This window comes from Dama dama, chromosome 18 (assembly GCF_033118175.1).
Source record: "Dama dama isolate Ldn47 chromosome 18, ASM3311817v1, whole genome shotgun sequence".
NCBI lineage: Eukaryota > Metazoa > Chordata > Mammalia > Artiodactyla > Cervidae > Dama > Dama dama.
The window spans coordinates 65,738,799-65,877,367 of record NC_083698.1 but is presented as its reverse complement, the minus strand read 5'-3'; the positions used below and the strand labels follow the sequence as shown (position 1 = coordinate 65,877,367).

Genomic DNA, 138,569 nt, shown 5'->3' with positions numbered 1-138,569 from the left:
TTACTGAGGGGAGGGAGAATTGGGGAGTTGTTGTGTAGGTATAGAGTCTCTGTTTTGCTAGATGAAAAGTTCTGGAAATCTGCTATACAATGTGAATACACATAATACTATTGAACTGTACACTTAAAAATAGTTAAAATGGTAAATCTATGTTACCAGTTTTTAACCACAATTTTTAAAAGCATAATTAGATGAAAATTGATATGTGTATGAGGGTATATCAGAATAAAATACCAAATTGTTAGCAAGAGTTTTCCCTTAGTAGTAGGGAAAGGGGATGATCAGGAGGGAACTTTTACTTTAAATATTTCTTTGTAATTTGAATATTTTCAGTCAGCCAATACTACTTTTACATCTGTTTTTTCTTAATTTGGGGTAAAACCTAAATCCATTTGTGGTTTCTTGATCCTAATTGCTATAACTTTCAATGATAGAGTAATGAGCTAAATCACTTGTATCCAGTTTAGCAGTCAATAGAAGCATGCAGCCTGCAGATCAAAGCAAGACTGGGAAACATTTAAATACATGTATTATTTCCCTCAGAAGTTATCTGAACTTTTACACCAACTTTCCAAAGTATTGCATAAAGAAATGATTACAGTACTTAAGGGATAGAATGGAATAAAAGAAAGATATAAAAACTACTGGACTTAATATCCAACATATATAAATATGTTGGATATTTACATCAAAGTAAGTCAATATCAACCTACATGATTCAAAAATGGGCAGAAGAACTGAATAGACATTTTTCAAAAGAAGAAATGCTGATGGCATTTTAAATATTTCCTGGGCACCACCTATGTAGTTAGCACTGTGCTAAGCATGGTGGCAATTATTACAGAGGAATGTGGAAAGGCCACTATTACCTCCATACAATTTGTTTTTAAAATAGAACTTTAAAATTAGAAGGAGTATCAAAGCAGTCATTTCTTACTTTTTCGGGGTGTGTGTGCTTAGTCATTCAGTCGTGTTTGACTCTTTGTAACCCCATGGACTACAGCCCACTAGGCTCCTCTTTCCATGGGGATTCTCCAGGCAAGAATACTGCAGTGGGTTGCCATGCTCTCCTCCAGGGGATCTTCCCAACCCAGGGATCGAACCCAGGTCTCTCTCATTGCAGGGAGATTCTTTACTGACTGAGCAACCAGGGAAGCCCAAGAATACTCCAGTATTCCTTCCCCAGGGGATCTTCTGGACCCAGGAAGCAAACCGGCATCTCCTGCATTGCAGGCAGATTCTTAACCAGCTAAGCTACAACAATATTTAATGAACTGATGATTCTATTAGATGGTATTTATTTTCCTTAAAGCCTTGGTTAGGAAAATAACACATTTGAGACCATATGAGTTTTCTTATTTTAAACTTTTACAAGTGTATGAAATCAAAAAGTTTAGAAATAATTGTCCTAAAGGTAATCTAGAGAAAAGTATATGTTTAATTCCATAAGCAACTGGAATGGTCTGTAAGTAACAGAATGGTAAGACTGGAGCAGTATAATTGTGACAGATTAGAGGCTCATTATTTGTTGACAACTCCTTACTGGATTTTAGCAAAGGCAATTTAGTGAAATGTAAAAAGCTAAAAATATACAAAAAGGAGAACCTATTGCATAGAAAAATTTAAAACAGAAAACATGGAAGACAAATAGAATGACTAGAATATGTTTCAACGTTTCAAATCATTTCCAAACACACCCACATGCACTCACACTCTCATATTCAGTGGCAATATTGACATTTCAAAATCAACTCAATACATTACGTATATACCCTGTTTAACAGTGCTGCTCTTTTTTTTGTGTATGGTGTTAGAAAGTGTTCTAGTTTCATTCTTTTACAAGTGGTTGACCAGTTTTCCCAGCACCACTTGTTAAAGAGGTTGTCTTTTTTCCATTGTATACCCTTGCCTCCTTTGTCAAAGATAAGGTGTCCATAGGTTCGTGGATTAATCTCTGGGCTTTCTATTCTGTTCCATTGATCTATATTTCTGTCTTTGTGCCAGTACCATACTGTCTTGATGACTGTGGCTTTGTAGTAGAGTCTGAAGTCAGGCAGGTTGATTCCTCCAGTTCCATTCTTCTTTCTCAAGATTACTTTGGCTATTCGAGGTTTTTTGTATTTCCATACAAATTGTGAAATTCTTTGGTCTAGTTCTGTGAAAAATACCGTTGGTAGCTTGATAGGGATTGCATTGAATCTATAGATTGCTTTGGGTAGAATAGCCATTTTGACAATATTGACTCTTCCAATCCATGAACACGGTATGTTTCTCCATCTGTTTGTGTCCTCTTTGATTTCTTTCATCAGTGTTTTATAGTTTTCTATGTATAGGTCTTTTGTTTCTTTAGGTAGATATACTCCTAAGTATTTTATTCTTTTTGTTGCAATGGTGAATGGTATTGTTTCCTTAATTTCTCTTTCTGTTTTTTCATTGTTAGTATATAGGAATGCATGGGATTTCTGTGTGTTAATTTTATATCCTGCAACTTTACTAATAAACTCAGAATGGATTAAAGATCTAAATGTCAGACCAGAAACTATAAAACTCCTAGAGGAGAACATAGGCAAAACACTCTCTGACATAAATCACAGCAAGATCCTCTATGACCCACCTCCCAGAATATTGGAAATAAAAGCAAAACTAAACAAATGGGACCTAATGAAACTTAAAAGTTTTGCACTACAAAGGAAACTATAAGTAAGGTGAAAAGACAGCCCTCAGACTGGGAGAAAATAATAGCAAATGAAGAAACAGACAAAGGATTAATCTCAAAAATATACAAGCAACTCCTGCAGCTCAATTCCAGAAAAATAAATGACCCAATCAAAAAATGGGCCAAAGAACTAAACAGACATTTCTCCAAAGAAGACATACAGATGGCTAACAAACACATGAAAAGATGCTCAACATCACTCATTATTAGAGAAATGCAAATCAAAACCTCAATGAGGTACCATTACACGCCAGTCAGGATGGCTGCTATCCAAAAGTCTACAAGCAATAAATGCTGGAGAGGGTGTGGAGAAAAGGGAACCCTCTTACACTGTTGGTGGGAATGCAAACTAGTACAGCCACTATGGAAAACAGTGTGGAGATTCCTTAAAAAACTGTAAATAGAACTGCCATATGACCCAGCAATCCCACTCTGGGCATACACACTGAGGAAACCAGATCTGAAAGAGACACGTGCACCCCAATGTTCATCGCAGCACTGTTTATAATAGCCAGGACATGGAAGCAACCTAGATGCCCATCAGCAGATGAATGGATAAGGAAGCTGTGGTACATATACACCATGGAATATTACTCAGCCGTTAAAAAGAATTCATTTGAATCAGTCCTAATGAGATGGATGAAGCTGGAGCCCATTATACAGAGTGAAGTAAGCCAGAAAGATAAAGAACATTACAGCATACTAACACATATATATGGAATTTAGAAAGGTGGTAACGATAACCCTATATGCAAAACAGAAAAAGAGACACAGAAATACAGAACAGACTTTTGAACTTTGTGGGAGAAGGTGAGGGTGGGATGTTTCAAAAGAACAGCATGTATACTGTCTATGGTGAAACAGATCACCAGCCCAGGTGGGATGCATGAGACAAGTGCTCTGGCCTGGTGCACTGGGAAGACCCAGAGGAATCGGGTGGAGAGGGAGGTGGGAGGGGGGATAGGGATGGGGAATACGTGTAAATCTATGGCTGATTCATATCAATGTATGACAAAACCCACTGAAATGTTGTGAAGTAATTAGCCTCCAACTAATAAAAAAATTAAAAAAAAAAAAGAAAAGGGAAAAAAAAAAACAAATACAGTGCTGCTCACTAAGCCTAAGGAAAACAGTAAGTCTTGAGATGTTGCCTCTAGTTTTTTCAAGTCAGTGAGATATTATTTGTTTAATATTTTTGTAGTAGTAGTTAGTAGTGCCCCAATTTTAATTTTTGATGATGACACTGACCCAAATATAATTTGTCACTGCCTTGGCTTTCTCAGAATAGGCAGTAAGAGAAAAAAGGAAGACTGATAAACTCTCTTACTTATTTTGGATGAATGTACCAGGAGCAGTCCTACAAATAATGGGATGAATCACTGGATTGCAGAAGACAGCATCTGCCAAAGTTCCATTTTAAAAAGTTAATATTTCTATAGCTCCCTTTGTTCTTCCTTTGCTGTAGGGCAGATGTCTCACACTATTTGGAACATCAAATAGTGGCTGAACATCAGGACTCAATAATTTGACTGTCAAATTGACAGCTTCATTTTTATTTCTCTTCTAAAACATGTACGTTACCTTTGATTTTCTTCTTGCATCACTTTTCTATTGAAAAGCTGCTCTTTTAATTTTTTTCTCTTTACACAAGACTCATCAAGCTATATGCTCTGGGCTTTGTGATTATACCCTAAACACATCTGTTTATAAACACGAACTTCTAGATATTATATTAATATAAACTATTTGATTCTAGCCTTGATCTTCAAGGAAACTTTCCAGGACTTGTGATTTCTTGTGTGAACCTGCCTGGAAACTACCAACATTTGCCCACTGGAGCCAAGCCTTTGTCCTCAGTAGTAGTTCATAATCTTGATGGCATTAGAATCACCCATGTGGCTACTTTGGAGGAGGAAATGGCAACCTACTCCAGTACAGTACTCTTGCCTGGAGAATTCCATGGACAGAGGAGGAGCCTGGAGGGCTACAGTCCATGGAGTCACAAAAAGTTGAACACAATTGAGTGACTGAGCATTTATGCTCAGTCTTAAACACATGGCTTCTTAAACACATGGAGCCCAACTTCAACCCAGTTCCATTAAGATGAGAAATTCTGGCGATGGCACCCAGGCATATGGATTAACAGTTTCTAACTTTCTCTACTTTGCCTGAACTGAGAAACACTAAAAAAAAAAAAAAAAAAAAAAGGTAGAAATTAACTAGTATTTCCAAAGTTATCTCATTGACTTGTCATTATTTCTTTGTATGTCTGTCTCTGTTAGAGTTTGAATCCCTTGAAGATAGTATTTGGTATAGCAGATTTTCAATAATTTAATTTAAAAAAAAAATCCAAACTCTTTACCATGGCCTACAGGGCCTGATGTGATCTGCTTCCTGACTGTCCACCTCATAACCGCCACCCTCACCCCTGAGTTGCTTGTAAACATTCCAAATTTATTCTTACTTCCTGGCCTTTGCATTTACTACCCACTGCCCAACCCCAACCAGAAACACTCTTCTCCCAGTCCTTTATTTATATGGCTCTATTTCATCATAAAGGTCTCTGATTTGTCTTTAGGAAGTCCTTTCCTGACCAACCTATACAAAATAACCACTCTCCCCACAGTTTCTATAATCTCTCACCCTTATTTCCTTCATGTTACTCACCTCTAAAAAAATTAACATTCTTATTTATTATGTTCTTATTTACTATTTCTACACACTCATTCCATTCACCCCCATACTGGATTCCAAATTTTCTAAGAGTCAGAACTTTGACTTCTTTGCCATTAAAACCCCAGAACTTACTTACTGGGCTTGGATTGGATAATAAAATAATAAATATTTTTGAATGAACACTGAATAAGCATGGAAGTGTGTAGGGCCACCCAAGACAGACAGGTCATGGTGGAGAGTTCTGAGAAAACATGGTCCACTGGAGAATGGAATGGCAAACCACTTTGGTATTCTTGCCTTGAGAATCCCATGAACAGTATGAAAATGCAAAAAGGCAGGACACTGAAAGATGAATTCCCCAGGTCAGTAGGTGCCCAATATGCTACTGGAGATCAGTGGAGAACTAATTCCAGAAAGAAGAGATGGAGCCAAAGCAAAAACAACACCCAGTTGTGAATGTGATTGGTGATGGAAGTAAAGTCAGATACTGTAAAGAATAATATTGCATAGGAACCTAGAATGTTAGGTCCATGAATCAAGGCAAATTGGAAGTACTCAAACAGGAGATGGCAAGAGTGAACATTGACATTTTAGGAATCAGCGAACTAAAATGGACTGGAATGGGTGAATTTAACTCAGATGACCATTATATCTACTACTGTGGGCAAGAATCCCTTAGAAGAAGTGGAATAGCCATCATAGTCAACAAAAGAGTCTGAAATGCAGTACTTGGATGCAATCTCAAAAACAACAGAATGATCTCTATCCGTTTCCAAGGCAAACCATTCAATATCACAGTAATCCAACTCTATGCCCTGATTTGTAATGCTGAAGAAGCGGAAGGTCAATGGTTCTATGAAGACCTACAAGACCTCTAGAACTAACACCCCAAACAGATGTCCTTTTCATTATAGGGGACTGGAATGCAAAAGTAGGAAGTCAAGAAACACCTGGAGTAACAGGCAAATTTGGCCTTGGAGTACAGAATGAAGCAGGGCAAAGGCTAACAGTTTTGCCAAGAAAACACACTGGTCATAGCAAACATCCTCTTCTAACAACACAAGAGAAGACTCTACACATGGATATTACAAGATAGTAAATACTGAAATCAGATTGATTATATTCTTTGCAGCCAAAGATGAATAATCTCTATACAGTCAGCAAAAACAAGACCGGGAGCTGACTGTGGCTCAAATCATGAACTCCTTATTGCCAAATTCAGACCTAAATTGAAGAAAGTAGGGAAAACCGCTAGACCATTCAGGTATGACCTAAATCAAATCCCTTATGATTATTTAGTGGAAGTGACAAATAGATTCAAGGGATTAGATCTGTTTAGACAGAGTGCCTGAAGAACTATGAATGGAGGTTTGTGACATTTTACAGCAGGCAGTGATCAAGACCATCCCTAAGAAAAAGAAATGCAAAAAGGCAAAATGGTTGTCTGAGGAGGCCTTACAAATAGCTGTGAAAAGAAGAGAAGTGAAAGGCAAAGGAGAAAAGGAAAGATATACCTATTTGAGTGCAGAGTTCCAAAGAATAGCAAGGAGAGATAAGAAAGAATTCCTCAATGATCAATCCAAAGAAATAGAGGAAAACAATAGAATGGGAAAGACTAGAGATCTCTCCAAGAAAATTAGAGATAACAAGGGAACATTTCATGCAAAGATGGGCACAATAAAGTACAGAAATGTGGAGAAGGAAATAGCAACCCACTCCAGTATTCTTGCCTGGAAAAGTCCACGGACAGAGGAGCCTGGCCCAGGCTGCAGTCCATGGGGTTACATCACTGAGCATGTGTGCATGAAGGTGGAGGGAGTTGGGTTGGTAGCAATCAACTGGTAGAACTAAATAAATAAATAAAGGACAGAAATGGTATGGACCTAACAGAAGCAGAAGATATTAAGAAGAGGTGGCAAGAATACACAGAAGAACTATACAAAAGAGATCTTCTATCAATGTATGACAAAACCCACTGGAAAAAAAATAATAATAATAATAAAAAAAAAAAAAAGAGATCTTCATGACCCAGATAACCATGATGGTGCGATCACCCACCTAGAGCCAGACATCCTGGAATGTGAAGTCAAGTGGGCCTTAGTTAGGAAGCTTCACGACAAACAAAGCCAGTGGAGGTGATGGAATTCCAGTTGAGCTATTTCAAATCCTGAAAGATGATGCTGTTAAAGTGTAGGGCTTAACATGCCAGCAAATTTCAAAAACTCAGCAGTGGCCACAGGACTGGAAAAGCTCAGTTTTCACTCCAATCCCAAAGAAAGGCAATGCCAAAGAATGTTCAAACTACTGCACAATTGCACTCATCTCACACATTAGCAAAGTAATGTTCAAAATTCTCCAAGCCAGGCTTCAACAGTACGTGAACCGTGAACTTCCAGATGTTCAGGCTGGATTTAGAAAAGGCAGAGGAACCAGAGATCAAATTGCTAACATTCTTTGGATCATCGAAAAAGCAAGAGTTCCAGAAAAACACCTACTTCTGCTTTATTGACTATGCCAAAGCCTTTGACTATGTGAATCACAACAAACTGTTAAAAATTCTTCAAGATATGGGAAACCAGACCACCTGACCTGCCTGCTAAGAAATGTGTATGCAGGTCAAGAAGCAACAGTTAGAACTGGACATGGAATAAAAGACTGGTTCCAAATCATGAAAGAAGTACATCAAGGCTATATAGTGTCATCACCCTGCTTATTTAACTTATATGCAGAGTACATCATGAGAAATGTTGGACTAGATGAAGCACAAGCTGGAATCAAGATTGCTGGGAAAAATATCAATAACCTCAGATATGCAGATGACACCACCCTTATGGCTGAAAGCAAAGAACTGAAGAGCCTCTTGATGAAAGTGAAAGAGGAGAGTGAAAAAGTTGGCTTAAAACTCAACATTCAGAAAACTAAGATCATGGCATCCAGTCCCATCCCTTCATGGTAAATAGATGGGGAAACAGGGGAAACAGTGAGAGATTTTATTTTGGGGGGCTCCAAAATCACTGCAGATGGTGACTGCAGCCATGAAATTAAAAGATGCTTGCTCCTTGGAAGAAAAGTTATGACCAACCTAGACAGCATATTAAAAAGCAAAGACATTACTTCGCCAACAAAGGTCTGTCTAGTCAAAGCTATGGTTTTTCCATTAGTCACATATGGATGTGAGAGTTGGGCTATAAAGAAATCTGAGCACCGAAGAATTGATGCTTTTGAAATGTGGTGTTGAAGAAGACTCTTGAGAGTCCCCTGGATGTCAAGGAGATCCAACCAGTCCATCCTAAAGGAAATCAATCCTGAATATTCATTGGAAGGACTGATGTTGAAGCTGAAACTCCAACACTTTGGCCACCTGATGCGAAGAACTGACTCATTTGAAAAGACCCTGATGCTGGGAAAGATTGAAGGCAGGAGGAGAAGGGGACGACAGAGGACGAGATGGTTGGATGGTATCACCGACTCAATGGACATGAGTTTGAGTAAACTCCAGGAGTTGGTGATGTATAGGGAGGTCTGGCGTGCTGCAGTCCATGGGGTAGCAGAGTCAGACACGACTGAGCTACTGAACTGAACTGAACTGAATAAGCATTTGAATGAATGAAAGCATCAACCCAGCAGACTGTTCAAAAGTCATGACTTCTTGCCCTATGTTTTAGTAATATCTTTTTGATGTTATTTTCTTATCACTCTGTTTCCCTTAGAAAAAGTGTCAATAAATGTTATTATTCCACTTATAAACATTCTTTATTTTAAATCATTGCATTAGATTTTTCTGTAACTTCCTCCCTTTTTTGCCCAGATTAACTTCTGTTTCCTGAAGTCATCAAGAAACACAATATGGAAAACCACATGCCATCCTGATGTACATTAGTGAGATCTGGAGGCTGATTAATTATTAAGATTATTTTTCTGCTGTACTATAGTCAATCAAGTCATCGGCATCTTTCTAGAATTACCTTTATTTCATTGTCTTAAAAATAGAAATAATCCTAACTTATTTAAATTTATATATTAAGTATACATAAATGTACATATTAAACTTGAATTAAATTATTATATTTTCATTTCCCTTCAACAGACAATGTTTGAAAGTTAAAATTTCAAATCTTAAAGACAACAGTGCTTTCAGAAGGATCAATTTCTAATTCTATAGTGAGATTTGGTATGGAAAGCACTTAAAATGTAAAAATTCACTTTATAGAGGAAATAATTCATTTTTTCCATAAAGCAAACTTTAGCTAAATAGCTCATGTAAGAAACAAGATAGGAAAAAATATTAACAAACTATAGTCAGAGTAAATGTATCATCATGTGGTATCTATTACTATTTACTATTCTGTAACATAATACTCTGGAGAAGGCAATGACACCCCACTCCAGTACCCTTGCCTGGAAAATCCCATGGATGGAGGAGCCTGGTAGGCTGCAGTCCATGGGGTCACACAGAGTCGGACACAACTGAGTGACTTCACTTTCCCTTTTCACTTTCATGCATTGGAGAAGGAAATGGCAACCCACTCCAGTGTTCTTGCCTGGAGAATCCCAGGGAGGGGGGAACCTGATGGGCTGATGTCTATGGGGTTGCACAGAGTCGGACATGACTGAAATGACTTAGAAGCAGCAGCAACGTAATACTCAACTATTTTTTTGCAGTTGCTTATATTTTTGATCACACACATCAACCCTGATCAAATGATCATGGAGGACCTTTTAAACAATGGTAACAAAGTTCAAATTTTATTTTAAGAGCAATGCAGTGCCATTGAGGGGTTGGTTCTTAAGCAAGGAGAATATCATCAGGTTGGTGTCTTAGAAATTTCACTCCACTGGATGGTGAATGGAATAGAAGAGATCAGAACTAAAGACAGGAAGAACTATTGATCTAGAATTTGATAGTGACAACATGTGTGTGTGTGAAAGTTGCTCAGTCGTGTCCAACTCTTTGTATCCCCTATGTACCATATAGTCCACGGAATTCTCCAGTCTATAATACTGGAATAGGTACCCTTTCTCTTCTCCACGGGATCTTCCCAACCCAGGGATCGAACCCAGGTGTCCCACACTGCAGGGTGATTCTCTACCAGCTAAGCCACAAGGGAAGCCCAACAGTGACAATAAACATGAGGAAAAACAAACAGATTCAAGACAGACTTAAGGAGATAAAACAGAAATTAATCATTGCCATTTACTATATCATGTCCCTTTTATTTATACTTTTTGTGTATTTTACATAAGGGGAGGGTGTTCAAAGTTTGTGAATTAAAGTTATTTTACATTAAAGACTGATGGAAGCAATATCTTATCTTGCTCCCTGTTCATCCCCAAATCTTGGAAGAGTTACAGAAGCAAAGCTATAACTGATTCACAGGATATTGACCAGATAAAGCATCAGAATATCTGACATGTAATTTCTTTTGTTCTTTTTACAATGTCCTTGTTACGAATTTTACATAAGTTATTTTTCTAGGAATTTCTAGAAAAGAAAACAATCATGTCAAAACCTTGAAAAAGAAAACTTAAATCCCATAATAAAAAGACTGAAAATGATCAGACCCACACATGTGGCAGCTATGGTATAAGTTGTACCTAATACATAAGTAACATATAAGACACAAGTTGACAAACAGCAATACCCTTGTTTGTCTGTACAACCAAAGGACCATGGCAGGAGCCTCCCTAGGCTCCACTGTAAAAGATAAAAGGTTCATAATGGTCTTCAGGCCCTTTATTTTCTTTCCTGCCCAAGACTGCCTGACCAAATCCAAAATATACCCCCAGCTCATTTTAAATGCCATCTCTCCGCCCTGCAGCTGTCTCAGATCCCAGAATCTGTAAGTAACAAATCTTTTCCCCTACAGCATTCCCATACTTGTTTTATGACACTTCATGTACTACTTTGTGTAAAGCTCTTTTCTAATGTAGACTATAAGCTACCTGTAACCAGGGTCTTTACCATCTCTCCTATGCCAGGTACTTAGCATAGTGCCTGGCATGTAACAAAATCTCCATACATATTTGTCAAATGAATAAATCAATAGCTATTTCCAGCTGCTCTTTCCACTGTTGCCTTGTTTCACCTAGATCAATAGCAATGGAAATGTTGCCAGAGATCAAAGCCTCATGGGATCTTCTGAATTATAGGTTCAGCGAACAAGGTTCACTGGCAACTTTGTACAAACTATATCGGCTATTTCACTTAAAAAGATGCTGCTAAACCACCTCTAAACTTTTATTTATAGTCTCTCAGACAACAATCCCAATCGAATATTTTAGCATAAAAATTTTAACCACAAGTTTCTCTTCTCTGGTGGCTCAGACTGTAAAGAATCTGCCTGCAGTGCAGGAGACCAGGGTTTAATCCCTGGGTTGGGAAGACCCCCCTGGAGAAGGAAATGGCAAGCCTCTCCAGTATTCTTGCCTGGAGAATCCCATGGACAGAGAAGCCTGGCGGGCTACAGTCCATGGGATTGCAAAGAGTTGGGCATAACTGAGCAACTAATACTTTCTACTTTCTTTCAATTCCCACATATCAAACTATACATAAGAAAATAGCTCAAGATAACCAGACTGGGGTGTCTGTATTGAAACCCAAGTGACTATTAACATTAAAATAAACTTTGAGCTTCACATTTACTTTATAAGTGGTTTCCTAAGGAAAGCAATTTCTAGAAAGGAAAACAGTCACATCAAAACCTCAAAAAAGAAAACTTCCATCCTATAATAAAAAGAATGAAGATGATGATACCCACACATGTGGCAGCTATGGTATCTTTCAGATGCCTAGCCTGCTTCAACAGGAAGCTGGCCAAAGTCCTGCCCATGTAGGCCTAGAACATACCTATTTTTAAGATTCCTTTCTTATTGTATGGAATGCTGCAATCTTTCAGTATTATGAATATTCTGTAGGCCTGGTACTGAGTTAGAGGTGTATTTGGCTTCTGTGGTTTTAGGAGAAAGGAGTTTAAGATCCTTAAACCCCAGAATACTTGGGTTTATAGCTGAATCATTTCTATTTGTATTAAATAACAATAACAAAACAAGGCTATTAAAGAGGGGGCATTTGATACTGAAGTATTTAGGGATAAAGTGGCATGAATTCAGGATCTCCTTTAAAATATTTCAGCAAAGGGGAAAAGGAGATAATAGATGAAGAAAATGACAAAATCTAGATGGTGATTTAATTTGGGTAGTGAGTTTACAGGGATTCATAACACCACCTTTCTACATGTGTGTATGTTTGAATTTTTAAGTATTACATTATTGTAAAAACAATTTTAAATTAAAAATTAAAATCCAGACAAATTGTGCCCAGAGTCCTAAATCATCCTTGAGAACTGCAGGGTGTGTTGCATTATGGGTCACCTCAATTTGATTCTAGACTCATGTCTCTAAAACTGACTCTCAGCTTTGATATCATTTGTTTCATGGGGAAAAAGAGAAAAATAAAGTGCTTTCAGAGAGCCAATTGGACCTGTGGCCCAGAACACTGAAACATAGCTGGAATTTCAGGATGGTTCTTGACTTCATATCTCCCCCTAGATAACTGGGAGTCTCTGTGACATGCAGGATGGGGCTAGAGGAATAGGAGTAGACATTTTCTTAAGATTTCCTCTGGCGTGTGACCCTAGAACAAGGAAGATAATTTCCAGAAAGAAAGCTGACACCAAGCAACACAATCCCACCAAAGCAATAAATTGAGGGGGACGGGCACAGAGTGAGACAAAAACAAATGGGAGCTGATGGAGAAATCAGGAGCAACTGGGTTGGAACAGAAGATGGAAGATGGAAAGCCTCCGAGACCCAGGTTTTCACACCTGGAGAAGGACTATGAAGGTACTAAGCTGTCTCAGATGAACGGTAAGAAAAATATCGTAGAATCATCATTATTCTAACTATGCTAGTGAAAAAACGTTCATTTGTCAAAATGAAAATCAATTGACATCAGAAAGAGAAAAAGATCACGTGGATCCTGTTACACCTTTTTTGCTTCTTCAGACCATGAGGTGAAAAAGGTGGATTAGCAATCAACATCTACCCCAGTTCCCCTCTAGTGTGCCTTCCAGTTGTGCAGAGACTAGAAAACTCAAAAGCATATCTCCCTACATTCCCTTGTAGCAAGAGTTCTGGAATCAGGACCCACCAAACAGATGCAACTGCATGAGATTTGGAAGGTGGAGGGAGATGAGAGCAATCAGTCTGCTCTTGCTTTGCTAGCTGCTGACAAATAGGATTGGGGGGTGGGAGGGTGGTCATAGGGGGGACATGTTGGGTTTTTCTGCAGCGTAATCCCAGTGTGCAGTCACAAGATCTGTGAAGCTGTTATGGGGTGTTCTTGAATTCCACAGTTCCATACTGATTCCCCATCTTCCTGATCAAACAGCAGCTAAAATTTCACGCCAGTTCAGCAGTTCTGGGAGTCACTCCTGCAGGCCCAGCAATGTGCTCACAACTCCAAACTTAAAAGAACAAAATACCTTATATTTAAATCTCTCCTTAAAAGAGCAAAATGGTTTCTGTTTCCTGAAATTGAACCATGAAATAGTCTACTTCTTAAAGCATTACAGGTTTGTGATGATAAACAAGTCAAGCCAAATATGAATCCCATTTATCGGGAGGGGTCATTTGGACACAAATGATAATACCCATAAAAGAAAAAGCACTGGGGTGTATGCAAATGAGCAAAGCAGCAAAACATACATATCTCTGCAGCAGCTGATAGGGTCTTACTCTTCTATCTTTGTCCTCAAGTAGAAGGGTTTCCATGAGGCAAACTTCCCTAATGCCAAGCCATCCGTTTAGAAGTGTTAGCCAAGTTAATGAGGTTACTGGTCCTCACTTGTCATTTCCCCATTGTAGGCACTTAGACCCAATGTGGAATGTTAATAAATTGAATAGGTTACCAAATACACTGGTCTCTTCAAGATGGAGCTGTTTGTAAAAGGTTATGAATCAGATTAAAATCCTCATTTGTCACAGAGCCAGGGAGGTAATACTCTTCCCTTAGCCACAGGTCCCGCCACACTTTTCAGAAAACTAATTATATAAACCCAGATTACAATATTATTAGAAAACATTGCCAGTTGGAGTATGCAGATCACTACCTGTTTCTCTCATTAAGAGCACAGCAGGGAATAATAACCATGAAATATCCTGGGAAAAGCACAGGCTTGAAAGTAAATACAGCAGTTGAATTTGGAGTCCTGTCACGGCCCTGGAGGGAAAGTAATTCAGCTAAAACTTGGTATTTGTGAAGATCTGACTCAAAATCTGAACCATTTTTCAGCACTGCAAGTAGGACACAGAGGGGTTTTTTCTTTTTTCCAGTGGAATCAGATGGGAGCTCCAGCTCTGTCCTGTGTTTAGCACTGCCTCAGAGTCAAGGACCTCTAGAAGACCTGGGAGTCCAGTCCCTACAGTGCTGCTGCAGTGGAACTTTCAAAGTGACTCTGGCAAATTTTAAAAGCAGGGTCAATTTGTGAGCTGCGTGGTCTTTGAAAAGCTAAAAATGAGAGAAATTTCAGAGAAACAGAGAATTTTTATGATTATTTTTTGTGTGTGACTAGGGCTTCCCTCACAGCTCAGTCGCTAAAGAATCTGCCTGCAATGCAGGAGACCCAGTTTCAGCTCCTGGGTCAGGAAGATCCCCTGGAGAGGGAAACAGCAACCCACTCCAGTATTCTTGCCTAGAGAATCCCATGGACAGAGGATCCTGGCAGGTTACAGTCCTTGGGGTCGCAAGAGTTGGACACGACTTAGCGACTAAACCATCGCCACAATTTTTTGTGAATAATTGTTAAGTGCATTTTACACCTGGAAGAGATTGTACATATATGATATTTGTATTTTTACCAATTGATTGTAAACATTTTAGTAATTACACATATGCTAATAATTTATCTTTTTTTAAGGTGTTGTTGCTGTTCAGTGGCTATGTCGTGTCCCACTCTTTGCAACCCCATGGATTGCAGCACACCAGGCTTCCCTGTCCTTCACTATCTCATGGAGTTTGCTCAAACTCATGTCCATTGAGTTGGTATAATGCCATCCAATCTTCTCATCTCATTTTTTAAGGTGAGTGTATCTATTTTTCATGCATGAGAATCTGAGGGGAAAAGTGTTACAAGAGAAAACAACAGAAAACTCTCCACTTTAGTCATTGAAAGCTAATGCAGTAACCTACATTTCTGTTGCTTAGCTCCTCCAAATGTCTATCCTCTTACTAACAATTGTGCTTTATGAAAATAACTGTTTCACATGGCATTTCTATAGCAGGGGAGCATGACCGTCAAGCTTAAATCCATATTCTGCAGTCCTTGGTATGCTTGCTGTGCTTCCCCTAAACTATCATTTTTAACCAGGCTATAAAGATTTAAGCAAGAAATTTAAAATGCAAGCAACTTCGAGGGATAAAGAGCTACCAAAAACAAAACAAAGGCTAAATTTTACCATAAAATGCCATTTGTAATTTTAAGCACCTTAGAATATGTTGTTCCACCACTGTAAAATTAACTCTTGATATATGTATGTGTAAAACATATACACACTCAAGTACAAGTATTTGAAGACATGGTTAAATTAGAATATTTTAAATACACTAAAAACTTATTAATTTTTCCTCTATGAACCTTAACTTAACAAAGCAGGGAGCATCTAAAGTCAACATTAAACCCTCAGAAATTTATTTCATGGAGTTGGCATGGAGTTGGCATCCTTATCACCTATGTGTATATCAGGCCTTGCAAGTGATTCTGCAGTTGCCTCACAATAGGGCCCTCCAAGTCTGTTAGATATCTGATTCCTGTGCTCTGAGACATATCTAACTCCTGCATCCAGCAGAGCTCAGGGTCATTCTTAGGTCACAGTGGTTAAAGATGGCTGTCAATTCACTGCATGGGCAGCGTTCCAAGTCTCCGTTATCTCTGTCGTATTGATGATTCCTAGTGATATCTTGGGAACTTAACCACACCATCAATATGCATCTTAATGGTGTGTTTTGTAGCACCAAAGTGAGTGTATTTAAAGCATAGTGTGCTGTATTTGAGCCTGTTACCCTTTGAAAGCTAAGAACTGGAACAAACACACACTTTTGTCTGAATAAACCGTATGGTTCTATGCTGCCTTGCAAATTTTTTAAAGGGGGGGGGTTGTAATAAAACAAGTTGAAACTAGCTGATTTTGCCTTTTCTCAGTACAAAAGTAATTATTATTCAGTCAAAAAATATGCAGTGAAAAGAATAATTGCATAAGAGGACCTTGTGTTTTTATTTTGATGAATACCCTTTTGGGTCCTTAGGCCTGCACAACTTAATGGTTGTCACAATTCTCTATGACTAAGGAGAAAGATGAGCTTTAATTGTAAATTTGCACATGCTTTATTGCCAATGCAATGGCATGAACACATTTAATACGATTGTCATTCCATTTAATTACTCCAATTTTGACATGGACCTACCACAGATAAAATTGATGGCATGGGTTATGAGCACCATAAAAAATCACTGCTTTCTCCTCAAGGGGAGAGTATTAAGGTGTTCTTCCATATTTTTTACAGCTATCTGCATTAAGAGAAGGGAAAATAAAGCATGGTAATAGGATACCCATCCTCAAACTTCTTCCTTCCAAACTGAGCTGTGACTGTGACATGACAATGATGCCTGGGTAAGGTCTGTGACAGACATAGAAAAATAGATAAATAAAGGCTCAATGGACAAAACTGGAAAAAAGTTTTCTGCCAAATGAATCCTATGCTTAATTTCTGACATATTTGCTATTCCTCAGCTTTTTTGCAACAATATTTAATGATACTCATTATACTTTTGCCTGAAAAAGTGAATAAATATCTCAGGAACTAGGCACTGAGCTTAAGATGTGTACAGATGAACAGGAGGTGTGACATGGCTATGGTAACAGTCATCGCCATAAATTTTAAACTGACAACAAGAGGACATCAGCAGCTCTATTCAAGAGAGAGTGGTGGTGAGGCGCCTGGCATCTTGGCACATGTAGCCAAGTGGAAAGGTGCCAGATACTGGCTGGAAGAGCATAAAGGGAAGGGCTTTAGCAGCAAAACATCAATGTTTTATTTGGCCACATTAAACTGTCTGCTACTTGAGTTCATTTTCCACATTCTAGTTTATGGCTCACTAAAAATGTCTTAAAATGTCTCCACAAGCCTCCTTCCTCAGCCCACGGAGAAAATCTAAGTTTCTAAGTAAATCTATAAATCGATTACTCAAATAGATGATGAATCAAAGCATTTTTTTGGTCTTTCAAACTTGAAACTGTCATTGAAAATAAGCTCATATTTATTTGGCTATTGATCAAGTAGAAATCTTCAATAAAAATATTCTGCCATTTGGTTTCATCCCAAGCTTCCTTTGTCTTTCAATTAAGAAATGGTTTTATGCTACATCCATAGAATGAGATATTCAGAGAATTAAATCAATAGACTATAAATTATATGTAAAAGAAAACATCAGGTCATTGCCCTGACACAACAGATTTATTATTAAAGTAGGCAACTCCATGGCAATTCACTACATTAGTTTTTATAAAGTAAGAGACAGGGAGAGATCAATGATATCTCTGGCTTACTGTTGCTTTTAATGGTTCATTTATAATAGCTACTTATCTCCTATTATTTTAGCTTGCTATAATAATGTCAAGCCATGAAAAAAAAAGATAATCACCATTATGGGAATATATATTTAATTCACATCTGACTGACTATTCCTTAATCTGATTCATGTATTTGTAGAGTAGCCAGAAATACACTAAAATGCATAGTGATTTTTAGGTACACACAAAAACTCCATTATACCAGTTACATTAGGTATAGAGTACAAAAAATCAGGCAGTTTTGGGTGTACTTTCATAGGTGTGTTATTAGATGAACAATCACATTGCAAGGCCCACCCACAGCCCACAGGCTCAAATCTGCCGTGCTAGCAATATCAAGAATAATAGCTGATGGGGACTTACCTGGTGGTCCAGTGGTTAAGAATCTGCATTCCAATGCAGGGGATGTGGGTTCAATCCCTGCTCAGGGAACTAAGATCCCACATGCAGCAGGGCAACTAAGTCAGCATGCTGCAACTAAGTCACATGCTGCAACTAAGTCACATGCTGCAACTAAGTCAGCATGCTGCAACTACAGAGGCTACATGTCGCAACTAGAGAGAAGACTGCATACCCACAACGAAGACCCAATGCAGCCAAAAATAAACAAATAAATACAAAACTTTTTAAAAAAAGAGTAACTGCTGAATCCTAAAAGGACCCTTCAGCTTCACTATGTTTCTTGGAAAACTATTGTCATTGACAATATAAAGCAAATTTTTGCTGCAGACATGCATATGGACCCATACTCCATTTGTGGATTCTCTACGTTTGCTTTGCCATTCTTGAATAATTATTACTCTGATTTCAGTGGAGGTTTGATACAGGCTTCTAAAGACCATCTCAAATGAAGGAGGAATAAACTCATCTATTTCTTTTGATAAGGCTGAAAGAAGGGGATCCCTAGTAACCAACTGCCCAGATATTTTCCCCCAGGGAAAATGGGATTAAATAAATATTAAAAGGGATGAAGTATGATTGAATCAGGGAGGCAAGGCTCACTACCACCACTTTTACTTCTTAGTGACACAAAAATGATAAAAAAAAAAAAAAAAACCCTCAGGTCTTCTCGGCACACATGGTAGCTTCACCATGGCTTACCCTTGCTGGTTGTCTTACTACTGATCACTCCAGATTCTCCACATGTCTGAATTGCACTACTGGTGTTGCACATGCAATTTAACTCTATTTAAAAGTAATTGTAACTAATATCCAGATTATAGAGACTTGCTAAAACTCAACAATGAAAGACAATTCAAAAATGAGCAAAGGACTTGGCACACATTTCTACAAAGAAGATATACAAATTACCAATAAGTACATGAAAAGATGCTCAATATCACTAATCATCAGGGAAATTCAAATCAAAACTACAATGATGGAAGCAACCAAGATGTCCATCAATAGATGAATGGATAAGAAAGCTGTGGTACATATACATAATGGAATATTACCCAACTATTAAAAAGAACACATTTGAATCAGTTCTAATGAGGTGGATGAAACTGGAGCCTATTATACAGAGTGAAGTAAGTCAGAAAGAAAAGCACCAATATAGTATATTAATGCATATATATGGAATTTAGAAAGATGGTAACAATGACCCTATATACAAGACAGCAAAAGAGACACAGATATAAAGAACAGACTTTTGGACTCTGTGGGAGAAGGCGAGGGTGGGATAATTTAAGAGAATAGCATTGAAACATGTATATTACCATATGTGAAACAGATCACCAGTCCAAGTTCAATGCATGAAACAGGGCATTCAAAGCCAGTGCACTGGGACAATCCTGAGGGATGGGATGGGGAGGGAGGTGGGAGGGGGGTCCAGGATGGGGGACCTATGTACACCCATGGCTGATTCATGTCAATGTATGGCAAAAACCACAACAATATTATAAAGTAATTAGCCTCCAATTTAAATAAATTAATTAATTTAAAAAAATTACAATGAGATACCACCTCACACTCATTAGTATGACTACTATTTAAAAGTCCCAGAAAACAAGTATTGACAGGGATATGGAAAAATTAGAAATCTTGTGCACTGTTGGTGGGAATGTAAAATGGGCCTTCGTGGAAAATAGTATGGCGGTTCCTCAAAAACATTAAAAACAGAATTATCATATAATCCAGCAATTCCATTTCTGAGTATATACTCAAAGGAAGTGAAAGCAAGGACTCAAAGGAAGTGAAAGCAAGGTCTCAAAGAGATATCTGTATGTCCATGTTTATTTTTAGCAGTATTGCTCATAAAAGCTAAAACATAGAAGTAACACAAGTGTCCAATGATAAATGAATTAATAAGCAAAATATGCTAAATACATATAATAAATACGACTTAGCCCTAAAAAAGAAGATGCATGGGTGAAACTTGAGGACATTATGCAAGTAAAATAAGCCAATCATAAAAAAACAAAGACTGTATGACCTCATTTATATGAGAACAGTCAAAATTATAGGGACGGAAAGGAGCATGGTGGTTGCCAGGAGCTGGAGAGAAGAGAGGAATGGGAGTTACTGTTCAGTGGGCATAGAGTTTCAGTTTTATAAGATGAAAAGTTTTAGAGATGGATGGTGGTGATGGTAGCACAACATTATGAATGTATTAAAACCACAGAACTTTATACTCAAAACTTGTTAAGACAGTAAATTCTATGTTATGTGTATTTTGACACAATATAAAAATTGGGGAAAAAAAGGGTAGTGGTACTCTAATCTACAACTCTGTATAAAGGCTAAAGCATAACTGACAATTCCAAGTGTTGGCAAGAATGTGGAGTAATTATACTCTCATACATTGATGATGAGAGTGTAAATTGGTACAACCACTTTAGAAAAGTATTTGGCAACATACATTAAAGCTAAGTATATGCCTAGCCCATGATCCAGCAATTCCACTCTTAAGAAAATATCAAAGCGAGATGAGTGTACATTTTCACAAAAGACATCAGCAAGAATGTTCAACTTTCCTCAAATTAGCCAAATGTTAGAAACAACCCAAATGCCATCACAGTAGGATGGATGAATGAAATGTGGTATACAATGGAATACTATACAGTGATTTTTTAAATAAAAAACTATTATTATTAGTTATAACATGAGGGAATCTTATAAGTATTACATTAGGCAAAAAAAAAAAAAAGCCACTATACTACTGTATAATTCCATTTATATTAAATACAAGACAGATAAAATTAATACATTGGTAGAAGTCAGAATAGTGAGAGGAGGGTACTGACTGGAAAAGCACAGGAGAGAAGCCTTTGGGGTGCTGAGACGGTATTAGATCTTGATCTAGGTGGCAACTATACAAGTATGTGATGAATCTTAGAAGCATTATGGAAGGAGGTAACTGACTTGCAAAGGGACACAAAGGAACTTTTGGGGTTGATGGAAATAGCCTATATCTTGACAATGGTGGTGCTACATGATGGAATACAGCTATCAAATTTCATCAAACTATGTATTTTAAAAGGTTGAATCTTCTTATAGCTGCTGAAATAACTTTCTAGGTCCAAGATGGAGCCACTCCTGCCTGGATGCTGTGTCAGCAAATCAGAACTTAGATAACTTTTGTGTCCGTGTGACTGCTCCACTTGACCAGAAGCTTAGCATACCCAGTCAGCCAACTCCCAAGGGCCAAGCCAACTCTTGGGCTTTTCATCCCAAACAAGGTTGACTACGTGGTCCCAGCCAATCATATAATTTCTATTTGTCTCTTCCTTGTTCTTAATTCTTTACCCTGTTAAAGGGTCCATTTTGCAGTTCCCCAAAAGGAGAATATTCACTTCTTGAACTGTTAAATAAGTTTATTTGTATAACTTGAGTTGTCTTTTTAAATTATTTTCTAACATAACTAAATTATAATTCAATACCTACTTTAAAAATATTGAACAATCTGTACACTTCAGATTAGTGCAACTTATACACTTACGATACTAAGTATATTTTATATTTCAATAAAAAATAGAAAATTAAAAAAAATTTTAAGTAGAGGTTAAGTGGATCCTAAGACCTATGCTCCAGTTCAAACTCTGATACCAGTTTGCTGTGTCAAACACTCTAGTTGTTGCAACTGAGTAGAAACAGAATTATGTATGAAATGAGCCCTGAGATTCACACAGGCTCACATCACCCCAGAGAGGAGAAGTGACCTGGGGTATGCCACCCAGCTACTTCTGGAGCCAGAAACTAAAAACCAAGACATCTGACTCTCAAACTGATACTCCAGTTCAATTCCAGTTAAACGGAGATTTTAAAAAGAAAAGAAAGAAAAGTCAAACTGATTATCTGGCACTGCATAAGCTGCACATTTTCAACCAATTGTACAGCACTGGGTCTCTGTTGGCACATATTTGCGCTCCACTTCCAAAGATACTAAGAGAAGCAATCAGAAGTTTGCAAAGTGCCTTGAGCTATTTAAGCAGCTCTACCTGAATCATCTGAGGTATCAGAGATCCTTTGATAACAGCAATTTACCATAAAAATGTACAGGATGGCAGTCCCCATTTAGGGAGCTTCAACTCAAAATCCAGTCTTGGCATATCCCCTACGTGTCCAGGGCCATCTCCAAAACCGCTCAGTCAGTCACGCAAAGTACACAAACTGCTCTACTCCTCAGAGAGTTATTTTAGGGTATAATCTAGGTTGTATGACCCTTTATCAACTCCTATGAAAATGTAATTCCTCTGCAACAAAGTCAACTTGTTTACATACACACATGCATACACATACAGATCTTAACAAATCTTAGAAAGCAGTGTTCACGTACCCCATAGGGTCCAACACTGTCCCAACAAAAGCACAAACATGCGTGGCCATGCCATGCTTCTCTCTAAAGCTGAGACATTAAGGAAGTGTTCAGTCAGTGACCCCTAGTTCCGCTTTCTGTGCTCTGCTTCTACCTAGATGACCCTTTGACCTCCCACCCTTTCCTGCCACCTCTAAGGCCAGAGCACCAGCTTCTAACTTCCACTCCACCCCCCCCACCTTCCTCACCCCCCCAATCCCTGTCAAAACAGAAAAGGCTCTAGTATCAGTTATTTACACTTTTTGACTGATTGGTTACACTTTAGCTTCAATAAGTTTTGGGGAGTAGGTTAATTCAAGCAGCATTTACACTTAAACCATTTTACATTTCATTGCATAATGAAGCATGAAAGTATTCTGAACTTCTATTTAACTGTAGTAAGCAAGTAAGAAAATACTTTGGAAGCATGGAAGAACTTGAGATCACACTCTGTGGACTCAGCCTTGGTAAGCCATGAGCCACATTAGAATAGATGAGAGGCTATAAAAAGAACCCAAAGAATTTTTCCCTCACCCACTCACTCATTCACCCATTCATGCATTCAGCAAATATTTATCAAGTGTCTACCGTGTGCCAGGGATTGTACAAGGCAGAGAGAATGATTAATAAGATATGGTCTTTATCTTGCAGTAATTTACAGAGAAGAGTAACAGACTGGTTAGAAGAATTTAATGCCCAAAAGAAAGAAGTGCTCTAACAAATAAAATGCTGAAGGAGGATGATTCACTCTTCCTGGGGCAGGTTTCACAGAAGACAGACCTATGAGTTCAGTTGGAAGGAGTCTGACAGGTCACAAAGCAGAAAGGGGGTAAAATGGGTTCCCTAAATCTTTTAGCCAAATATATTGGGGAGATGGGAGGGGAATGGTAACCTTTCTTTGTGCAAGGAGCATTGAAGGCAGGAAGGGTCTCCTGCAGCCACAAACAAAGAGGACTTGGGCTGTGGCAGCAGCTGGGCCCCTTCCTTTAATCTCTAGTCACCTGACCAGGCCAGTTGATGATAAGCCAAGATGCCTTGAGTCACTCAAAGTGAAGGACAGGTGCAAGGACTGTCATACAGCTCCACACTCAAGCCACACTTGTAAAAATGTGATTTCTCTATCAGGACACATCATTGAAACATAAATTTTATCCATATTCTTTAAAATAATTACTATTTTGGGGCTTCCCTGGTGGCTCAGTGGTAAAGAATGCACATGCCAATGCAAGAGACATGGGTTTGATCCCTGATCCAGGAAGATCCCACATGAAATTAACAGAGCAACTAAGCCTACACGCCACAACTATTGAGCCTGTACTCAGAGCCTGGAAGCCCCAACTACTGAGCCCACAAGCCTACAACCCATGCTCCCCAACAAGAGAAGCCACCACAGTGAGAAGCCTGCACACTACAACTAAAGAGCAGCCACCACTAATGAAGACCCAAACAGTCAAAACAAATAAAATCATTTTAAAAAATAGTTGCTGTTTTGTTTTGCTCTATTTTGGTCCTTAGAAATTGAAAGCCTTTGTTAGAGTCAAGTCTAAGTTAACAAAGAGAAAAAGTTGGTAATCAAGTAATGCCCTTGCTTCCAACTACTTCCTTTCTGATCAGGGAGTGTTAGTCACTCAGTCGTGTTTGACCCTTTGTGACCCCATGGACTGTAGCCCACCAGCCTCCTCCATCCATGGAATTCTCCAGGCAAGAATACCGGAGAAGGTTGCCATTCCCTTCTCCAGGGGATCTTCCCAATCCAGGGATTGAACCCAGGTCTCCTACACTGCAGGAGGATTCTTTTACTGTCTGAGCCACAGGGAAGCTCCCTTCTGGTCCCTAACAATAGCAGCTAAAAGTGTTTCTTGCTGAAGACAGAGAATCCATCCCCCAACTGGAACAAAGTCAGGTGCACACCCACGATACCCAGAGCTACCCATGCTCTCTCTGCTCGATTTCTTGGCCTGAACAAATTTCTTAGACCTTTAAACTCCCTTGTTCCAAAATTTGCAGGTGAATAGGTTGTGTCATGAAACCTATTTGCTGTTATCTTAGTCTGTATCTAATGTTTTTGCATCACAAATATTTTTCTAGAGTTCTAAAATATAGCCCTCAGACCCTTATGTTATTCCAACTCTGATAATGTAAGAATGAATATTCATTCTTTCAACATTTAGCCAACAGTGATGCAAATGATTAGTTATCCCCCCAATACCCATTCTCTTTTTCTTCCATTTTGGATGGCTATGGGCACCACCCAAAGACAGCATTTTCCAGTATCCTTTGCAGCTAGGTGTGGCCCTGTGACTAAGTTCATCACAATAAAATGTGCTACTTACAAGTCACTTGTGAGTGACTTGAAATTATGTATGCCACTTAAAGTCACTTACTTCGTAAGAAATTGCTTGTCTTCCCCTTTCCCTCTATTACTCTTGCTAAAAACTGAAATGTGAAGGTAACACAGCTTCAACCATGCAGGAAAGACCTAAGGAATGTAGGAACAGCACAGCGGAGGAAACCCAGCTTGTGAATGGCTTCATGAAACTAAAGCACGCCAGCAGTCTGAGCTCTTACATTTTTCTGAAAATTTACACGCAACAGAATTAAATTTAGCCACGTTTAAACCACTGTATTTTTAGATTTTTTTTGTTTGGTAACAGCAACTTAGCTAGACCATAGTTGATATAAACTTTCAATGTCCATTGAGCATTTACTATATGACAAGAACAGTATGCTGAGGAATATAAAGTAATGAATGGATAGAAAAGCTCTCTGTGCATAGGTCACCATGGTCTCGAAGAAGAGACATGTGTGTGTGTGTGTCCATGGGGTTGCAAAGAGTTAAATATGACTAACACTAATTAAATATATATATTTAGTTATATATATAAATATATTTTTATTTTATTTAGATGGGCTTCCCTGGTGGCTCAGACAGTAAAGAATCTGCCTGCAATGCAGAAGACCTGGGTTCGATCCCTGGGTCAGGAAGACTCTCTGGAGAAGGGAATGGCAACCCACTCCAGTGGGCAGAGGAGCCTGCTGGGCTACAGCTCCTGGGATCGCAAAGAGTCAGACACACCTGAGTGCCTAACACTTTCACTTTCATATTTATTAAAATAAATATATTTTTATTTATATGTTTATTTTGTTACATATATATTTTTAGCTAAGGCCTCAAGATCTTAGGAAAAAATGGGACAACCTTGATTCCAGGTTGCAAGTCCCTGAGACAAGAAAGAGATTGGCTCTTTGCACAGAATTCAAGGCAAGTGAACAATGTGAGTAGTGTGGCATCAGAAGGAAAGGTTTTCCTAAAGAGATACCCACATATATGTATTGCTGCATAGACATATTAAATTATCTTGCTTTTAGAGTTGTTCCTAACTCTATGTTCTTTTTTTAAAGCAGGTTTTTTTTTTAAACTTCCTCTAGTCACTCACATATTTCAGCACTGGATCACCTTGAAACCACAAGAATCCTGTCTTACTCGGTAGCATCCCTAGATTCTATCTATAGAATCTTCCCCAAATTAAATCCTCTTTTTCCTAAGCACACAACTTCACCAGGATCAGTTCCATCTATCTCATCCTCCATTTTCATCCTTTCTAACTCACAAAACCCTAAAAACCCCAAGTTTATACAACTCTGACCCTCTCCTCTTCCCATTCTCTTGGTTGTCACAGTCAAATAGGGGGCATGAAGCTTATGTTGACATTTCCCCAACATCTTGTCTTCTCCGGCAAAGGTCATCATAAAACCTTAGCATTTGACCCAAATGACATGTTGATCACAGTCCCAACCAGAATTAAAGGCTTACTCTCAAGTTACACATTTTGGGGAGAAAAGAATGTCACCAGCTATTACTCTATGAGACTTTTACAATAAAATCTTAAAAGTTTAAATGTATAACTAAATTCTAATAAAAATGTTAATTTAAAATGTTATATAACATAAATCAGGTTATACACTTCATTATGATTTGTAAACTCTTTGAAAGGAGATGGCATCTTCTCTCTGTAAACTTTTGCATCATCTCTGAATAAACATTTTAATTAATGAAGGAGCAGACTCATAAGACAGGATTCAAATAGAAGGCAGCAAGAAAGAAACCAGATGACAAGAGAGCAGAAGTTCCACGTGGGGGGAGGGATGGAGGTCAGGAAGAGGTGAAGCCAGAGGAATTCCTGGAGCCAGGAGAGCAAAACCAGAGGTATTCTCAAGAGCACCTGAAACTCATAGGTACTGAATCACTCACCTCCCACAATTATAGATGCTCAGTTAGAAACTGCATAGGATGCCTGTGTGTCATTCTCAAATAAGAAAGAAAAAATTAGAGGATGAGAAAGAGGAAAAGTAAGAAAAAGAACAATTGGATGAGTCAAGCAAGTCAGGAGAAATAGTATATACAATGTTATTAAGAATGAATCCTCAGGAATCAGACTGCAAAGTTGAAAAATAAGTGCTATTCGATTTTCTAGCTGGGTGACCCCTCCTCTTAGTTTTTCCTTCCTTAAAACAGGATGGGGTCTAGTATCTACATCCCATAATGTGGACTGGAGTTTAGGGAGACAATCCAGGTAAACTGCTTAGCCCAGTGCCTAGCAAAACGTGAGCTATCAATACGTGTCAGCTACTCTCCTACATATAGGTTCAGCCTCAGAATAACCACTCGAGGTGATAAGATAGGAAAGCTGCAAAATAAAATAGGAAATAAGTTCTGTTCTACAACTCAATTAGGTAAATTTCTGTTTTCTTGGTGCACAAACAAAGGGCCAACTTTGGCTCTTTTCGTGTACTTGTTCAGATTTCATAAGGTGAAAAGGAAGTGTGAAAAGAGTCCAAAGCTGGGGAAGGAGAGAAAATGGGATTAAAAGAAGTTGCCATCTGGCCATCTTACATAGATACTCTCTAAACCATATAGTCCACTTCCCTCCCACAATCCCAGGCCATAGGTCACAATCTCTAAAAAAAATTCAAAGCACCATTATTTGCTATGTCACATGGCACATTATCAGGATTCTTCTTTATAAGCAACAGAAACTAACTATTGATTATTTAATTGGAAAAGGGACACATGGATACCTCAGAAAATTGCTAGGAAGACTGGAAATCAAACTTCAAAAATGGAATATTTGGCAGCCAGAGCCAGAGCTAAACATCCACACAACCAGTCTGGTGAGGAGACAACTACCCTCACCATAAACTCTGATGCCTGACTGCTGCTGGATACAATCTCCTGCACCTTCACCATGGCTATGTTGGAAATAGGAGAGGAAATGGAGAAAGTAAGAATACGGCCTTTTCTGGCTCATAGTGAAAAATTCCCTAAACATAAAAGGTTCACAAGCTTGGCCAATCCTACTCAAAAAAAAAAAAAAAAAAGGGAGGAGAGGGAGGAAGGAAAAGAAAGAAAAATATCTTATATAATAAGTAATGATACTTCCATTGTTTTACCTAAACATCAAATAAAAATTATACTGCATAAACACAGATGTTTATGATATAACATAAGAGAGGAAAAGTGGGCTTCCCTGATAGCTCAGTTGGTGAAGAATCTGCCTGCAATGCAGGAGACCTGGGTTCGATCCCTGGGTTGGGAAGATCCCCTGGAGAAGGGAATACCCACTCCAGTATTCTGGCCTGGAGAATTCCATGGGGTTGCAAAGAGTCGGACATGGCTGAGCGACTTTTACTTTACTTCACTTCAAGAGGGGAAAAAGCAGAATTCAAAATTGTGACACAAAATAATTGTCTTTAAGTATGTGCCACGCTTAATTGCTCAGTCATGTCCAGCTCTTTGCGGCCCTGTGGACTGTAACCCACCAGGCTCCTCTATCCATGGGGATTCTTCAGGCAAGAATACTGGAGTGGGTTGCCATGCCCTCCTCCAGAGGATCTTCCCAACCCAGGGATCAAACTCAGGTCTCCTGCATTGCAGGTGGATCCTTTACTGTCTGAGCACCAGGGTAGCCCAAGTAAAGTATGGGATAAGGTCAAACACCAAACTATAGAAAAAAGCTATATTTGGAGGAATGTGATGGTAACTGGGTTGTTTTCTTTATTAACAATTGTATCTGTATGCTATTATAGAACCATGCTATTTCTTTACTAGGCTATGAGTATTACAAGCAAATCATTGTTATTCTGACAGCTTTAATTCTATCAGGAATAAAACCCCAAATAGAAAAATTAACTGTTCTCTGTGCATGTGCATAATTATATATTTTTAACAGAAGATCATTCATAGTATACATATAGACTTATAACAATCTGACACTAGTCTTCTAAAATATAAACATCTTATATCTGAAATTAATTTCAAGGTTAGCCTTTTTTTTTTCCAAGGTTAGTCTTAATTACATTATTACAGTCACATATGAGAGTAATATGAGGCTTCAACATGTGAGAATTAAATACATGGGCTGTAAATTTCAGCTTTACTGACCACTCACTATGTAATGGAGAGAAACTTAGAGAACTTCTCTAAGCTTCAGTTTCTTGATCTGTGTGTGTGTTAGTCACTTGGTCATGTCCCACTCTTTGCAACGCCATGACTATAGCCTGACAGGCTCCTCTGTCCATGGAATTCTCCAGGCAAGGATATGGGAGTGGGTTGCCATTGCCTTCTCCAGCGGATTTTCCCAACCCAAGGACTGAACCCTGGTGTCCTATATTGCAGACAAATTCTTTACCATCTGAGCAACCAGGAAAGCCTGTTCTCTATCTGTAAACGGGCATAATAAAATGGATATCATGACGGCCAATAAAGACATGAAAGGATGCTCAACAAAGAGAAAGATGATAATCATAGAAAAATGTAGATCAAAACTACAAAGAAAAAAAAACACAAAAAGAAAAAAAAAAGAGGGAAAAAAAAACTACAAAGAAGTATCACCTCACACCAGTCAGAATAGCCATCATATATATATATATATATATATATATACCTACAAACAATAAATGCTGAAGAGGATGTGTACAAAAGGTAACCCTCTTGCACTGATGGTGGGAATGTAAATTGATACAGCCACTATGGAGAACAGTATAGTGATTCCTTTAAAAACTAGGAATAAAACTACCACATGACCCAGCAATCGCACTACTGGGCATATACCCTGAAAAAAGCATAATTGAAAAAGGAATATATACCCCAATGTTTATAGCAGCACTATTTACAATAGCTAAGACATGGAAGAAACCTAGATATTCATCAACAGATAAATATATAAAGAAGATACAGTACATATATACAGTAGAATATTACTCAGCTATAAAAAAGAACAAAAATTTGTCAGTCCTAGTGAGGTAGAGCCTTTTATACAGACTGAAGTCAGAAAGGGAAAAACAAATACAGTATATTAATGCATATATATGGAATCTAGAAAAATGGTATTGATGAACATATTTACAAGGAAGGAATGGAGATGCAGATATAGAGAATGGATTTGTGGACACAGTGAGCGAAGTCAAGAGTGGGACAAATGAAGAAAGTAGCATTGACATATATATCATGTGTAAAACAGATAGCTGGTGAGAAGTTGCTATATAACACAGGGAGCCCAGCCTGGCTCTCCATGATGACCTAGAGGGGTGGGGTGGAGGGAGGAGATGGAGGGAAGGGAGGCTCGAGAGAGAGGGAATATATGCATAATTACTGCTGATTTGCATTGTTGTACAGCAGAAACCAATACAACATTGTAAAGCAATTTTTCTTCAATTAAAAAGAAATTTTAGAAACCCACATCACAAGGCTGTTATGAAGACTAACTTAGATATAATAAAAATAAAATTCTTAGCTCAGCATCTGGTACTAAGAAAATGGATAATAAATATTAACATAAAAAGAATAAGTTCTCACAACTTGCTAAAGTCTGGATCTCTCTCATAGAAGGACTGTATATGTATTAATAAGATAATGAATTGCAGATGACGTCCTTATGGTTCATAGGAACCAGAATGCACTCAACTTCCATGGTGCCTGAATCAGGGAACAACCAAGGAGTTAATGCGCCATCTGAGTGGCTTGGGCAGGGCAATTCGAAGCCTGATCTTTTCTTGATTTTGTCTCTGTTTCAATAAAAAAATTTCTGAAATGGAAAAAATAAAATGGATCAGCCAGTTCTTTATCCGTGGGATAGGAAGAATCTAAGCAGTCACCTTTTCTGTAGGATTCTAGGAAGTAAGTAGGAAGGAAGAAACCCTCTGGCCATATATCTAGTTATCCAAAACTACTTATTCTTAACAACTTTTGGATCTTTAGCATTTTGAAATTAATTACTATAATTATAGTACTTAACATAGTAATTATTAATGTTATTAATATATCTAGCTTGAGATTAACTTTTGCCTGCCAGTTTTAATACCCACTTAAGTACATATTAAAGATATATACATATATATATATATATATATATATATTTTTTTTTTTTTTTCTTACCACTAGAGCTGCTAGCACCTTTCTGGGCCTTGGGTTCTTCACCTGCAAAGTGGAGAAATCAAGTTAGGTAGCAACCCACTCCAGTACTCTTGCCTGGAAAATCCCATGGACAGAGGAGCCTGGTAGGCTACAGTCCATGGGGTCACAAAAAGTCGGACACGACTGAGCGACTTTACTCACTTCACTTAATGTCGCTTCTTACCTTATATTCTATGATTCAAAACTAAATAACATCAGTAACATTGTAATGTTTGTAATTATATGCCAAGTCCTTGTTCACTTATGGAAGTGAGAAAAGTAAGAGGAAGTAAATTATAGCAAATGTAGCACTTTTCTACCTACAACTCAGCCTGACTTCATGCAAAATTGAGTTCTGAGAATAACTGGCTTCTAAAGATTGGCTCTCTTTAGGCAGCGGCCACAGGACTGGAAAAGGTCAGTTTTCATTCCAATCCCAAAGAAAGGCAATACCAAAGAATGCTCAAACTACCACACAATTGCACTCATCTCACATGCTAATAAAGTAATGCTCAAAATTCTCCAAGCCCGGCATCAGCAATACATGAACGGTGAACTTTCAGATGTTCAAGCTGGTTTCAGAAAAGGCAGAGGAACCAGAGATCAAATTGCCAACATCCTCTGGATCATCAAAAAAAGCAAGAGAGTTCCAGAAAAGCATCTATTTCTGCTTTATTGACTATGCCAAAGTCTTTGACTGTGTGGATCACAATAAACAGTGGAAAATTCTGAAAGAGATGGGAATACCAGACCACCTGACCTGCCTCTTGATAAACCTATATGCAGGTCAGGAAGCAACAGTTAGAACTGGACATGGAACAACAGACTGGTTCCAAATAGGAAAAGGAGTACGTCAAGGCTGTATATTGTCACCCTGCTTATTTAACTTGTGTGCAGAGTACATCATGAGAAATGCTGGGCTGGAGGAAGCACAAGCTGGAATCAAGATTGCCGGGAGAAATATCAATAACCTCAGATATGCAGATGACACCACCCTTATGGCAGAAAGTGAAGAGGAACTAAAAAGCCTCTTGATGAAAGTGAAAGAGGCGAGTGAAAAGTTAGCTTAAAGCTCAACATTCAGAAAACTAAGATCATGGCATCTGGTCCCATCACCTCATGGGAAATAGATGGGAAAACAGTGGAAACAGTGGCTGACTTTATTTCTTTGGGATCCAAAATCACTGCAGATGGTGATTGCAGCCATGAAATTAAAAGATGCTTACTCCTTGGAAGGAAAGTTATGACCAATCTAGATAGCGTATTAAAAAGAAGAAACATTACTTTGCCAACAAAGGTCCATCTAGTCAAGGCTATGGTTTTTCCAGTAGCCATGTATGGATGTGAGTGTTGGACTGTGAAGAAAGCCGAGTGCCGAAGAATTGATGCTTTTGAACTGTGGTGTTGGAGAAGACTCTTGAGAGTCCCTTGGACTGCAAGGAGATCCAACCAGTCCATCCTAAAGGAGATCAGTCCTGGTTGTTCACTGGAAGGACTGATGCTGAAGCTGAAACTCCAATGCTTTGGCCACCTCATGTGAAGAGTTGACAGTGGAAAAGACCCTGATGCTGGGAGGGATTGGGGGCAGGAGGAGAAGGGGACGACAGAGGATGAGATGGCTGGATGGCATCACTGACTCGATGGACATGAGTTTGGGTAAACTCTGGGAGTTGGTGATGGACAGGGAGGCCTGGCATGCTGAGATTGATGGGGTTGCAAAGAGTCGGACACAACTGAGCAACTGAACTGAACTGAACTGAGCTGAGGCTTCATAACATATGCCTCTAAGTTCCTGTTGAATCTGGTTCCTCTTGTTATTCTCAGTCAGCAAGTGTTAAGTGGTAAAATAACAGGAGTAACCCCTATGGGTGAGGATGAATTTTTCTTTTCCTTTTTTTCTTTAGTGCAAACTGTGACTGGATTTTCGGTATATAAAATAAACAAATGCAAACTGGGGTGTGGGACATCATGCATTCAAATGTTTCCAGCTGTATGGATGCTAGCTTTCATAGAGAAACCACATCTATAATTTACATTAAATATTTCAAATTTTGTCCACATGTTAGGCATGCCACAGACATAATTTGTGAATATGAGTGGTATCTTTCCTTTCCTTGCAAATAATTACTTTAACCAATTACTGTAAGATATGAAAAAAAATCTTTTATTCTTAAATCAATCCTCTCACTGACTGAATTGTTAAATTTGACCTCTCTTTAGCTTTGCTTTCATTCAAATATTTGCCATTTGCTAACTTTCCCAAGAATGTACAGCCACAGCTTGCATATACATCTGATATTAGTTTCCCAACTCTCTAATTCTTTACCAGTGAGCAATCATCCATGCTAGTACCTGTATCAAACACTGATAGTCTGATAACTCTTTGCAGAGGACTTATGTGGTTAGCTATCTGGAGAAGCACTACAAAAAAATGGATAAGAATTTAGGCTCTGGATTCAGTGGACAAGTCACTTAACATCTTAGAATTCTCCATTTCCTTATCTGAAAATCAAAATAACAAAATACTTCCTTCTCAGGCCTGATTAAATGAATTACTGTCTGTAAAGTATCTGACATAGGACCTGGCTCAGGATAACCATAAATAAACACCAGATTTACAAAACTCTGAAAAACCGCATAAATTTTAGAGACTAACTTAAAAGTCAACAAAAACATACATCTTATTTTATAATTTAAGAATCTCAAAGCACAGAAACATTAAGTATCCTACCTAAGCCTATACTGTGAAGGAGAAAAGAGTAAACACAGGTGTCTTGAATTCCAGTCCAGAGCACTTTCCGAAGAGACTATTTCATCATTATTAAACGTCAAGAGCCCTGCCCTCAGGAAGCATAAGATCTCTTAGGGGGAGTCAAAACTAACATACAACTCCTGTTAGTTGTTCTATAACAAAAGATGGAGTACTAAGGTACTCGGCAGAAAGAGTGGGAAGTAGTCCAGGGAACCTTCTAGAGAGGAATGAGACCAGAAGCAAGGCGAAATTTGACCCTACAACTGAATGAGAAGACGACATTTGAGAACCAAGGATGTTTCCCTGAGCAGAGAAGTACTCGTCCCTCTAGGAACATTCACTATTGAAGAACTGCTTAGAAACTCACCACACCTGCAAACCCCCACCTCTACCCTCAAAGCGTCTGAGTTGAACCAGAAGGGGAATTAACATATTACTCAATTAAAAACACTTTGAAAATCTGGGAAGAGGAGACAGGCCGGGCGTAAAGCCTCCCTCCGCTTTCAAATAAAAAAGGTGAAGTCCTAGACCTGGGTTTCTTCTCCTCGGGGAGAATGTCCTGTCCAGCACCCAGGTGGGTTCGCGGGCGGGACACAAGGCCCTCACCTAGGCCGCGAGGAGTTAGGCGGCCGCCCGCGGCATCGGCATCGTAGGCCGCAGCTCAGCCCCTGGGACTCGCTCCCAGGAGCCCAGACGCAGGGGTGCTGGCTGGGAAAGAAGGCGGAGACGGGAGGCGAGTGTCCCTAGAGGCACTGCGGGACGCGCCCCGACTCCCGCGGCGTTCACTGTCAACCCCGCGGGCGCTCGGCCGGGATCGGCAGCTCCCCGCAAACCCCGGAGACCCGGCTGCTGCCGCCTCCTGATCCGTGTGGGTCCCGCGAGGACGCGAAAGGCAGCCGCCGCGTTCGCTCCAGATGTCAGAGCGAAAAGGCAGGGAAGCCCAGGGGGAAAAGTAGTAGTAGCCGTGACGGTCTGGGCTCTCTCCACCCCCGCAGGCCCGCGGAGACCGGACGGCACCCCTACCCCCCGCCTCCCCGGCTTCCGCCAACCCGGTCCCCGGAGGCCAGGTCTCCGCGCCCGCGATGCGCTCCCCGAGGTTCAGGCAGCTGCTCCCCGTGAGCCTTGAAGCAAGGACCCATTTGCTCCTCAGAATGGAAAATTCCTGTCCAAGAACATTGCTGATATTGGGTGGGGGCGGGGGAACGATCCCTACCATCTTAAGTCATTGCTTTCTGCCTTTACGTTATGGGTCTGGGCGATTTTTCTTTTAAAAGGCAGCAGGTCGTAATTTGTGAAATGTCCAGCACGGTTAAAATGTTTCCCGACTTAAAAAGAAAAAAGCCATTCAATAGTTTTTCCTTTGTTTTCTGTTGCAAACAGTTGCTTAATGCTTAAAAAAGAAAAAAGAAAAAACACCTAAAAACCAAATAACCACCCAAACCTAAAAGGAAAACGTAAAACAATATGATTTCTATTGATTAGCCCTGTGACTAGACGTTTTACAAACACATTTTTAACAAGAAAAATATAATGGGATGTTTTAAAATGGAGACATTTTAGATGTGTCTGGAAATGTTGAAAAAATTGGCCTTTTCATTTATTTGAAATAAGCTAAAAACACAGCCTTTCTAGACTATTTTGCATGGTATAACTGAGATTTGGGATGGGGTGGGGGCGGACCATAGGCTAGAGTCTACTGAGCAGCTTTGCTTGATTGATACTTGGTTTTCAGTTCTGCAGCGGGAAAGGCAGCTATATTGGATAATTGGTTTTATTTAAAATAAGGCTCTAAAACGCTAGGGATTCTAGTTCAGTCCTTCAAACACTGACAGGCATAGATGTTTCTTTGGGCAGCAAGTTCTGCTGAGATCAGAAGGACCCCACTGAGGAAGGAAAGCGAGGCATGTTGTGATGCAAGGAAACCTGATGTTAATTGTTTGGGCTTAGAGTGTGTGCGTGTGTATCTGTATCTGTGTCTGAGTCTTAGGTTCATGAGTGAGTCCTGGAGAAAATAAAGAAGTTTGGACCAGAACCATTTAGGAGTATATGCTGTGCCACAAAACAAACAGAAACAAACAAGTACACACACAAAAAAATGAGTCAGGATTAAGACATCCCCTGGAATGTTCCTGCATCTCCAAGCCCTTTCTGAGTGATACCTCTTGCAATTTAAGGGAGGTTGAACTTGGGTTCAGGCAACTCCTTTTTCATTTACTCTTCCCTAGTATAGATTTAAAAACAACAAAAATATATGTATGTTGAACATTGCCTGCTCTACCTCTATCTTTATATTTTAAGAACACATGTATTTAACAGCAAGTAGCTCAACATTTTGGTGTTCAAACAAGATGGCGAAAACATTCCATCTGCCATACTGGGAGATTTGTTTCAAAGATTCTGTTATCCTGATGGCCTCAAAATCAAAAACTTAACTGAGTGTGTGGTTAGTAAGCCAGAAGTAAAAAAATTTAAACAATATCCAGCCTGAAACTAATCATATTGAATAAAATAGGAAGAAACAAAATAAAATTAGGAATTTAGAATTCAGAGCACTGACCTCAGGTGCTAAGCCACTCTAGTTTTCATTTAGGAAGTAAGAATATTGATATTATGGGCTCTGTGGCAAATCAATACACCGTTGGGTGACTTATCTCTCTGATTCATAAAATGGGAGTTTGGGTAGATGGATTTCTTTCTGTTCTGGTCACCTAGGTACAAGAATTCCTAAGACAGAACTTCTAGGTGTTCTCAGAAATGCAGGCAAAAAGGTGATTATTTACAGCAGAGGGTCACCAAAGTTAGCCGTCTAGTGAGTAGCTTATCTGATAGAGGCATGCTAACTCATGTTCTTGTGTGTATTGAAAAACCATAGCATTTCTGAGAGAGGTATTGTTCAGTCCCAACCAATATAAACAAAGATACTGTTCATGTACCAATTTCAAAATTTTAAAACAGAAGTGTTGCCCGTCATTCAAAATAGTAAATTAAAGACTCAGACTCCTACTCAGACTTCAACTGCAAGGATGATTATTCTTCAGGAAGAAACACAATCTGCAGTGACCGTTTTTCTTCACAGACGTGCTCAGCCATTAGAAAAGCTTAATAAACCCCTATTTAGTATGCATTTATGCAGTGATTACATGAACTTCGACCTCTGAAGAGCTGTAGCAATTAGCTTCAGTGTCCAGCATCTTCTCCCACCATTCCCCACTGGCTTCCTTGGGTCTTCCTTTCTCATTTCAGCAGTTTGTGTGCCAGGAAACAAACAGTTTTAAAGTTGACTTTCCACCTGAGTTATTTGCTTCTGCACAAGTCACTTCCCTCTCTGCTCCCCCCACTCCTGTCTAAACAGCCATCTCAGATGGATATTGGGGCTCTGATCGTTGATATTACTCAAACGCAAATGGATTCCAATTCAATCTTGCCCGGTACTTTCGCAAAGAAGATAAACTCTAATGGCCCAAAGAGTTTCATTTCATAGCTCGTGGCATCTGAAATAAATCGGATCTCTTCTGTCAGGCTAATTTAACATTTTTTAAATATTCAGTGTAATTTATTTTAAGTCAAATGAAACCTAGTGGCTTGGCAGAAAGCTAGAGGAGGTGGCAGGAGGGCCGCTGAAAAGCCCGTCTCCATGCGCTCCATCCCCCACCCCGCCACCCCCCGCCAAAAGAAAAGCCAGGAAGGCAGAGGAAAGTGTTTTAAGTTTCTAGTAAACACCGTTTAGCAAAAGAATAATAGGAAAGTTATCCCTTTCTCAAAGAGGGATGGAACTATAATTGTTGCCTTTAGCGGAGAGCTCAGATAAACCGCTGGGACTCATTCTACAGTGACCCATCACTGCATTCATCTCTTCTTGAACTTTCGGTGAACCTGAGATTAAACAGGGGTGAGCAGCTAAGCAGTTTGTTGTTAGCAGCCTTTTCAACAACCCTTTCAGACTGAGTAAATATTGATCGGTTTGAATCTGATTGCCCCAGAGGAAAACACCAGGGCATCTGAATAGCCTCCAAAAGTAAACTTTCAAAGGTGAATCCGAGAACAGACTTCAGATTCACAGCACAATTTCAACTCAGTCTCATTTGAGGACACCCTGAATTTCTGGGGTACTTTGAATGAAGGTGAGAGAAGAGAGGAAAAGCATTTGAAAAGTGGAATTTTATACTGTGATTAGCCCAAGTCCTTAATTGAGACTCTTGTCCTTTTAAAATTTATCATTAAAATGTTATTTTCTATTTTCCATCCTCTGTCATTTCAGTTACCATGGCTGTCATTTTTTTAAGGAGCTAACTGTGCTCTTCAGAGACCTAAACAGAAAAAGAGAGACCTTGAAATAAGATGTGTTAAGCGCCTTTGATTTAATCAATAGGGACAACTAAAAAGATACAAATGTTTTCCTCGTTGAAAGGTATATTAATGCTTCCTAAATGCATTGCTTGCTAACTGATTTATTCCATGACCTAGAGAAGGCTTGGGATGTTTTACCATAATTCATTGTTCTCCTCTCAACTACGTTAAAACAAACCAGCACCTTGAAGATTGGAATCTCTGGGATTCCAGTGGGTCGGCTCTGCTTTTAGATATTGAAATCTCAGCAGCGGCATGCAAATGACACTTTAACACATTAAAGTATTTCAAAACCAGCCATCTGTTTTGCTGTGTGGTCTTATACTAATAAACAAAAGATACTGTATATGGCCAGGCGGGAAATGAAAGAAAGAGTTGACTGACTTTGAAGTTCTCTTCCATCCACTTGAGTCTTTTAGAAGCAACCCCAAAACCCAGGAGCTGGGGGTGGGGGGGGGGGGATGCCGCTGGGTATCGGGTGCTCTTGATATGGCCGCAGCAACTGCGCCTGCAGAGTCCAGGCTTGCTCCCTTTGACAGAGAACTACAGGAAATCTCAAGGATGCTCTAGGAGGCCTGCATATTATAAGCTTCTGTAGGATTTCTCCCCTCCCACCCAGAAACCCAGCCCATCCTTTGTAAAACACCCTTCAGAAAGGAAGGAAGTCATATGTCTGTATTTGTTTGTGATGCTGTAAAATTTCTGCTCTGCTCTTGGGGCTAAATTACAGCCTCCAAAAATGTGTGAAAGTAAAGGGAACATGGTAACAGGTCTGGGAGGAGGGTCACTTAGAACTCTTTGCTTTGCTGGCTTCCTCTCTTTGAGAGCAGCAGAAACAAGTGTTGGTCAGAAGCAACTTGAATATTGACCAACTTCAGGGAAGCTTCCACAAGTTCACCTGGAAGAACCTGTTGAACCTAGAGAAAATTAATTTTTTTTGTCTGGGTTATATGGCATGAAATTAGAGCGGTAGACCCTTTAGAGCCATGAGGGCTGTGAAATCAAAGCTGAATCTGATGGGAATGAGATGTGTAACCCAGAAGGAATTGGGAGCAGGGGTTTAAAAAGTGACAGAAAGGGGTGGATATTGACAGGAGGAATTGGAGGAGGGATGCGGGGTTTACTCAGTACAGATCACACTGAGTTTAAACAGTGGAATATTTTGGCATACTGACAACCCAGAAAGAAGAGGGGTGGGGTGGGGACCTCATCCTCAAACAGCTTTATACGGGAGCTAATTAAATGTGAATCTCTTGGTTCACTGATGTGAGGAAAGACTGACTGAAGAGTTTCGCTTTTGAAGGAGATTCTGTTTATATATATGTCAACATTGAGTTGGAGGTGAAAAGGTTAGTACTTGACCCAGGAAGTATCCATGTTTGTTTCAAAAATAGATCTGCTTCATAAATTTCTTCACCATTCATTTTTTTTTCCATGATGAACTTTGATTATAATATAACAACTGCTGCTCTTTTAGAGAAAACCAACCTATTTCACAGACAGTGTTAGGTGCAATTACACTCATAGGGGAAGTTTCAGCTACATGACGAAAAGCTTTTACTTTTTTTTCCTCAAGAAAAGGCCCACCTCTTTGAAAATACAAGCCTTCTCCCCTTACCCAGGTGAAATGAGCCAACTTTGGAGAAACCAGCAAATTGTAGCCATGCTGAAGCATGTCTGAAACTTGAATATATTTATTACAGACATCTTAAGACCCGTAAACTCTGCTCTGGATCACACCACCCCCAGGATCCCAGAGCTGTTAATGATTGTACAGGAAATGGGAAATATCACAAAAGGATAACTGATAGAATTCAGTGTGGTACTTCAGGGACACCAAAACATTGTGCGACATGCAAAAGACTATTCACGAATCACACAAAATATACATTCATTGTGCCATCCATCACATTAATAGTTGAGCTGAAAATACATCACATCCAGCTAAGATAACTGTGGAAGGAAGAAGCTGGTTTGAATAATACTTTTAGGTCCCAGATAATCCAGCACAAATTTTAAATAGAGTGTGGCCAGAGAAACAAGAAAGGGGTGGGGATGGGGAGAGATTTAGCCCAGGAAGCAAGGTTTCTGACCCTTGTATTCTGCAGGCCTTCTTAACTCACTGAAAGAACAAACTGAGGCTACCCTCTGAGGCATCTGATTGATTTTAAGTGAGAACTTTTATTCTTTAACCTATAATCACATACAAAGTTGTACCAGCTTTGAGAGTTTGCCCACCCTGTTTTAATCTAAACATTTCTAGAAAATCTGTATAAAGATAAATCTTTCAGGACAAAGTATTTACAACCAGCAAACTCACGCACATGGAATTAAATTAAATTAAGGGATGAATTAATTGTGTAAACACGCTCATAGAGAACCTCTTCTTCATGAGCTCTTGGACTCTCTTCTCTCTCTCCAGCCTACTTTCAGGGCAAAGTAGGAGAGAACTGTAAATATACAGATAGATAAAGGATGAGAGGCCTTCCTCTGATATATTTCTGCTGGCAAAGGAGACCATTTTCCAAAGAGCATCTGAAAGGAGCAGTAGGTTCAATCGAAATCTCCTAAAAGTAGGGGTGTTAGGGGCCATCAGAAAATTGATGCTGGCACTCCAGCTGCCTTAGGGAGCTAACACCCCTCCCCCCCCCCCATCAAGTCTCTCATCCAGAATTCTCTGGAAACACATTATCCCCAGCCAGGAGTTCCCCAGATAGGATCAGAAAGGAAGAGAGAGATTGTAAATGGAAAGGAAGATAAGCTAATGTGCTTTGGGTAAGAAGTCCCAGCCTGAGGAGTAGCCCAGGCTGCTGAGTGGGGCTGGGGCAGCCTCAGTGGGAGGTAGGTAGAGTGTCTGAGGTAGAAGAACCCGGGGAAGGAACGCAGGGCGAGGAGCTGGACTTCTCTGAGGATTCTTCAGCCTTCTCCTCGCTTCCCGTCGGAGTGGCTGGAGAAATGGGCAAGAGACCCTCCTTCTCCCGTTTCTTCTGCTTCATTCGGCGGTTCTGGAACCAGATCTTCACCTGGGTCTCATTGAGCTGCAGGGACGCAGCAATTTCCACCCTGCGGGCGCGTGTCAAGTACTTGTTGAAGTGAAACTCCTTCTCCAGCTCCGTGAGCTGCTTGGTGGTGAAGTTGGTGCGCACCGCATTGGGCTGACCCACGTAGCCATACTCTCCAATTTTCCCTGGGGGCAATGAGAGGAAAAGGTAAAAATGTTTATAATCATATCAGATTCCCTACACGCTTCAGAGCAACCTTCAGGTAAAGAGGGGAATCAAGACTTTCTCAACCTAATCCGGGCTTGGGAGGATGAGTGATGAGGTGTAAAGTGTTGATCTGAAGTCAACCATTAGCATGATCAGCCCGTGATTAATGGAGCCTGGAAATATTAACAGAATGCCCTCCACACACACACACACACACACACACACACACACACCCCTACACACACACCCCCCTACCCACTTCCTACTTCCTAAATCTCTAAAATTCAGCCCCTTTGGAAACACAACAGTACCAGATGCTCCTTTGCCCTCAAAGCACCTGGGCAATCTCTCCACACCCTAGAACAGAAGTGGGAAGCAAGAGCTTTTCTTAAGGGGAAAAAAATAAAAAGGTCAATTTTCCTTGGAAACCAAGCATACCAGCTCCTTCCAGAATCATAAAGGAGCATTCATGGAATGGCAAGACTGACCTGTTTTGGGAGGGTTTCTTTTCACTTTCATCCAGTCAAAGGTCTGTGCTGGAGAAGAGGTCTCTGATGGAGGGGAGCGACAGGCTTCTTGGTGGCTGGCGTGGAGAGGGGACAAGGAGTTATTATACGTGGCCAGGGCCAGGCTCTGGTGCTCTTGTCCATATGAGTGGTGAATGTACTGAGGCGAGCCCACCGCGCCCCCGGCATAACCCTGGTGGTGGTGGTGATGCTGGACCATGGGAGATGAGAGGTTTCCAGAGTAAACAGCGGGAGCGCACGAGGGGTACCCACCACTTACTTCTGCTTCCTGATTTAACGCGTAGGGGCTGTAAGGCGCGCCGAAGTTCTGCGCGCTGTAGCTTGGACCACAACTCGAGTGGGAGTAGGACACTCCCAGGTTCCCAGAAGTCTGATAGGTGGTCGGCTGGGGGTGGTGATGGTGGTGGTGGTGGTGGGGCGGGCTGATCTGCACACCCCTGCCCACTAGGAAGCGGTCGTCGCTGCCACAGCTGTTGGCACTGACCGCGCACGACTGGAAAGTTGTAATTCCGTGGTCGGAGGGGTAGGCTCGCGCTGAGCAGGTCCCCGAGTCGCCACCGCTGAGGATGGGGTATTCCAGGAAGGAGCTCATTCTTGCATTGTCCATCTGTCACTGAGTGACCGGGTCCTGCGAAGTCCTGGGTGACCGTGCCAACTTTCTCACTTCCTCCATGGGGCCCGAGAAGAAAAATGATATGAATGTACAGTGCGCAAGGGGGGGCGGGGGGCGGGAGGGCGGAGGGCGCTACGGGAGGGGCACGTGATTCTATCAGCCAATGGCGGAGCCTCCTGAGAAAGTTTGTTGGCTCCTGCGGTGATGGATCACCGTTTCAGTGGCATTTAAATCCCCGGCGCTCCTCAGTCTAGGTGACGCGCAGTCGCCCCCCCAGGCAGCCTGGGCGGCAGCAGCAGCTGCTGCGGCCGCAAGGGCAGAAGCGGAGCGCTAAGGCGAAGGGGAGCAGAGGCCGCTTTCTGCGCGCGCCGACTCCGATCGCCCTCCCCCCTCCGGGAGGTGGGGGCTGGAAGGCATCCCCCGTCACCGCCCCCCTCCCCACCGCGCACAAAAGATGAATTGGCAAAAGGTGAGAAGCACGAAGGGCTCCGCGATCTCTCGGGCTGGGAATCAGTGGGGAGGAGGAGCTCGCTGGGCCGCCACTAGCACACTGGCCGAGCCCGGAAAGCCAGGAACTGAAAGGGTCGCTTTCCGGGCTCTTTCCCTTCCGTCCCTTCTATGGTGCCTTGAGGAGGGCCGAGAATGGTGGCGTAGGACGCGGTTAGGACACCAGGTCTCTAAAGTCGGGATGGAGAGGGAAGTACGCAGAGGGCTGGCTGGGAGGAACCCGAGTGGGCGTGGAGGGTACGAGGGCAAGAAAGGAAACTTCCCTTCCTCAAGGAGGGTCCTGAAGCCTCCTTCCTCCCAACCCCCCCCCCCCCGCATCCTCCCCACCCTCTGGCTATTAGTGTGGCCACCGGGAGCTTCTGTAATTCGACGCCCGGGAGAGGGGGTCCGAGCCTTTGGAGCTAGGCTCGCTGGCCGAGGCTGGGGGTGGCCCGGCTCTTCGCCCTCCCTCGCTCCTCGCTCTCCGCCCCTTTCTCCTCCCCACTCAGCTTTGCTTCGGGAGCCCTACGAGATCCGGAGTAACTACACGGCTGGATTTTGAGGGGTAGGAGGAGGGGGAGAGAGATGACGATAGCGGACGTGGCCAGCGTGGGGGCCGGGCCCTGCGCTGCAGGCCATCTGCCGGCTCCCTAAGAACCAGGGGCCTGCAGGCTCCCACCCGGGCCTCAAAGGGTGAGACCACAGCTCCGGCGAAGTACGATGAACTCTTCCTTCCCACCCCCACCCACCCCCGCAAGGTTTCTTGTTTTCTGGAGGGGGACGTTAGAAGTGGTAGAGCCTCTTTTACCTACACTCCCCCCCCCCCCCAATTCTACTGCACAGCTTATGTGGGGGTGTGAGCTGGCAGGTGGGAGGGGCGGGGGACAGATGGCTGATGGTGGACGGGACATTCTCTTCTTCCCCAGCAACACCGCCTCCCTTTTGTAACTGACTGTGTAGTCCCTTCTGTAAACCTGCAAGTCTACCCCTAGAGAGACACTTGCAAATCTGAGCGTCATCCCAGGACAGCGTTCCTGTTCTCCATCACTTTCCTCTTACCCCGATGCCCACGGGGTCGTTAATTGCTCTTTACTATTAGGCCTCGTGTCAGCCTTTGACTTGTACAGAGAAAAGGCCAAACAGAGGCCAGGAATTGATGCATTCTTAGGTAAAAGAAGTCCAGACATCATACGAGAATTTCGCAGCCAATGTTGTACAGATTTTACTGTGACCATGTTCACCACATGGGGATCCAACGGATCAAATTTATCTGATGATTGTGTGTGGCTTTGGGGTTCCCACTCCCCTCCAGCTTTCCCTCCCCGGGTAAAAGAAGGAAGTTTTGCTTGAGGTAGGCACATTTCAGAGGTGTTAGCCTTTCAGGTTTCTGTGTTCTGTTCTCCACCTATACCAGTTCCATCCTAACCTGTGTCCCCAAGAGGGAAAACGGACGGACGTTTAACTGTGGATTCCCTCAGAAGCAAAGGCACATTTCCCCCTACACATTTCCTTTTGAAAGGTATTTTCCTGTGACCTGTGACCTATCCCCAATCATAGTTGAGAGGGAGGCCCGGAAAGGTCACTCCTGCCCCCCAATTTCAGCACCTGGAGAACCTCACCCTGGAGAAGGGAAAAGGCAAGGAGGCCCTCCTGGAGGTGGCTTCCTTGGGAGTGCCAGGCGTCCAGCCAGGGGGAGAGAAGGGGCTCTTGCGGGGGAGGAGACAGGACATTAGGGGTCCCGGCTGGCTTTGCGGACGACCTGCTCCTCCAGCCGAAGCTCGTCGGTAGGTTCTGGCCCTTGCCTCACTCCGGTCCCTTTGTTGGCTTTCTCGGCCCGGGTCTGCACGGCCCCCTCCGCCGCAGGGCTCGCACCACGGAGTCACCCCAGTCTGCAACCTCTCTCCTTCCTCTACTAGTTCTGGGCCTCTGAGCTCCTCTCCCTCCACCTCTCTTCCTCCCTCCGGGCTTGTTTTCCCGGCCTTCGTGGGTGGAATGTTTTTCTTGGGATCACACATAAGCTTGCGCTCGCACATAAGGCCGCTGTACAGCGGCGGGCGACCGACCCGCCTCCGCGCACCGCTCCCGGCAGGCAGGCTCCCGCGGCCGAGCCGACTCCGCCCAGGCTGGTCGCCCAGAGCGCCGCTCTCCCCGTGCGGCTCACAAAGGCAGCCTCCTCTGGCTTCGAGCCCGGGGGCTTCCGTAGCGCGGTTCCTTCCCCACCCCCACGAAATCCCAGGGCTCATTCCGCCGGGTAGGAGACCCGAGGTCCGTGGGGGCAAGTAGGCCAGCGCCCCACGACCCGAGCCAAAATCTCTTAAACCGCCCGTGAAGACTGGATGAAAGGCGAGCCCGGTCACTTGCAAGCCGCTTGTTGGGCTCAAAGCGCCTCTTTCATGGCTCTACTAGAAAGGGAAGGAGCGAGGAAGAGACAAAACGCCGCCGAGGCCCGGAGCTGTTCATGGCATCCGCAGCTCAGCCAAGCTGCTGTTGTTTTAAAAGAGCAATAAAAATGAATTATGACTAAACGCCTTCTAACTTAATGCTTTCGGACGGGGATCCCCGGCAAATACGTAAGAGGATTTTTATTTGTGCATGTGTTCCTGCAATTGATCTCTTTGATGACATTCTCATTCATAGAAAGCGTTTGATTTATGAGTGGAGGATGAATCGCAAACAGCAGCGGCTTAGCCCTGGCCGCGGCCCTGCCGCTTGCCCCGCTCCGCGCCGCGCCGAGGGCAGGAGACCTGCCCGGGTCCTCACTCGCCTCCGCCGCTGCCAGGATTTAGGGGGCAAAAGGGTTGGGGAGGTAGGCAGTAAACCCGTGGAGAAAGATCGCGATTTCCTCATAACTTCCAATCCTTTGCTATTAAGAGCCGGGTTCTTAAATCAACCCACCCCCCACACATGTTGCTTACACTCTGCGTTTTCTCACGGTAAGTAGCCATCAGAACAGAGCTCAGTAAGGGAAAAATAAACATGGGGAGACATAAGAAGGGAGGAAAAAAAAAAAACAAAAAACAGAACAACCCAGCAACATCCCTAGATCACATTTTATTGATATTTCATTTAAAGTGCTTTCTCTCTTTCTCTAGAAACTGGGTTAATCTATAACCTGGGGTGTAGAAACACTCCACTTTAAATCTCATCTTGCTAACCTGACTTCAAAGCTTTAATGATCCATTATTTGCCATGTAAACAGATTTAAGAATGAAATATTGATTTTTCTGACCCTGGGGGGGAAAAACAAAGAATCCTAGAATGACTGAACCAGAGGATTGGAAAGAACCCTTTCTGAAGTGCATTTTCCAGCTAGTAACCATTGTTTTGTTTTATTTTTGTTTTTCTGTTTTAGACCTGTTTGCCTGGACCCATCAACAGCTGGGAGACTAATCAACCACACTGAAAATGTTTGGGGATTTGTGGGGGAGGGGGTTGGAATGTAGATATTTGAAACAAACATGTATAAATAAATGAACTGTTGTATACTTAGTTATTGACCTGGAGACTGGTAGCTTGTTAAAGAAACTCCATGTTCCTCCTTCCTGGAGTTGGAGGTTTCTGTAGGCACTTTATTTCTCCACTTTCAAAAGCTTGGGCTTGGCCCAACTCTGAGGCTGCCCAATCCTGTTTCTATTACCAATTTAAATCTATGGCTTGAACCTCTATGTTGAAAACCTAATCCATTCCCTTAAAAAAACAAAAAACAAAACACACTTCTCAGAAGCCCTAACACTTTTCTGGCTTTCCTTTTTGTTGCTGTTTCTATTGAAGACTTTGAACATGCCCATTCAATAAATATATTAAAATTGGAAAAGAAAGTGGATTGTGACCAGAATTTTATTTACCAAGTTAGACTAAAAGAGGAAAAAGAAGCTGTTATGAGCCTTGAGAAAGAGGGGGAGGAAAAAAATAAGCTACTTATAGCAAAGGAGAATTTATTCTACCAAAAATACGCATGACAATGCACCCTAACGTAATACAAAAATAAAAAGAAAGTGAAGATACAATAATATATGATCACTTTCTTGCAGGCCTCATATATTGCTTTAAGGAAATCACATAGAGGGTTGTTGGATTAGATTTAAAACAACTAAAACTCCAAAATAGTCTGGAGAAAAGATGACTCTGAAACTGGGTCAAGGGAATCACTAAACAGAAAAATCTTCCAACATTTAAAAGAGGGAGAGGGTAAGTCAAGAAGAAAATAAAATAAAAATTAGAATAAAGGAAAGCAAAACCACCTGGTCAAAGGGGTTTTTTTTTTTTTTTTTTGTGATGCTTTGTTTTGCTTTAATGTTTTTAGTAATTCAGATGCTGCAAGTCGATTGTGGTGAGTGTGTCTGTAAAAAAGTCAAAGCTGTCAGCTGAAATATCTACTGGACTGTCGAGGGAACCCGGCAAACTGGGCGAGACTGCATCTGAAAGCTGCAGGCAGGAATCTGTGGAAAAAACGTTAAAGTCCTGCAAAGAGGGGACCTCGAGGGCCTCGGGACTGTCATTGTTTAGGCCAGAGCCACAGTTCTGGCCCATTGTTGACAAGCAGTTAGGAACAGTGGGTGACTGGTGCTGAAAATGTTTCAGATTTTTCTCATTGCTGGTTAAAGGCGAAACTGGGAAACTTTGGGAGTCACCATTGTGTCCATTGGAAGCCTGCTGCTGAGAGAGGGCATTTTGCTGAAAAGTGTAACCTTCCCTCTCCAGAAGGGCCCCAGAGACGCTGAGGGCTTGCTCAAAGAGCGACTTCTCTTCCTCGTCCTCGTCCACTTTCTCAGAGTCTTCCAGGCTTTTAAATTTTCCTTCGCTGTTTTGGTTCTCCTTGCACTGGGTCTGCCTCTTGTGCTTCATCCTCCGGTTCTGAAACCACACTTTCACTTGTCTCTCAGTCAAGTCCAGCAGCGCTGCAATTTCCACCCTTCGGGGTCTGCAAAGGTACTTGTTGAAATGAAATTCTTTTTCCAGCTCTAAAAGCTGCGTGTTGGTGTAAGCAGTTCTCAGGCGCCGAGAGCCCCCGCCGCTGCCATCGGCGATTTCCAGGGATTCTGAGGAAAGGGAAACCAACAAGAGACACGCGCACAGTTGGAGGTGGAGGGGTCCGAGCGGGGTTATTCCACTGGAGAATAAATATAGCAGAAAAGATCAACTGCAACAAAATGGCCGCCCCTGGATGCAGTAAAGCTATTGTGCTGCCCTTCCTGGGAGCCTAGCCTGGGGAGACCCCATCTCTTCCACCTCCATCAGATTCCTGCCTGTAGCTCCCCCCAACCTCTCCATCCGGGAGCAAACTTTATATTAGCCACACCACAATTTATAATTAATGCATCAGCTGCTTAGCTGAGCAAGAGCGATCTATCACTCTTCATTACTGTCAAAAAGCCAAACTCTAGGACAACTAGACAAGAGGAGGTCAGTTCCAACTCAAATAAATCATCCCACATTACACAAGTTAGGGAAAGTTCCCCCACCCCCTTCTTAAAAATATATATATGTCTCATTGTGGATCCCTTGTCTCCACATCAAACCCACTCCTGAGCCCACAGGGGAAGGGAAAGCAGCCAAGCATCTCTCCCTCTCCCCCTTCTCTCCCAACCCACTCTCCCTTCCCCCATAACCGCTCTCGGGGCAGCCCAGAAGGTGAAGAGGGTCCCAGGACCTGGGGCCAGGTCTTTGGACTGACCTTTGTGGCTGAGGCAGGCAGGGCCGGTGGCGGCGGCGGCCGAGGCAGGCGGCAGCACGGTTTTCTTGGCCGCCTTCTTCTCCTTCATCCAGGGGTACTCGGGCGGCTGCAGGGCGCCGGCGGGCACTGGGCTGCCGCGGCTGCCCGCGGGGCTCGGCTTGGGGCGGCCGCCAGCGCCGTGGCGAGGGTGACTGCCCGGGTTCAGGCTGGGAATGGTCTGCTCAAAAGGAGGAGGAATCAGTGTCGAGTGTGAAAGCGTCGAGGTCTTGATTGATGAACTTTGAAATGTATCAGCGACAGGGGGAAAAGATGTCAGGCACTCAGCGAGCGACGGCTGGCTATTGATAAAACCAATCTCTCGCTCAAATTCGTAATTCATGGCCTTCTCCTTGGAGCCCCCTCGGAGAAAAAGTTCCCTCTTCTGGAGGGGTTTGGGGGGGCAAGGCCCAGGAAAAAGGCGAGCGCGGAGGGGAAAAAAAAATCTATCATAGAAGATCGCTGCTGGGGTGTTTTTTTTCTAATTCACTGATTACAGCCGTATGGGGACCGCGCTACTATTAAACTATTGAATTCATGGAGACAAGGTTGAAATTGGACCGAATTGGCTGTCACATGATTGCTTCTGCCCAATGACAATTTGGGCTTTAATCAAAAGAAGCCACTGTCTGTTTGATTGATCCAAAAAAGTCGGGAAGGAACGCCTCATTGGGGGCCAGCGGGGCTTTATTTACACTTTTTTCAGGGCAAAAATACATATATGTGGGTGTGGGTTGGGGATGCGTGGCAATGCGTGAGGGCGAGGTTGCCTGCCTGCCTCCTGATCCACACGGAGGTGGTGTGTGCGCCTGGGAGTGTGTGTGAGTGTGTGAGTGCGTGCGAGTGCTTAGCCCTGCTGCCGGTCCCGCCGGCGGCCGCCCTCTGCCTCCCCCGCACACTCCGCGCATTGTTTGGGACGTCGGGAAGACGCCTCGCACCTCACAAATCATTTAAGCACCTCAGTCTGACGCCTGCAGTCATTAACAAAGTAATCCATTAATCTTCAAAGTTTTGACACCCGAGGGCCACGCATCCCAGCCACATAAGTTCTGCTAAAGCAGGAAGAAGAAGCAGAGGGAGAGGGGAGATGAGACAGAGTAAGGGGGGTCGGGGACAGAAAAAGAAGGATTATTTAGGGGGCTCCCCCTTTTTATTTCCCTTTTCCTCCTCCGCTTTTTCCAAAACCAGTTCCTGGATCTCAGAACTGATCTGCCTCTGATTTCCTTCCCGTCTTTCCCTCTTTCCCTTTTTTTCCCCTCTTCTTCTGTCTTCCTCCTCCCTCTCCCCTCTGTCCACCTCTCCTCCCCCCACTTCCCTCAGGCCCTCACCCCCCTCCCCAAAGCCCAGCTCGGAGTCCGCGCCCCCCGGACCCCGGACCGGGGTCCATTGTTAGCCGGCTTTTCCACGACAGCTTCGCATCTGGCTCCAGCGGGAAGCGGAAAACGGGAGGCGGCTCTCCAGGCTTCCCGACCCTCCTGCGCCATCAACTTTTCAGGAGTGGCTCGAGAAAGATAGAGGCATGTGCCAAGCGAGACAACAACCCCAGATCCATGTGCCCAAATCCCTGTAGCCAGGGCGGCGGCCAGCCAAAGAAATGCCGCCCCGAGCAGGCGCGTGCGGCTCCTGGCATTCTGGGTTTCATACCCGTAGGGCTCGGGTGCGGTAAGTATTTCTGATTTCCAGGAAGTCTGTTGGAAGTTAGCAGCACGGAGGGAGAAGGTGCTTGCTTGTTCTTTCTTTTTCTTCTCCTTCCCTTCTTCTCATCCTGGTCGCTCTGATGGGGCTTGTTGATTCAGATGCAGTGAGTGCTCCTTGGCAGCCAGAATCGTCTCCTGAACTGTCCCGCTTCTTGGCCACCAGGGATGTTTGCACTCGGGGTCTGTTGTGGGAAACAGCACCGCGGGTGAGAAAGGGCGACCCAAGGAGGAATTATAAAGGTTCTGTTTCTCTGTTCACTCCTTTTTTCCAACTCGGAGACTTGAGACTGAGCGCATCTTGGACTGTGCTGGAGGGTTCAAAAGATGACACCTTTAGATACCAAACAATAACTCTGCAAAAATCCACCAAGCCAGAAAAAGGGAAGGAGGCTGAGAGAGCAATCTGAAGGTATCTCTTTTCCCCCACACCGAGGATGATGATTCGCTTTTGCTTCCTTTGAAATGGACCAAGTGATCAGACTCCCCCTGGCCGGCAGGCATCGGTGGCAGGAAAATAAATCATTCTGATGGCTAGGGAGAGAAAGATTGTTGGGGGAGAAAAATCTACGTAGAAAACAAGAAAGGCTGAGCAAGCCACAAGGACAGGACTCCATCTCTGAGGCTGGCATCAAAGGGGCTTGGGTTGGAAATTAGAAAGTGGCCTCCGTCATTGACTAGCCCAGAGCAATGCCTTACAGATAGAGATGCTATTTTGGAAAATGTGAGGTTTTTTTTTTCAGTTTTCTTGCTTTTATTCCAAACAAAGCTCTGAAGGAAGTCTGGGTGCGATCAATCTTGCTCACCAAAAGCCTTGACAGCTTCTGGCCCTTAAGAACACATTTCAGCTTCGAGCTCTTTCCAAGATCAAATGTGGTTGAGCAAAGAGGAGAGCAGGAAACCAAGGAAACAAGGAAAACTAGTCTCTTTAAAGATATTTTTGGCAGCAGAGTTCGAGGGCTGCTTTTAGGAAAGGTGCTTTGCGGACTCTGGGATGGTGGCTTTTGGCATTTGCTTTTACCAGAAAATATTGAGGGGTTAAGGGGAGGAGGAGTGTGGAAAGGAAGCAACGCTGCCCCCATATCGCTGAGGCTTTGTCAGGGGCTGCGTGGGTGAGAGCTTTCTGCTCGCCTCAGCGGCCTTAATTCAAATACCATCTGGAAGAACCCCCCCCCCCTTTTTTTTTAAACCACTCAACACTGAAATCTTCCCCAAATCTATTACTTTAACTCAGGAGATATTTTAATACAGATTTCTGTTTAATATCTAGAAAATGGAGGTTGAGATTGATATTTTTTTTCTCTGAAAGTCAAAATGAACATCTTGACTGGCAAGATAAGGGAAATCATATTGGAATCTCACTTTAAAAATCTGCCCTGAGGGAAGGTGGACGCCTCCAAACCAGTTCTTCCTCAGCTAAAGGGCAGATTTTAGAAACTACAAATAGTGGTATCCCTGAAAGATTTTTTTTCTCTCTGGATGGGTAGCTTTCTCTCTCTCTGCCTTCTCTTTCTCCCCTCCCCCTACTGCCCAGGTAATTTTACACACTCCTCTAAAATTATTACTTAACAGAAGCCTCCCTTGTCTGCTCAGCCTACTGTGTTCATATCTGAACAAGCAAAAGGGTGGAAGCTCCAGTCCTCACTGGAGAAAACACTGGTTTTCCAACTCTGCATTTCTGGGTTGCGCCATATTTCAGCAGGGATGTAGGAGTGGGGTAGAGAGCAAAATCTACTTCTTCTACATCCTAAACTCTTTTGAAAAGGAAAAAAAAAAAAAAAAAATGTAGCAGGAGCTCCAGGACAGATTTAGGGGAAGCACCTCTAGCAGTGAAACACCCAGCTCTTTACAGCTGCCTGACTTTGCATCTTCCCAGTCTTTTTCTCTTTTTTTTTTTTGAGACTTCAGGAGGTTCCCTAAAAGCAGCTCCTCCAGGCCCAGTAGGTACCCCTAAAATGGCTCCTATTGCCTGTTTTGAAAGCTCATATTCCGGAGTTTCTCAGGGGAAAGATAGTGGCCATGATGATGTATATTTTGGATTGCAAACAAAATGGCGACATTTCCCATCTCTGCCTCTGAAAGATACAATCCGGGGAGATGGGGGATACATTTCTCACATCAGATGCTCCTGATACCCAGACACAGGTGGTTCCTCACTTTCTGCTTTGGAGGGGGGGAGTTGCTGATGGGGATGCAGTTCCGAGGTTTGCACTTTCTGATTTTGGTTTCTTCTCTGAGCAATTCTTTAATCTGAACATGAAAATATTTTCCTTTCCTGTGCCTGCCTTTGCCTCTGCCAGCCAGTCAGTAGTCAGCCCTCTTAAATCCAGCAGTAGAAATATAATGTTTAGCTCCTGTAGCATTAAATAAAAGAAGTACTTTAAAACTGCATTTTTATTAGAAAGATACCGATCTCCTCTCTCTCCCCCTCCCCCTGGGCCATAAAAGGAAAGCAGGGAGGGAAGAAGGAGAGGAAATAAATCCAGAGAACGCCAAATCCTATATTCCGGGAAGAAGCCAATGCTAGGACTCAGTCTATGGAAGGACTTGAGCAGGCTCCTCGGAGTTCAGCCGTTCTTTTGCTGGAGTCGTGGGTCTCTTCGGAACCTCCCCACTCCCAGGGGCGATTTTAGCTGTGATTCCTGTGGTTCCTCTTGGTGCGGTAAGGAACAGCGAAGCATCCGCGGAGCATTCGGTTGCTCCTAGAAAATGCATCCTCAGCGCGGCCGGCGATTCCCCGTGGTAAGGCGTTGGCTGGCCCGCTTTGATCCAAAAAAGATAGTGGAGAAGACAGCCCTACCTTACTCCCTGGCGGGGCTGCCGGGTCACCTGTGCACCCCCCGCCGCGTCTCAGCCGGGCCGCCTTTGTTCCTTCCGCACTCAGCACTCCGCCGCCGCCCCTTCGCCCGCGGCTGGCCACGGTGGCAGCTGGGAACCGGGCAGCCCAGCGAGCTGCCAGCTCGGTGTTTCCAGAGCGGCCGCCGCCAGAAGCTCCGACTGCCTTCCCCGAGAATTCGCCGCGCTCCCAGGCGAGCCGCCTGGCCAGGCCTCACGCTGGAGCTGGAGGGCTGCCGCGGCCTGCTCCGCCAATTCACCTCCGCCTGGACTCCATGCAGACCCTTCTCTTCGGCCAAAGACTCTCTTTTGAACACGGATATTATTCAGAATAAAAACTTTATTTTATTTTTTGTTTTGTTTCTCAGAATGTGAGCAGCAAGGAATGTAGAACTCTCAAAACAAATCTAGCATTTTTCGCGTTTACAGATTTTTTTTTTCCCAGTTTCGCCGGATGTTACAAACCTAGATCACTGTTTTCAAAAGCTGGATCCTCTCTGGTATTATTGCATCATTACCATCTTTATAAAGGAATTATACTTCCCTTTCGAATAAACTTTTTTTTCCTATGTACGCCAATACACCATTGAACAAAAGGCCCAAGAAACCTTCTGAACAATCAGGGTACAGAATTTCTTTAATATAAATACAGACGGATGGGGATAAATAATATTTAAAACTTAGATTATTCAATGCTTGCAAAAAAAATATAAATAAATCTGACTTCACCAGCATACACACACGGAAAGACGTACACTTAGTCATCCTTGTACAGGGAGCCCCTGTCTCAAAGCGCCTTTGATTTTTTCTCGCTCTTTACAAGAAGTGCAATAAAAAAAAAAACAACTAAAAATTAAAAGTAATTGCTTCCCCTCGGGAGCCATAATGTACGAACAAATTCACATTGAAGAACTTGGCTAGAAAATTTGTTCATATACCCTGTTTCTGATCAAAGAGTAGAGAAGGTAAAGGGTGCAAGGCCAGCGGCCCAGCGAGGGGCGGGAGCAGATACATATCACTACTGATACCGACAGCCATTCCAGCAACCAAGATTGCTACGTCACATAAACCATAAAAACGTGTTACCAAAGAAAACAAAACGGGTCGGGGGAGAGCGGGGCGGGGGGGGGGGGGCTGGAGAAGAGAGGAAAGGGAGGTGCAAAAAGAACCTTAAAACAAAAAAAGCAAATGAAGAAAGATGGTGGGGTGGGGTGGGGTGGGGGGACTCTCCTGGCGCGCAGCCCCAAGCCCACCATCACAGATGAGTGAGCTTGGGGGCTTCCTGAATTCTTCCCTGAGAAGGATGGTGGGCGGTAAGGTCCGTGTAGGTTGGATGCGGTTCCCCTGGCCCGGGCCCGTGATGGTGACCGCTACCCAGTGGCCCAGCGCCCCCGTAGTCCATGGCAGCCGAGGCGGCGTGGGGCAGGTGAGTTAGGCCAAAGAGGGGCGGGCCAGAGTTGCTCATGGGCTCCACATAGCTGCCCCCCACGAAGACGGGGCTTCCCTGTAAGTGTGGAGTCCCATAGCTGCCGTTGCCCTGCAGGCCATGCGCGTGTGGATCATAGTCGGGTGTGCCCCCCGCGGCCGCCCCTGCCGCCGTGTAGCGCTTCTGTGGAGGCGGCGGCGGTGCGCAGCTGGGCAGGGGTGCGGGGTAGGAGGCAGGGGGCAACCCATAGGCGCCCTGAGAGGGCTTGGAGAAAGGCGGGGGCGACTGGGGCTCGTATGGGACGCTGTTAACCAGCGAATGCATAGAGTTCAGATAACCGCCAGGGCCGGGGGGCACGGGACTGCGACTTGGGGACTGACCCCCTGATGACGTCAGCATGCCCTTGCCCTTCTGATCCTTCTTGTACTTCATGCGTCGATTCTGGAACCAGATCTTGATCTGGCGCTCAGTGAGGTTCAGCAGGTTGGCCATCTCCACCCTGCGCGGCCGGCACAGGTAGCGGTTGAAGTGAAATTCCTTCTCTAGTTCCACCAGCTGCGCGCTTGTGTAGGCCGTGCGCGCCCTCTTGGATGATGCCTGCCCAGGTGGGCTCTTGTCACCTGCACAGCTCTCCCCTGCGAGATCAGAGGAGAGAGGAAGAGTGGCATCAGGGGCTGCCCTGCCCAGGCCCTGACCTAGCCAGGCCCCTCCTTCCTCCAGGCCCCAAAGACCCCTCCATCTATCAGGGCCCAGAAAGAGGAAGAAGGACGTAGGTACTATTTTCTGTCCTGGTGGGGAAAGTGTCAGCAGTTTCTCACTGACTAAAGCTGCAAGTCATAAGCCTCTCCAAGGGGGCAAGGAACAGAAAAGTAGAACGCCCTGTTTTCATTCCTAGTCTGTTTCTCTTCTGGAGCTATTCAGTTTCTGATTTCCTGATCCTTTGCCCTATCAGACTACAAGCTCTGCATGGGCAGGTCTCATCCTGTTTATTCCCTTCACAGTAACTGGAATGTGGGGCACCTAATACACACTCAATAAACCTTCCTTCCATCACTATCTCACTGAAGAATTGGACAGTTGCCTCCACTGGCCTCTTATTTAATCTGTCCAGTAAAGAGGACGGGAGTGGAAGCTCCACTCTGGAAGACTTTCTCTGGCCAAAGAAGGAGATCCCATTGAAAAGAGATCCCGTTTCTGGTGGGGAGGCCCAAGCATCTGGTGCTGGATGCCATTAATTAGGGTTCTTCATGTCACCAAGCAGCATGCCCCAGCTATGCCCACTAATCCTGACCCTCCTTTTCCCTCCTTTTCTCCCTGCTCCCCACCTCCCCCTGCCCCCATTCCTGGCTCCAGAAGGCTCCAGATGCTCAGGTTCAGAATAGAGCACCAGCAACTGGAGAAGGCAGTGGCGTAGGAAACCAAGATGCTGGGAAGCACAAGGCCCAGAGCCTGTCCTGGAATCTGGTTCCAGAAGGCCCATGTGGTTCCCATTAGGATGACAAGTCTGAATCTCCTCCCCCAGGAAATCCCTGGCGACCTTCATTGTACTAAGTCTGAGTAGGGCCTTCCCAGAGGTAAGGCAGCCACTCCATCTGCTGGAGCAAAAATTAAAAATAGGCTCTGATTATAGGCAGACCATTAAGTCTGACTTGGAGGCCTGCTTTTATTCTGCCACATTTCCTTGTGGAGTAGGTACCACTGTTTTGTTAGAAATGAGGAGCTGTGCTAAAAAGAGAAACAGTGGTGCCCATGTCTGTTCTGCCCAAAGGTCCTAACTCTACAAGGAGGTATTCCAAAGTCACTAGGGCCCACTTGCTCTTAGAGAGATCCAGAAGACTCCCATCAAGTCTCCTTCTAGGGTTTCCCAGGCACAGAGTCCAATCCTTTCCCTAGTAGCAAAGACTCTGGAAACCTTTGAGGGTTGGGGGGAGGAGGAGCAGTGAATTCTGGAAATATTCCAGCACTCCCAGACCCTGCTGGCTGTGGCTGGAGGCGGCTTGGGGGGCTGGAAGCCAGGACGGAGGGACCTCTTGCGGAAGGCACCTCTTTACCTGAGCTGGAGCCGCTGGTTTTCTGCTTTGTGTTTTGCCGAGACTCTTTCATCCAGGGGAAGATTTGTTTGGCCACGGTGGGCGAGTTGAGTAGGGGGCTCTTGGCTGCACTGGCGGGGGTGGGGTTGCTGCTGCCATTCTGAGGTGGGGAGACTGAAGAGGGGGGCGGGGGCGCGGCAGGGGTGGGTGCAGGGGGCTGAGGCGGAGCTGGAGGCTGCGGTGGGGCAGGGGGCGCAGCCTGGGGTGGCGGTGGGGCCAGGGGCGGCTCGCCGAGAACCGGAGGCTGGCTGGCCGGACCGCTCAGGGTGCGCAGACAGGCCTCGCTCAGCTCGTGCGCCTTGGGGTGGCTCCCAGCATTTGCAGGCGACTGGAGTGAACAGGCGGGTCGGTGGTACTCGCCATCGGCGCCCAACGCTGTGGATGCCGGGTACGGCTGCTGATTGGCATTATAACCGAACCCGTTGGCTGCCTGGTAAGGGTAGCCACCGTAGATCGCCGAACTGTCGTAGTAGGTCGCTTTTTGCATCGCGTTGTTTCACGATCTTGATCGCACACTCTGACAGGGGCTTGACACCCGTGAGGGCGCACATTGGCACGCCCCCGCGGTCACGTGACGCTCCGCAGCCAATGGCCGCCCCGCGCAGACCTGGGGGGCGAGAATCGCAGCGCCGTGAGGGCTCCGCGCAAATCCATCTTACTCTCAATAGCTAAGTGACATGAAAGCCATAAAAGAAAAAGTGGTCAGCAATATTTAGCAGCACGACTTGGCCCCGGGCGCAGAGAGCCGCGCTATAAAAAGCCGCTGGAATTTACTGGCAGCTACAAATATTTGCTTAACTTGCGTCTGGAGTTGGGGGGTTTTCCAGGGAGAGAGGAGGAGAGAGAGAGGTCGGGAAGCCGGGGCTGGAGTTCAAAAGGAGAAAGGCCTGATGGGCTAGAAAGGAACAGCATCCGAATCCCTTACTTTCCAGGGAAGAAGAAACTTGGGGTCTCCGCTCCTTGCATTCCTCCCTTCTGGAGATCATGGGGAGGGGCAAAGGAGAGTTTGGGTCGCCAACTTTTCCTCCAGTATTCTCGTTAGGACTAATATTTGCCAAAAGAACCATGACGCGGGGTGACTTCCCATCCAGGCCCTTCTTGGACTTTCCAGCACCCAAGAGAGGTACGCACAAAATCTTTTCAGGCAATAGCCCTACTGGACCCTTGTTGATTTCAGAAGCTGAGCTTGTTTGACAATTAATCTACCCTTGTGTAAGGATATGACCCACCTCCTCCTAATGAGACCTCTGTGGTCAAAAAGGGGAGAGAAAACGCTGGATGGAACATTCTGGGTGGGAAGAGACAGACAAGACCCACTCCAGAAAGTCAAACTCAAATCTTGGAACAGTTCTATACTCCTCCCTCTATTTCTCAGGCAGGTCCTAGCAGGCCACTCCCACCTCTTTCCCCCTGTTACAGAAGTCCCCAGAGCCTCCTGCCTTGGACTTTCTGAGGTCCTGTTATTCAGGACAACTATCAAATTCTACCTGTTAAAACATGATGGATTAGAGAGAAGAAAAAAAAAAAAAAACCATCAGGAACCTGAAAAACCAGCGTCATCTCCATGACCACCGCTTGAACTTTCCTTCCAACTTAACGATAATAGGTTCTGTCTTAGAAACTGCTATGTAATTTGATGTATGGGGGTCATTTGGCTCCGGACGAGGGATAGAAGCACAAGCCATAAAATCCTGCCAGAGTTTTCTGATCTTTGTGTGATGTTGTTGTTGTTGTTATGTGCTACTTGCCCTATTTACCTGCTTCAGAAATACAAAGTAAAGGACAAACCTGGAAATCTAAAAGCAACTGAAAGCCTTCTCAATCCCTTTTCATTTAGAAAGCATGTTGTAAAAGTGAAATCTATGTTTTATGTTTTCACCTTTGTATGGTCAACCTCTGGCTCTCAGCTCAGAAAACTTTCATGTGAGTTCATATAGTCACCCTCCCACCACGCAATCAGAATGTTAGTCTCTCTGACCATTTAAGAAAAGTACAATAATAAATTCATGAAGAGAAGGGTTTACACTTCATACCTCAACTATGTGTATTTGTGCCCTGAAGTTATTCAAGATTTCCAGAAATAGCAGACCCTTTGTTAACTAGAAAAAAATTAGTGTAATAAACATCTACCAGTGAATGATTATAATTTTGGTTTTAATAATAGACTCTTTTGGATTTCATTATTAAACCAACCCTAACTAATCTGACCAACATCTGGAAAACAGGCACAATTAATTTTCCAGAACCACAATTAAAAATTACAGCATCCCTTATCCGGAGTTATTGTATGTGATCTTGAGCCTGTACGGTTTCTCTTTTGGAAATAGATAGGAAGCTACAGATCCCATGATCAAAAGTAAAGAAAGGATAAAATAAAATTTAAAACAGAATAGCAGTTTAATGTCTCTGTTTCCTGTTCTTTCACTGAAAATAGTTCCAATTACATTTGGCAGTGTTAATGTCTGCCATTATAAATTTTTAAGATACTGGGCTTGTATCTCTTTGTAAAATAAAACGTCAGGTTAAGAAAATTACTCCAGACACTTGAACAGCAAGATATTAGATAAAACAAAATTAAGCTGATCTTGAACATGCAATATTTCAAGTGACTTGCTAATCCATTATCAAAGGCTACACCCGCCTGCGGCTTACTTAAGTCTTTTCATCAAGTTATGCATTGCCTTGTAAAATAATTTAAAATACCTTTAAACCTCTAAGAGCAAACAACAAACTCCATAATCTTAAAATGTGAACTCACCCACCAAAGCCCTTCCTATTGTTTGAGGTCAGCAGATAACCACGGTGGGGCCCACACAATCCACAAACCTCCTCTCTACCCCAACCCAGCCCCCAAAGTTTGCAACCTGGTAAAGAAGTTGGAGATTTGCCAGCTAGGAAACTTTGCTTTGCACCCCCAAGCAAAGGTTGGGGATGGGAGGAGATTCCTCTGAAAAGCTCCGTTTCTGGAGAATAACCCCCAGGTGCACGAACTGAAAGAGTTGAGGAGGCTAAACTGACTGCAGGAAGCAAGCCCTATTGTCTCTCTGGAAGATCTGCCCAAATTCAACCTCCTTCCTTCAGACACCGCTTTCTTTTTCCACTCCCGCCCCTTCCTCGGCCTGCCCTCACCCCGAGTTCAAGCGGGAACGGCGGGCAAGAGACCCCGCGCCCCCTCGCCCACCCCTTCCTCTCCTTCCTAACCCCGAAAAGTTGAGGCTGGGCTAGCGAGAGGGAAGAGGTGGGGGCGGGGATGGGAAAGCGGCCTGAACTCGAAGTGTAAGGGTATCAGTCACTGCCGGGAAGGAAGCTCCGGCTTGTGAACTCTTCTTGAACCGAGATTTAAGTCTGCAGCCATAAATCACCGAGACGTAAACTCCACCATTCAGCGCTGAGCGCCGCCGGTTGGAGCCCTGCTTACCTTAACTTCTGACGAGCTCGGGCTCGGGCGCAGGCTCGGGCTCCGGCCCCCGGCCCGGCTCGGCGGCCCGGCCGGGTCCCCTCCGCGCGGGATGGGCACCGACCCTCAGCATCGGCCGAGACGGCTGGCGGGAGGGAGACCCCGAGGCCCGGACGTCGCGGTGCAGAGCGTGGCCGCCTCGCTGCTCCGGCACGGCTAGCCCAGGGCGGACTGGGGCGGCTCGGACCCCCCCTCCCACCCACCCCACCCACCCTCCCCTCCCCCACACCCCCGCCCCCTGCCCTTCCCGAGGGCAGCAGCCGCGGCCCGGAGATAAGCGCTAGCGCGGCGCGGGGCTCTGCCTGGGCTAGTGGCACCGACTTGGGTATGTTTCTTATGAATATTACACGCGGAGCAGCGTCTGGTCGGGGGGTGCGGTGGGGGTGCTGGGGGCGGGCGGGAAGGGAGGCCGAGGCGGCCGGGTAGGGGGGGACGCCACCGGCGTGGGGGATGGGGCGGAGGCGAGCGAGAGGGGGAGCTCGGCGGCGGCGGGGGGGGGGGAGGGCAGTCTCCCCCCAACGCCCTCCCTCTCCCCGCTCCTAAGCGTCACTAAAGTCCAGGAAAATTATGCTAATGAGGACAAACGGCTCTCACAAAGGGGCTCTCTTGCTGGGCTCTATTTCTTAGGAATCCGTTTGAGAAACTACCTTACCCCGTGCCCTGAACATTTGCAGTTGCGGGGCAAAGGGAAGAGAACCAGGAGAACAGAGTTCCCCAGACTTTGGGCAGTTTACCTTACCTGCCACCCCCGAGCTGAGAACCTCAAAGCCAGTCTCTAGAGGCTGGGACAGGGCCTCCTCTCTTGGGAGTCCTCCCCCAGAGCCAACTGGGCTCTCTTTGGTTGTATTTTTTTAGGTGGAAATCCTTGAAATCCTGGCAGCCGGGAGGGAGGTAGCCTGGGGGAGATACGGTTTGTCCAGGCAGTGAAACGGGCCGCTCTGGGTTCAGGTACACACAAAGGTGTTAGAATTCTAGGTGTCCAACCCTTCTGTACCCATCTCACAGTACAAACACGCGGCTCACTCTCGGGCTAAGACAGATAGCTCCCACCGCAATAGGAAACCCCGTCTATATTTTTTGCCCTAATTAGTGGCAGATAGGGACGCTGAGCAGAGGAAAGGCCCAATATGCCCAGCAATATTGCCAAAACTTTAAGGAGGATAGTCTTTCTCCCTCCTAATGCCTCCCTCAACTTCCCAGATTCGGAAGTGAACTCTGTAAGGATATGTGTGTGGCAAAAGAGAGAAATAGCGCATTCGTGCAATTAATTCCAAGGTGTCAACGGCCGGTCCTTCTCAAAAGAAGGTGTTAAAAATATAAGTAGTATGTTTAAACTGTCAGGGAGCCAAAGTGTCACCTTAGAGCAAAAACAAAGCCAAGGGAAAGGGAGAAATCAAAAAGCACTCCGGGCCAGGGTGGCCTCATGCATACCAATGGTTTTTGTCATTTATGGCTGGGCAAGATTTATGACTTGGCGCCCCAAAGCTGTAAACAGAGCACAAAACAGCAAACACTTGCTCCTTATGGCATACTGCTGCAGCGCGACTTGAAAGGGGGAGCGAGGCAGCGTAGGAGGCAAGAGCCTGCCGCAAAAATCCGCTCGGCGGCATTTTCTCTTCAAACCGGCTGGGTCGGATGTAGCATTTGAAGAAAGAAGGCGTGGGTCAATAATCAACCCGCACTTTCTCCTACAAACTGCTGACGCGACTCACCGCCTTCTCAGCTAAGCCAGCTGCCGGGAAGGCCCGCTCTCCGTGAGAACCTGCCAGGGGAGGGGACGGCCCGGGGCGCCGAGGTGAGGGCTGGGGCACCCAGGACGCATACCTTTCCGCCGGCGCCCAGAGGGGCCGGGAGCCGCTGAGCAGGGAGCCCAGGGAAAGACAGGGCGGGAGCTTGGGCCAGGACCTCTGGGCAGCGGGCAGAAGTGGGGCTCGGACCTCAAGACTAGGGTCTGGAGACCTGGCACGCAGATTGCCCGGGCCCAGGCCTCTCTGCTAAAATCCAAAGGACTGACCTTTGGAACCAGGAGGGCGAGTTGACTAAAAATAATAATGTATAATAGCTGAAGGATTTTTGTTTGTTACTGCTTTTTAAAAGGAAAATATCGCCTGTCGATTTCCGCCCCTACTCAAGCGCCCTAAGTAAATTGCGCAGCCATTCACCCGCCTCCGCCAAAACCACTGCGGTTCCCTCTGGGGAGAGGACCCCTTGGCTCCCCCAGTGCTCTTACGCCCTGTTCCCTGCCCCCACCTCTCACCCATGAAGACTAGAAGAAAACATGTTTTCAGCACTAGAAGAGCGTCTGGGACATCAGAAGTGCCTGGTGCCTTCCTATCCTTTCCAGGAGTATCTTTATGAACTTATCTGTGAGAGCCTGTGGGTGGCTGAGCAGCCAGGGAGGAAGGTGGGGAGTAACTGTTGGCTAGAAGAGGCACAGAAATCCCAGACTGGGGAAGATATCAATGAGGAAATAAGCTTGCTTCTGAGGGTGAGGTTGGCACTTTGAGGGTAAAGGGGGAGACTAGCCTTGATTTTTTTAATGGCTGTAGGTTAGCTATGATGGAGAGGCTTTGGCTCTTTCCATAGGGGAAAAAACCAACCAGTTCTCTATAAACACCTCTGTTGGCTTCTGTCTGTGTGCACTTTTATACAGAACCAGCTTGGGAGTCCATCCTTAGATATTTATTCTGTTTGCTGGCACTGAAGCGACAATAAAAAGATGCGTTTATCAAACCTCTATTCCTTCTCTCATTCTTTCTAGTGAAACTATATTATTTATGAGTCTTTAACTGGGTCAAAAATGCGCCAGAACTGGGTCATAAATCATATGAAATGCTGACAAGTAATTGAACAGCAATTAAAGCTTACATTTTATTTCCAAGGGGTGTTTTAGAGCACTTGAAACGGCCTCAGTTAAACATGGTTAGTGCCTGGGCCAGTAGCAGGGAGGGCTGAAGCAGCCCTTCTGTCTGGGGAAGTAAATCTCACTCAAGTAGGGGAAATCTGATTTGATTTCTTTTTCCCCCCCAGTGCAGAAAGAAGTTTTTTTGTTTGTTTGCTTTTTTAAGTCAGGAGTCAGATCCGATTCCCAGCTGCTTTGTAGGCATCCCTTTTCTCTGCTCTAAGAACTTCAAGAGCAGAGGAAAGTGAAGTTTCCCTCACCTTTTTAGGGAGTTTCCATCCTTCCTATGGGGTCCCTAAAGCCCAATTAGCTCAGGCCTTCCCAGTAATTTGGAAGCATACTATTTAACTCTCATCTGCCCCCATTCTGACTACAGCACCGCTCCTGGGACTCTGAAGATGTCTGCCTCTGCTTTCTGCAGACTTTGCTTTCAGACTTCCCTCCAGCCCAGGGCACACCGGCCAGTTCTCCAACTCTCCTAGCCAGCTGGGGGTGAAACAGGGGGCGCCCCAGCCTTGTGTCTTACGAAGCTCAGCTAGCTCCAGCTCCCTCCTTTCTCTGTCTCCTGAATGTTAGAATAACAGAGCTCCTGGGCATTCAGCATGCTTGCCCCCAGCCCAAGCCTCTCCTAGATTTGATCTGTCCTTCTCCACCCCTGCTCAGGCAGAGGGTACTCAGGCAAACAATGGCTAGTCCTCAGGGTCTGGCTCCTTCAGTCTGGCAAGTGGGGAAGCGCGTGCAACCACCTAGCACTGAACAAAGTGGCCTGAAGCATCATCAATAAAATGGCAGCGCATCTAGACACTCATTGATTTCTCTCTCCCAGCTGCTCTGGCTGTCCAGGTCAGCCTTCACCCTCCATCCTAGCCAGCAAACACGGCTAAACAGGGAGCAATTCCCCTTCTCCTTCACTCAGCCCCCACCCTCTCCAGGCAGTTCCATCCAGCAAGCTGTGAACTGCGCTCAGGCCACCTTGGCTGGAGCCGGCAGTGCTCCAGGACTCGCGTCCGCCAGGGGCTCAGCTTCTGGGACTCAATTCCCGCTGCAGTGGACAAAGCCACTCGAGTGTTGGAGGCCACCGGGCCCACCCAGTAGCCCCCAAATGCCCTTTCCTTTACACCCCCCAACACTTGCCAGGGAATTAAATTCAGTCTGAGGCGCCACTGGGGACCTTTCAAATGCTTTCGATTCTAAGGGAGAAACAAAGGAAGAGAGGCGCTGAGGGTCCTGTCCATGAACCAGGGTCTCCTCGCCTGACCTTTGTCTCTCTCACAGCCATAACTCACTCTAGATATGAACAATCAACAGAAATACCTTAAAATAAATGCCATTCTCCCGGTGTGGCCTGGAGTCCCATCGGCTAGCTCGCCCAGAACCGCTCCATGAGCGCTGAAAACTGCAACCCGCTAGAAGAGCGCTCTCCGGAGAAGGGGAAGAAGGAGGAGGTGGGTGCGTGGGGGTGGGGGGAAAGCTCTCGCTCTGTAGAGAATCTAGAAAACGTAATCACAGGCAAAGCCCGTCTGGGTCTCCGCTCCAAATGCCACAATAATGCGCTGTATTATGTGCTCACGTGGTCATACGTCAACTTAAATCCTTTTATTTGAAATAGGGAATCACTGAAGGAACTAGGTTTCCAATCAGAACATTTAGCTTTCAGGGAGGTGAACTGGGGGACCTTGGCCAGCAATGGGGAAGTTTTATCCAGGACAGTAGGACACTGGGGGCATCCCCCCCCCCATCCCAACATGCGTTACACAAGGTCACTTAGCACTATTTACATTTCTACACACAAGTCAACACAAGGGAACAGCAGTTCTGTTCCCATTCTCATAGTCCGCAAAACTTTCCTTACAGTCTCCCACTCACACACAAGCTGAACCCAAAATGCCCAAGCACTCCAGTCTCCCCTGGCCAACTGGCCAGTACATCAAAAGGCAAAAGGTGCTGGCCCTGTTTTCAGAAGAAAACCCAGTACTGACTGGCCTAGTCAGTGGACTCCCTAATGGCCTGCCATTGTATGGAGTTTGCTAACACCCACACCATACACCACAGCCACTGGAGAAACCCAAAAGGCCCATAATTACCTGACAAAAGGCCGAAGCACCTCCTCCAAGTCCAGCTGGTTTTGTTTGTGGGATCCCCCTACAAGAGAGATGCTTGGCTCTAGAGTGGTGGGTCAGGGTTTGCAAAATCTGGAGGGACCAAGTGTCCTGGCCAAATCTGCACTTACACATTTCCTTAGTGCATAGCTGAGTGATACATGAAATTATAGGCTTCTAATGATGAAAAATGTAAGGGGAAATGATCTAATTGTCTCTGCAAGGGAGGGAAAAAAAAAAAAAGAACCAATGTTTGCTGGCATCCCTTGAATTAACCTACAAGACAATCTAAGACCCTCTCTGCAGATAAGTGTGTCCACTCTCCTCCAAGATAACTCTGTGTCCATCATGAGAAACTGAACAGGACCAACTCTGCTCACGAGGAACCTGGCATTCCCCCTCCTCATCCCACTCCAACTCTTGCCTTCTGCTTGGGGACTCTGTCCACTGACTTCAACACTTCATGTTCTCAGAAGCCATCGAAAAACTCCCTCTTTTCAGGTCTTTGTTTCGAAGCTGGGGGAATGCTCTGAGGTGGTAAGATCCTCATGCCATATTCTTTTGTTCCTTGAGAGTGGGTCTTCAGCTGGCTTTGACTCTCTAAGCATAAGGGCTCACTTGTAGCAGCTGTAGAAAGCTGTGCATGGTTCCTTCCCTCCCCTTCTCCCCTGCAGAGGGACAGAAGGGGCCTGGTGAGAAAATAAGGCCCTCAGCAGAGGCCTGGTCATGGGGGTGTCCAAATGAGAAGGGCAATAAAAGAGGAGGAGACCTAATTCCTTGGATAAGTCCCGGCCTAAGCTGGATAAGGTTCTGTCTACCGAATAGCTGGGAGAGAACCTCTATGTGAACCTTCCCAGCTCTGACCTAAGTCACAGGCTACAAAGTGAGAACCCAAAGTGAAAACCAGCTTTTCTCAGGTTTGGGGGGTAGGGGACAGGACCAAAGGCTGTTTTCAAAAGCACTCTCTGGTTTCCCAAGGACTCAGACAACTAATACACTGTCCTCTGCTCCCCTTACTCCATCCATCCATATAATTTCACCCCGAGCTCTCCAGATAGCCTGGCAAACTCCCTTGCTTGCCAACTAAAGTTTCTGCAGAGGCTTCAACTCAAAAATGAGAAGAGGCCCCCTTTAGAACTCTCAGAGCAGTCTGGAGCAAACCGAAACTCCCGAGGCCATAAATCAATGGGAGAAGTCTTTGGTCCTGCTTCAGAGAAATGCCTTAACGCCAGCAAGGCCCAGCAGCATCTCAGCTTCAGCTAGGAGCCTCTATACCTCTATTAACAACCCAGTTAATGCTTCAACTGCTGTTTAACAATTAACATTAACGACTTGGGGTGGGATGGGGTGACTGGGTGGGATGTGAAGGGAAAAATCTGAACAAGTCAAAGGAAGTGTAACTTTTGAAGCGAAAATGGCTTCCTTAAGAGAGATCTTGGTCTGGGCAAGCCCCCAGGGAACCAGCAGCTGAGAGTCCTCCTTCACCACTCTGAAACCCACTTTCCTGTAGCAAGGCTATGGGCCTTTTATGGTTCGGTTTTGTTCCAGAGAACAAGAATAGAGATGCTCAAGTATCTAGGCCCAAGTTGGGCAACCCAGCTGCCAATTCCCCCTTTACTGACTCCTCCACTCAACCTGGCCAGGGCTCGGACACATGCCCTAGATCCATGCAGTGGAGCCAAAATAGCACAAAGTTGTCTTAGAAGGAGCAAGTGACCAAGGATACAGAGCTTTAGTCAATATTTGCAAGGCTGTTGGCAGATTAGCTATATCTGTATTCAAACACTGTAATCTGATTTCTCTGTCAAAAATACACTTAACATTTTTCTCCCTTTACTTAACTGTAGTGGTTTTTTCTATTCAGTGTCAGGTAAGGCCCTTAGCCCACTGTGTGTGTGGGGGCGGGGGGGCGGGGGGGAGGTTATAGATCATTATTTAACATGAGATATTTCCTGTGGGTGCAACTACAGTACAAATGGGCTCCAAGTTCTCTTGGATGTGTATATCATTTTATACACATGGCCACAGACCTCTGCAACTATTTACACATGCAGTGGTTCTGTTATGTTCCGAAATGCAAATCCTAAGTACACCTGAGTTACAAATTCCTGAAATGCTCAATCTATACTTGGGATAAATAAGCATACAGTAGCTGAGAAAGTACCAGCTTTACTATTACCCTATTTACTTCCTATCTGATAAAGTAATAATTGTATCCAGAACACCTTATCAGCCCCAGAGCATCACTGAATAGTGTTTCAATTAATTAACAACCTGATATCTATTGTAGGAGCAGATTTTAGGGAAGACTGAGGCCTAGAGAATAGAAGATTAAAAAAAAAAACCTCAGAAAACTTTTTAAAATAAATAATTCCTGAAAGAACAAAGCAAATCCATTCCTTCATCCCACGCTTTTGAAAGCTATTCCAGCGGCCCCTCCCCCAAATAGGCACGAAATTTATGGATCTTTTACAAGGTAATAAACCACAGTAATTACCTCCCTGCATCCCAAACTAAGAGAACAAATTAAGCCAGAACTTGGAAAGAATTTTAAAGAGTTTTCTCTTGTTCTAAATAGGAAAAGAAAACGCCGAGACACAGAAAACCCGTGCTTTTCCCACAGGAAGATCAGTGGATCAGTCCGCTAAAGAAACCAAGAAGCCCAGCTGCCAACGATGGTCTACACATTTGAAATACTGCAACTTCCCTCTTGCCAAGGAAAGGCAAAACGATAGGAGAAACTGCAAGGCGGCGAGGTACGTTTTCTGCGCACAGAGCTGAGGCTGACCACAACGGCAGAACTCCCAGGCTCCGCAGGCGCCGCGAACAGTCCACAAGGAGAGCGGCCCACGCGGCGGCCACCGCGCCCGTGGCCTCTACTGGCTTTGGCCCTGCTGTTCCGTGGAGCGTTTCGGTTCGTCTGAGGCATGCCCGAAGGAAAACACACACCCTTCTGAGCCCCCAACCTGCCCCCGCCCCCCAGGAACACACAGTTTTGGTTTCTGCAACCGCCCCTCCGGCGCGAAGCCGGTCTGGGGCAGAGCTTTGCCGCCGAAGCCCTCGCTGGCGGGGCGCGCAGCTGAGGGGAACTCCTCCGAAGTTATATATTGACCAGCACCTCTTTCAATACTGACCAGCTGCAAGGGGTGGCAGCTGCCAGGGAAAGTAAACTCCTTCATCGGTGCGAGGGCTGGCGCGGTGAAGAGTTGGGACGCAGCGCTTACCTCGAAAGATGTCCAAGGCTGAAGCCGAGAGTGTCTCCAGCTCCGGGCGCTCAGGGACTCCCCGTTTCCGGCATCCGGTGGCTCTGCGGACAAACAAACAGCAGAGGGTGAACGGCGGCCGCGGAAGAAGGGAGTTGGAGGAGCAGAGTTGGAGGCGCCGGCACGGCCGGTGCGGGTGCCGGGGTGGCCCCCGGGGTGACGCGGACACGGAGGAGTCGCCAGGACACTCGTCCATGTGGCGCACTCATTGCTCAAAAGGTTCCGGTCTACAAATGGCCTGAAGATGGTGATTTATTTTTGTAAAATAAATACATACTCCATCTCCGCACCCACACTCTTTTTTTTTTTCTTTCTTTCTTTTTATGGGGGGGGGGGTAAGGGGGTGGACCAGGCGGAGGAAGAAGGGAAGGTGAAAGAGGCTTTCTGTTGGTGCCCTCACTAGCTGCTCTCGCACCTCAACTTGGGAGTGTGAATGCACGCTTTATTTTCTTCTGCTAACAAAGGGAAGCCTTGCCTGGGAGCATTCAATCACGGGCTCTCCTGAAACCTCACTAATAGTGTTCATTTCTGTTTGGCGCGAAATCAGACTCCGGCTCAGTCCATGAGCCAGGGGCAGTGTTGGAAGGTTTTGTCTTCTGGTTCATTCAAGCCCTGGGGCGCCCTCTCAGTCCCAGTGGGCTGGCGGGATTACCACAGCGCCCAGTCCCTCTGAGTAGGCTAGCTATGGTTGCTGAAAGTGGGGAAACTTGGGGAGGACGCAGGTATTAGCCAATAAATACCCCATCTGGGGACCCTATCCAGCCTCCCTTTGCACAGCAGCGGCCAGTCCCTCCAGGCCCTAACTCTGCTGCTGCCGCCTCCCTCCAGATATTTGCAGCTCTCTCTTGCTCTCTAACTGGCAAAGACGACACTGAGGAGGGGCAAAGAATCCTCCTTGGGTGCTGGGTCCCTGGCGTAGAGAAGTTCTCTGCTGGGCTGGAATTCTGAGGTCCAGTTGCTTCCATAGCCCTGTTCCTGCCCCACTATCCTTTCACCCCCGTCATGGCAGCCTCCTCCTCACACTCCAGCCTGCCCAAATCAGCCCCAGTGGCTGTCCTGCATCCATGCAATCCTGCTAAGGGTGCCAAAAGGGGCTACCAAATAGCCGACAAGTCCCGTGACCCTCAGGTTTCATGGATCCCTAATAAACTGAACAAGTGGCTGCACACCAGCCCCTAGCTGCTCTCTGCCACCACCTCGACCTGCAGCCCCCAGTGTCCATCAAGCACCTGGAACTCCGAATCCAGGCTGGGCCCCTTTCCTCTATTCAAACTTGTTCTCTGTGTCCCCACAGGGAGTGCCCCCTGGCCTTGGGGACGGTGGCCTGACCCTAAGCAAGGTGGGGCTTAGCTACCCTGCAGTTGCCACTCAACAGAGTCCCAGAAAGATCCACTCTGCCGCCATCCACCGCCACCCACCCACTCACCCCCTGACTCTGAGGAGCACTGTAATTATTATGGTTATTATTATTGCTGCTGCTTCCTTATCCCCAAGTCAAATATTCACGGCTGCTGTCCCACCATAAATCGTTCAGACTAATGAGTCACAAAGAGACGCTGCCCAGGTCTCTCCCCTGCAATGGCTGCCACTGCCGCCGCCGCCGCGGCCTCTCTCTCCGGCGTTTTTGGCGCTCGCTTGCTCCCTCGCTCGCCGGGCGCGGGTGATTTATGAACACCGGGAAAATTGAACAAAGCCGCGCGCCCGTCCTGTGGTATCTCTGCAGCCTTCCCCAGTGTGAATCAGAACATTACCAACTGTCTGAGCATCAGTCCCACTTCATCACAAAAGCCAAGATGTGACCGCAGAAATCCCGAACCCGAACTCACGTTTCCCCGGTAGCGCCGCGCTCCCCAGACTCGCAGAAACCCTACGGGAAAAGCCCACGACCCAGCGTGGGTCGGCCAGCTCCGGGTCCTGCCCGCTGACGGGCTCTCTCCACCCCTCCTGAAGTAGTTAAAAAGCTTTTGGATATAAATCTGACGGTGTGTGTTTTTAAAAATCAAATAGGAAGTTGGGGGGACTCACTTCTGAGATTCATTCCTAGTGAGGCCCTGACGACTCCGATCCACATTAATTATTTAATGAGCCACGTGACCACAAAGATTACAATTTCAATATCTCCCTGGAACAGGCGCTACACCTTTATCTGCTGCAACCAGGGTCCTTGTTTGGCTTTTTCAGTTCCTAAGCCTCCAGAACCCAGACGCCCTTGACGGGCTCCGAGGCAGCACCACCTACAGAAATCTCAGGGCTAGCATACTAGAAATAGTCATTCCAGGACTAGGAGAATTGTGGACAGTCAGATGCCCTGACATCCGTTCCCTCCTGAGTCCAGAGGTCAACCCACCTGTCTTAGCACACTGGCTACAGCAGTTTGGTTACATAATTTCCCCAACTGCTTTTATGGCTCATCAGGCAAGAAGCCACCCTTCTTCCCTGGCCCCTGGACACCTGAGGCCCTCCCCTCAGTTTCAAGTGAAGCCCAGATGCACATGCCCATTCCAGGCAGAAGAGGCTTCTGCAGAGACAAGATGTCTGTACACTCACCCCATCCAAGATGAGACCAAAGACTCTATTCAAGCTACATGCGGATTAACATAAAGAACATAAAAGGGAAGCATTCAGCTGCCTCAGTTTCCTTATTGGTAAACTGAGAAGACTGAACCAAAATGGCATCCAGATCTCTTTCACCTTGGACATTCTTTCAATCAAGGAATCTCTTATAACCCCAGGAATCAATCAGAGAGAGAGGAGGGCTGGCCTGAAAGTGGGGGTAGGGAGAGTGGTTATTCCTGGAGTTTGGAGCCTCCGGAAGAAGAGATGCCAGAGTTCCAAGACTGAAGTTTCAGGCTAAAACGCTTTACAGCAGCCCCTGCAGCCTCCCTGCTACTGTCAAGGAGTCAGAACACGCTCTCTTCCTCCTCCTTCCCAGCCCATACTCTGTGAGAAAGGAAGAAGAATTATTCTCAGGCTGGTGTATAGTACATAGAAGGGGCAACAGGAGCAGCTGCTGGAAAAGGTGAAACTGAGTTCTTCCATACCTGACGGCAGCTGGGGATGCAGAGACTAAGGAAGTACAAAGAACAGCCTATTGCCCCACAAAACCAACTCATCCACACCGGAAGTCCCAGGTTTCTGTTTGCTACATAGATTCTTTGGGGTTTTCTTTCTTTCCATTTCAAAGAGCCTGTTTCTATGTTGAAAGGGTGGTAGGACAGGCAGTGGTGAGAAAAGCAGCACACTTTGGAAGCTCAGGGAATGGAAAGGGATAGAGGGAGAGTGATACCCACTCCAAGGGGAGGAAGCTGAGAGGTGGGGGGAATGTGGGCATCCTGGGACAGCTGAATATAAAGTCAGAGATGCTGTCTGGAGGGCCCACTCACCATATATCTAGGTAATCTTCCCAGGAGCTCCATCCTGGGTATTAAGTACTCTACTATGCCTGTCACAGTTGAATTCCTGCTGTAATAAAACACCGGGTATATCGTAGATTTCAGCAAAACCAGGAAAGAGAGCCTGCAAAGTGCCATTTTTCTTCAGGGGGGATAGTGTTAAGTACTTAATTCAAACTGTGACCATTAAAGTGTCTCCAATCCGATTTAGGTTGATTTCAGATGTTGACAAAACTTTTATCTCAGGAGTCATGCACAGTGTGGCTCTGTGACTAAAACTGATGAGTGTTAGAGTGTTAGAGGGAAGGAGGGGGAAAGAGAAAAAGAAGAAGGGAGCATGTTTAAGGGTCATTTTGGTACGAGACTTACAGAGCTTACACAAAATACTGTCTTTAAAGGTCAAGGGTTTGTGGGGCCCATAGGGTTCACTTAAAAAAAAACAACAACAATTAATGAGATAGAAAATTTGTCCTCTGGGTGAACTCTTATGGTTGCCCTAGCAAGGGGCAGACAATGCAGGATTTTGAAACACAAAGTGGGATTTTCTAAGCTGTTATAACAAGCTCCCTTAAAGACCAAATCTGAAGCAGGTAAATCATTTGAAGAAATGACATAATCATTGTGGGTAATTTTGGCTTTGTAAACCTTACCAATACCTTAATAATCAAGACAGCTTGGGCAAAAACTGACATTCGGTCAGGGAGGATTAGAAAAACAATCTTGATCTTCTCTCTTTTCTTGGATAGATTAAGAAAATCTCCTTCCACCCCCAAACAAGTGCCTCCATATGAAGTTAATGAATGCCCCCGTATCCCTCCTTTCCTACCAAGGAGAAATATAAGAATTTACCTTAAATGATGATAATCTGCCAATTGAGGTTTTGCAGCTCGACACTCAATTTCCACCAAGAGTCTAGGCATTTTTTGAGCAGACAGCCAAGATGCTGAGTCTTTGCCCGAGACCACATTATTTGCAAGAAGATCCCTCGCTTCTCCACAGACTTTTCCCAGAGAATGCCTTTCAGAATTGCTGTTGAATTACAAAGAAGTATTTATTGTATGAGGTGATTAATGATTCCTGGGAAAATTGCTATTTTCAGCATGATTTAATTTCGTTTTACAAGTGCATGTAGTAGGGGGAGGGTTAATAAGTTTTAGCGGTAGTTGCAGGGCTTCCAGAGCTCCCTGGCACCCGTTCACTGTTCACACCTTATAAAATGCACTTTATGCCAGGTTTGGCCTGACTTGGGAAGGAATGTATTTGTTTGCTCCTGAATTTTCCTGGGGAGAGAAGGAGGCCCCTCAGAGACTGGTGTCCACTTTCCTCTAAGATCTGGTTTGTTCCCAGGTAGAAAATGGATCACCCTTGCCTGTGGCGCACAGACCAGTTGAGGAGGAAGGTCTAACAGCACTGACCACTGGCTAAGGGTAGTCAGCCTCTGATGGGAAAATGTGACTAAAACCCCTTTGATACTGCAGAGGTGGGTGAGACCCCTTTCCCATCTCTGCTAAAATTATTACATGAACTAAAAATCATATTCATTCAAGGTCAGGTGATAGTTCTAATATTCTGGGACTAGGGGCTGTTGGTTTTCTCTATCTTGTTGGAGAGTACTCCCTTCAGTGACAATCAAGTCTAAATCCTCTTTACAAATTTGTAAATCAGTAAGCAGATACTGGGCTATAAAGATTGAGAAGTGGGGTTTGATTTCAGCCTTTTGAATCTAGATCTCTAGGTTACAGTGAGATCTGGGAGTACTTAAGGAAGATGTCCCTAGTTCAGAGTTTGGCTTTCTTCCAACACTTAATACTCCCAGATCTACCTTGCTTAAGGTGTCATTATTCTTTCCTCCAAAAAAACTTTGGAGGATGTACCAGAAAAATTCAGTTTATTTTTAAAGGTCTTGCTTGGAAAAAAAAAAGAAATGAAAAAACAAACAAAAATCCCAAGTTGCAGTTAGTGAAGAGAACCTTAAAAACATCCAAGAGACAAAAAGCAATCTCAACTCTTTGTACAAACTATTTTTTATCTCCAGGGAAACAGGCAGATTAAGTGTGAAGGTGCAATAAATACCAAAGGGACCACTTCTTTCCAAGTGTGCTCAGAGTTCAGCATGTAGAACAGCTGCAGAAACTCGTGGGCCCGCAGCACTGCGCGGTTTCACCTTTCATTGCAGAGAAGGACACGTTTCTATGCCTTACAGAGACTTGAAGCTTGAAAGCCTGGCCAAGTTTGGGAAGAAGAGGAGCCCTCTCAGAGCTCAAGAGCTTTCCTGCTCTTTGGAACTTTTCCCACAGTGGGTCAAACTTGACAAGAGTTCAGCTCAAGTTGAACAAATTATGTGAGCAGTCAGTCCAAGTGAATGCAACCCAAACCATCTACAGGATTTTTACACGAAAGGTCAACCATTTCAATTCAGAGAACTTTTCTTTAATTAAAAGTAGGAAACACACAAATATGTCTTAGAACTTTGTTTTTTTAAACAGAGTTTATTCTTAGCACATGGCTTTCTACAGAGCAACACCACAATTTGTACAGCTGCATGTGGGACTAAATGCACTCTCCCTTCCAAGATTGTGCCTCAGAATAAGACAATATCTCCATAACAATATTTTAAATAAATGAAAGGAAGGGAAACTAACATGTGTCACATCTACCATCAAGGTCTATACATTTTTGAGAATTAAATAATCTTGTGAGGTCCACAGTGGCTACTCATTTATTCAGTTCAGTACAAGCTTTTATGAGCTGCCTTAAGGAGGGAGGGGAAGGTAAGGAAGGTAGGAAAAGGGTCTGTTTTCTTCTGCTTGCAACAAATGTACATGTCCCCAATCAACATGAGTTGTGCGACTGGCTTCAGCCATCTCAAAAGTATTTGATGCCAAGTGGTCCTTCTCGGGTATCCAAAGCTGACAGCCTTGTCCAGGCCAGCAGGTTGTCCCACCAGCCAGCATCCTGGTCATTGCCTTCTCTTCTGTGGCAACCAGTTCACACGCTTTCTTACCCGCAAAACAGCTTCTTTTTATTATCCTTTTCACCAAATTGAGTTTTGTTTGGGGGTCAGTCGTAGTCCAGATGGGGACGGGTGGATGGGAAAAGGGGCAGAAGAGAGGAGAAAAGCAGGTGAGGGACAGAACTGGTCTAGAGCTCTGGAAGATTACATAGAGGAAGGAGTGAGTGCGGAGGAGCCCTGGTGGGGGTGAGGATGCGGATGCGGGCTCTGAGTTTGTGGTTTTCCTGGCGGGCCTGCTGAAGCCGAGCTGGAGTTGGAGGATCGCATCTTAGTGTTGGGCAGTTTATGATCTTTCTTCCACTTCATCCTTCGGTTCTGAAACCAGATCTTGACCTGGCGCTCAGACAAGCAGAGCGTGTGGGCGATCTCGATGCGGCGACGCCGGGTCAGGTAGCGGTTAAAGTGGAACTCTTTCTCCAGCTCCAAGACCTGCTGCCGGGTGTAGGCGGTTCGGGAGCGCTTGGGCTCCCCTCCATTATAACTGGGGTTGACTGAAAGCCCATAACCCCGAAGGAGAAAGCCAAGGAGGAGGGAGTGGAGGAGAGGGAAAGGAGGAGGAAAGAGAAGGTGGGGTGGGGAAGAGCAATTGGACATCATCATTATATAATAACCTGACACCAAGTTCACGCAAGATACATAAAACGGCAAAGAAAATGTTTCACAGGCTATTGACAACGGGAAACACCCGAGAGCCATAAAGAATAGTGCTGGGCATTGGGGCTGAAGAAAAGCTTCAAAGACACATGGCCTGAAGCCTCTGCCAGGGCAATTAAATTTATGGGGGCTATAATTACTGCCCTAACAGTTTGTCGTCTCGTAAATCTCCAGATAAAGGGACCCCGGGTACAAAAGGGTTCTCACATTGGAATCAGGCGGCTGGCTGGCGCTCACACACCCACATCCCACTGTAGCTTGGGCCAGTTCGGTGCTCCCCTCCCGAGGCCCTCTTCCCCTAAGGGGCCTCTCTCCCTGACCCCCGCCCCGGCCCTGGAACCCGGCTCGGCCCCAGCCCACCATTCCGCGCCTCCCCAGCGGCGCCACGTACCGGCGCTGACATGGATCTTCTTCATCCAGGGGTACACCACGGGCTCCTTGCCCTTCAGGCCCGGCGGGCTCTTGTCTGCCAGGAGCAGCGGGCACGCGGGGGCGCTGCCCCCTGACGGGACGCCCGGGGTGGCAGGAGCCGCCTCGCAGCGCCGCGGGGGCGCGGGGGCCGCCGCACGATGCTGCGGGGGAGGAGGCGGCAGGACGTGGCTCGCGTGCAGGCCGTGCGCAGGAGCCTTGGCGTGCGCCGGGGGCTGCTCGGGCTGCGGCGGCTGCCCCGGACTGGCGCCACCGCGGTAGCCATAGGGGTAGGCGGTGTCGGCCGCCCCGTGCGCGGGGTAGAGCGCGGCCGCGGGATAGGAGGACTCGCGGGCGGCCCGAGGCGCGTAGTAGGAGGCTGGGGGCTCGCGACTGCCGCCCGCGTGGGAGAGCTGGGGCTGCTGCTGCGGCGGCGGCAGGTGCTGGGCCGCGGGCGCTGGGGGCTGCTGATAGCCGGGGCCCCCGCCCGGGCCGCCGTCTCCGCCGCCCGGGCCGCTGTGCTGCGCGTACTCCTCGAAGGGAGGGAACTTGGGCTCGATGTAGTTGGAGTTTATCAAAAACGAGCTCATGGTCATTAATTTGTGAAGTGCAAAAATACTAATTTTTCTCGCGTTGTCGTTTTTCTGGGCTCGCCGAGGCCCCTCCCCCTCCTGCCTCGTTTCCCATCCCCCCTTCCTCCGGTCTCTTCCCCTCCCCCGCTGTCAAGCGCCCACCCCTCCCCCTCCCTCCGCCGCCTGCGCCACCGAAGTTCGCGCCGCTCCTCCCCCCCGCGCGCGCGCGCGCCCTCTGTCCCGACCAGCGCGCGTCCCGGCCGGCGCGCATCCCGCCCCGTACCTCCACGTGACCCGCCCCCGCCAATGTGCGCGCCGCGCGCGCGGACCCGGATCAGGAAGCGCGCGGACGGGTGATGGATGCTGCTGTCCCACTTCAGCCGAAGGGAGGGAGCTCGCGCTTTGGTCCTCCAATCCCCCAACTTTGAGTCCCGCTGGCAATTCGGGGACCGCAGGCTTCTGGTTCTCTCGCATGCCGGGACCGAGCCCTACGCGTGCCCTGGCCTAGGCCTCGGGGCAGCCAGGCGGCCGCGGCCAAGCGCTGACCTCGGGCCCCAGCCTAGCTTGGCTTGGAGTCCTCCAGAGTTCGAGGCCGCCTAGGGGAGGGAATGGCGTCGGGACCAAGACGAGATGGGGTGGTATTCCGTTTTTCATCCTGGCCCCGGAATAAAACGAATGGGGCCAACAGACCAGTTTTCTCACCAACTGATTCCTTCCCCACATCGTGCTCACCGCATCCTCGCCCGTTGTACCTTGTTTGAGAAGTCAAGCAGGAGCCAAAAAGGGTGGGTGGGTCAGCAGCTGAGGGAAATAGGCCCCTAGATTTGAAACAAGACTATTCCAATAGAAGCGGATGAGCTTTTTTTTTTTTTCCTTTTAGAAGCAGAATTGATTTGGTTATTTCCCTAAGAAAAACCAGAATTTCCTAATAGCGTCTCATTTGATGGAAGTGTCGATTTAGAATTAAATATGCTTGAATGTAGTAGGTGCGATTGTGAGAAAGAAAGTGGCCCAAGGGTGGGGATAGATAGAAGCTTCGATGCCTTCACCAAATCCACCATTGAGAACAACAATTCCCTACTTCAGAACAATCTCAAAGCAAAAACAAGCTAAGGATAGCATAGGCATTGTGTCGACGGGTCTTTTCCCGCTAAGAATTTTGTTTTGTCTTCGGGTGTTGCTTTTTCAGGCTGTATCTGACGTTAAAGTTATATTTAAAGATGATCTATAATTTCTGAATTGCTGAAAATTAGCATATTAACGATGTCAGTAGCTTTGGAAAGGAGAGAGAGGACTGTTGCCTGCCATTTGGTAATTGAAATTTGATGAGTAAACTAATTACGCCATTATTAACAAATAAATTACTTATTAATTCCACCTAATGTTGATGTTTGAAGTAAATACTGATGCCTTCCTCACAGTGTGTATTTTCCCTTTCCTTTTCTGAGTAATAGACACACCTAGATCCTCTTTTCAGCCTAGATTAAAGCAGTGCAAAGTACCATAGTCACCATTCTAAAAATACTTTCATATTGGCATGCAAAGCAAGTATTTTTCAGCTGGTGCACCTTAGTTGATTTTTCAAAGAGCAATATAAACAGCCTTCTCACAACAGTCTGGAACGCAGACAAGGAAAGTTACAGCCTAAGCCTGGAGACACTTCAAAAGGAATGTCAATTCTATCTTCATTTATATGGGTTACTCATATGAGTTACGAAATGCTGGAATATATCCATTTGATGGATAGTCTTTAATGCCTAGCCACATAAAGCCTATTATATGGGACTAATCTTTAAACTAATTTAGGAAAAGAGGTTAAAAAAGGGATCATGTTAGCTTTCTAGCTGCAGTCATCCTGAAGTGGTACAAAGAGGTTTTCCATATTTGAAGAGAGATGTCCATCGACATGGGGCATCCTAAAAATTTTTACAAATGAAACCTAAGCCACAGACAGAAATCAACACTGAGTGTAATCTTTAGACATCCTCTTTAGACTCAAGGGAAATATCTAGCCTGTGATAGAACTGCCTAAACCAATATCACTGTACCGCAAGGAAAAATAACATATACATATGTATACTATATAACATGAATAATATATACATTCATAAAGTAATTAGCAAAACTGCTCACTGAGCTTCAGGGAAGAAAAAACCTGACAAGGAAATGTTGCCTCCCTCCTCGTGCCATCAGACGAGGGTTTAACCATGTCTGTTCAATATTATTTACAGACACTAAAAAACAAAATTCGTGTTGTTTAGCCTCAGAACCTTCCACCCAGTTTCTATTTAAAAGTATTAAGGAGGCTCAGGCACTGTTTTGTATATGGTTAACCTAAACGAGTTAACTGCGCCTGTGATTCGTGTGGCTCTATTCCTTTAGGAAGATGGGCTTACACAGAATCCCCCCAAGGCCTGTAACTTGTCTTTGTGGTTCCTATCATAAACACAAACGGAGCCAGGACCACCAAGTGTTATCTCCCACACCGACATTTTGACATTTTACTGCAAGATTTATGGCTGTAATAAACAATCTCAGTATCTTTTTTGATCCTTCCACAATCTCTCTTTGCAAGCCATAGCATCATTCCACTGAATTAAATAATCTTTTGAAAAAACAAACAAACAAACAAAAAAACCTCTTGCCTTCACATGAGATTCAAGACACCAACGTAAAGCCAGGAAGAAACTAACTCAATTAATAAATAAACTGAAGTTTACCGGCAGAATCTTGCCCGAAAAAAGATGAGATGCCCTGAAATCAAGCAGAGTGGGAACATGCTAATCTTCACACACCAACTGGCTCCAGTCCCAAGCACGGTGAAAGCGTTATCCTTTTCTTGGGAAACTGGTAAGCATATTTCCTCATTTCCATGTGCAGGGATAATATATATTCCTAACCAAAGCGTTCTTAAAATCCCATTAAGTGAAATAACTTTTCGTCATGTCCTCAAATCCCAACTGGAGAAGGAAAGCAAAGGGAGTCCGAGGGAGAGAGAGGGTGAGAGGGAGGCAGTGTTTTGCAGCCTAGTTTGAATTTGATTTGAATTATTTTGAATATATTTGGAACAGCCTTCCCTCTTGAATGCAACCCTGTCCCAAGTTTCAAAGTGACCGAACAGTGACACCGTGTGCATTTTGTTTCTTATTAATCTTACACATTGACAGTCTTTGTTAAATCACAAGGCGCGCCCTTCACCAGCCGACATTTTCATATTTGTTAGACGCGCTGACCTGAAGTTCACCTCGGCCTTGGACTTTGCGCTTCTAAAAGGTCTATACAGTGCCTTTTAGAGAGCAGGATGCTTTGCCCAGGTCACTCCTTCTCAGGGAAAATCAAGGCAAGGGCGGGGGTGGGGGGAAGCAAAGGAAATGTAAACGTTATGGAATGTATTGACTGTATTTGTCCTTTGTTCTCTAGAGCTAGAGTCCCTCAGACTGACTGTTCGCTATCTGAAGCACGTCTCTGGAGCGCTCAAGACAGGGACTGAATTTCAGAATGCCTGATAGTGGCATTTGAGGGCTTCCCCCTTACCTATACTCGACAGGATTTTGGAGAAGCAATACTTTATCAGCCATTTGATCAATCAGTTGTCTTGGGGTAATTTCCTTAACAGTAGTTTATACTAATGAACACAACCCAGGCGTAAGGCATATGAAACTCATATTCAGATTAGATATAAATTTTAACCAGGGTTGTGTCAGAGGCCTAAAGATTAAAATCCTCCAAATTAAAAAAAATGTAAGCACTCTAAAAGTGATAACTTCTGCAGGTACCTTTTCTTTGACTTGAAAAACTAGCTAAGAGGTGTCTGTGGTTAGCGAAGCTGACATGTTCCTAAGGTGTGGCACGTTTTTAACCAATAACAAGGTTTTCTTGAAGAGACACATACTTGTCTTAGTGAGGAATACAGGGAGTTTCCGCTTTCTTCATCTCACTGGCCCAGATGTGGTGAAGGGTTCGTTGCTGTAATAGCAGTCACCACAGTTGTTCCCTTTCCTCTCATCTGGCACACCCCCATTTGGCTTCAAGCTCTTGGCCAGAGTAAAAACTTTACACATTGCACAGTGGAAACAATCTGACTACTTCCAGGGAGGCAGTGTTTGGGAAATATTTGCTTTATACCACTGAAGGTACCTGGCACCAGCAAACCCAATCAACCAGATTATAGTGGGATAATCTTAAATGTCCCTGCAAAGGTCTATATTCTGAGTAGCTGAATTAGCTTATCTCCAAAGTTAAAAGGAAAACCTAGGGAAAAAATTTCATTTTTCTCTTCTGTTTCTCTTCATAGATTACTTTGAAGATCAATACGTAGAAAAGGAAACCATGTCCCCCAGAAAATAGATGCTAATGGCACCAGCACTTAAGGTTAATATAGGTGCATGAAAAATAAAATATTGTTTAGCTCTCCAGCTGCAACGCACACACGAGGCATGGTTCCAGTTGGCTTCCCTCACACACTATTCCCTTTCTTTCCTATTCTCCCGCCCTCCCTCCTTAGCTTGCTTCCCCTCTCCTTAGCTTTTATTCCAAATGTATTTTTAAGGAGTATTTTCTGGAGAATAGAAGTCTGTCACAGTGGTCTCATGAAGTGATCTGGCATTTGTGGATTCCACCTTCCAAATGGCATATTATTTACAGTTTATTCACCCATAAATTGTAGCATTTCTCTCCCATTCAGTGTAGGGTTAACAATAAGCATAAAGAAAAACGTTTGACAACAGGAGTATTTTCCTGGTACCAATAAGCATTTTCTCATTGGTGGGAAGGTAGAGGGTTTCCACTTCCTTCCTGCCCTTCCGGGCTCTCAGCATTTAGTGAGTGGAAGTTTCAGAAAAAAAGTATTCTGTGCTTGACAATGGCAAATGATACATTTTGCAAGCAGTGCCTGTGTCTGCCCTTGTTTTCACACACTTTAGGGATCATTATAGGTACTAAAAAGGAAAAAAAAATTAGCCCATCAACATCACAGTTTTCAAAGAGAGGAAGTTTCCTTCTCCACTCTTTTCCCTTTGAAGGTATGATGAAACATTGGCAACTTCCTACATAATTTTTTTAAAGGTCTACTAATGAGTTTTCAGTTTTTTTTTATTTTGAGACAAACCCACAGATTCCTAGATTCTCCAGCATCTAAGTGTTGGTGTTTCAATAATCTATGCCTATTTACCTGCTGCTATTCCCTTAGGATGGGAGTGATCATTCAAGATGAAATACAGCATGTATTACTCTTGAAAAGAGGAATTTTCTATCCTTCCCTTCGTAATTGAGGTCATTCAACCACTAGGGTTCACCTGGAGTCCACGCCGTGATACACGCGTCACTCCGAGCCATTTTATCTTTTGTACTGATAGTCAAGATCGCAGCTCTAACATTGACATCAAACTCTGTCTGGGCAGCTGACTAAGAGTGCCGCACGATGTAAACTTTTGACCCTCAACTTTCTGACCTGCAGTTACAGCCACAAAGATACACAACTCTGTGCCTCTTCTCTCCAGGGGAAGGGCCCCCCACCACCGGAGCAGCTCAGGGACGCCCTGCTTCTGCCACCGCCTTTTGGAATAAGAGGGCGAATTGGAGATTTCTGTGTGTTTTTAACTGTATTTCCCATTGAATCGGCCTCCTGCCTCCTTTTGTCATCACTTAAATAGGAATGAGACGATTTTAAAATCACTCATCATTACATTTACTAGGAAAATTTGGAGCAGAAGACTTTTTCGAGAGGACCCTCGCACAAAGTGAAAGAAAAAAGATGGGGGAGAAAACAGGCAATGGAAGCTGGAGACTTTTCCTTTATTTAAAAATAAAGACGCAGCCCTAATTGTTGGGAGGGAGAGCTGGCCCAGGCAGGAGAGTTGACTGTGAACTTGTACTAAAGCGTGCTCTGCTGGCGATTCCTAGGGTGTGCAGATTTATCTTCTCTGCATTTACTTAACCCGGCAGTGAACTGCACGGGCGTCATTTGTTAGGCGATGACAGACTTCACCTCCAGCAAGGGCTGCTTCACAAAATCGCAATAATTACCCAATAACCTTCATAACAAATATTATTATTGAAAAGACCAGTTTGTGGGGAGGGGAACTGATGGGGGAAAGGCAGCTTTCTTTGCAGGAAAAACACGAAATAAAACAGACCTAGGCAGACCTTCTAGTCCTGGGGTTTAGAATGGCTAGGACTGTGGCTCCCCTCTCCAATGTGGGTGGGAGCCTAGGCAGACCCCCTCAGCCCAGTCTGGAAGCCCCGTGTATAGTTTTGTCATTGTCTAGAAAGACATGCCTTAGAAGCCAAAGGGATGGCGCCCACAACGTTCTGCACTCTCCATGGTGGGCAAACCTCAGACAGACTCCAGAGTGAAGATGGGAGAGAGGCTTTGAAGGGCATCTTTTAAGCTAAAAGAAGAATTGTTTTCCTCTTTAATAGCCTATCTTTCAGGATGTAATTTGCTCTCCCCTCATTAATTGTTTGGATATAATATTCTTCACATCTCAACAACTGAACATGACTCCGTTTCTAGTAGAAATTTCTGTGTTGTTCTCTCAGAATGCCAACAATGAAGCAGGGGGAAAGAGTGGTGGTGGGGGGAAGGAATCTTGGCATAATGTTGTGAAATTAGACCATGGAAACCCTAACAAACCCCTAAGTAAGTGTGACCAGAAGCTTCCTATTATATTTATAGTTCAGGAAATATTGTCTCTTCAGCCTGTAGAAACAAATGGGCCCCGGCACATTTCAGATGCCTTCTCCTTTTACAAGGCTAGGATCACAGACAGACTCTGCAGCCATCGGCTGAGGCTAGATGTCTTCATAAAGCCCTCAGGGTGACAGAGATTTTTTTTTTCCTAGGTAAGTTCCTCTGCAAAAACAACCCCAAAAGAATGCACAAGAAAAAAACAACTTTATCTACAAAACAAGCAGATAACCAGTCATCCTCTTTATGATGCTTCCTATGAAAATAGGAAGAAAAAAAATTCCTCCAATACCGCTCACATAGGTCTGCCTGGATGCTGTATTTTTTAAAGTCGTTTAACCCCATGTGCGTTGGCCTGCTCTCTTAAACTCTAAAGTTTTATGATAATTACAATAGACAGAAATAAGCAAGCTGACAATATTTATAGCCCATATATTTTTTTAATGCATGGGAAAGATTCCCCCATATTGTGTGATACTGGTCCAGAGACTTTCTGCCCATTCCCACACCCCAGGGTGGGATGCGATCACGGAAGTGGTATGGACACTTCCTCCAGGCAAGTTACCTAAATGAACCTGTCAGGAGCCCTATCCCTCTTTTTTCTGCCACTAATTTTAGTCACCAAGAAATCACTCATGCAGGATCACCAAATGAGTAACTAAAGTAAAACCCTTAACCCAGTGTTTTCCATTAAAGAACCTGAAACTCAGAGCAGCAGAACAAAGACTCCAGAATTCTCACTAACACATAATAAAAGAGAACCCAAATAAAGTTAATATTCTGGTTCTGACTAAGATACAGACCCAGCTTCCTAAGTGCTGAACTATCAATGCTCACTTTAATAGGTTACATGAAAGGACTTCAGAGATTCGCCTTCCCACTACTCAACAGGAGTGGGACTTGTGGGAGGGTTTCAATTTTTCAAAAAACTTCTGAGGTTTTGCTTTCTGGACCTCTGAGTTTGGGGATATCTGTTGGACTTAGGTTGAGTGAAAGTGGCCTCTGCACAATGAAATTTGTGGAAATTCCAAATTACACATTAAATGTTTCCACTTGAAGGACTTTACTTTACAGTCAGCACTTGCAGAAAATTTCCCTAAGGAGAAAAGCATTTGGAGACATAAGATCCCAATTTCTGTTTCACTTCTGGATTGGGGGAGTTGGCTTAGTTCTTCATCCAGGATGGGGAAAATCTGCGAAATCCCTTGTGGGTACCCATTCAGGGAAAGGACCCAGGATAGGCTGCAGGGTCCCCAGTCATGGCTTTGCCACTGAAGAATGTAGGGGGTTGGGGCCAGAAAGGGTGGCTGAAACCAAGCTGCAACTGTACCCAGGAAAAATTTATCTCACCCATTGGTGCAATATTGGGAACTGTTTTGGAAATCATAGATTATGTAAATTTCCTGGGATCAAACAGAAAGAGCAGCTAACAAAAGAAAGGCGGAAATCTACTGACAAACGACCAATTTCTCCCCTAAACTACCCTTTATGATGTGTGAGGAAAAACAACCTAATGGCTCTGGGGGCTTTTAAGTTGGGCATTGAAGACACTTCGATTTCCCCTCAAACTTCAGGGCACAGTTTGCAACAGAGACTTTGCCTGTATATTGAGGGGGAATAAATTTCTCTAATCTTACATGTTATCTAGGGAGATGGCTAAGTTGCCTTTTGAGGGTCCTGTGCCTGGATGGTTTAATTCTGCAAAGGAGGAGAGGAAAAGGAGAGAAGAGAGGGCGAAGAAAGGCAAGGCGGAAGAAAAGAAAGCGCTGTAACTCCTTTCATTTAGACTGGGGATTCAAAGACTAAAGTTAAATCCGGCCATAAAATTTATTGCTTCAGACTCACAGGCGGGTGAGAACAATCTCCCCGAAATAAAAAGAACGTGCAGGCAAACAAGGTTCAGGGCCTCATCCCGGGTGGGGGCGGGGAGGGGGTGCTGAGCCCTCCCCCCAGGTGGGGACCTGCGGTCCCCTGCGCCCCGCGGGTGCCCGCGGCCTGGCCTCGGCCTGGCAACCCTGGGGCCCAGCCCGGAGGTGTGCCCCGCCGGCCCCTGCCACCCTCGGGCTCCACCGAGCCGGCCTGCGACCCGGCCCCGAAGGCCGTCGCCTCGATTCAATGCTGCCAAATGACCCCGGCCCGCGAAGACGTATTGCCACAGCCCCGTAAGGAATCCCGCCAGAGTCCTCCTCGGCCCTGCTCGGGCCTTTCTTTCAAACTCCCCAGCGCGCCCGGGCGCAGCGCGGCCTCGGCGCCCGCGGCCCGCGCCCCCCGGGGCTCCCAGCCCCCACCCAGGGCTCCGCAGACCCCGCAGAGCCCGGCCCGCCAGTCCCGGGATGGGGGCGACCCTGCGCAGTCTCCGCATGCAGGCCCACTCACACACAAAAATCATCTTTTTGCACGCCGGCGAGAGCAGCGGAAGTCATTAACATCCGCGCTGGTGCAGCAATTAAAGTTAGGCCTGGGGATGCGGCGCGGCCACTGGCGCCTTGCACCGTGATGCCTCCGAAGCTAGCTCCTGGCGCTGCTCCTTTGAGCCGAGGGAAAGTCTGCTCTCCCCTTTGGAATTCTGAGGCAACCCCAGAGTTACTGAACCAGAGAGAGAAAGAAAGATGGAGAAAGAAAGTTTTCAGAGTACAAATAAACTTGAAAGCGCTCAGGGGGCGAGCTTACCTTAACTCGGAGGTAGCCATTTTTCAGACAGTTTTGAGAACTTGTGGTTTGGACACTTCTGGACCTAAAATTGACAATTTGAATGACCAGGCGGCACACGTAGCCTGCAAAAGAGTCAAATGGAGTCCAGCGTCAGTGAGATTATATGTTATGTGGTATATAATGTTGGATGTCAACTCCCCAAAACCATAAAACTTACTTTAATGGCCCCACGTGACGTTTTATAGCCAGTGAGCCGATCTGTCTGTGCTATGGATGATTTTACGATCTAATTCATAGACAAAACCCTATTCATTTGGCACCCAAATGTCATATAGCCGGAACTGGGGCTTATAAAGTTTACTGTTTTATAACTTTTAAAAGGAAAGACGGCATCAGTGTAAGCAGTCGGTAAATGTGCAAATCTCTAGTTGCTGCTTTAGCTGCTCTGAGGAGTTTCCCACTCAAGCTAGGATGGGGTAAGTACCTTCCATTTGTAGCAAATTAATTGTAGCAAAAGAAGCCAGCTGGGTTCAGGAGGGCGAGGAGTGGGAAAGAGTGCCTGGGTGGGTTAGGGGTAGAGGGTCTGGGGGCCACAGCTTGACACAGTAGCCTTTTCAGCAAGTGGAGGCCTAGGATGGCCTTCAGAGAGAAGCAGCAACTGTGTGGGCCCCTGAGGGCCGCTAACAAAGCCCTGGGCTTTTTCTCCTTTTTCTTTTTTTTTTTTTTGGTACCCAGCCAGTTAACTTGGTTTCCTCAGAAACAGGCAGGTTAAACTCAGGCTTTACAAGCACCTAAGGCTTTTCTACCTCCTGCCCTGAACTCTCTGCTGGGTCAGAGTTAGGGAGGCCGCGGGTCAGGCTGCTGGTTTGAGGTCCCCTTGCACAAGCAGGCTGCTCAGGTAGCCACAGACTCACTGCCTCCCCGCATCAGACAGACAGACAGAAGAGCAGAAAGAGCCGCTTGCTATTTGGCACAAACCAGACCAAGAGAACTTACAATAGAAAGTTTATTTTTTGTTTCCAGTCAGTATTTTTTCCTTAAAAACAAATACCAAAAAAAAAAAAAAAAAAAAAGCTGATCACAGTTTGCTTAAACAGCCAGACTTGGACAATATTTGTAACTTTGTTCACAAAAACATACATCACTGAAGCTGCGCTTATAAGAGCCACTTCCAGAGTTCGTGCAAAGGGTCCTACAAAGGCACGCAGGGACACACCGCTCAGAGTCACAGTTTTCTCACAGAGTCACTAGTCACTACACGTCGAACAAGTTAAGTTGTGTCTCAGCAAGTCACCTCTACAACAGCATTAATTACACAAGGAATATAGGTAGTTTGAATAAAAATATCTTTAACAGCTTGGAGCTATTGAGACAGGGACACTTCCACTCACATGCACAGTTAAACAACTGGAGTGCAACACACAACATTGGCACTAAACGAGGTCGAAGGGGGGCTTTTTGTGTGTTTTTTTCTCTTTTCTTTTTTGTTATAGTTACTTCAAGTAACACAGCTTGCTTCATATAAATAAGTTAAAACATCTATTTTTTTTTTTCAAGACAAAGCCATTCAGGACAAAGAGATGAACAGAAAGCATATCTACTTATACAGGCGCTATAATGGCAATAAACAGGCTCATGATTAAAAGATGAATTAGAGCAACGAGAACAGGGCTTCTTCACAGAAGGAACACAAGGGAATTTCAGAAAGTCACCTTAGTACTGACACTACGCGGGATCCGCTAATACTGCTCAGTACTTTAAACGCTCAAATACTCAGGGGCGGAAGGCCCCTCCCGCCGCCGCCATGCTCATGCTTTTCAGCTTATTATCTTTTTTCCACTTCATTCTCCGGTTTTGGAACCAGATTTTAATTTGTCTCTCCGAGAGGCAAAGAGCATGTGCTATTTCAATCCTTCTTCGGCGGGTCAGGTAGCGGTTGAAGTGGAACTCCTTCTCCAGCTCCAGGGTCTGGTAGCGCGTGTAGGCCGTTCGGGCCCTTTTGCCTTCCGGGCCGCCTATGTTGTCTGCAACAGAAAAGTCAGCGGTTTAGCCACCCACTCCTCAGCCTGTGGCTACCAAAAAGTCCACCAGCTGGAACTGCCAGGGTCCTGGACAGGGAACAGGGGAAAAAAGCTCAACAAGTCCTCCCTCCTCTTCCGCCCACCCACCCACCCCTCCAGAATTTCCTTCCCTCTTCCTTCCTAGAGAGAAAACAATACAGTTTGGACTCTGGGAACAATCGGCCCATCCGAGGTTGAAGCCGCGTCCCCGGAGGATCACCCGGCTTTCCCCCGTCCCTCTCTTGCCCTTTGGACCTGCCTCTGGAGTCCCGAGGCAGGGCACAGCCCTCTCAGGCTGCCCGACACTCAGACACCCACCAAAGCAAGGCCCGTTTCTGTGCGCCCAAGTGGCCTCCAGGTCACCCTCAAAGTTCCAGCCCCGCGAGGCGCCTCCTGTTCCAGCCTGCACGCTTGGGGCGCCTGCTTTCTTTTTTTTCCCTCCCCCTTCTTCTTCCCTTTCCTGCTCTTCCTCCTGCGCCCAAACTTCAGAATCTCGCCAGCTCTCGCCTCGATGATTCCCCCCCAAGCCCCTTTTCGGGGACTCTAATTAGTAACGCTGTTTCCCCAGCGTAGCCCTCCTCATAAATTATCCGCCCTGACAAGCCCGATTCACGGCCCCTACTGCCATCCTCTACCCCTCTGCTCCCTGCTCGACTGGCCTGACCCGTCAGCGCGTTCCGAGGCGCTGGGGTTCGATATGTTTTTGTTTTTCCTTTCCCCCCTCATTCAACGTCTAAACTTGCCTGACCAACGGCCCCTTCCCCCGCAACCCCCCATTTGTGAGAGCCCAGCGCTGCAAAGAGGAGGAAGAAGGAAGGCAGGGGAAGGAGAACGGCGGGGAGAGGCTCCACCGGGCTGGGAGAGGGGAAACCAGGAGAGACCGGGAGAGAGAGGGCGGTAAAGGAGATGGGAGGGGGACCGAGAGTCGCACCCCCGCGGCTGGATTTAGGAAAAGGCTGGCTTTACCATGACTTATGTGCAGCTTGCGCATCCAGGGGTAGATCTGGGGTTGGGCGGGCGGCGCCGGGCTCGGCTCGCTCTGCGCGCTCGCCTGCTCGCTGCTGGCGGGGGCGTCCTCCTCGGCTCCGGACGCCGTGCCAACCCCCTCTCTGCTGCTGATGTGGGTGCTGCCGGCGTTGGCCGAGGCGCCGCTGGAGTTGCCCAGGGAGTTTTTCCCGCCGTGGTGGCTCTCGCTGCCGGGCGAAGGGGCCACGGCGGAGCAGGGAAGCGGGTCGGGCGGAGGCGAGTGCGTGGACGTGGCCGGCTGGCTGTACCTGGGCTCGGCGGGCGCCGCGCTGGCGCCGGCCGCGTAGCTGCGGGCGCGCTCCCCGGAGCCAAAGTGGCCGGAGCCCGAGCGGCCGACGCTGAGATCCATGCCATTGTAGCCGTAGCCGTACCTGCCGGAGTGCATGCTCGCCGAGTCCCTGAATTGCTCGCTCACGGAACTATGATCTCCATAATTATGCAACTGGTAGTCCGGGCCATTTGGATAGCGACCGCAAAATGAGTTTACAAAATAAGAGCTCATTTGTTTTTTGATATGTGTGCTTGATTTGTGGCTCGCGGTCGTTTGTGCGTCTATAGCACCCTTGCACAATTTATGATGAATTATGGAAATGACTGGGACATGTACTTGGTTCCCTCCTACGTAGGCACCCAAATATGGGGTACGACTTCGAATCACGTGCTTTTGTTGTCCAGTCGTAAATCCTGCCTGATGACCTCTAGAGGTAAACTCGTGCACTAATGGGGGAGTTGGGTGGAGGCGAGAGGGGTGGCGCGCGCGCCCCTGGCGCGTGCCCGCCGCCCGCCGCCGTCGTTCAGTCGGACTCGAGCGCCACCCGCTGGAGGCAGAGCGCATCGCTCCGCTTCCGACCCGGGGCTGCGAGGGCCGGGGTCGAATTGAGGTTACAGCCCATTATGGCAAAATTATTGCATTTCCCTCGCAGTTCCATTAGGATGTACCAATTGTGAGGCCGTCAGCTGCCGATCGCGTGCCCGGCGAGGTTGCAGAGGACTGGGGGAAGATGGTGACTTGAATTTTATTTACAACAACTTTATTTCCCCGCTGTGTAGCCCCTCTTATTTGTTGTGGCGAGATTGGGGTCGGTTCTGCCCGTCGTGCCGACAGCTCTGAAATTTGAAAATACAGATATCACCTTCGGGGAAGGGGGGAGGCCATTTAGCCAATTGGAGAAATAAATCCTACCCGCAGCAGCAGTTACAATTATGGCTCTGTTTTTTCGAGCGCGTGAGGGGCAGTGTCCCTGCCGCTCTTAAATGACAGGCGTCTATTAAAGATAGCTTTTGTGTAGTGTTTCTCCGAGGCGAGGTCAAATTCCATACACTTTTATAACCAGAGTCGATTTTTCTTGCGTGTAAATATGGTTCTCCTGTCATTAGTTTGCTATTTGATTTGCTTTGAGTATCCAGCTTGGAGAATCTTCACCACCCAGTCCCTTTCCTCTAGCCAACCGGGCCCCAAGTCGGAGGGTTCTCGGTGAACCCAGAGAGTGGGCCCAGGCTCCTCACAGCCACAGAAGCTGTTTGGGGCTGGGGATCCGTGGGCCGAATTATTAGGGTCTTGCTTAGACCTCCAGGAGTAAAATGAGGGCGCTAATGAAAGCATTTTGTGGCAGTGCCTAGTACCTCCGTGGTTATCTTTCTGGGTTCTGAAAGACGAAAGTAAATCACAAATATAGCCTAAAGGCGAGGCGGGGGAGTCTCCCCGGTGGAGGCCAAGCATCTCAGGCGCCCCTGGCACGTTTGAAAACCAGGACTCTTGCGGCTCCCATGGCTATGGGCCGTTTCCTTAGGTCCTGAAAGCTGTTGCGGTGGCAGCGCCGGCGCTGTCGGAGGCGGGGAGCCGGAATCCGGAGCTCAGAGCCTTCGGGGAGCCCAGTCGCTTCCAGGGCTGTGAAGTTCCACCCGTGCCCAGGTTGGCTCGGCTGGGCTGAGGTTGCTTCTTCTCCACGGACGGTTGCGCGCGGGGCCGAGAGACAAGCCTCTCTCTCGGTCCCCCTTTGTTCCTCGCGCGTCTTCCTGTCTGGGGATGGCCTAGAAGGCCACGGCAGAGCTGGGGCCCCAGACTTTAGGCCCCTCTTCCCAGTGGTCGGGGTTGATTTGGTGATCAAGATCTCTGGGGCTTGGTGGCGAGGAACTGAGGCGGAAACACGCCCAGACACCAAAACGGGCTCGGTCCCCGGGTTCCTTCCTCTCCAGTAACCCAGCGACCCGAGCTCAGGGCCGTGCAGAGGCGCTAATACAAGAGCCGGGGACGGATTCGGGGCGGGCCCGGAGATCCGGATCCGGCTTGGGCAGCCTGGGAGATCGGGACTGCGTGTGCAGTGCGTCTCGCTCTACCGCTGGGATTGGCTGTGTGGGATTTTTTTTTTTTTTTTCCTTGTAAGAAATAAATGCTCAGGCGTTTGCAAAGCGCCGGGCTCCCCTGAAGCTTCGAAAGCCCCCGTATGAGAGCAGGCGGGAAGAAAAGTTGGGGAGCAGGCGAAGGCAAGGGGGCAAAGCCAAGGGAGGTTGCGGCGCGGGCCTGGTCCCTGCCCAGGCGTCTATTCGCCCGCCTTTGCCTCAGCGTCCTCCCCGCTGGGTTGTGTGGAATTGATGAGTTTATTTTCCTTTTTCCACTTCATGCGGCGGTTCTGGAACCAGATCTTGATCTGGCGTTCGGTGAGGCAGAGCGCGTTGGCTATTTCGATGCGGCGGCGCCGCGTCAGGTAGCGGTTGAAGTGGAACTCCTTCTCCAGCTCCAGCGTCTGGTAGCGCGTGTAGGTCTGGCGGCCTCGGCGCCCGTGACTCCCATACACAGCACCTGCGGGCAGAAATGGCCGGACGCCAGTAAGCCAGGATCCAAGCAGCCTGACCAGTCAGCCCTGAGCCCCGCGCCCTGGTCTCGGGGCTGGAAACCACCCGCTTCTCCCACTATGTCTGGGGCCCGAAAGCGGACTGGATGGGAGAAGATTATTTCATACCAAGCGAGATATTTTCCACCTAAAACGACTTGGAGTGGGAAATGATTGTTTTTGCAAAATCTGCTCAGTAAAAATATTACAAGAAAAAAGAATAGAACAGCATTTTTAAATCCGGGCACCTAAGTCTGTTTTGTGGGGGTACAGTGTGTGTGTCTGGAAATGATGGGTATGGAACCCTGTAAGTAGGGTACACACTCCCAATTCACACACCGACCTCTGTGGAGTTATTACTGTGGTCAGTACTTCAGGACACAACATACTTTTTGGAAAATTTTAAATGGTCAGCCCTCTTAGATCTTTGCAAATGCTTTCCCATTGTATGGTCCTTCTGAGAAAAGCAGAGCTCTTGAAAACACAAGTGAATTTTAAAGCAAAAGACTAAGTTTTAAAATCTGCATTAGGCTCTGTCCTTCTCCAAGAATTCCCTGTGGAGTTTTTGGAAATTAGGGGCAAAGAGATGGAGATATGGGCCATCTGGGGCTTCTATAATGTAGGGCTGTGATGGGCTATCTATTCTGATGCCAGAAAGACCCATGGGTTGGGGGCTCCCCCCAAGTTGGGTGTGTGAGACTCAGGCAGGGCCTCAGAAGGAGGCAGAAGTTGGCTGTGAGTGAGCAGTTGAGTGGAGGGGGGAGGAGGGGAGGGAGGAGAGAGCGGAAAAATCCTGAGGCCAAGGATGTGGCCCTCCAAGGCTTTGGGGAGACACTGCAAGGGGCCAAATGAGGGCCTCTTTCTAGATGGGTTTCTGAAGGGCAGAAAGGTGAGGAGCCAGTGAGGGAAAGAGGCGTTCTCAGGCTGGGTGCAGAAGGCCATCACGACTGGGAGAACCTTGCAGAGTGTTACCAGGGTGCAGGGTGGGCAGGCACACTTTCCCATCCAGCCTTGCTCTCTCGTCAGACTGCCCCGTCACTGGGTCTCACAGAGCAGGGAGACCCCCCCCCCCCACACGCTCCCCTAAGGTGTCACCTTACATGGGCACTAGCGCCCTGCCTTCACTCTTTCACAGCTTGATTGTCCCATTGGGAATGGGTTGGGTTTATTTATTTTTTTAAAAAAAAAACCTTTTTAAAAACCCAAGAAACTTTGTTCATTCTTTCCTCCTTTCTTTCTGTGTCCTCTTTCTACTCTGTCTCTTCCTTCCTTCCTTCTTTCCCTGCCTCCTTCCCCCTCTCCCTCCACTCTCTTTGAGGGGCTGCAGGGAAACACCTTACCCGCGCAGGAGTTCATCCGCTGCATCCAGGGGTAAACAGGGCTCGTGTACTTCCGGTCGGTGCCTTCGTCATGGAGGGCTTTGCCCGGCACGCTGCTGCTGTCGGGTTTGTACTGCTGCTCGGGAGAAAAGTGCAGGTAGTCCCCGGGGCCCCTCTGCTTGCCACTGCCCGAGGGCGAGGCGCCACTGAGGTCCTTATCAGAATAGAAACACGAGGCCCCGTACTCGTAGGATGCCCGGTTGCAGGCCAGGACCGAGTTGGACTGTTGGTAGAAACAAGGTGAGGTGTACGTCTTGTCCGGGAGGCTCGACGCCCCGTACGAGGCCGGGAAGGGCCTCAGCGCGTCATAGCCGGCCGGATAGAGGGGCAGCTGGCCCAAGAAGGAGTCCTGGCCGCTGGGCAGGCTCCCGGGGAAAGTGGGATTCACAAAATAGGAACTCATTTGCGCGCCCCTCTGCAGGACTGTGATTTGTTGTGTATTAGTACATCTGGCTATAACTATTAGTAGTCATCGAACTGGTTTGTTTCTGGATGGCCGAACGCCAAAAGCGACAGCAGCAAATCGCACCAGCTGACGCGGCGGCGGCCAATGGGAGCGAGCGCCGGAGCCCGCTCCCCGGGGACCGCGGCGACCGAGGCAGCAAAGTTACAAACAGCCCCCAGTCCGCCCGCCCGCCGCCCGCCCGCCCGGCAGATTGATGGGCGCGCACAACCAACCCGCCCGGCTCTCTCCCCCAACGCCGGCGGCGGGCACAGCCCGGGCAGGGGCACCGGTGTCCGGGCCGCCGCAAAGGCCCAAACAGGCCCGCTCTCTCCTCCTTCCCTTTTGCCTTGTTGGATTTTGCTGGTTTTTCTCTCCAAACAGGAAACCTGACAGCCCCGCGCCGGGAGGGGCGGTGACAAGGATGACTCTACTCCGGGCGGGCCTGCCCTACCGGCAGGGCCCCGAGTTTGCCCCCTCCCCCTGCACTCCTCTCCCCGTGGGTGCGGGTTACCGACGTGCAGAAGGGATCTGAGAAACCAGGCCTGCGCCCCAGTTCTCTCCTACGCCTTAGGAATCGGTGCATCATCTCCTCCTCTCTTTCCCCAGTCCCACCAAGGGCCTGGGCCTCGCCACCAAAGGGAAAAGCTCACCTCCAGCCAACCAGGGCTAGGATGAGGCTAGTCTCTTCCCCTGCCGGCCCCCTACTCCCACGTACATGTCTCCTTTGAGTCTCCAGAGGCTTCCTTACAATGGCCAGCTATTGCCTGGCCTCAAAGCGCGCGCACACGCAGGCACACACACACACACACACACACACACACAAGCTGTGAGCCCCGCTCTGGCTGCCTCTGAACCCAGGAACGCAGAGGCTGGAAACCACTGGTTTCAACAAGAAAGAAATCTACAGAGGAATGGCTGTGAGACTGAGTTCCAAAGCCAGCCCTAGGACCTGCTCCCCTCTCCCGCTCCAGGCTGGGTGGCAGAGATGAGACAGATCCAGATGTGGAAACTCTGCCCTCATTTCAGAGGTGCTAGTGACCCAGGGTGCCTGGCTCAACCCAGCAGAGAGGGCAGCTGTGCTGGCCCAAGGCGGTGGCAATAATGAACGTGCTTGGTTTCTGGGTCACCTGTCCAAAGGGCACTGTCCTGGAATATCCCCCTTTCCTGCCTTTTCTGGGACTTTGGGGGAACCTGCCACCCACTGTGGCTACAGAACCAGAAACAGTTGTCTCCCCAGCTCCAGAAATTATCTGAATTGCGTTTACCACAGTCGCAGGCCTGGCCTTCCCCAGACAGGACATGAAAAGCCTGTCCTGGGCTGTGCTCTCTTGCCTGAGAGCTGTGCCTTCAAGATAGTTGACTTTTACAGCGCATAGATCAATCTCATTTTGTACAATGTGGTACCATTCCAATGGCATTTTTACAACTGTATTTGTTAGGCTTGTAAAACCCTTGAATTAGCTTTAAAGTCCTCAATTCTGTGGAGCTTGAAGAAAGACTTATTTATATGATTTGGTTGAATTTCCGGAGGATGTTTATAAGATCTGTAAAACTGGTGAATGCAGGCTGATGGGGTTCAGAACTTGGGGGGTGGCAAGGGTCCCCGAGGAATCTGGCAACGACTTCCTTAATCTCTTCCTTGCTTTTCAATTTTTTCCCCTTACTTCCCCCAAGGAAAAAAATTTGAGAAAAGACTGGGCTCTGATTGGCCTCCCCAGAGACTATGGTGCATCCTTGAAATCAGCTGCTGCCCACTGAATGGGGGCTGCACCCAGAAGCCTTCTGCCTGTGCCCCAATCAATTGAACCTGGGAAAGTTTCTCTTTTGCATATATAAATAAGGGCCTGGTAGGAGAGGATATAATTTTAACTTGCCCTCAAATTTCTTTAGGAAAAGGATCTGATAGGTGAAAATTAAAACTTGAGAGTAGAAATTTTTAAAGGGATTTTTAAAAAGCTGTGTTAGAAGAAAATGTTTGAGTTGTTCTTTAAACAATGCCATCAGATGACAGTGATTTCGAGCAAGTTATTAAGTTATTAAGATGAAAATAATCATTTGGAGATGTTGATAAATGTTTATGTTTATCATTTCTGCTTTATTCTTCTAGGTTCCACATAGTGTTGGGGCTGGGGGCAATTTACTACTATTATTAGTATCAAACCATAAGGTTTGATCTGGATTCTCGATCTAATCATTGTCTCAGTCAACAAAATATTTGATCTCTCAGCTAACAGCGAAAATAGCGTATTTCTAGCTTCTATAGGCACTAAGATGGAAAAAATATATTACACTGAAATCTCTAGGTGTTAGCCAAGGCTGGTACATATCATGTTGGCAGCTGCCCAATTTATTTCTCCAACCAGCATTAGCTGCATATATATATATATATATATATATATATAAAGAGAGAGAGCGCGCGCGCACTCCTTTCAGGCAAGAATAGAAGCCCCAGACGCTGGAGGGAGCCTCTCCTGGGAAGGTGAGAATGGCCACCAGGGTTCTTTCCTCGGTCAAAGCCACACAGAAAACCCACTTACCTTTCAGCTGTTCTTCAAGGCGGACGGGATGGTGAGCAGAGCCTCACACTTCGCCCTTTCCCTGGGCTGCCCACTGAGCTCCTCGACCTCCGCGGGTGTGGAGGGAGGCCTGCTGTCGTGCGGGGGGCTCCTTGAGGGCCCCCGCGTCCACTGGGCTCGGTGGCCCAGGCCAGAGCCCATAGCACACAGGTGCGGCCTCTGCTTGTCACAGGCCCTCGCGTGGAGCCAAAGCCCGCCTTCCTTGCCATAGCCAGCCCTCCTCAGAGTCAGCCAGGCCTGCAGGCCCCAGGACTAGGAGTGATAGCTCCAATTTCTAAATCCCAAAGCGCGCGCGTTTCCCGAACCAGCGTGCGCCCCCGGGGCGCCTTGGAACGCGCAGTTTGGAGAGAAGCAGCCATGACGTGCCAGGCGGCCTGTGCGACCAGTCTCCATGGTTGCTGGGTGGAAGCAGGACCCGAGTCTAGTCGGGCGTCCAGCTCCCGTCAAGGGCGGTCAAGGCGGGGGAGGTTCCCGGCCAGTCAGGCCCTGGGAGGCCGCCCTTCAGGTCCTCCCTCGCCCCCCTCTCCTAGGGTTGCTTGGAAATCTCTGAGGGGCCCGCGCAGCAATCGCGCCAGGCTGCACTACGCGGGGCTGCGATTGACGTCGGTTCCGGAGACGGCCACAGCGTGGCAGCAGCGAGCGCCCGGCGCGGTCGCAATAAATTATCTGCCCGCGGCAGCCGCAGTCAGGCAGCCCACGGCCCCGCGATGCAAATACGCCGCTTTATCCGCCCCAGCGCATCCCGCCCCACCCCCGGCGCGGGTGGAAGCCCCCAACGTCCACAGACCCTTCTCAAGTATCGAATGCATACCAAGGCATCATCTTAAGGTGGGGAAAACAATAACCACCAAAATCAAACAAACAAACAAAAAGAACTCGGGCCCAGAACGGCAGGGTCATTTCGCTGTCCCAGGAAGCTACCGGGACAAATCTGGCCGAGGTTCACCTAGGCCAAGTCAGCTCTGCGCCACCGCTCTCCTTCAAGCTCACGCCCGACGCACCCTCCGCGCCTCCTCCCAGGCGGCTGCACAGTTCTCTCTAGGGAGAGTTCTCTCTCGGGAGATGGGGAGCGCGGTCGCCAGACATCCCGCTGCGCCGAGGTGGTTGGGGAGGGGGGTGTCCCCCTATCGCCCAGACTCGGTTTGTGTCCTTCCTCCAACCTTAGCTGCGGCCCCTGCCACTCACAATAACACCACTACATCCTCTGCACCGAAACTTCCCGCCAAGCAACACCCAACAATTAACCCCATCCTCTCCTTCAACACAGAATTCCACCCACGAACCTGTTCCCTCTCCCCGCGCTCTCCAGACATCTCTCTCATCGGAAAACCACGCGAAGCGAAGCAGGCACTCAGCAGAGGACTCTGGCTGAATTAGTAAGTTTTTGGTTTTTTGCTCATTCTACCTTTACTGTCTAGAAACCTCTTCCCAAGGAATAGAAGGTACTGTGATAAAGACGCCTGTCGATGAATTCACTTTGCCCTCCTCACTTACCATCCTCCCACCTCGGGAACTATCTCCATTTAATTCAATCCTGCCAGTTGGGTCATGAATGAAAAGGAAAAAAAAAAAAAAATCCAAACCCGGGAGGCTGGTGGGGAACGCAGGGTGCACGGTCACTTCCTTTTGGGGGCTCTGCGAGGTCGCTGGGGAAGGGGAGAGAAGCCCTCAGTTGGCGCTGCCCCGTGCCAGGGAGCTTTGGCACGGAAGGAAGGTGAGCCAAGGTGAGCACGCTGGGGAGAGGGGAGGGAGGGAGGGTGTGTGTGTGTGTTGGCGTGTGGGAACTGTGGTGTGTGATAGGGGTGCGTGTGAACGGGTAGGTGGGTGGGAGAGGGTTAGGTCTGCCCCCTTCCAGGGCCGCCCTGGGGTGCTCTCTCCCAATGCCGCCGGCGCCCGCTGCCTCCTCACCACCTTTGCTCCTTTCTCCCCACGTGTCTCACCTTCAGATGGCGGTTCCCAGAAGCTCCAGTCCCTCTGACAGCTGTCGCTTGGGCAGCCCGGGGAGACGAATTGTCCTTCGTGGTGCTAGAGGACGCAGGAAATTAGCCAGGTTGCGAGTTGCAAAGCGGCCGCCACGGCGCCAGGAACTGGGCACACCCCACCTCCAGCGGGAGCGGCCGGGCCGGGCCGGGCCGGGGCCTCATCTCACTCGCCATCGCCGGACAAAGCACAGCCGAGCCTGGCTGGAAGGCTGAGCTCCGAAGCAGGCAGGACGGAGCGGAGCAAAAGAATGCGGCTCTATTCTCGCAAGGGAAATTATAAAAAAGTTCATGTTCACGGTTCCCATCCACATGACCGACAGCGGCCAATGGAAGGGCCGAACAACTCATAAAGTTGTATTGCAAAGTTGTAAATTTTCATAAACAACAACGGATTTATGACCCTTTCCCCATCACTAAGAGGAGGCAGCTCCTACACCGGCGCCATCTTACCACCGAGGCGGCCCCGAGTTGGGGCCGCAGGTTTTACAGACCCAGTTGTGCCGGGGGTTTATTAAAAGGAGTAATAAGAAGCGGGTCCAGCCCAAGCAGGAGACGGGAGTCGAGGTCTTCGCCCGCCAAGCTGCCACTGTTCTGCGCTGTCCCCACCGCCCCTCGCCTCTTCCCCAGCCCCAGCCCCTCATTTTCCACATCCAGATGCCTTTGCCAGGGTTTCGCAGCGGGGTCTGTGGCCAGTGCCCCTTCCTACCCCTTAGCTTCAGTGCTGGGTTCTGGGGCCGCCTCGCTTTTCCTGAATGTGGGGCTGGGGGCGGCATCAGAGGCCCTGAATCCTGCGTCCTTTCCTGGGCTGGGTTCAGGGCTCCTGGGGAATTCGGAATCAGTCGCAGGATGATATACCTTCTGGAACCCACTCTATAACCTTAGAGGAAAGGGTGGACTTGGGATTCTCTCCTGGAATCCATGGAGGGTTTGGGGGAGGTTCATAGAATAGATTATAATGTATCAATCGAAGATTTCCGTTTTTAGGGATCTGGAAGATGTTTGTATACACACCCAAACCAGAAAAAAATCTCCACACAGAAATGTGCATGTACAATTATGGACACACAGAAATGTGTGCACACAATTATGGACACAAATACATAGTTGTGGGCTCACAAAAATAAAGACACAAAGACACCTATATAAATCTCCATAGCAATCCATGCGAAAAGGGAGTCAACAGGCACATACACTAGTACATGACACCCAGCACTTGAACCCTATCCGTCCTTCCATTTTGCTGTCCCAAAGCCCCTTTGGCCATACAGACCTAGCCAGGGCTTGCTCTCCAGTCATGCTTCACTCTCTCTTCCCCAGCACACCACAACTCCCAGATAAAGCAGTCCACAGTTCTTTGTCATCAAGCATCTTTATTTTTCTGTTACATAAAACACTGTTAACTGGGCAAGACGGGAAGTGTAGGAAAAGGTACCTTCCCATTCCTGGAAGCCCAGACTAGAGCTGAGAGGGATGAGGGGGACACAGGACAACACAGGAGATGAAGGGCACTGGGAAGGGCATAAGTCCCCTCACCGGCTATAGAGTTAGCTCAAGACAACACACCATGCTACAAAGTCACCCCATTAACACATCCTTCCCAAGTCAGGACATTGCCTTACAAATGAGCTCGAAGACTATATAAATGACCAAAAAAAAAAAAAAAAAATCATGTTCAAATATACAATATTTGCCATTGTAGGAAAAGTCAGGGTACACATATTCAACATGGCTGGACAGTAGGACACAAGGGCCAGGGGAGGGGCAGGGAGGCTGGGAGCATCTCTGCAGTCCTACTAAGCAGAAGTGAACCCAGAGGCCCAGGCAGCTAGCTTGGGAATGCTCCAGAAGGAGGGGATGATGGGCCTGAACAGGAGGTGCCCAGACCAAAGAAGGAGGAATTCTAGATTGTAGCACTTAGAATGCTTTGGAATAAATATATTATTTTCCATTTAAATAGAAGCCAATGCCCTGGTCCCCGGATCCCAGCGCCTTCTCAGCGCAGCCTCAGGGACCCCAAAGGCTACTAGCCGGAAGCAGCAGAGGCCTGGCCGAGGAGGGGGGAGGGTTCGGCAATAGGTAGCAGGCGAGCCAGCGAGCACAAAATAGGTAGTTTGGGGCGAGTAGGTAGTACTGAGAATCAGGTCCTTGCCGGTACCGGGGGAGGTGCTGGGGGTCTGACAGTGTTGGGACACTTCTGGGCTTCCTGGGAGTGGAGGCCCTCTGGGGCTGGGCCCATAGGTAGTTTGGGAGTGCCTCTCCTGGAGGAGGCCTGTGCTAGGTAGTATTTTAACCGTGCCAGCGTAGAGCTGGTCGGCCTGGGGTTGGGGGTGTCTGTTGGGGGTCCTCAGAGGCAGAGGGGATCCCCAGTGGGACCCAGTTTGGTGACTGCTCAGTCAAAAAAAAAAACTGGGAGCTGGAGTGGGTAATGGAGTAGATTGGATGCAGGTTGGGGAGTGGGTGTTTTTTTTTTTTTAACATTTTATTTCTTTTTCCACTTTTGTAAATAAAATCAGTCTCTAAAGACGCTTTCCAGACTGTCTGGTGCAGCCAGGGCCCTCATTCCTCCTCCTCCTCGTCCTCGTCGTCCTCCTCCTCGTCTTCGTCCTCGTCGTCGGCCTTGTCCGCGGCGGTGGCGGCGGCGGCGGCTGCAGAGGCGGCGGGCGCGGCACCTTCGGGGGCGCCGGAAGCGGCCGGACCCTCCTCCTTATGCTCCTTCTTCCACTTCATGCGGCGGTTCTGGAACCAGATCTTGATCTGGCGCTCGGTCAGGCAGAGCGCGTGGGCGATCTCGATGCGGCGGCGCCGCGTCAGGTAGCGGTTGAAGTGGAACTCCTTCTCCAGCTCCAGCGTCTGGTAGCGCGTGTAGGTCTGGCGGCCCCGCTTTCGGTCCGGCCCTGCGAGCAGACACATGGACACATGGATACAAGGACAGACAAGCCGACAGGGACACAGGCCAGGGCATCAACCCGGCTGCCATCCAGGAGCGCGCATCTCCCTCCGGGCCCTGACCCAGCTCCGAGTCCCCCACCGCCCTGCGCCCCCAACCTGAGCCGGGGGAGGAGCGGGAGTCTTAGCGGAAGACCCCGACTGCGGTGCCAGACGCGCAGGCAGCTCTGTGAGGGGGGAAGGCGCAGAATCCCAACTTTACAACCGCTCTTTCCAGGCGGCTAGGCTTCCACAATGTCCTGCTTCCCCCTGACAAAGGGAAATTGTAAATATAGAGTGTGGGCAAGTGGGAGACGCTGCGCTTTTGCCATTCAAAGGCGAGCCAGCCGCTTCCCCGCCTAGCTAGGCAAGTGGGAGACCCTCTCCGGCGGCCCTCACTCCAAGGGCGCCTTTCCTCCCCAGCAGCCCGCGCCCCCATCCCCGGACCTTCCTAGGGCACTGGGCTATCTGTCTCCACTCCCACCCATTCGTCCCTCCCTACCTTTAAATGGCCCCTGACACAGGGGCGCATGAGGGACCCTAAAGGGTTTGGCTCTCCTTGCTTTTGAGAAGAAAAGCCAGGCTGAAAGGAAAAGGAGGAGGGAGAGAGAAGAAAGGGAGGGAGAAAGAGGATAAGAGAATAGCGAGCAAACCAACTTAATGTTGAGATTCCAAGGCAAATGGAGTTAAATAAATTTACGAGGATCGAACCCATTAATTGGGCCATAAAAAGTTTTATGAGCCTCATTTACATACAATGCTAGGAGCTCTCCAAGCTATGGCGCCTCGGCTCTAATTAAAACCAGAAAGGCAGCGCCGCCAGGAGTCACGGGGCCGCCGGCTCGCAGCCGCCTCGTTCCGCGCTCCGCGCCCCCAGCCCGGCGCTCCCAGCTCCCAGTCCGCCCGCCCACCCGGCCCGCCTAGCGGCTGCGCCTACCTGAAGACCGCATCCAGGGGTAAATGCGGAAATTGGCCTCGGCCGAGGCGTGCAGCCCGCCTTCGTCTGCCTTGTCGCAGGCGCCTTTGGCGAGGTCACTGCAGAGCCCCGGGATGTTTTGGTCGTAAGAGGCGCAGGGCAGGTTGCCGTAGGCGTCGGCACCCAGGCCGTAGCCAGACGCGAAGGGGTTCTGATAGAGGGGGCTGTTGACATTGTACAAGCCCGGTACGGTCGAAGGGAAGGCGCCGGCGGCCGCCCCGTAGCCGCTTCTCTGCGAGTTGGGCGCAAAGGAGCAAGAAGTCGGCTCGGCATTTTGGAACAGAGAAGCCCCCGCCGTATATTTGCTAAAAAGCGCGTTCACATAATACGAAGAACTCATAATTTTGACCTGTGATTTGTTGTCCGGCAGCTTTCAGTGTCGGTTTTACGAGGTAGCGTGATATATGATAACATTACACCCCCAGATTTACACCAAACCCCATTTTCTTTTGGACGGAGCTCGCCGCAGCACGTGACCGCCCACATGACTGCCTCCGCCAATCTCAGCCGCCCTCACAGGTGGTCTCGCTCGGCTGGGCCCGCGGCAGCCTAGAATGGAAGGGAAACAGGCTCAAATATGTGGCCAACGAATCTGTCCGCGCCCGGCCGGCCTGGCGCATCCCGCGGGAAAAGGACTCCCGAGGCGCCGCGGGGAGGCTCCACGCGCCGCCAGCCCGGGCCCCTGGCCGGCAGAGGCCGCGTGGAACCGGCCGGGCGCAGTCCCTTCCTTGCTTATTCCCGGACGCTGGACCAAGCTGGCGGGTCCTCCCTGCCCCTCTTCTCTACCCACTCACCCAAGCCAGGGAGGGTCTCTGCGCTCCCAAGTGCGGGCCCTGTACTCGGTGGCCAAGCGGACAAGTAGCAGCTCTGGGCAAATCGACTCTTTGCCTACGTTCCCCGTCCCAAGTCCAGTGGGCCAGAGGCCGACTTAGACTCCGATCCAGATGGGGCCGGCGCAGCGTCGCTTGCAGCTGCAGCAGGAAGGCCACCACAGACTGGAACCATGTGGTTGGAATAAAGTCAAGGTCTCCCAGCTTCCTTTGCTAAATCGGCGGCGCACTGTTTATCCTCCTAAAGGAAACAGTGAAATATTTATCTATTAATGAGCCTCATTTGCCAGCAGATTTATTAACATGAGCTTTCCTTCCCTCCTCCCGAACACCGCTAGCTGGGCAGGCTCTGTGCCTTCTCTCCTGGGCACCTGGCTGGCCTCTGGCAGCCGAAGAAATGCGTGGACAGTCTTGTCCTCCGTGCAACTCTTGGTTCCTCTTCGCTCAGAGAGAACCAAATCTCTTTCCCCCAGCTTGTTGGGACCTCAGGCCCACACCTTTCCAGGTGCCAATGTTACTATAAGGTTTCTGGTAGCCTTCACTGGGGACATCCCTGGGCCTCGGCTACCTTCTCCTGGGCGCCAAACATGCTTTAGAGCCAATTTGGAGAGGAGAGAGGCCCCAGGGGCCTGGGGACTACAACCCCTATGTTCCTCCATTTCTTTTGGAGACCCCCAAACAAAAGGGGAGACCCCCCCCCTTCAGACCTTTTCCAAAAGGCAGCTCTGGCAGCTTCACCTTTCCAAGGACTGGCTTTACTTTTCCAAGACTGGAGCACAAAGTAGTCTCACTCACTTCCACGCAGGGCCCCCACTCTAGGACCTTACTTTCCCAAGCCTCCAATCTCCGGCGCAGGGTTGGAGCACCCCAGAGGGTGGTGGGGCGACCCTTCCCCTAAATGCCTCATAAACTGCCCAGACTGCGATGGAAGCCCAGCGGCGGGGTTAGTACGCCTTTTACTGCTCAGCTCGATTGCACACCATAAACCCGACCTCACAATGGAATTGCCCCGGAAATTCTCCTCTGAGTTATAGAGTTTGATTCCTTGTGTACAAAGCACTTCCCATCACTTTCAGAGGGTTCGGGCTGTCCCCGTTCACCGCACGCTCTCGGGGGGTCCCAGAAGCACAAAAGGTGACAGGAGGGTTCACGCTTGGATGAAAATGGAGTCCCAGCTCTGGCCTAGTGGACTGCCTGAGGCATAGGTGGGGAAGTGGGGGCTGTCTGAGCAGGTGGGTGCCTGGTGGTTTTCCCTGGGGGCGCAGGGGCCATGGTGCACCAATATCCAGGGATGCCCTTTATGGAGGACCAGGGTGACAGCGTGTCCCCGGTGGGGAATGGAGGGCGTAAGACTGGTAGGAATGAAAAAAAAACAAATATTCCAAATAGCATTACTTTCCAGTAGGAAATAAAAACCTAAGAAAATTAAAGAAAGACCAAACAAACAAGAAGGCTAGGAGATCAAAGAAGCGGAATTAGACAGCTTTAGACCAATAAATTGTTCCTCGGGTGACACAGAGCAAGATGCAAAGAGAAAGACCGGCCCTGCCGCCGCCGTCTGTCTAGACTCCGGGGGCTGGAGCAGCCGACAACTATGGCGTTTGTAGTAGAACCTGCCCTAGTGAGGCGACCCGACAGACCGAGGGGGAGCGATTTCTGGGAGTGCAGGAAAGGGCCCGTTCCCAGCCAAGAGGTCTGGGAGCCCGTGCCACAGGCTCATCCCTGCCCGAGTTTTGTCGGGAGCAGGTCCAAGCCATCCTGGCAGAATGCACTGATTCTCCTCCTGGGCCAAAGAGGATCCAGATACTGCCAGCAAGGCCTCAGTCTTTCTGGGCCCAAGTCAGCCAACCCGGCTGAGCCCCACGGGTGCTGAAACCTCGCTTTCGTTTCTGAGCTTCTCTCTCCTCTCTTGCCTTCTGCAGCGGGGTTTTAAAACGGAAAAGCCAGACAAGACCAGGCTTTCAATATGGCCTCTTTAAATGCGTGTTCGCAAGCCTCCGGCTTTCTATTTATTTGGCCGGACAGACACACATGCGCTGGATTAAATGTGATAATATATTCACACAAATACTCGTTGACGCTCAATCTGAAGCAGGCCACGAGAAGGCGGGTTTCTTATCAGCCGAGTCGTCTTTAGATAAAGACATTTTCCTAGGGCCCTCCTGGAGCTGGGGTCCTACCTACCTAGCAAAGTGTTTCCCCTGCTTCTCTTTACCAAACGGTCCTCAATATTGAAATCCAGCTAAGAAGGTAAACCCAGCTCTGGGGCGGTGAATGGAGCCTGCCAGGAGTCGGGCGGGAGAAGATTTGCTTCTATAAACGTTGCCACACGCAACCCGCGCTCAGGTTGCGCGCCTCTTATGCACCCAATGCGCAGTCTTCCATCGCGACTCGGACACCGACTCATCGGAGTGCAGAGGCGCTCCGGCTGCCGCGGGGTCCCGTCTGCGCGCCTCCCGGACACCCGCCGGCCAAGGGCAAGAGAGGCCTTGCCCGGGGTAGTCCACGAGGCCTCTGAGTTCCCGACCGGCTTGCACCTACCTGGGGCCTCCGTGACCGGTAACCACCGATCTGCTCCTTCGCCGTTTATTTAAAGTTACATAAATCGAGCTTTGTATCTGCGGCTTGGAGACATGGCCACGGGTGACTCTTGGGGAAGCTATAAAACCCCTTTCACCAAAGGCTGTGAAATTTTATGTATTAAGTAAGGAAATATAATGAAGGCGTGTGTCTGTAATACCAACGTGTGTATATAAACAGAAAAAGGAGGGGAGAGAGACACACGGATAGTGACGCCCAGGAGAGATGTCAGCCAAAAAAACGCAGTCCCGGGTTTTACAGCGTGTACAGCGCCGAGAAGCAGGTTGTAAACATTTTGTGGGCTTGGCGGAGATTATTACAACCCAAATAAACGCACCGCGTGGCGTGTTCACAAGGGCTCAGGACTGCTTCGGCGGGGTTCCCTGTTTGCTTTTGCATTTTCCTCCTGAAACCATTCTGTACCCGGGGCTGATCCTCGCAAACGCGGGAACGCACCCGGGCCTCCTCCTGGAAGGGTCTGAGGCGTATACCCCCGCCCAGGGTAGAGGGTAGGCTCGAATGGGCTTGGGGTTCCCTCCCTCCCCGTCCTCGCCTCTGAAGCAGGGGACGGACGCCAGAGTAGCCTTGATGCCTCCACTACCCAGGAAATTCGCAGGCGAGAGAAAGCAAGGGCGGCTTTCACCACGTCAACTCTTGTCCTGGAGCTGGGATGTAAACAGAATTAAATATCATGTATTTTAGAATAACCAAAGCAGTTCCTCGTCCCGGTTCCGGGATTCCCTATCCTTCCAGACCCACACTAGACAGTTACCAAGATACGCCTTTATGCCCAATTCTCAGCCGCCTGATTGTCCCGTGACGTTTTTAAGGCGGCCGAGTCCCGGGGTCCCGGCTCGCCTCTGAGTGCTGACTCTCCCTGCACCGGGACGCAGCCTTCGGGGGTCTCTCGGGTCGCCACAGGACCCTCGGCCACTGTGTATGCCCTCTGCGCGCCCTCTGGAGGGTCACCAGGTCCACGGGCTGTAGGCCTTAGTCCTGGTGTCTGTCCGCCGGTCGGTCGCGTTCTCCGAGTGTCGTGAGGCCCCGAGGCCTGACCCCAGGGTGGGCACAGTCACCCTAGATCGGTCCCCGCGACTGGAGCTACCGCCCCGCAGCCTCGGGACAGCGGCAGCACCGCAGTGCTAGGCCCCCGCCCAGGATGGGGAGAGACGCGGGCGCGAACTGTGCAGGTCAGGCGAGACCCAGTCGCTTGCTTTTTTTTGTCTCCCAGCGAGGCTTCTGGCCAGGCGTGAGCGGCACCGAAAATATACGACCGCCGTTCGCTCAAATCTGGGGCTCCCATTCCAGAAGAGCTTGCATCAAGTCGACATTTTAGGAACTTCCCCGGGTCGCGGCGGCGGGAGATGGCGGCGCGGGTGCCTCTTGCGTGGAGCCATACTGCCATCTGCTGGCCTCGCCTTGACACTGCAGCCCAGCCGCCCGGCCTGAACTTCGTCAGCAGCCGCCGTGGGTCGGGGGTACCACTCTCCACGCCGGGCAAGGGCCCATCCCCGGGGGTTCTGCACAGAGCCCGGAATCTACGCTACCGAGAGGGCAGTGCCCATAAAAAAGAGAGCTGTTTCCGCAGCCGCTTTATCGGCGGCAGACAGAGCCAAGAAATGAAAGGGCTTTGGTGGAAAATCTTAATTGGGGCTGGACAGTTGTAAACCCATTAAGGGCCGAATTCCAGACAGTTCGCAGACCCGGCCTTTATGGCACACCCTCACTGCCCATTCTTTGAAGTTTCCTCTGTCTGCAACAACAGAGGGCGTCCCAACCTGGCGGCAGGGTGGGGGTGGGGGTGAGCGGACGCCCTATCCTCCGTTGTCCCCATTCCCCTTTTCCGCGCCCAAACACAGATAACTCTGCAAAAATCGAGGGCCGAGGACGGAGGACGGAGGGCGGAGGGCGGGGAGGCGAGAAAAGAAAAGTGGGGTAGGAGGCTGAACCCTCCGCCACATCTAGAAGGCGCTCGGGCCTCCGAAGTTGTGGCCGTTCCCCCCGCAGCCCTTTACACCCCATAAACGGTAACAGCCCTCATTTTCTTTTATGGCGCTTGGGGCTGCTCAGTTGCCTCGGCTCTGCCTCTGTCAGGACTTGTGCTTGGGAGAGGTGTGCGGGGCGGGCCCGCCCGGCAGGATGCGGGGGGCGGGGTGCGGGGGCGCGGGCAAAATCCAGTCCCCTGGGAGCCGCCAACTGTCCGTGCCCGCGGCCACGTTGGGGCGGCCGGGCTCCAGATTCCCTCCTGGTAGAGGCCTTAGGAGGCAGCTCTCGGTCCTGCCACCGCCCTCCCAGCTCCCCCTACCCACCCTGCTTGGGAAGATCCAGGCCCCCCTCCAGTCGCGGTGGACCCGGGTTTGGGGAATTCTTGGGGCGCCAAGACGAAAGAATGGCCATTCCCAGCCACTGGACAGCCGTAAGCGACATCCCAGCCCGGGCAACTTCTCTGAAGCCTCCCCGCAGTCCCGCAACCGGACACAAAGCCGGGAGCAGGGCCTTTCCGCCCCTTGTTGTCCACCCTTCCTCTGCTCGCTGCCTGCAGTCGCCAGGCAGCCGGCGAGGGAGGCAGAGCGGAGGGCCGCCTGGGTCTGGCTGCTGCAGGTTCACGCTCCCAAGTCAGAGACACAACTGAGCTCCGTCCTCCCGCATTTCAGCCGCTCTGCCACCCCCAGCCTACCCAGGCTCCCCTGCCCCGGAGAAGAAGGTGCAAAGAGCTGACCCGCAGAAATTAGAAAAGAATCAATATATTTTATTGGCAAAAAGTTAAATATCATTTCAACACAACGATTTGGTCAGTAGGCCTTGAGGTAACTATTGCAAAATATACAGTGTGCGTTCAGCTTGATGGAAACCCCAGATTCATTAAGGATACAAATCTACAGTAGCCCAATGGCGGTTTCATAGTGTATAATTTATTATCAATAAAATTAACTCCATTACAATAAGCATTCATTTTTCCCCCAATTAAAATTAAACGTAAACCATAGGTAGTAACCATCTGCACATACGTATAGCTCCAAATTTCCTCACTGTTTGGTGCAAAAACAATATTCAAGCTTGTTTACTTTTTCTTTAATATGTGGATTGTATATATACAATGGACAAGACCAGTCTAGAGAGTGTGTAGAAACTAAAATGTCCGCATTTCAAAAATGGAGAAAACCATGAATCTATGCGTCCCGGAGAATGCTTTCTTTCTTGTTTTAAAATTTTATGTCACTGGGAAATCCTTACAGCTAGTTTACAATCAAAGGTTAACAGCCTAGTTACACAGAAGACATATTCCACTACAGAGCTATACTCTATGCAACTGCTTTCTCCCCTCATAAACAACCTGAGTTCAAATCGAATTCTAGCTTTCACAATCACAACGGGTGCGTCACCCATCACAGAAGTTTGAGTCACAAAACATAATTACCACAATAAAACACAGTATTCAAGTATCTGGGCAGATCACTCTGCCGCACAAAGAGCAAATTAAATTAACTACACACAGTCTAAAAACTATACAGCCCGCCGTCAATAGGTGTGCATTATAAAAAGGTAGTTTTTTTGTTTGTTTGAAGTCAGGAACAGGTAGATTTTTTTTTTTTAATATATACAAGCTAGCACATAGAGCCCTCAACGCTAATGCCCCCACCTTTTTTTTTTTTTTTTTAAATCTTATAGAAAATGGAAAGCTTACAATACCTCCTCCATCAAAGTGGCAGGCCAAGGAACCAGCCTGAACAGGGTTTGCCTAGGACATGAGGCCTGGAGTTTCCAACAGCCTTGTGTGGGGTGGTGGAGGCTGGGGTAGGCTGGGGTGGGGTGGGGGTAGGAGAAGGGGACGGGCAATTCTTTCTCTCTAGCTCACTCTCTCTTTTCTAAATGAACTCGAGTCGCATCACTCGTCTTTTGCTCGGTCCTTGTTGATTTTCTTCATTTTCATCCTGCGGTTCTGGAACCAGATCTTGACCTGCCTCTCCGTAAGGTTGAGCAGTCGGGCCACCTCGTACCTGCGGTCCCGGGTGAGGTACATGTTGAACAGAAATTCCTTCTCCAGTTCCAGCGTTTGGTGTTTTGTATAGGGGCAGCGTTTCTTCCGCGTGGAGCGAGCATGGAGCCAGTTGGCAGCCGGGTTACCTGCGGGTGGGGGACAGAGAGGGGGGATTTAGGAATCGAATAAGCACACCCACCCCCTTCCGCTGGGGGCTAGGAAAACTCCTGGGGTCTTCAGCCAAAGTGCAGGGCGCTGCTGAACTGGTTAGGGAAGGCAGCCGAGCCTCGGATACAATGGAACCCTGGCAGACAGACGCAGGGACGGTCACTTACAATTGCACGCCGGAAAACCTCGGCTCCCCACCCCCACCCCCACCCCAGACCGTCCTTTCTCCTCCTCTGTCTTCCTTTCCCCTCCTCTGCTTCCTCCCACTCTCCACACGTCGTGTAAGAAGTGAAATTTGCAAACAGATCTCTTTCTTGCCACACAGGAGGAAACCACGCTGCCCTGTGTTCCTTAGCAAGCTTAATATTCTATTCTCCCTCTCACTGACTCTCTTTCCTTCCCACCTTTCCATCTACTCTCCCCATTCCTTATTTTGACCTCCCGGGAAGGCCGTGGGAGCTGGCCAGGCCGGTATGGCGCCCCTAGGCACCCCAAGGCCGTTGATCACTTCTCCAGTTTATTTGAATAATCTAGCACGGGGACCCTCGCGTCCCGGTCGCCTGCAGCCGCATCGTGGGCAGGGTTTACGCCGCCACTGGCTGAAGCAAGAAGTGGAGAGAATCGGCCGTCTTCCCCAGCGTCCCGGGTCAGGCTGCCCGGGCTGCAGTTGCTACCGCCGCTCCCGGACAATCTAGCCGCACAAAAGGCTTTCTCTGGCGCGTCGCTTTCGAAGAATCTCGCCCAGAGTATCTCTGGCTTGGTCCCGGGCAAGCCAAGGAGAGGGTCACCAGGTCTCGGGTCGTCCCGCAGCGCCTGCCCCGCCCCCTCTCCAGGCAGCCGCCGCCTCCCCTCCCCCGAAGCCCGGCGGGCCGGCTAGTCACTGCTTTCTGGACTTGGGGGGCCCCATCCGAGGAGGCTTCCCAAACAGCAACTTCTGGCTCCCGGCCTTTGCTCAGGAGGCTCCCAGCGAAGGCGAAGGCAGGCTCCGGAGAAAGCTGGAGGGCCGGCAGATCCGGGTGGCCGGCGTGGAGGCGGTGGCCGGCCTGGAAGGAGGAGACACTTACTGGGATCGATGGGGGGCTTGTCTCCGCCGCTCTCATTCTCAGGATTGTTTTCGGAGAAGGCGCCTTCGCTGGGCTGTTTTTCTCTATCAACTGGAGGAGAACCACAAGCATAGTCAGTCAGGGACAAAGTGTGCGTGTCAAGCGTGGGACAGTCACCCCTTCTGGCCGACAGCGGTTCAGGTTTAATGCCATAAGGCCGGCTGGAGGGCAAGCCCGCGAAGGAGAGCGCGCCGGGCGTGGGCTCCAGCCAGGAGCGCATGTACCTGCCGTCCGGCGCCGCCGCCGCCACGGGCGCCTGGGGGTGCACGTAGGGGTGGTGGTGATGGTGGTGATACACGGCCGCGGGCACCGCGTTGGCGCCCGCCGCGTGCACCGGGTTCCACGAGGCGCCAAACACCGCCGCCTTGGACTGGAAGCTGCAAGGGCTGAAGTCGGGGTGCTCGGCCAGCGCCGCGGCCTGCCTGGGGGGCTGGCCCAAGGCTCCCGGCGCGTAGCGGCCCGCGCCCAGCTCATCCGCGGCATCGGCGCCCAGCAGGAATGAGTCCACGTAGTAGTTGCCAAGGGCCCCAGTGGTGGCCATCGCCGTGCCCCGCGCCCGGCCGGCCCGGCCTGACCCGCGGAAATTATGAAACTGCAGATTTCATGTAACAACTTGGTGGCACCAGTGGGGGGGGGGGAGTACAGTCACCTAATAAGTTGCCGGCGCCCGCGCCCCCATTGGCCGCGCGCGTCACGTGCCCGTCCGGCAGAACAATAACGCGTAAATCACTCCGCACGCTATTAATGGCCCGGTGTTTTGCAGTCATAATTTTTATAGCAAAAGCCATATGTTTTTATGCAAAGGGATCGCGGCGCTCCGCGATCGGGTTTGTTTTAATTGTGGCCAACGAAGATTAAAAGATCAGATCTGGCCTTGCCTCTGTACTCCCTCCCCTCCCACCGCCACCACCAGACACACACTTCTTAAGCGGACTATTTTATATCACAATTAATCACGCCATCAGCAAGACGCGGGTCCCGCGCGCGAGTGCGGCCAGCAGAGCCCCTCACATAAAATTAGACAATAATTGAAGCCATAAAAAGGCAGCCAAATCGCATTCTCGCTCTACTGTATTTAAATCTATATTTATGATATTTCATAAGGAGTTATTGTTTCAGAAGCCACACAGGCTGGTGGGAAATTGGGAACGACCAACAGATTCGTTTGCCTCCTCGTGACTCCCAGCTGTAAAAATTTACGAGGACTTGGAAAGGTTAAATTAGACTGTTGTGTTTGGTTGGCGAGCTCCCTGTAAATAATCCTTGCGGTCCCTAGAGATGCGAGTTTACCCGGGGCTGGTCGAGAAAAGTCAAATTCAACGCAGTATCCGTCCCAGACTGAGCCACCACCACCTCTGCCGGAGCGCGCTGGACAGGGACAGGCCACCGAGAAGGCAGCATCAGTTGTGAACGCCCCCGGCATCTGCCCAACTGGAGCGCAGGGCGCCCGGGCAGCTCCCAAAATCGCCGCTGAGCCTCCAGCGAGGGCCCCACCGAGGAACGGCCAGGGAGACAGCGGCCAGTCCTCCCTGGGGCGATGGATTTGAGGACCTGATTGCGCCCCGCGCTCGGCTCCATCCCCGCGTATACGCACGACCACCGCGCCCCGCTCGCGGTCCGCCGGCATCACTATCCACAGCCCCGGCAGACCCAACAGGCGTCCCAGCCGTGTGTTCCGACCTTGGAGGCCCTAACGCTGAGCTCTGCAAGCCTCGTAGCTTCTATCAGGGTCATTCCCTGAACCCGAGCTGCGAAAAAACACGAGGCAGGATCAATGAAAGGCGAGTTCTCTGGCGAAAAAGCAGCTCCGCCTAAGAGACCCTTTGACTCTAATAGCTGGGAAGCCGGCACCGGAGCGGTTAGCCTCTGGGCCCCCTGTGTGAGTTCTTCTGGGCTCCTTCCTTTCTGACCACTATCCTGGACCCGCCTAGGTTACCCACCCGACCCACGGCTCTGCAGTTACAAGGCCCCAAACTCCGGGCTGCAGATCAAGTCCAGGGCTAGAAATTAAAACAGGGAGGGGCACAGGACATTGACTTTTAATCCTATTTCTCAGCTTGGCCAAATTGAGGAAGGTATTTCTTACTCCTTAGAGTCTTTCAGAGGTAAATTAAAAGGCCTCAGCCTGTATGTTAATTGAGAAAAAACAAAAACAAAACAAAACCTACCCCCAATCCGAACAGAAAGAGGCGACTCCTAAAAAGGGGTAATTAAATTCACGTGTGAACACTGTGCCTGCAAAAGTGTGTTTCTCATTAGCCCTCTTCCCTGGCGGCGAGGGCGGGCGAGCGGCATCGATCTCTTCCATCTTCTGTTTTTCCTTCATCCTCCCCAACAGTTCCAGTAATCCCCCCCCCCAAATCCTGATACATCCCTGTCCCAGGCGGGAACCCGCAAATGCCAGGCTCTCCCGGAGAATGAGGCTGCGGAGCCGCGCAGAGAGCCACCGGGTGCCCCTTCCTCTGCCCGCGCCGGAAGAGGGAAGTGGCCGACACAATGAACTCCGACGTGGCCGATCCTGGCCGCCTCAGCCCCCTCCTCCCTAATATTTTCCTTTCCTTGTAAATTCCTCCGCCCGTATCCCCACCCCCCACTGCAGCCCAGGGTGTCCTAAATATCGACCCCTTAGATTTTCATTAAGAAAAATTAACTCTGGAGGAAACCTTCACCCCTAATTGTAATTGTCTACAAACAGGCTGGACACGCCTGGTTGCCTTTTCCTTTTTTTTTTTTTTTGGTAACCAGAGAAGACACCAATTATTGTTAGTAATGTTTAAAATAAAACAGGCTATGTTGTTTTAAATAACCTTAGACTTTCCCAATAGAATGGCTTCTAAATAATTATCCCGCGTTGAGAATTAAGCAGTCCTTACTGGTGTCAGGAAAAGGGGGAAATCACAAAACTAAATATTATCCCTATTTAGCTCACAGGTTTGGGGAGAGAATATTCAGGCTTTTGTGTTTGCTTTTATTTTGGAGGTGAAAGAGATTATGTGTGCATAAAGAAACAATAAATGGGTGTAATTACAAACTGCCTTTTCTAGCCTGAGAGTTCAAAAACCTTGGCCTCCAAAACGAATCCACTACTCAAGTCCTGAAAATGGCAGAGAGGAGTTGAGGAGAATGCCCTGTGACAGCTTTTCTGATAACAGGAGGGCAGGCTGGGCAGTGAATAGTTTCTGGGCTGCTGGAGTTGGGGAGGGAAGCGCTGTTCGGTGTGCTTGAGCCTGAAGGCCTCCAGGCGTGTTGGATTCCCAGGGGTGGAAATTGTTTTCAGTTCTCGGTAGCAAGAATGGCCCCGTTGGCTTCAAACCGTGGCCTACAACTTGGAATGCGGACTCGGTGTCTAGAATTTAGGCTTCCTTTCCCCTATTATTTGAAACACACTGGCACTGGAACGATTCCCTTCTCTAGTAATGTCCCCACAAGGATGCCATATCTAACATCCTCTGACCCTGATAGAAGCTACTGGCAAGCAAACAGCCAATCTTTGCCCTAGCGGGGCTCCCTTATCGCGATTAAAGCCGGAGCCTGGACCAGCAGGCAGGGAAAGCAGAGGAAGCTTTGTGGCAGTTCCCTGCGTGTCGGTCCACCGGGCCTGGCTGAGCCCAGGACTCAGCCTCATCTCCCCATGGAAGTCAGCGAAGGCCTCCTTGCCCTCGGAATGGGCACACAAAAACGACGAGAATTCCCCCCAATCAGATCGCCTAAGCTGCCGTTCAGGACCCGCGGAGTAGGAACGCCAGGCCGCCGCCATCCGGTCGTGATCATAACCGAGGCCTTGTCTGGGCCACAGCACACCAGGCCGAGACCCACAGCCCTAGACAGCCGCGCCCCTCCAGCTCTTCCTCAGCAGATTCCCACCTCTGCTTGAACACGCATGGAAAAATAAGACACCCCACACCTCGCTCTCCCTAAACAAGCCCTGTATCTCTTCCCCCAGTTCCTCCCAAAGGAATAGTTGGGGAGGAGACAGAAAGAAAACTGGACACAGACTGAAGGTGAAAGAAAATTAAGGAAAGAAAAAAGGAAGGGGTAAACAAGAAAAAAAGAGGGAGGAAGGAGGGAGGGAAGAAAGAGTCAAAGGCAACTCTTGGGAGTAGACAGAGGTTTACAGAGAGAAGGGTAAGTGACAAGGCCAGTATCCCAGCCCCTGTCAGCCCTGTCCGCTTCCTGGTTTAGGCTGAATCTCCACTGGCAAAGCGATCTTTCCTCAACTGGTACCCCAGATTGGGCTAGAGGTGCCCCGGCCTTGCAGAAGAATGGCAGTCCCCGGCCAGGCGCAGGCCCCGAGTGGGAGACGCCCAGGACAGAGGCGTACGCCCCTGACCTTGAATGGCCCGGGGCCCAGAATTCCTACCACGCCCCTGGCATCCGCGACGGAGCAGGTAACCTGACGGTACCTGCTCCAGGCCAGGTAGGGGGAGTGGGGGAGGGGTGTGAGGCCGGCAGCCTGGCAGAGCGTTGAGGAGGCGGGGTCCAGGCTCCTGTGCGGGATAAGCCGAGGTTGCCACCGCAGGCCTGGCACGACCAGGGGTTGGATGCCCCGCCCGGCCCAGCCCGGCCCGGCCTCCGCGCGCACAGGTACCTGGAGACGATTTCAACTGAAGTAATGAAGGCAGTGTCGTGCTGTCGAGAGAAAGGTGGATCCCAACAACAGGAAACTACCTAAATCACCGACCAGTTCTGTTGCTGCCCGCTTGGAGCTGCCTCGCCCGCCGCCGGCGCCGCCGTTACTGCCGCCGCCGCCACCGCCGCCAAGTGAGAACCCTGCGATCGCGCCTGGCCCCTCGCCAACCTGCTCCCGCCGCTGCCGCCGAGCGCCTCCAGGGCTGCCGCTAAGGCATCGCGGAGGAAGAAGCCGCCGGCCCCGGTAAGGTAAACCTGGGAGAAGGAAGGTAAAGGAGAGAGGAAGATGGAAGGAGGAGAGAAAGCCAGAAGAGAGGAGGGAACGAGCAGCGTGCGCGCTTGTTTCCCAAATCTTGCAGCCCAGCGAGCCGGCGCGGCGCCGAGCGGCTGCAGCCCAGGGCGATTCGCACGCGCCAGGGATAGCTCGGAGCCCGGCTCCCTGTCTGGCCTCGGCCTCCCGCGCTCGCTCCCCGCCACTCGCTCTTCCCCTCTCTCCCTCCCCGCCAGCCAGCCAGCCGGGGCGCGCGCTCCCGCGCCCCCTCCCCCCTGCTGTCGCTCCCCCCCACCCCGCCTCCCGCGAGCAGGAAACGCGTGGCCCCGCCGAGAGAGACCAGGTGGGGGAGGCCGTGCTGGGGGCGGGAGGACCCATGCAGCCCCGCCGCGGTCTACCTAACCGCTGCCGCGGACGCTAGTGACCCGCTGAGGGCCCATCCAGCTCCCCGGAATCCTAGTCTGGGGGTCATCGAGGACCAAGAGACCCACGAAATAGCCAGCCTCTGCGAACCTCCCAGGGGGATCCCGAAACAAATCCTGTTTGGCTTCCTCTGTCTATGCAGCTCCCCTCTCAACTGAAACCACTGGTCCAAGACAGCCACAATCCAGATATACTAGCAAGTCATAAAACTGAACAAAAGCCGACAAACCTTACGGCACCAGGGCTATAGGGCCCAGACAAATTACGACCGTCTAGGTAATATTTAAATAGATGCCTAAAGTAATTGCAGGGGGCGCGGGCTAGTCCTGTTGTAAAAGCGGTGGACGGGATAAAGTGGAAGGTGAAGATAAGAAGTTAAAAAAAGAGGTAAAATTAAAAAGCTTCATTCCACAGCTTTTATTCTTCTATAAGAACATAAACATCATCTTTTTTTTCCACGCACAGCAGCATTACAATATTAATTTATTCTGATTTAAGATTAGAAGTAAATAGAGCTAGAACTAACATTTATAATAATGATAGAATGCATTTGCATAAAACAAGATTGGCAATTTTTCATAATAATAGACATTTATACAGATTTGTATTTTATAGTTTTTTTCTTTTTCTGCACCTACAGGTTTGACCCTTTTATGCATGTAACTTCACAGTATAAAGGAAACCCAGCAATGTCTCCCTTCTCTAGTCTATTCCGCTTGCTCCAGCCCTCCTCGGCTTATGTGAATTTTGGAAAGAAAAGGGGGAAAGGGGGGGGGGAACCTCTGCAGAATAGGGAGAACTGTGGTGTGCTTGTCGTATGTTACCAGTGGTAACAATTATTTAATGACAAAAAATGCACTAAATCTGCATGTATAAACAAAGCTACATTCTATTATTTATCTACAGCCAGAAGGACATGGAAATTCAAAGTAACTGAAATAATTTAGTCCCACAATGCAAGACCTTACACAAACTGGAAGAGACGTTTCCTTCTCCTGGTCATTTCTTCTTCTTTTAAAGCTGAGCTATCTTACAGAGGAAGGAAAAATGAATCTTTCTGACTTTCTCAATTTTACCAATCAGCCAAAGTCAAACCCTTTTGCCAACCTGCATGTCCATTTCTGCAAGCCCTTCTCTGCCAAGGAAAAAAGAGAAAAGAAACCCAGAGGCCTGTGCCCCCTGATTAAACACAGCCCTGCACTCCAGGCAGGCAAGCCCGGTGGCGGCTCCTTGCACCATTGACCTCAGGCCAGACACCTCAGCTGCCTACAATGGGACCTCCGCCTTCCGGCTAGGTCGCCGGCCCTGCAGGAAACCAGCTGCACCCAGAGGACAGAGGCCATTTCAAGCAGTGGAACCCCGAGACAGCAAACCATCCCAGTCACCACTTGACACTGAGGACAGCATCTCTCTATAGAATTTTAGCACGATATGGCTTTTTCCCCCAGAAAACAACAAATAAACCAGCACCAAGCAGACAGACAAAGAAACAAAAAGTCAGAACAAACCAGCCCTGCACAGATGTAACGGCCAGCGAGATGGCGAGTGTGGGAGGGAGGAGTGGGGGGCTCCGGCACAGGTGCGAGTTCCTGGGCAGAGCCGAAGACAAGAGGGAGGAGAACGGTTCTCTGGACACGGAAAGAACCACATTGCCTGGAGCTTCATCAGGAAAAATTAAAGTTGGCTGTGAGCTCCCGGATCCGGTTTTCTCGGTTCATTTTCTTCAGTTTCATCCTGCGGTTCTGAAACCAGATTTTAACTTGTCTGTCCGTGAGGTGGACGCTGCGGCTGATCTCTAGGCGCCGCTCTCGAGTAAGGTACATGTTGAACAGAAACTCCTTCTCCAGCTCCAGCGTCTGGTGCTTGGTGTAGGGGCAGCGCTTCTTCCGGCCGCTCTTTGCAGTGAGCCAGTTGGCTGCGTTTTCGCCTTTGGAATTGCCTGGCATTTGAAAGAATAAAGAGGGGAAGGTTAGATCGAGGCCATGGGGGTTGCATGCAGGGGGGAATTCGGGTCGTCTCTACAGTAAGAGGGATGCCCTAAGTCACCCAGAGAGAGTTATGCCCCCCCTCCCGCCCCTTTTAGTTTTCCCAGGGAGAGCAGTTCCTCCAAAAGTCTTGTGTAAAATCGAGCAGGCCTCCCATCTACACCTCCTCTCTTACATTTTCCTCCACTTTTCCCCCCCAGACACCTGTTTTAGCACAAAGCTGCCATGCGCTTGCAGAAGGAACGGACTGGGAGGGCAGGCTGTATATCTTGAACTTAACGCTTTTTTTTTTTTTGCCTCTCGCCCCAAGGCAGACAAGCATTTCCTGCAACCCCCAGCCTGGGGGGACAGGGGTGCTCACTTGGAAGGGGGGCGGGCAACGTGGCTGTGTCTCACTCCAGCCCCGTGGTTACCCAAGGCCTGTTGAGGAGAGGGAGAAGGGCAGAGCTGGGAGCTAGGGAAGGCACAAAAAACTGATTGGGGTCAAGGGCCCTCCCTCACGTCTCTCCAGGAACCAGGGACGTGCAGTCTGGGCGGTTTCGAGTTCCAGGAGAAGCGAAATGACCCCTCTCTGACTCTCAGATCAGGGCCCAGGCGTCCGGGACGGATCTGCCTTTTCTTCTCCCCGCAACGAGGATTCCCGCCCCTCAAGCAAGTTTGAAAAAAGCAAGGGGGATCGTAAACTCGAACTTCGCCGGTTAATGGTCTTATTTATTGGTGCTGGCGGCTGCTTATTTTGGATGCCTTACAAACATCCGCGCTATCTGCGGGCGAGCCACTTTCCCTCCCTCCCCCTCCCCCTCGCGTGGGCCGCGCCTCGCAGGCTGGGCCCAGACTCGGTTTTGGGTGCTCCGGGGCACGGAGAAGGGCATGCACAAGAGGGGAGTTGCTCGCTGGTGTCCTCGGCTCCAGTCGGAGTGAGGGGAGGCGAGAGCAGAGAACGTCTCGGTGTGGGGCGCTAAGCCGGGACAAGAATTTTTTACTGCGTCCCCACGCCCAAATATTAAAAAAGCAAGTTCACAAGGTCAGCCTGCCTGCACTCGGGCCAAGGCCGGCCGGCTGCTGTGCGGACTCCTGGCTCTCTGCTCCTTCCCTTCTCTGGGTCTGCCTGTCTGCTAACCCGCCTGACTGCGGAGCCCTTCAGCGCGCCCTGCTTACCCAGGGAGTCCTTCTCGGGCGAGGCTTTGCTGCTCTCGGAAGGGGCCGGGGAGAGCTCCTCCGCGGCCGAGGACGACGCTTGCGCCTCCTCGTCGCCCTGCGAGCCCCCGCCGCCGCCGCCACCGCAAGCCAGCGTGGGGGGCGGCGGCGAATCGAGGGCTCGCTCCTTCCGGGCTGCATCCACCGAACCGGAGGCGAGCGCGGGTGGCGGGTCGAAGCCGCGCCCCGGGGGCTGAGCGGGGAACGGGCCGGCGCCGAGCTGCGGCGCGCCGCCGCCACCGCCGCCGCCGTAGCCCTTGGCGGTGCCATAGGCCTGAGAGAGGCGGAAGTAGCCGGGCACTGGCACTCCGCTGGCGGTACCCAGGGTGCAGCCGTCGGGCGGCGGGCCCCTCGGGAAGGGGGCCAGCTCGGCAGCGGCGGACGAGCCTTTGGGGCATTTGTCAGCCGAGTCGTAGAGGCAGTAGGAGCTCTCCTCTTTGATGTTCTGCGCGAAAGAGCACGAGGTGGCCTGCGGCGGGGGCTGGGGTGGTTGCGGTGGGGGCGGCGGCTGGGGCTGCTGCGGCGGCGGCGGCCCTTCGGGCTGCTCCATACGGCACGACCGGGGCGCTTCCAGCCACAGGTCTATAGGCGCCGGCCCGTAGCCGTGCGCCCCGGGACCCAGGCCCCCGCTGCCACCACCGCTGCCCGGCGACGCCGCCTCATTGCGCTTGCCTCCCAGAGCCGGGAAGATCCCGCAGCTCTGCAGCCCATAGGGCAGGTCGGCGGCGGACGGCAGGTAGACCCCGCCGTGGGCGTAGTAGCCGCCACCGCCGCCGCCCCCAGCGCCGCTGCCACCACCGCCAGCCTCGCCTCTGCCGGAGCTGATGAGCGAGTCGACCAAAAAAGAGTTCGCGGCGGGGCTCTCCGAGCATGACATTGTTGTGGGATAATTTGGCGAAGGGAGCAGATAGCCCTTTCTGGCTGACATTTCTTGTGCAAAACATGCTGAATACGATTAGCAATCCCCCCGCACCACGGCGGGCGCCCGCAGCCAATCCTGAGCCAGAGTTTCCGCGCGACCACTCCCAGTTTGGTTTCGTAGGCGCGGGGCCGCTCTCCGAGGGCGCCCTCCGAGCCCGCGATTGATATAAATATGTAATCTGTATTGATGGGCCGCAAGACGCACACCCGATACCTCAACCCAAAGGCCAGAAGCGACGGGGGCTGCCCCAACGTGGCTGGTGGGGGGCCTGGCCCCTGGGCTCGCTCCGCCCATGCCCGGGCGCGCGCCCTCCTTTGGGGTCTGTTTGAAGGGCCCCTGGGCCCCGTGCAGTTAACAAGTGGGGTGTTTATGGTGCGCACCCCGGCCCTCTTTGGGGGCTCCCTGTTTTAATTTTTCGAATCAACCACCTGACTTGGGTGCACTCTTAAAACACTAAGGGGGGGGGGGCGTCAGTGCCTCAAGTTCTTCCCATTCAGCCCCAGACCGAGAGCTCTATCCCCAAGGTGGGGACCTAGTCCTAAGATCGCCAGGATCTTCAGAGTTTCCGAAATCCAGAGGAGACTGGAAGCTGGCAATCGCTACTTCTTTCTAGCATCCCTCACCGAACTTCCCCCAAAATGCAATGCCCTGGTCTCTCAGCCCCAAACCCCGCTCCACTCCTCCTCCACCAGTGGGTTGATCCAGTTAGGATTTTTGCCTATGGTGTGCTCACCTGGCTTGCCTTCTCTGCAGCTCCTGTTGGTGAACCTTGGTGGGCTGGCATCAGTGGGGGGGTCGAGGCGACTGACAGCTTTGGCTGAAAGACTTTCCCACCCTTACTCCAAGGCCAGAGCCAGGTCCAGGCACCCCACAGCCACATCACCCTGGCAGCCTCCAAGCTCATACGCCTTTGAGGGGAAGTGAAAGAAGTGTTGATCTTGAGGGTCTTTGGCTTACCCAGAGGGGAAGACCTGGAGGGGGTCTTGCGTGGGGGACGGCCAACGAACACCTCTGCCACCCAATTCTCAAATTCTCCCTTTAGCCTTGGCATTTGCACACAGAGGCTACGACAAGAACCAGTGTCACCACACTCCTGCCTCTGTCCCCTCCCCTCCTCTCCCCTCCCCTCCAAACCCACGGATGGGGCAGCCCTCACTCCCGTGGTGTGAGCATTTTAACGAGGCCCGCGGTGAGGAAATCCGTTCCCTGTGAGGCCTGGCTGGGCTCGTGGCCCAGTTATAGGCGCGTTCGGAGGCCAGGCCCTTTGCTCAACAGACACCCAGGCCTCCTCCTTCCCTGGTCGTAGGGACCGCGCTCTTAGTGAATTGGAAACGGCCGGCCCAGGGCGCTAGCCCCCAAGTGTGGGCCTCATACATGTCTCAGGAAACGCGACCTTTTCCGGCCGGATCCAGGGAGCCCAGGAGGTCGCTGCCTTGTCCCGGGCCTGCGGGCTAGGGCTAGAGCTCTCCAGGATGCCCCAGGCCTGCCCACTTCGCCAGCTCCGGCCCCTGCAGCAGGCTTGACTCGAGCGACTGCACGCCGGCATCCCGGGAAGCAGACCGCTCGGGCCTCGGCGGGCGGCGGCAGGGAACGACCCATGCATCCCAGGTGATTTGCTAGACACTTGGCCTTGTTCTTCCCAGTATGGACCCAGTCGGAGGAGGAAGCCGAGCCTGAGAGGACCCAGAGAGAGCGTACGGGAGAGCAAGCGGCAGAGTCCCGGCGCCGGCTTCTGAGATGTAAGCACGCAGTTGCTGTCTCTGCCGGCAGCGGCTGCTCAGCTCGGCGCGCAGCACCCGGAGGCCGCGCCACCGCTTGCGCTGCGCTCCAGCCACTTCTACCTCTGCGCCCCGCGGTGACCGGCTCCGCGGACTGGGCCTCTGGGGTGGAGAAGAGAGGAACAGAAAGAGAAAGAAAGGAAAAGAGGAGAGGACAGAGGGAGAGAAAAGAGAGGTAGAAAAAGAGAGCCAACTCTCTCCAATCCGACAGGATCTTGAGGCGGCAGTAGCATCGCCGCCGCCGCCGAATCAAGTGAGGGGTCGGTGCCGAGAGCAGGAAATGTCCCTCGCTCTCCATATTGCTCAAACGCCTCAAACGCACAAGGCCAAGGCAAATTTTCATCAGGCTAGGCCCACGAGGTCAACGAACTTGAGGAGCAGAAGTTTCAGAATAAGGCAGCCTAGGACCTTTCCCCAGATGGGCTTGGTCCTTACCCGGCTTGTCAGGAGAGTGAAACTGACTGGGACTGTTGTGTTCAGCAGTGCTACTGGGAAATGCCACAAAGCCAAGGGCTGCCTGAGAAGGGGGCTTCGCCCCTGAGTGCTGTTCATGCCTATCAGGAAATTTCTGCCCAGGGGGAAGTAGGTTCGGAGCATAGGAGAGGGTCCCTTGAGAAGAATGAGCCCCAGCAGGAAAGTGGGCCAGGACTGGGTGCTTTTTCAGTCAAAATGATGCAGAAAGAGACTTCCCAGGCCACAGGTTCCGAAGGGGCAGTGACCACAGGAGAAAAATGCTTGAGATAGTGGAGGCTAAATAAAATAAAGTGAAAGACAATGATCTAAACTTGTCTTTCTTAATATTTTTGAAAGTTGGACCCCCTTTGGTAAATCTAAGGCCATGTTCTGACTCTTACCCTGTGAAAAATGCAAATCTGTGCATTCCCACAATTTGACCCAGTCATTTTCAGGGAATTCACAGACCCCCTCAAAGCCTTTTTCTTGGCCTCTCCAGAATGTTCCAAGACTCTGGGAATTCAGTAGCCCTGCCAGTTTGACTGGTAAGACAAGCTGGGTTCCCGGCTGTAGGCGGATCAGGCCCCGTCTAGTCAGAGCTCTGTAGGGTGGCCAAATGGCCTTCTAGGCTGAATGGGATCCAAGCGCATGCACGCTCCAACCAAGGTTACAAATACAGTTTGGTGCCATGTCTGTTATGAGAAGGCCACTGCAGCTGAGGAGTAGAGGAGGTGGAAAGCTCGTTGTGGGCTTATAGACCATGGCATTGGCACTTGGGTCTTCACAGACCTTTGGGGAGAGTTGGATGTTTCTCCCTAGCACCTTTCCCCCCTCCTAATAAAGCCAAATAGGATGTTGAGTTTGTGCTGTTTCTTGCTTGAAAACAAAACAAAACAGAAAACACGTAAGCCCATGTGGGATCTTCTCTCTGGCCCAGGTCTGCCATTCTACCTCCACTGCTGAGCCGAGAGTGAGAGTGAATGGAGAGCCCATGGGTGCACTTGGGATACAGATTGGCTTGCCCCGCTGGTTTGGACAAGAAGATATCCACACAGCAGAAGCTCAAGTCAAATGCCTGCTGCCTTCTCAGTTAGTCTCCGAGCTCCCAGCATCCCGACTGCCTCAAGGCTCCACACTCCCCAGACTGTAACACCGAGGTGTTCGCTTTCTCAATAAAATATTCCATTTACTGATCATGTCAGCTTTCCTAGGGTTCCCCACCCCCAAGAAATTAAGAAAAGCAATTCAATGGTCGGCTTCCGGACACTCTCTCCCTCTCGCCCATTTGCCTTCTTTTTCTCTCTTTCCTCCTCTTTCTCAGCTGCCGAATTTCTCTCTTGGTGGTCAGAATGCCTTTGACCTAAAACTCTTTGGTGTCTGCCTGCTTCAACCAGGCCTGTGCAGTTGCCGGGGGCCCACATTTTATTTAGGAGTAAATATTGCTCATTTCTACCTGGTTCATTACACCCCCATTCAGCTATGGAGCTGAAGTAAATGCCAGGCTAGTGAAATAAGCCCTCTGTTGAGAATTACCCTGCAGTTTACCAGATAGTGGCTCCCCTCTCCTGAGTAGGCCCTTGCAAACCACGAAAAATAATAAACTGTTATTACAAAAAAAATCTTACAAAGAGTACCAGGTACTGAGATTGAGCTAGCCAGTAAACAGTTTGTATCTGGAGATTGCTCTCAGTGCTTTCTGGGCGCAGTATTATCTGATCGGCTGTGGAGTTGAGATGCAGCCCTGGAGAGGGAAAATAAATGCTACTTTGACATATTCGGCTTTAATAAAAATTCTGGACTGTTTTGATTCATGTATTTACCCCATAGTTTAAATTTTGGAAGGAGCAAAGACCTGCTTCTCCCATTCGTCTTTAAGAATGTCAACATTTTCAGGGATACAGTATTTGATGTGCCTTTTAGAATCAGTCTATCCCTAAACAATCTGCTTAAAAGTTTTTTCTAAATCCAACCACTGAACTGGCCCTTCTCTCCTGATGGGGGAAGTGTTGGAGACTTTTCGTACACCCCTCACATACACCCCTCAATTGCAGTATCCTCAGTTTTGTCCATCATAAACTTCCTCTGGCCTGGAAACGATATTAGGAAAGGCTTGGGCTGCAAAGAGCACTGTGTGGGCACCCATTCCTTGCTTTATTCTGGCAGTTTGAGAGACCGTACTCAACAAAGACTGGTGACTATGGTCGCAAAATTATACACTCATCCACGGCAGCGTCTACTTTCTCTGAGTTCCCCCCCGCCCCACTCACCCATTCACGGTATATTTGTAAAAAGAAAATAACCATTTCAGGAAACTAATGAAAACATACTGGAATAAAAAAACTAAATATAGGAAAAGTGGGAATTTGAGTTTGGCTCCAGAAATGTAAGTGATATGATTATTTTAAACTTGTTTTATGACAACTCTGGTGGAGAGATTGTTTGATCAGAGTTTATCCTCACTGCCGGCCTTGGGAAAATGTATAGGTATTTACCAATACAATTTTTGCACATTTGCAAAATATGCAAAATATCTCATTTTTACATCTAAGAAATTGCTACAAACCTCCAGCCAGGTTTATAGCGGTACAGTCCAAATAAGCAACACAGGTTTCTCTGGTAGCCTCAAAAATATAATGCGACTTCTCCATATTGGTCTTTTTCAGAACAAAGGTTACCTCCAGTCTGTTGGGCAAACCTAGAGAACACACCTAGTAGGAAATCAGCGACTTCCCTGACTTCTGCCCAAGGGAATAAGCCCGTCCCAGTGGCCACAGTCGCTGACCACTTCATTGTTTCGAGGAGAAACTCTGTTTTCCCCAATCCCGCCATCTCCTTTTTTTCCTTTTTTTTTTTTTTAACCACAATAAGCCGGTATGCCAGCACAGCCAGGATGCTCTCCATCCCTGGTTCATCCCGTTCCGAGTATTTCTACAAAATCTAAAGATCGCCTCAGGTGAAATGCTGGCGCAGAGAGTTAAAACCGTCAACTTCTCCACTGGGGCCTCCCCCTGCTTTCCAACCTTAGGGAGCGATGGGAGAAGGGGGGTGGGGTGGGTTGAGCGCCTATAGCGTCACCCCCAAGCTCACACACCCAGCCGCTTTCCCCAGCCCTGCTCAGACACCCGGCCCCGCTCCCGCCCCAGCCAGATTGAAATTGCTAAACTTGTGGCCTCTTACCTTGACACATTTCCGAAATCACTGCCAAGGGACAGCTGGCTTCTCCGCGCCGCGACGCCTGCGAGGCCTAGAGAAGGCGCGTTGCTTTAAATTACACCAACCACTTCTTGAAGGTGAGCCCCCCCTTTTTTTGATACGGAGGAGAGCGGGACAAGTGAAATAAGGTAACGTGCTGCTCTTAGTATCAGAAGCGAACAAAGGCCAAGAATCGCGCTGGGGTTCCCAGCTCCCCGGCGGCTTTGACATTGATCGGAAGTGCGCCATCTCGTGGCGGCCGAGCGCCTAGACCCGGCCCGAACTCCTGCCCGCAGCCGGGAGAGGAGAGCAGGCTCAAGGCAGACACAAGGAGAGAATGTGCCCAGCCCGCTGCTAAAGAGATCTCATTTTTACATCTAAGAAATTGCTGCAAAACCCCAGCCGGGTTTATAGCGGCGCATTCCAAATATGCAAATTGGCCGGCCCCGGACGGGTTTACGACCACATTGTCACAGCCATCGGAGGATGGGCTTTTATAGGGCTCAGAAATCAAACCCGCGCCCGCTCGCCGCCGCCCGCCCTCGAACAGTCCTCCTGGCTAGACTCTCTCTAGGCAACTTGTGAGACTTTGGTTAATCTTTAACCGTCCCAAAGGAAGTCTTTCCTTAAATCCTTGGCTTCCCTGCCCGCTCCCTCCCTGCCCCGCAGGAGAGTCCTTGTTCACCTCTGTGTGTCTGTCTATCAACCTAGACATTCATCTCGGGGTCTGTCCCATTCCCCTTTGAGCTTGATTTCCCCAGTCGCGCCAGTTAGACAAACACGCAAACAAATAAACAAAGCGGGGGTCTGGGGTCTGGGGCCTCTCTCCAAATTCCATCCCCTCTGCTGCTGTCTCTTATCCTGCCTGGGTGGCTAGGGAGAGAGAATGGGATGGAGTGGAATGGGATGGGATGGGGTGGGGTGGGGTAGGGTGGGGGTGGGAGTGGGGGGCAGTGGGGGTGGGTGGGGTGGGGGGGTGGAGGGTGGGGGTGGGGTGGACAAACAAAAGGCACTGGCCTTTCACCCTGCCCCTCAAGGTTATGGGTGATGTCCAAATTTAAGGCAGAAGTTCAAAGGCAGGAAACAAAGAAAATCAGCATCTTTCTTTCCCCAAAGGGGAAAGGCAGCCTCAGCTGGGAGCTGGGGAGAAAGCGCCCTTAGATACTCCTGTGAGTCTGCTCCTTGTACCCAGACCAGTCTCCCCCCTGCTGAAGGGCTCCCCAGGGCACCCTAGAGTGTTTCTACTTCAGGCCTTCTAGTCTGGAAATGAGGGAGCCCAGCCTGGGATCAGACCCATTGGCCAACTCAAGTCCCAAGGCTTTCTCCCAGGTCTGTGTCTGTCTGAGGGGATGAAGCGCCATATTCCAGGCCCTGGGATACCCCATTCCTGAGACCCCACTTCCCCAAAGGACCTGGCCATTCACCTTGACTTCCTAAGCCTGGCTTCTAATGGAGTTAAACCCTGAATAAGCCACCTCCCCACCTCCTCAGGGGCCTAGTAACTTGCCTCTTTCCTAAGGGGGGTAGTGGTGTTGGGGGGGGGGTGACATTTGGCAGTAAAAGGCGAGTAGGGAGAGGAATGTCACACCAGGACCCAATACTCAAGTTTCCACAGGCTTTATTTTCCTTGTGCCCTGTCCCCTATATACATGCTGCGACTTACGCGGTGGGCTAGAACAGAGGACAGGCCATCACCCCCTTTATACACAGAGCCACCAGATGCTTCTTCACATGGCAAGGCAGAGGAGATTTAATGGGAGGGTGTCTACCTTTCTCAGCTGAGTTCCCCAGACCCTGACTGGCTGAACTACCTCAGAGTATCTCCCTAATGCTTTTCAAATATTGCAAAAAATTAAAAAGACCATTCCCAACACCCTTCCCGTCCCCTCCAATTCCCCAAAGGCAATCTACTAATGGCAAAAAAAAAAAAAAAAAGTATTCAAACAAAATAGGTTATGGTTCCTTTATTTACAAGTCTTTTGAACACCATCCCTGTATGAAGCGTACATTCAAATATTTTTAGCAGTGAGTGAGTTTAACCGTGGAACACTGTAAACAGATAGAGCCTTTAAATATTCTCTTCATCATCTTTCTCCCCCCCTTCTACATTGCATCTTTTAAAATTCACTTTGGTTCTTGCAGGGAAATATATATATATAATATAATATTTATCTTTTAAAATAATTCCAAATCACTCTTGAGCTCTTAGAAGGTCACCGAAAGCTTCCAAGCTCAGTTCTAGGGTGGCGAAGGGCAGAGTGCGACGTGGAAACTGGGTGTTTGGGGGACTCAAGCTCCTCATAGCTGGGGACTGCTGGCCAGGCCCGCTGCTTCACTGAGCAAATCCAAGCTTGAATTAAGTGTGGCATAGACTTTGCCAAATTGCCGCACTCCACAGGCATTTCCTGCAGGGATCCGGGGGCCAGCGGCCTGGGTGCAGCCTCTAGGCTTTTTGATGTCTTCCACCTCAGGGAATGGTCTGCTCTGCCACCAGGCTTTAGGCCCAAAGTGGCAGGCCAGATGAAGACCCTCGTCGGTAGGAAAAACTAGGTGGGTTGCAGAAGGCAGTTGACTACTAGAAGCTCGGGCCTAGGACAGTGCGGTGAGTGGCTAGGAAGAGTGGAAAGCCACTGATGCCACCTGGGATGGTAGATTATTTTTCCCCTCAAGGATCAACAGCTTTCTCCCACCTCGCATGCATCGACCTCTTAATCCAGTCATCTTTCACATTAACTTTGGAAAGCAGCCCCAATCCAGACATCTAGGAATCCTCCCCTTTCCTTCTTCTCCTTTTCCCAAACTGAATTGGGTTTGGCGATCTTGACACAGGGGTCCTAGAGGTGACCAGGCTCCGTGTGGAGGGTCCTGGGTTGGGATCATTTTCCCCGGAGGGCCGGGAAGGGGGCCCAGTCCCTGATGGAGACCACACCCAGCCCATAGCTCTAGCAGTCTCCAAAGGTGAACCACCAGAGGCCCCAAACCATTCATTCTCGTTGATGCACAACTCTCTGAATCCAAGTATCATTAGAAATCTTAACCACCACCGGGCGGTCTCCTTCCAGGCTGTCTCCGTGTATTGCCTTCCCTCTCTTGCACATCTCCTTTCTTCAAAAGTCACCGCATGCCTTGACCTTGTCAAGGGCAAAATCTGCATATAATCTCCTGTGTATGAAGCCCCCCTCCCAGGTCCAGCTGGCTGGAGCCTTTAGAGAAGCGGATTGGCCGAGTAGTACTGTAAACGGTCTCTGTTAATTTTTTTTTCCTTCATTCTTCTGTTCTGAAACCAGATTTTGACCTGACGGTCAGTGAGGTTGAGCATGCGGGATAGTTGCAGGCGTTTCTCTTTGTTGATGTACACACTGAAGAAGAATTCGCGCTCCAGCTCCCGGATCTGGTACTTGGTGTAGGGGCAGCGTTTCTTTCGGGTTCGTTGGCCACCTGTGAAGGCCGAAAGAGGCAGGGACTGAGCCAGGTGTGACAGTTGCAATCCATCCCAGAGCCCCAAGTGAAGGGAAAGGGCCGGCCCCAGGAAATGGAAGCCCTGCCTCAAGCCCAAGCAAGGTCCCCCCACTAGGTCCCTGCCTTCAGGCTCTTACTGCCGGCTGGGGGAGAGGCTGCGGGAGGAGGCTCAGCTCCGGATAAAAGCCAGCTCCCTAGATAGGCCCCCAGGGAAGCTGCTTACTCTGCTCCGAAGCAGAAAGGAGGGTTCCTCACTGCAACAGGCGAGTCAGTGCCGCGGAAACCGCTTTCAAAGCAGCGAGTGGGGGTTGCCGGCTGCCTCCAGCCCGGCCAGACTAAACAAACAGCCGCCTGCGACCATTTCACCTTCCAGCACCTGGGAGGCCGAGTCTCGAGGCAGTAAAGGCGGCCCCAGCCCCAGACTTTACCGGCTTTGGCTGGACTCGGCCCTCGTTAACATCTGGGGGCAGCTGCCGGGTCTTTGTCAGCCTAAGTCCTGGCCACCAGCTCCTGCCTCTCCGGCAGCCCCCTGGCTTCCGCGGGGTTGGGAGGTGGCAGCGGAAGCCCCCTACTCTGGACCTTCCCTAAGGACCAAGGCCACCCAGCCATCCTGGTGCTCTGGCAGGGCTGGGGTGCTGTCCCCGATAGTCTGGAGGACAGAGGGGTTTCTCAGAGCTGCGGGCAGGCTCGACTTGCACCCCTTTCAGTAAAATGCCACTAGAAGTAAAGACAAAACCCGCTTTTGACAGATTGAATAACAATTCTAACATGCAGTCGGACAGAAGGCAGCACACGTAATTGCCACTGCGCCCAAGGAAAATGGCTTCCTTTGAACAAAAAGGCCAACTTTGGGTTAATTTGTTTCTTTTAATATATTGCTCGAGCTAAGCGGGCTATTTTATCTGTTAAACACGCTCCTAGCGCCATCGTTAAACAGCGATGCCTTTGAATCCCGGCCGGGACTGGAGTCCCGGCGCAACACATGGCTTTTATAAAAATCTCCGGATTACCTCGCTATCAAAGGCTCCCGAACCCTTGCCGGGAGAATTTACAGGCGCCCACCTCCGGCTCCCCAGCCCTGAGCTGGCCCCGAGCGGGGTCGAGCTGCTGGGCTTGGGAGCCGAGAAGGGAAAAAAAGGGGGAAAGGGAGGTTTTTTGTTTTTTGTTTTTTTTTTTTTTTGCAGGCATGCCTTGGCCGGTGGGTATTTCACGGCCAATTTCAGCACTCGCCACGTGATCCCGCCTTTTATAACAAAGTTTTGTTGGGGGGAAACCTAAAGGCCCTTCATAAACCTTATATGCTTATAAAACAGCATATAAAAATTTAACAGCGGTGCTGCGCTAGATTTCCAACTCCCCTTTCATAAAGCGCAGGGCGCGCTGCCTTTTATACGTACTGGAGCCGCCGGCCTTGTCCTCAGTGTGGCCGGAAGACGACTCGGGGCTGCTGCTGCTCTCGGGGCGCCGCCGCCGCTCCTTTTCCTCCGCCGCCGCCGCCGCCTCCCGGCAGCCGCCGGCGCCGCTGTCCGAACTTGAAGTTGCCGGCGTGCCCGTGGCCGCTGCCGCCGCCGCCGCCGCCGCCGCGGAGGTCGCCGCGGCCGCCGGGGGCCCCTTCTCGGCGCTCTTGTCCCCGGGGTAGTCGGAGGAGGCGAGGTTTTCCGGGGTGCCGTAGGCCGTCTCGAAAAACTGGTCGAAAGCCTGCGGCAGGACGCCGTTCCTGCCCACGGTGCTATAGAAATTGGACGAGACGGCGGGGGTGGGGTGGTGGTAGACGTTGGCCGAGCTCTTGGCCAGCACGTCGCCAGGCACGCCGGCCGCGCTGGGCGCCTGCAGGCAATCTCTGTGCACGAGCTCCTCCGCGGAGTAGCAGTGGGCCAGATTGCCGCGGGGGTGCCATTTACTGGCAGGCTCAATGGCGTATTCTCTGAAGGTCACTTCGCGCACGGGTTGGACCTGGGGCAGGTTGGAAGAGTAGGAGTATGTCATTGGGCGCGAAGACGGGGTCTGGGGTAGAAAAGAAGGGAGGCTGGAGAAATCTGGACCCGAGACGTAGTAAGTACAACTTGGCAAATACATGTTAGAGGAGCAGGGACCACGCTCATCAAAATCCATCATTGGGCTACCTTGGGCTCTCCGCAGTAGCCGAGCTTAACATGATTCTCCACTGCAGCTGCCTCTTTGAAGCGGATCCGTGAAGTAGAAATTTGGAGACGTAAGCTGACGTGGAAATCTATCCCCATCCTTAGCAGGGAGGTGCTGGTCATGTGACCCGATGTTGAAATTGACAAGCTGCGAGCGAGTCCGGGTTTTTTTTTTTTTTTTTTTTTTTCCCCTTTCCTTTTTCCCCCCCTCCCTCCCCGGCTTCCTTTCTTTGTAGCCACCTCAGGGGAAGCAACAGATCGTCACTCGGTGTTCTCACCGAAAGCACGTAATCGCCGGTGTAACTCATGTTGGCTGGGGGGCCTCCCGGCGCGCGGCGAGGCTGGGTGCTACCCCGTGCCAATTGCTTGTGCTCAGCTGCACGGTGCTGGCCCTTGAGTGCGCCGAGGGCGGTGAGAGAGCTCAACTGCCACCCACCTCTCCCCGGGTGAGGGATGCCACACGCTGGGGGTGGCCGGGTGGGAGCTCGTCGCTGCGTGGCCCGTGCGTGGTCTTGGAATCTATCCGCCTGGAGGCTCGCGTTCGCACCTCCTTCTGCGCTGTCCCCCTCCCACAGGCTTGCTCTGGGAACCACCTCTGCCTCCGATCCTGGCTGGACCCCCTTCGGGGCCAGGGTTCGCAGCCGTGGATGTGACTGCCTCGTGGCTTGCCCGATTTGCACGGTGACTTGATTACACGCTCGCATTCATGGTCACTTCCGAAGCGCTTTAGTGCCTTCCGTCCCTAAACCGCCAACAACCAGGGCGGCTTCCCCCGCGGTTTGTCAGGGATCCGCAGGTCCCGGAAGGGCCTTCGTCTCACCCGGGATCCACCTCTCTTTCGTTCTCCCTGCCGGCCTCCTCACCCCCCACGCCCTGCCCTTGGAGAAACCCGCTCCTTCTCGCTGTCTGCCGGGGTTCGGAGGGACTCAACAGAGCCAGAGGCGCGGGGGCTGCGCCGCTGCGCACTGATCCGCCCGCCGGGTCTTCCGGAGCTGAGGACTCGGGAAACCATGCGGTTGAGGCGAGCCTTGGGCGGCTTCACAGGCGCTGACATCCGAGGAGACTACTCCTGGGTATGCTGCACCTTCCCGGAGCCCACATCTAAGCTCCAGAGCTGCAGGGAGAGTGGGGGGCAGTGAGCAGAGGGCGAGGGCCCGGGAGCCGTGGCTGAGAAAGAGGTAACGCGCCTCCTTTCCTCTGCAAAGCCTGAGGGCCAGGGATGTGCAGGGCAAAAACTCAAAAGGACCGAGGCCTTTCCTGCTACTCATCCCACGGAAGGGACACAATGCCAAAGAAAAGAGATGTCCTTCCGAAACTCCCAGCACCTTGGAAGAAAAGAACGCTTTGAAAAGGCTAGGTCTGAACTAAAGATACAGAGGTCATGGCGGCTAGGATGAGTCTAGGTTTCTTGGGAAGAGGAAAGACAGAAACTTGAGATGGTGAAAACTGCTTTCCATCCTCCGGGACTGAATGAACAATATTTGGGAGAAGAAGAAGAGGAGGGCATAGAGCAGCCAGGCAGGGCCAGGAGCTGGGAGGGGTCCAGCTTTGAGGCCTCCCCACAGCTATCTTCTTGGAAGGAACTGGATGCCGCTGAAGGAAAGTTGAAAAATGAAAAAGGATAACCTTTTCCCTTTCCCCATCCAGGAAATAGCTGAAGGTATTTATATATCTTGGGGAGATTTAGAGTATAAATTCTAAGATCTTTGGTATTTAAGTGTCAACATCGATTTATTTATTTATTGCTGAGCTGACTGTAACTGACTCAATAACAAATCTAATCATGTATTGCACTGGAAAAGAAATTTCTCATTATGTATTTTCTCCAAATGATGGCCCACCATTGCATTTGAATACCCGCTGTAAATATCAATAATATCGGGTAATTACTCTGTAGTGGAGTAAACTAATTTATTAGCATTCATGTTTATGTGGCTCCTACCCCCTCCTTTACAGGGGTTGCATATCACAAATCAAACTACTGGGACACATTGGTTTAATGAACTCTTTATTCAGGATTTGCTGCAAGAACTTCCATGCCCCTTGAATCCCTGAGAGCTGAACTTAAAATTATTTGTGCATCTTCAGCTTGACATATTTGTCCACAGTGGCTTGTGCAGAGGGCAATATTGGTGAGAGTGAGAAGGTCTGGTGGGAAAGAAGGTCGTTTGGGAAGGGTAGCTTGAGACCTCCTAAAGCTGGGGATCACAGTTGCAGGATTGCCCTACAGCAAAAAAAAAAAAAAAAAAAAAACAAAACTTCTATTTCCAGCGGCGACCAATAAGGCAAAATATTTATTTCCCTACAGCATCTTTCTTGAAGACTGAATATAAAAGAGAGAAGGAGAGGTTTTCAAACAGCAGTATTTAAGTCATTCCCAGGCTGATTTTGGCTCTCTCCAACTCTCTCCCAGCAGCCCACCCAGTCCCCGCCACCCCGACCCTCGAACAAAAGGAATGCTTGAGGGGTTTCAGTGACTTTGCCATAACAAAGGCGCCACCACTGCGGGGCTTGCCCCGCCCCTGGGTGAAGGCAAACAAATTCTTGCACTTGTATTAGGGCTTTTAAGACTATAATTGAGCCTGGGGGCGTCTAGGAGAACCGAAAACAGTTCTAGACAGACCTGGGGTTTTATAGCAGTGTTGGCAGTCAACTTCAGCTTGTGCCTGAGCAGACCGGCTGCAGTGGCCCGCCAGCGGGGGACGCCAGGCTATCAACCCTGGCTGCACACAGCCCCTCTCCCAATTAGATCAGTTTTCCCCTTGATGCCAGGGGGAGGGGGGTCACCACAGAAAGGTCGTTATAGGGACCTTCTCTTCCACGGAGCCAGTGCCTTCCACTTTCTTGAGAGCCGAGCTGAGAGGGTGCTGGTCAGTCTGGATCCCATGGGTGTCTGCAGGAGACAAAGGCGAATTCCCGAGGAAAGGCGGGGGGGGGGGGGTAGGGAAGGTGCTCTGGGAGCCGCTGGCAGAACTGAAACGGGGTGCAGGTAGGGTCTTGCAGCCTGGAAGGGGGCAAGTGGGGGCGCTGCTGTGAAGATAGTTGAGAATAAAAGCTTTTGATGCCAGAAGAAGGGAAACTGCCTGGAGCGGTGAATGCTTTTTAGTTCTGCAGCAGGGACAGGAGGGGGTGCTCAGAACCCCAATGCTGCCAACAGTTCCCAGCTTTGCCTGCTTCTCCCCCTCTGGCCTGGAATATACTCATGCTGTGAATGTTTTTTTGTGGGGGGAGGTGTTCAGAGGTGGGCGCAGCTCTGAGGATCAGACCAAATCTTGGGGAGGCAGAGCTTTGGGTCCTTGGTTTTAACTTTGCTCTGAGCCTAATTGACTCTTCCACTTTGCAGGAGGACCAATAGCCAAGCTGAGCCCACCCGGCTCAAGAGAACACCCGATGGGGTATAAGTCTGCCCTGGAAGGCCAAGTGCGAGTTGTATTTTTTTTTTTTTTTTTTTTTGAGAAGTCCAAGATGGGCACGGCTGTGACATTGGCCCTGGAGACTGATTTCCCACGAGCTGTTCTTTCTCAGAAGCTCCACAGTGAAAGACCATCTCCAGAAAACAGTCTTCAGCGTGTATTTCCTTTTATCGTCAACCCGGAGCCCAACGGCAGCTATTGCGAGAGGCCAAAAATGTTTTGGAGGAAGAAAAACAAAGGCAGGAAGTGGCGGCAGCCTGACGGTGCGTGTGTGTCTGCGGAGAAGGGAGGGAGCCATTTCAATCTCTTCTTGTTTTTCCAAACTTCAAGGTCTAGGCAGCCCTAGCAGGGCCGGCCCGTCGCTCCCGGTGCAGCATTTGGAGATGGCCACCCGGACAGGCGAAGGCTGGCGCCCGAGCCAGCCTCGTCAGGCGGAAACGGCTAACTAGGTGATTTGCTCAGCAGAGTAGACCAAGTCTTTCCAAATTTCATTTGATTTGGCCCTAAAAGTCAGGGGTTGGGGGATTCTGCAACGCCTCCCAGACCTTCCTCGGCAGGCGGGCTGAGTGTGCCTTGCCGGGGATTCCTGAGCTTTGCACTCCACTCCACGCCTCTTCCCAGGTGGAATACGGGAATAAAGTGTGTCCAGGTGCATCTACCCAGCACTGCCGCCTCCCCTTCTTCTTGCAGCCGAGGGGTCTGGGAAGCAGCTGGAGGGTGCCTGCTGGTGGTACCCAGGCTAGGTAACCTTGGCATGGTCAGTGCGCATTAGGGCAAAGTGAGCCTTTTCACCTGAGTTATCCTGTGTGTGCATGTGTGTTGGGGGGGCGGGGACAGAGAGTTGTTTCCAGCATAGTCATTCAAGGGACATGAGCAGAAAGGACCGTCACTTGATAGGCAGTCTAACAACTGTTCACTCCAAGGGAGGAAAGAACTGGGGGGCAGGGAGTGCCTCCAGACTCTGGAGACTCAGACTCATCCCTAACTGATCATCCTCCTGGGTTGCCTTCTTCTCTCTTTGGGGCTGACTTGGACTCTGGCAGCGGCTCATTGTTCCTGAATCTGAGAATGCGATGTTTCAGAGCCTGCACTTGCAGCCCTCAGACTGCTCAGTGCATAACCCTTAACATGAATGCCAACAGCAGGCTGCCCCCTCACTTCGTTTCCTCTCTAACCATCGTCTGTCTCTATCTCCCTGCGGCTCCTGCTTGCCAGTCGTCTGCCCTGCCCCTTTCCAGCCAAGTCTCCCTTTCTGTGGCCTCTTGCCTCTTCTGATACTTCCCCTACGCTGAGCCAGAGCTGAGGTGCCACTGGAGGGTACTCGGTTCGGAAAACACAGTTTCTCTGGAAGCTGGTTAGGTTCCTGACTCTTCTCCCAGTTCAGGCCTCCACCAGGGGTCTGAATTGGACCTCTCACCTCCTTCTTCTGAACATTCTATTCCAAGGCCCTACTAGGCTCTTTTTCTCTCCCTCCCTCTCTCATCAACACTCCCTTCTTCTCTTCTTGGAACTCAGCTCCTGCTTTTCTAGGCCTGGCAATCTTGGATGGCACCTGGCCTGGGAGGGGCAAGGCCCACCTGACAGACCAAAATTCACTCCCAAAGATCTGTGGTTGTTTGTGGATCACATAAGGTACCTTTTTTTTTTTTTTTTTTTTTTTAATTGCTGATCTGAGCCCCTACCTTCCTCTGTTCCCAAATGTCACACCTGTTTCTAGAAAACCATAGCAAAAACTGTGGCAACCCTTGCACATTGTACACAGGTGCAAGAGCCAGATGGAGGACCCAGGATGAAAATGGCTATCAAGCCCTTCACAGGGTTGGAGACCAGGTCCCCATTTGGGGGCTTTCTGTGTCCAAGTGGGAGATACCCTGGAGGTACATCTGTCTTCCTTGGTAAAGCCCAGGAGATCTCCTAGAATTTGTTCTTAGGAAATGGTCTATTGGCAGATCATGGCCAACTTATCACATTTCAAGACACTCTCTAGAGGAGACACTGAGGCTTCAATAAAATATCAAGAGACCCCCTTCTATCACTAAGGATGTGGGGGTTAATTTATCTCCCTGGCTAGAAGAGACACCTGTTCCCCCCCTCCCTCAAGCTCTTCCTCCCTTCCCTAAAGCACAGGAACAGGTAATGCCTTGAACTTGAACTTACAGTTGACTCTTTTCTGACTCAAAGTTTAAATCTCCAAGGTCCTCAAACATCTGAAGAAGTCCACATCCTTCCCGTGGCTACTGAGGCATCGGGTTTAGCAGAGGGTCTCAGACACCCAAGCAATCTGGTTACTATTTAGTTTAGTGTGTCCCAAAGTGATGGGGAAAAGAGAGTTACTTCCTTTGAGAAGAACCATTTTTATTTTTATTGTTGTGGACTCATTAAAGAAGATTTCTTCCCCCTACTGAATGGGAATAGATGAGGGGGTGGGGGCCGAAGGGCAAAGCCCTGGTTCTGAGTGTCTGCCTTCCATTCTCCCTGCAACTTCGCCCCAAACGGGGTTTCCTCAGCCAAGGATATCTGTAATAAAGAGGACAAAGGCAGAGGGCAGCCCAACCCAAAGGCCAGCTCTGGTCCTGGGGTGGGGGTAGGGGGGGGGCGTGTCTTAGTCTTGATCGCTGTGGCTCACAGGAAGCTCCCATACCCCAAGCTTCAGCTACCACTGAGGGCAGTTCCCCCAGGCTCCTCTGGTTCTTCTCAGCCTGAATCCATGGCTCACATTCCAGGCTGGAGAAGAGCTAGCCCCTGCCTCCTCAAACCCTGACCTAGGAGTCTCCCCCATAGGCCCTAATACTCAGTTCTGTGATGGTACCTATTCACGGACAATCCTTCTGCCTACTGTCCCCTGAAGACCCTGCTCCACACGTGCAGCCCTAGGGATAAAGCCCTGCTTTTCTATATGCTGTGAAAAAAAGACAAAATCATTTACAGGGCCTCTTTGATTCACCTGGAGCAATAAGCTCAGAGGAGGACCAGATTTAAGCGATTGACCACTAGGCCTGAAGTCATGACCTGCTGCAAGCAGGCAATGGGCAGAGGGAAGGGACTCCCACCCCTCCTCAGTACAGTGAAGGGATTGTCGGGGTGGGGGGCGGCTGGGAGTCAGAGAGTTTTACCTTTGGCAGAGTGCACCTCACTTCGTGGCCCATATTTTAGGCAGAAGAAGAAGCACATGCAAGTTCTCACCAAAGGCCTGCCATACACTGAGGGAGCAGACCTCGACTCAGGGACTTCAAGAGAAGCTCCCAGCAGGTTCCTTGCTTCCCCATCCTATTCTACGCCCACTTGACCTGGTGGCCCCTGCCAGGTCCCTGTCTCTCCCAGAGCTCAGAACTCAGATCCAGCCGCATCCACTCTACTGAGCTTGCAGGTTTTGCCTCACCCCGGCTAGGCCTCCGCGGGCTCAGTTCTTCCGGGACTCGACGGGAACATAGCCTGGGCCACCTCTGGCTGCGCGAACTCCCGCTTCAATATGGCTGGAGGCGAAGGAGTTGGTCACCAGGAAAGGGCTGCCTCCAGTCCGCGATCCCCGGTTATCAGAACCTGCTTGCAGCCGGCCGGTTGCGAGTCCTGTGTCTTCTCGCGGCGACCGACCCTGGCCGTGGAGACGGCGGTGGCGCAGAGGACCTGACCTTTATGGCGCGAGAGGAGAGCGCTCTCTAAGCTGCCAGGAGGGGGGTTCTGAGGTTTCCAACCTCTCCCACCCAATAGCAGCCCAGACACCCACGCATGCCCCTCACCCCTGTTTCCCCCTCCTTTTTGTGCATTGTCCGCAGACCCGCAGCCAGAACAAA

General features: G+C 48.7%; 10 protein-coding genes and 1 long non-coding RNA gene across 18 annotated transcripts; 1 reads left to right on the top strand and 10 right to left on the bottom strand.

Moving 5' to 3' along the window:
- Positions 1-40,418: 40,418 nt before the first annotated feature.
- HOXA1 (homeobox A1) lies at positions 40,419-86,093 on the bottom strand. 4 transcript variants are annotated; one of them, XM_061165480.1, is made up of 5 exons: positions 72,918-72,969; positions 68,638-68,720; positions 42,361-42,768; positions 42,063-42,157; positions 41,421-41,552 (listed from the first exon to the last, which is right to left on the bottom strand). In XM_061165480.1, exons 3-4 carry the CDS (start codon positions 42,706-42,708, stop codon positions 42,098-42,100), a joined length of 408 nt encoding a protein of 135 aa, XP_061021463.1. In that variant the 5' UTR covers positions 42,709-42,768; positions 68,638-68,720; positions 72,918-72,969; the 3' UTR covers positions 41,421-41,552; positions 42,063-42,097. The 4 variants fall into 4 exon arrangements, with proteins under 4 accessions (XP_061021461.1, XP_061021460.1, XP_061021462.1 ...); XM_061165478.1 differs by lacking the exon at positions 72,918-72,969 and adding an exon at positions 86,074-86,093 and having other exon boundaries at positions 40,419-41,552; positions 42,063-42,768; XM_061165477.1 differs by having other exon boundaries at positions 40,419-41,552; positions 42,063-42,768.
- Positions 42,784-47,018, top strand: LOC133072343 (uncharacterized). Its single transcript, XR_009696691.1, has 2 exons — positions 42,784-43,183; positions 46,553-47,018. It is a non-coding gene; the product is annotated as an uncharacterized LOC133072343 (long non-coding RNA).
- Positions 47,145-50,179, bottom strand: HOXA2 (homeobox A2). Its single transcript, XM_061165475.1, has 2 exons — positions 48,875-50,179; positions 47,145-48,239 (listed from the first exon to the last, which is right to left on the bottom strand). The coding sequence occupies exons 1-2, from the start codon at positions 49,251-49,253 to the stop codon at positions 47,500-47,502; spliced, it is 1,119 nt and encodes a 372-aa protein (XP_061021458.1). The 5' UTR covers positions 49,254-50,179; the 3' UTR covers positions 47,145-47,499.
- Positions 50,264-86,211, bottom strand: HOXA3 (homeobox A3). 5 transcript variants are annotated; one of them, XM_061165473.1, is made up of 4 exons: positions 86,074-86,211; positions 72,918-73,097; positions 68,638-68,720; positions 50,264-55,500 (listed from the first exon to the last, which is right to left on the bottom strand). In XM_061165473.1, exons 1-4 carry the CDS (start codon positions 86,091-86,093, stop codon positions 54,695-54,697), a joined length of 1,089 nt encoding a protein of 362 aa, XP_061021456.1. In that variant the 5' UTR covers positions 86,094-86,211; the 3' UTR covers positions 50,264-54,694. The 5 variants fall into 5 exon arrangements, with proteins under 5 accessions (XP_061021456.1, XP_061021453.1, XP_061021452.1 ...); XM_061165470.1 differs by lacking the exon at positions 72,918-73,097 and adding an exon at positions 56,917-57,562 and having other exon boundaries at positions 86,074-86,127; XM_061165469.1 differs by lacking the exon at positions 86,074-86,211 and adding an exon at positions 56,917-57,562 and having other exon boundaries at positions 72,918-72,973.
- Positions 74,578-76,739, bottom strand: HOXA4 (homeobox A4). Its single transcript, XM_061165481.1, has 2 exons — positions 76,127-76,739; positions 74,578-75,572 (listed from the first exon to the last, which is right to left on the bottom strand). The coding sequence occupies exons 1-2, from the start codon at positions 76,737-76,739 to the stop codon at positions 75,226-75,228; spliced, it is 960 nt and encodes a 319-aa protein (XP_061021464.1). The 3' UTR covers positions 74,578-75,225.
- A 917-nt stretch (positions 86,212-87,128) lies between the features above and the next one.
- On the bottom strand, positions 87,129-91,640 carry HOXA5 (homeobox A5). The gene is made up of 2 exons (XM_061165474.1): positions 89,082-91,640; positions 87,129-88,079 (listed from the first exon to the last, which is right to left on the bottom strand). The coding sequence occupies exons 1-2, from the start codon at positions 89,974-89,976 to the stop codon at positions 87,829-87,831; spliced, it is 1,146 nt and encodes a 381-aa protein (XP_061021457.1). The 5' UTR covers positions 89,977-91,640; the 3' UTR covers positions 87,129-87,828.
- Positions 91,641-91,671: 31 nt separating this feature from the next.
- Positions 91,672-93,919, bottom strand: HOXA6 (homeobox A6). The gene is made up of 2 exons (XM_061165482.1): positions 93,313-93,919; positions 91,672-91,941 (listed from the first exon to the last, which is right to left on the bottom strand). Exons 1-2 carry the CDS (start codon positions 93,752-93,754, stop codon positions 91,682-91,684), a joined length of 702 nt encoding a protein of 233 aa, XP_061021465.1. The 5' UTR covers positions 93,755-93,919; the 3' UTR covers positions 91,672-91,681.
- Positions 93,920-99,131: 5,212 nt separating this feature from the next.
- Positions 99,132-103,156, bottom strand: HOXA7 (homeobox A7). The gene is made up of 3 exons (XM_061165468.1): positions 103,050-103,156; positions 102,217-102,804; positions 99,132-101,248 (listed from the first exon to the last, which is right to left on the bottom strand). Exons 2-3 carry the CDS (start codon positions 102,593-102,595, stop codon positions 100,911-100,913), a joined length of 717 nt encoding a protein of 238 aa, XP_061021451.1. The 5' UTR covers positions 102,596-102,804; positions 103,050-103,156; the 3' UTR covers positions 99,132-100,910.
- A 5,305-nt stretch (positions 103,157-108,461) lies between these two features.
- HOXA9 (homeobox A9) lies at positions 108,462-111,898 on the bottom strand. Its single transcript, XM_061165466.1, has 2 exons — positions 110,877-111,898; positions 108,462-109,790 (listed from the first exon to the last, which is right to left on the bottom strand). Exons 1-2 carry the CDS (start codon positions 111,454-111,456, stop codon positions 109,552-109,554), a joined length of 819 nt encoding a protein of 272 aa, XP_061021449.1. The 5' UTR covers positions 111,457-111,898; the 3' UTR covers positions 108,462-109,551.
- A 5,999-nt stretch (positions 111,899-117,897) lies between these two features.
- HOXA10 (homeobox A10) lies at positions 117,898-120,348 on the bottom strand. Its single transcript, XM_061165464.1, has 2 exons — positions 119,382-120,348; positions 117,898-118,177 (listed from the first exon to the last, which is right to left on the bottom strand). The coding sequence occupies exons 1-2, from the start codon at positions 120,346-120,348 to the stop codon at positions 117,903-117,905; spliced, it is 1,242 nt and encodes a 413-aa protein (XP_061021447.1). The 3' UTR covers positions 117,898-117,902.
- Positions 120,349-128,970: 8,622 nt separating this feature from the next.
- HOXA11 (homeobox A11) lies at positions 128,971-131,339 on the bottom strand. Its single transcript, XM_061165465.1, has 2 exons — positions 130,622-131,339; positions 128,971-129,203 (listed from the first exon to the last, which is right to left on the bottom strand). The coding sequence occupies exons 1-2, from the start codon at positions 131,337-131,339 to the stop codon at positions 128,971-128,973; spliced, it is 951 nt and encodes a 316-aa protein (XP_061021448.1).
- Between the last annotated feature and the right edge of the window lie 7,230 nt (positions 131,340-138,569).

What these genes read in the sequence shown, in the direction of transcription:
- HOXA1 (XM_061165478.1), bottom strand. Translation starts at nt 42,708, where the DNA reads ATGGACAATGCAAGAATGAGCTCCTTCCTGGAATACCCCATCCTCAGC. An exon ending in AAGAAACCCTCCCAAAACAG is followed by an intron (nt 41,553 to 42,062) that starts GTCAGTCTTGCC and finishes CATTGCCCCCAG; the next exon opens with GGAAAATTGGAGAGTATGGC.
- HOXA2 (XM_061165475.1), bottom strand. Translation starts at nt 49,253, where the DNA reads ATGAATTACGAATTTGAGCGAGAGATTGGTTTTATCAATAGCCAGCCG. An exon ending in TGCCTGCCTCAGCCACAAAG is followed by an intron (nt 48,240 to 48,874) that starts GTCAGTCCAAAG and finishes CCCTTTCCTCAG; the next exon opens with AATCCCTGGAAATCGCCGAT.
- HOXA3 (XM_061165470.1), bottom strand. Translation starts at nt 57,442, where the DNA reads ATGCAAAAAGCGACCTACTACGACAGTTCGGCGATCTACGGTGGCTAC. An exon ending in AACCAGCGGCTCCAGCTCAG is followed by an intron (nt 55,501 to 56,916) that starts GTAAAGAGGTGC and finishes CTGATCTCGCAG; the next exon opens with GGGAGAGCTGTGCAGGTGAC.
- HOXA4 (XM_061165481.1), bottom strand. Translation starts at nt 76,739, where the DNA reads ATGACCATGAGCTCGTTTTTGATAAACTCCAACTACATCGAGCCCAAG. An exon ending in GAAGATCCATGTCAGCGCCG is followed by an intron (nt 75,573 to 76,126) that starts GTACGTGGCGCC and finishes ATGGGCTTTCAG; the next exon opens with TCAACCCCAGTTATAATGGA.
- HOXA5 (XM_061165474.1), bottom strand. Translation starts at nt 89,976, where the DNA reads ATGCGCTCTGCCTCCAGCGGGTGGCGCTCGAGTCCGACTGAACGACGG. An exon ending in CAAGCTGCACATAAGTCATG is followed by an intron (nt 88,080 to 89,081) that starts GTAAAGCCAGCC and finishes TTTCTGTTGCAG; the next exon opens with ACAACATAGGCGGCCCGGAA.
- HOXA6 (XM_061165482.1), bottom strand. Translation starts at nt 93,754, where the DNA reads ATGAGTTCCTATTTTGTGAATCCCACTTTCCCCGGGAGCCTGCCCAGC. An exon ending in GCGGATGAACTCCTGCGCGG is followed by an intron (nt 91,942 to 93,312) that starts GTAAGGTGTTTC and finishes TTCTGCCCGCAG; the next exon opens with GTGCTGTGTATGGGAGTCAC.
- HOXA7 (XM_061165468.1), bottom strand. Translation starts at nt 102,595, where the DNA reads ATGAGTTCTTCGTATTATGTGAACGCGCTTTTTAGCAAATATACGGCG. An exon ending in CCCCTGGATGCGGTCTTCAG is followed by an intron (nt 101,249 to 102,216) that starts GTAGGCGCAGCC and finishes GTCTGCTCGCAG; the next exon opens with GGCCGGACCGAAAGCGGGGC.
- HOXA9 (XM_061165466.1), bottom strand. Translation starts at nt 111,456, where the DNA reads ATGGCCACCACTGGGGCCCTTGGCAACTACTACGTGGACTCATTCCTG. An exon ending in CAAGCCCCCCATCGATCCCA is followed by an intron (nt 109,791 to 110,876) that starts GTAAGTGTCTCC and finishes CCCCACCCGCAG; the next exon opens with GTAACCCGGCTGCCAACTGG.
- HOXA10 (XM_061165464.1), bottom strand. Translation starts at nt 120,348, where the DNA reads ATGTCAGCCAGAAAGGGCTATCTGCTCCCTTCGCCAAATTATCCCACA. An exon ending in GCCCGAGAAGGACTCCCTGG is followed by an intron (nt 118,178 to 119,381) that starts GTAAGCAGGGCG and finishes TTCAAATGCCAG; the next exon opens with GCAATTCCAAAGGCGAAAAC.
- HOXA11 (XM_061165465.1), bottom strand. Translation starts at nt 131,339, where the DNA reads ATGATGGATTTTGATGAGCGTGGTCCCTGCTCCTCTAACATGTATTTG. An exon ending in GGACAAGGCCGGCGGCTCCA is followed by an intron (nt 129,204 to 130,621) that starts GTACGTATAAAA and finishes CGGCCTTCACAG; the next exon opens with GTGGCCAACGAACCCGAAAG.